Source organism: Magallana gigas, chromosome 2 (assembly GCF_963853765.1).
Source record: "Magallana gigas chromosome 2, xbMagGiga1.1, whole genome shotgun sequence".
Taxonomy (NCBI): domain Eukaryota; kingdom Metazoa; phylum Mollusca; class Bivalvia; order Ostreida; family Ostreidae; genus Magallana; species Magallana gigas.
This window is the reverse complement of record NC_088854.1, coordinates 12,169,106-12,311,995: the sequence shown is the minus strand read 5'-3', so window position 1 is coordinate 12,311,995 and position 142,890 is coordinate 12,169,106. Positions and strand designations below refer to the sequence as shown.

The 142,890-nt window shown below is 33.9% G+C and overlaps 13 protein-coding genes and 1 non-coding gene across 25 annotated transcripts in view; 10 read left to right on the top strand and 4 right to left on the bottom strand.

Annotated features, from left to right (window-relative positions):
• Positions 1 to 33,313: 33,313 nt before the first annotated feature.
• LOC105335571 (uncharacterized) lies at positions 33,314 to 37,613 on the top strand. The gene is made up of 5 exons (XM_011439520.4): positions 33,314 to 33,512; positions 35,806 to 35,998; positions 36,419 to 36,630; positions 36,815 to 37,107; positions 37,481 to 37,613. The coding sequence occupies exons 1-4, from the start codon at positions 33,405 to 33,407 to the stop codon at positions 37,004 to 37,006; spliced, it is 705 nt and encodes a 234-aa protein (XP_011437822.3). The 5' UTR covers positions 33,314 to 33,404; the 3' UTR covers positions 37,007 to 37,107; positions 37,481 to 37,613.
• A 3,398-nt stretch (positions 37,614 to 41,011) lies between these two features.
• LOC105335572 (IgGFc-binding protein) lies at positions 41,012 to 44,023 on the top strand. Its single transcript, XM_011439521.4, has 5 exons — positions 41,012 to 41,136; positions 41,239 to 42,533; positions 42,667 to 42,754; positions 42,920 to 42,970; positions 43,930 to 44,023. Exons 1-5 carry the CDS (start codon positions 41,085 to 41,087, stop codon positions 43,965 to 43,967), a joined length of 1,524 nt encoding a protein of 507 aa, XP_011437823.3. The 5' UTR covers positions 41,012 to 41,084; the 3' UTR covers positions 43,968 to 44,023.
• Positions 44,024 to 44,197: 174 nt separating this feature from the next.
• On the top strand, positions 44,198 to 44,270 carry Trnar-ucg (transfer RNA arginine (anticodon UCG)). The gene has a single exon. It is a non-coding gene; the product is annotated as a tRNA-Arg (tRNA).
• Positions 44,271 to 47,202: 2,932 nt separating this feature from the next.
• LOC105335573 (hypothetical protein) lies at positions 47,203 to 51,409 on the bottom strand. The gene is made up of 9 exons (XM_011439522.4): positions 51,206 to 51,409; positions 50,698 to 50,815; positions 50,133 to 50,233; positions 49,895 to 50,036; positions 49,680 to 49,774; positions 49,339 to 49,444; positions 49,165 to 49,249; positions 48,867 to 49,062; positions 47,203 to 47,444 (listed from the first exon to the last, which is right to left on the bottom strand). Exons 1-9 carry the CDS (start codon positions 51,368 to 51,370, stop codon positions 47,340 to 47,342), a joined length of 1,113 nt encoding a protein of 370 aa, XP_011437824.3. The 5' UTR covers positions 51,371 to 51,409; the 3' UTR covers positions 47,203 to 47,339.
• Positions 51,410 to 52,141: 732 nt separating this feature from the next.
• On the bottom strand, positions 52,142 to 64,486 carry LOC105335574 (protein STPG3). 3 transcript variants are annotated; one of them, XM_011439524.4, is made up of 7 exons: positions 64,060 to 64,486; positions 61,367 to 61,934; positions 57,076 to 57,296; positions 56,460 to 56,548; positions 56,204 to 56,321; positions 55,746 to 55,871; positions 52,142 to 52,485 (listed from the first exon to the last, which is right to left on the bottom strand). In XM_011439524.4, the coding sequence occupies exons 2-7, from the start codon at positions 61,930 to 61,932 to the stop codon at positions 52,358 to 52,360; spliced, it is 1,248 nt and encodes a 415-aa protein (XP_011437826.3). In that variant the 5' UTR covers positions 61,933 to 61,934; positions 64,060 to 64,486; the 3' UTR covers positions 52,142 to 52,357. The 3 variants fall into 3 exon arrangements, with proteins under 3 accessions (XP_011437826.3, XP_065931137.1, XP_065931136.1); XM_066075065.1 differs by lacking the exons at positions 61,367 to 61,934; positions 64,060 to 64,486 and adding an exon at positions 60,223 to 60,402; XM_066075064.1 differs by lacking the exons at positions 61,367 to 61,934; positions 64,060 to 64,486 and adding an exon at positions 57,666 to 57,912.
• Positions 53,091 to 55,659, top strand: LOC117692662 (uncharacterized). Its single transcript, XM_034481271.2, has 3 exons — positions 53,091 to 54,055; positions 54,149 to 54,443; positions 54,693 to 55,659. The coding sequence occupies exons 1-3, from the start codon at positions 53,315 to 53,317 to the stop codon at positions 55,232 to 55,234; spliced, it is 1,578 nt and encodes a 525-aa protein (XP_034337162.2). The 5' UTR covers positions 53,091 to 53,314; the 3' UTR covers positions 55,235 to 55,659.
• A 799-nt stretch (positions 64,487 to 65,285) lies between the features above and the next one.
• On the top strand, positions 65,286 to 71,794 carry LOC105335575 (ubiquitin-associated domain-containing protein 1). 2 transcript variants are annotated; one of them, XM_011439527.4, is made up of 10 exons: positions 65,286 to 65,608; positions 66,006 to 66,073; positions 66,365 to 66,475; positions 66,644 to 66,746; positions 67,023 to 67,137; positions 67,903 to 67,993; positions 68,473 to 68,592; positions 68,810 to 68,896; positions 69,187 to 69,325; positions 71,266 to 71,794. In XM_011439527.4, exons 1-10 carry the CDS (start codon positions 65,353 to 65,355, stop codon positions 71,385 to 71,387), a joined length of 1,212 nt encoding a protein of 403 aa, XP_011437829.3. In that variant the 5' UTR covers positions 65,286 to 65,352; the 3' UTR covers positions 71,388 to 71,794. The 2 variants fall into 2 exon arrangements, with proteins under 2 accessions (XP_011437829.3, XP_011437828.3); XM_011439526.4 differs by having other exon boundaries at positions 65,287 to 65,608; positions 66,362 to 66,475.
• Positions 71,795 to 72,097: 303 nt separating this feature from the next.
• LOC105347542 (uncharacterized) lies at positions 72,098 to 74,641 on the bottom strand. Its single transcript, XM_066075063.1, has 3 exons — positions 73,675 to 74,641; positions 73,287 to 73,581; positions 72,098 to 73,064 (listed from the first exon to the last, which is right to left on the bottom strand). Exons 1-3 carry the CDS (start codon positions 74,413 to 74,415, stop codon positions 72,523 to 72,525), a joined length of 1,578 nt encoding a protein of 525 aa, XP_065931135.1. The 5' UTR covers positions 74,416 to 74,641; the 3' UTR covers positions 72,098 to 72,522.
• A 1,784-nt stretch (positions 74,642 to 76,425) lies between these two features.
• Positions 76,426 to 94,729, top strand: LOC105335576 (chromosome-associated kinesin KIF4). Of its 2 annotated transcripts, none has more exons than XM_011439529.4 (25): positions 76,426 to 76,524; positions 76,705 to 76,982; positions 77,127 to 77,320; positions 77,692 to 77,781; positions 78,015 to 78,181; positions 78,306 to 78,520; positions 78,826 to 79,001; positions 79,189 to 79,238; positions 79,336 to 79,411; positions 79,830 to 79,966; positions 85,613 to 85,721; positions 85,893 to 85,934; positions 86,057 to 86,245; positions 86,437 to 86,540; positions 86,805 to 86,949; positions 87,279 to 87,473; positions 90,278 to 90,394; positions 90,504 to 90,810; positions 90,922 to 91,172; positions 91,356 to 91,439; positions 91,732 to 91,809; positions 91,913 to 92,014; positions 92,289 to 92,519; positions 93,211 to 93,363; positions 93,956 to 94,729. In XM_011439529.4, exons 2-25 carry the CDS (start codon positions 76,751 to 76,753, stop codon positions 94,235 to 94,237), a joined length of 3,726 nt encoding a protein of 1,241 aa, XP_011437831.3. In that variant the 5' UTR covers positions 76,426 to 76,524; positions 76,705 to 76,750; the 3' UTR covers positions 94,238 to 94,729. The 2 variants fall into 2 exon arrangements, with proteins under 2 accessions (XP_011437831.3, XP_011437830.3); XM_011439528.4 differs by having other exon boundaries at positions 93,208 to 93,363.
• Positions 80,251 to 85,296, top strand: LOC105323937 (uncharacterized). Its single transcript, XM_066075062.1, has 5 exons — positions 80,251 to 80,873; positions 81,070 to 81,196; positions 81,325 to 81,335; positions 81,981 to 82,177; positions 82,456 to 85,296. Exon 5 carries the CDS (start codon positions 82,535 to 82,537, stop codon positions 85,148 to 85,150), a length of 2,616 nt encoding a protein of 871 aa, XP_065931134.1. The 5' UTR covers positions 80,251 to 80,873; positions 81,070 to 81,196; positions 81,325 to 81,335; positions 81,981 to 82,177; positions 82,456 to 82,534; the 3' UTR covers positions 85,151 to 85,296.
• LOC105326980 (uncharacterized protein KIAA1958-like) lies at positions 87,866 to 89,706 on the bottom strand. Its single transcript, XM_011427238.4, has 2 exons — positions 88,891 to 89,706; positions 87,866 to 88,507 (listed from the first exon to the last, which is right to left on the bottom strand). Exons 1-2 carry the CDS (start codon positions 89,678 to 89,680, stop codon positions 87,990 to 87,992), a joined length of 1,308 nt encoding a protein of 435 aa, XP_011425540.3. The 5' UTR covers positions 89,681 to 89,706; the 3' UTR covers positions 87,866 to 87,989.
• A 4,947-nt stretch (positions 94,730 to 99,676) lies between the features above and the next one.
• On the top strand, positions 99,677 to 110,336 carry LOC105335577 (glycine receptor subunit alpha-2). Of its 3 annotated transcripts, none has more exons than XM_011439530.4 (9): positions 99,677 to 100,301; positions 105,950 to 106,022; positions 106,112 to 106,182; positions 107,239 to 107,306; positions 107,533 to 107,756; positions 108,330 to 108,412; positions 108,648 to 108,782; positions 109,130 to 109,503; positions 109,844 to 110,336. In XM_011439530.4, exons 2-9 carry the CDS (start codon positions 105,964 to 105,966, stop codon positions 110,006 to 110,008), a joined length of 1,179 nt encoding a protein of 392 aa, XP_011437832.3. In that variant the 5' UTR covers positions 99,677 to 100,301; positions 105,950 to 105,963; the 3' UTR covers positions 110,009 to 110,336. The 3 variants fall into 3 exon arrangements, with proteins under 3 accessions (XP_011437832.3, XP_065931132.1, XP_019925898.3); XM_066075060.1 differs by lacking the exon at positions 99,677 to 100,301 and adding an exon at positions 105,061 to 105,153; XM_020070339.3 differs by lacking the exon at positions 99,677 to 100,301 and having other exon boundaries at positions 105,986 to 106,022; positions 106,112 to 106,187.
• Positions 110,337 to 114,216: 3,880 nt separating this feature from the next.
• On the top strand, positions 114,217 to 121,246 carry LOC105334671 (glycine receptor subunit alpha-2). Of its 2 annotated transcripts, none has more exons than XM_034447238.2 (11): positions 114,217 to 114,813; positions 115,475 to 115,562; positions 117,228 to 117,296; positions 117,787 to 117,868; positions 117,994 to 118,064; positions 118,548 to 118,615; positions 118,694 to 118,917; positions 119,017 to 119,099; positions 119,392 to 119,523; positions 119,757 to 120,130; positions 121,045 to 121,246. In XM_034447238.2, the coding sequence occupies exons 3-11, from the start codon at positions 117,251 to 117,253 to the stop codon at positions 121,201 to 121,203; spliced, it is 1,239 nt and encodes a 412-aa protein (XP_034303129.2). In that variant the 5' UTR covers positions 114,217 to 114,813; positions 115,475 to 115,562; positions 117,228 to 117,250; the 3' UTR covers positions 121,204 to 121,246. The 2 variants fall into 2 exon arrangements, with proteins under 2 accessions (XP_034303129.2, XP_065931131.1); XM_066075059.1 differs by lacking the exon at positions 114,217 to 114,813 and adding an exon at positions 115,178 to 115,367.
• A 12,767-nt stretch (positions 121,247 to 134,013) lies between these two features.
• Positions 134,014 to 142,890, top strand: part of LOC105334669 (glycine receptor subunit alpha-2) — a 10,801-nt gene continuing 1,924 nt past the window's right edge. Inside the window, exons 1-8 of one of the 5 annotated variants that reach the window (XM_011438210.4) lie at positions 134,014 to 134,525; positions 136,507 to 136,592; positions 138,173 to 138,237; positions 139,776 to 139,843; positions 141,130 to 141,356; positions 141,928 to 142,010; positions 142,464 to 142,607; positions 142,728 to 142,890. The exon at positions 142,728 to 142,890 is cut by the window's right edge and continues 205 nt beyond it. In XM_011438210.4, coding sequence (XP_011436512.3) covers positions 134,517 to 134,525; positions 136,507 to 136,592; positions 138,173 to 138,237; positions 139,776 to 139,843; positions 141,130 to 141,356; positions 141,928 to 142,010; positions 142,464 to 142,607; positions 142,728 to 142,890 — 845 coding nt within the window. In that variant the 5' untranslated portion in view covers positions 134,014 to 134,516. Of the gene's footprint in view, positions 134,526 to 136,501; positions 136,593 to 138,172; positions 138,238 to 139,775; positions 139,844 to 141,129; positions 141,357 to 141,927; positions 142,011 to 142,463; positions 142,608 to 142,727 lie in introns of those variants that run through there. The other 4 variants (XM_034447236.2, XM_011438212.4, XM_011438213.4 and 1 more) reach the window with 4 other exon arrangements.

Below are 142,890 nucleotides of genomic sequence, written 5' to 3'. Positions count from 1 at the left end.
GCAAAAGAACAACTTCCTATCTTAAAAACTGTAGGAGAAGTTATTCGTACAATAAGGATACCCTATATGCAATATTTTGCCAAAAATGACTTAGTTCAACAGCTGATATTTTTTTCATGAATAATCAGAAATCAAAAGCCTACCAATATGAACACCTCTGATATATGTACAATTGATCTGCAAACGAACAATTTTCTATCTAGGTTAGGTGATTAGTTATGGTTTAACAATACATATAAGTATTAAAAATGCGACCCAGTGTAAGATTGTATTTGGTGACAAGACCGTTGTATCGACCATAAAACTTACGAAAAGATGACTTCAATCTAGACTGTTGATAATCCTGTTCAATCAACTTGTTTAATCGTCAGTAGCTTGCCTTTACTTAGAAACTGTTTCGTTGAACATGTCCTTGCGTATCGAATTAACTGAGAGACAAAACTTAGTCTTACCATCAATGTTCCTTTCCAGTAAAATATATCGAATATGAAACAGACTCTGTGGCTTTTTTTATTTCAAGTTCACAGGGATATATCGAGTCGACGTGAGTATGGAAGTAATAATTTTTAATTGATAATACATCGTCGATATACCTGAATGTTGAGTTGAAGACCACAGTGAGTGATTTACTTTTTTCATGTACAAGTTTTTAAATAAATTCTGCTTCATGTGAATACAAAATTGATCTGCTATTCTCAGTACATCTTGGTGAAAAATTCCCACTCGCATCGAGTACGAAAGCAAGCCAGACTTATTTTCTCGCATTCATGCATAGTTTACAGTACCGAATAACGATGTTGTCGGAAGTGCAATTTTAGCATTTTTACTCGATCTAGGTCATAGAATCGCAATTTTTTACACGTGACATATTATATTAATTTTGAATAAATACCAAATACAAAAGAAAGTAATAACTTCGCACCCTCGACTGCCTGAAAATGATAATCTGCACAAAATATGCATTCAAATAGTATTTTGCTTCGTTAAATCGGCAGTCTAAGTGGGCAAAAATCGATATATATTTTTCTATTACACTTAAGAGACAAAATGACATTTGGTCTTTAAATATAATTGATTAAACCAAGTGCATTATTTCAAAGAAAACTTACACCGTGACGTTTTTATACATAATAACAATATAAGTTCGCACTTGTAAACAAACAAGTTGGTCTATTCTAGAAGTAAGAGTACTATCTATTTAGATCTTAAGACAAACAGAAGGAGAGGCATTAGCCCACGTTATGGAGATTAAAATTGATGTTGTCGCTTGGCTTTCGGTTGGGCTATTGGACAGACAAGAGGAAATCTGGTATAGTGGATAATACTCCATTAAACATTATTTAGAAAGAATAACAATCTGTGCTAAGAGATAGGTGTTTCACCCGGTAGAGTTGACATTGTTTAACGCGGTTAGGCCAGCATTTTTTTATTTTTAGGTTTACAAACAACAAAATGATAAAGTTCCGTAGGAGGAGGAAATAAAAAAAAAATCTCTTTTGACCTACAATTTTTTTACTTTTAGGTTTACGAACCACAAAATTGTAAAGTTCTGTAGGAGAAAAAAAAACTTTTATGACATCATCTTTATTCTAATATTAATATAATGAATGACAACTTCATGATAGTGGTGTGTAACTGCATCAAGTGTAGCATGTGAAAAGTATGTCATCTGTGTAACATATCTCTGAAATAGTACAATAGAATATTAGACATACAGCTTTGATATTACATGTACATATAGCAATGTCAGGGGTGTGCAATTACAAAATTTGGCCACAAAGTTACTAGCCCAAGATTCAAAGTTATTAGTCAGACTATTGTCGGATATGTCAACATTTCATTAAAAAGAAAACCTAAATTTTATGTACCGGTACATAAAGTATTAATGTTTTCTCCTGTATGATACTAGTATATAATTATTAATATACAAAATATTTATTACTTTCATGTTTTCTGCAGTTAAAAAATATTCAACTTCATTGATCTCTCACATTTTATTTACAAAATTGGTTTGGGTGTTTATATGTGAGAAAACTCAAACATAACATTGTGAATGTGAACAGACTCTATAAAATCACTGCAACTATGTGTGCATGTATTTTATCCTGTTGAATTTCCATGTACAAAGTACAACTATGCAATTAATTATGTAATGGTAAATTTTAACTGAAAATAACAGAAAATGCACAAACAATAATATGATTTTTTTTAAATTCACTAGGCAGGTCACTCTAAAATGTGTTCATGAGAATAGTTACTGCAGAAATTTATAATATCTCTAACACATATCTCTCTCTCTCTCTGTAAAATAAATTTTTTAAAAAGCCAATGAATACATACGCCAATTCAACACAACAAGAAAGGGAATCATTTTACAGTGATGTACTTCAAAACGGCAATCGGTTTTTAGAACGCAGTTCGCAGTTCGCAGTTCGCAATTGAATAGTGAACTGCGTTCTATAGAACGCAGTTCGCAATTCAAAATTTAGTGCGATTGAATAGTGAACTGCGTTCTATAGAACGCAGTTCGCAATTCAAAATTTAGAATTCATATTTGGGGCCCGCTTGCCTTATATGCAATTGAATAGTGAACTGCGTTCTATAGAACGCAGTTCGCAATTCAAAATTTAGAATTCATACTTGGGGCCCGCTTGCCTTATATGCAATTGAATAGTGAACTGCGTTCTATAGAACGCAGTTCGCAATTCAAAATTTAGAATTCATATTTGGGGCCCGCTTGCCTTATATGCAATTGAATAGTGAACTGCGTTCTATAGAACGCAGTTCGCAATTCAAATTTAGAATTCATACTTGGGGCCCGCTTGCCTTATATGCAATTGAATAGTGAACTGCGTTCTATAGAACGCAATTCGCAATTCAAAATTTAGAATTCATACTTGGGGCCCGCTTGCCTTATATGCAATTGAATAGTGAACTGCGTTCTATAGAACGCAGTTCGCAATTCAAAATTTAGAATTCATATTTTGGGCCCGCTTGCCTTATATGCAATTGAATAGTGAACTGCGTTCTATAGAACGCAGTTCGCAATTCAAAATTTAGAATTCATATTTGGGGCCCGCTTGCCTTATATGCAATTGAATAGTGAACTGCGTTCTATAGAACGCAGTTCGCAATTCAAAATTTAGAATTCATATTTGGGGCCCGCTTGCCTTATATGCAATTGAATAGTGAACTGCGTTCTATAGAACGCAGTTCGCAATTCAAAATTTAGAATTCATACTTGGGGCCCGCTTGCCTTATATGCAATTGAATAGTGAACTGCGTTCTATAGAACGCAGTTCGCAATTCAAAATTTAGAATTCATACTTGGGGCCCGCTTGCCTTATATGCAATTGAATAGTGAACTGCGTTCTATAGAACGCAGTTCGCAATTCAAAATTTAGAATTCATATTTGGGGCCCGCTTGCCTTATATGCAATTGAATAGTGAACTGCGTTCTATAGAACGCAGTTCGCAATTCAAAATTTAGAATTCATACTTGGGGCCCGCTTGCCTTATATGCAATTGAATAGTGAACTGCGTTCTATAGAACGCAGTTCGCAATTCAAAATTTAGAATTCATACTTGGGGCCCGCTTGCCTTATATGCAATTGAATAGTGAACTGCGTTCTATAGAACGCAGTTCGCAATTCAAAATTTAGTGCGATTAAATAGTGAACTGCGTTCTATCTAGAACGCAGTTCGCAATTCAAAATTTAGAATTCATATTTGAGGCCCGCTTTCCTTATATGCAATTGAATAGTGAACTGCGTTCTATCTAGAACGCAGTTCGCAATTCAAAAATTAGAATTCATATTTGAGGCCCGCTTGCCTTATATGCAATTGAATAGTGAACTGCGTTCTATCTAGAACGCAGTTTGCAATTCAAATTTAGAATTCATATTTGGGTAGTTTTTAGCTCACCGAAACGAAGTCGGGGGGAGCTTATGCTATACCCTCGGCGTCGGTGTCCGAACCTGGTTAAAGTTTTTGTTGCAGGTCCTGTATCTAAGTTATTACTTGTCCTATCTTCACCAAACTTGCATGGATGATGCATCTTGACCTACTCATGGACTTGAAAGACCTGAATGCTGAATCAGGGCCATGAGTTTCAGATGCTGGAGGAGGTTAAGGTTTTTGGAGCAAGTTAGAGTTTTTGGTGCAGGTGCCCTTTGATAGCAATTTATAGGTTACTACTGGTCCTAACTTTACCAAACTTGCATGGATGGTGCATCTTATGATACTGATGCATCAGACATGCTTTAATGCTGAATCTGAGCCTTAGGTTTCAGATGCTGGATGAGGTTAAGGTTTTTAGAGCTGGTTAACGTTTTTGGAGCAGGTGCCCTTTGATGATTATATCTTAGGTATTACTGGTCCTAACTTCACTAAATTTGCATAGATGGTGCGTCTTATGATACTGATATACCTGGCAGGCTTGAATGCTGAATCTGAGCCATAGGTTTCAGATGATGGATGAGGTTAAGGTTTTAAGAGCTGGTTAAAGTTTTTGGAGCAGGTGCCCTTTGATGATTATATCTTAGTTATTACTGGTCCTAACTTCACCAAACTTGCATAGATGGTGTGTCGTATGATACTGATGCCTCTGACAGGAAGGAATGCCGAATCTGAGCCATAAGTTTCGGATGCTGGATGAGGTTAAGGTTTTTAGAGCTGGTTAAAGTTTTGGAGCAGGTGCCCTTTGATGATTATAACTTAGTTATCACTGGTCTTAACTTCACCAAACTTTTATATGGATGGTGCGTCTTATAATACTGATGCACCTGACAGGCATGAATGCTGAATCTGAGCCATAGGTTTCGGATGCTGAAGGAGGTTAAGGTTTTAAGAGTTTGTTAAAGTTTTTGGAGCAGGTGCCCTCTGATGATTATATCTTAGTTATTACTGGTCCCAACTTCATAAAACTTGCATGGATGTTACGTCTTATGATACTGATGCACCTGGCAGGCTTGAATGCTGAATCTGAGGCGTATGTTTCGGATGCTGGATGAGATTTGTTTTTTTGGAACAGGTCACAAATTTTATAGATAATAGCTTGCATAGTTGATTTAACTATAATATTAATGAACTGCAGAGGTAGCTTCAGATGCAGATCTCCATTATCAAAGTTGCTAAAAAAAATTATCCTATCTAAAACCTGCTTGATAGATGTGTTCGTTGTTAAATGATATAATATGATTCCTATGATATAGTATTGTATGATATGATACACTATTGTTTTATATGATACAATATTATATCATATATTATATTGTAAAAAGTTATATGATACGATATGATATTGTATCAATTTTTTTTGTACATAAGATATGATATTGTATTGTGATATTGTTATGTATAGTATTGTTTATTATGATACAATATTGTATAATATGATATTGTATAATATGACATATATTATATTTTATCACATGCTATTTCATATGATATTGCATCATAATATAGTATCATATGATATGATATTGTATAATATATATCATATCATATGATACGATATTGTATAAAATGAGATTGGTTTATATAATATATAATTATATCAATATATGAAAATGTATTATATGATATTGTATAATGTGATATTGTATCATATCATACAATAAAGTATACTATGATATTGTATGATATAATATAGTACTATATCACATGATATTGTATCAATTGATATGATACAATGTTGTAGCTAATTTTGTTGTATCATATGATACAATATCCTACATTGTATTAAATATGATACAATATCATACAATGCAATATCATGCTATAATATTATACAGTATAATATTGTGATGCATTATGTGATATGATATTGTATCATATATTATTATAATGTATCATATCATATCAATATCATAATATATTATGATATTGTATTATGTGATCAAATACAATAATGTATAACAAGATACAATGTCATATCATATGTTACAATATCATATTTCATCATTATTTATTACAGTATTTTATTGTAATATATGATATATATTGTACTGGTATCATAGGTTGCAATATAGTATTTTATATTATCGTATTGATAAACATTGTATCATATAATACCCTATGAAATGAACATATGATTATTATACAATTTTTATTATATGATATTGTTATACGATATTTTGTCAAAACAGTATCCATGTATATCCAAGATCATTAACTATGATTTTCAAATAATATGATAAAGGTGGTCTCATAAAGGTGATTCCTCAAAAAGGTGATCCCTCGTCTCGGTGAGCTTTGTAATCTGTTATTACCTATGTTTAAGAATCGGACTTATATGCAATTGAATAGTGAACTGCGTTCTATTTAGAAAGCAATTTGCAAATCAAAATTTAGAATTCATATTCGGGACCTGAATTTTTCAGGGGCATCTACTAGTGGTATTTCACTACCACAGTGAAAATATGGTGATGCAGTTATCTATAGTTTCTGAGAATCGAGCTTATATGCAATTGAATACTGTAGTTTCATTGATATTCAAGGGCATCAATTTTCGTGGATAAAGTGAAAATCACAATATCAAGTATACGTAAATTAGTGGCCAATGAACCTATCAATACAAAATGCTAATTAAAATTGCACTTCAATGAATATTTAATTTCGTGGATCAACTAAACAATGATCCACGAAATTCATATCCTTATCTAGTGACACACTAGTAACTATATCTTTATTCATATGCACTGATAATAAATGAAAATGATATATATATTTCAAAGTACATTTTATTTATTTTTTATCCATGCTTGCGTGCATGCATATTTCAGCATGCGCAGTCTAATATTTCCGGACACGACTTCCTACTAGACTGTGAAACTTGCAAAGTTGCGTTAGCGCGACGGCGTGTTAAGCAAAGTTGTGTTAGCGCGACGGCGTGTTGTGCAAAGTTGTGTTAGCGCGACGGCGTGTTGTGCAAAGTTGCGTTAGCGCGACGGTGTGTTGTGTACATGTGTTAGCGCAATGTCTCGTTTATCTGAACGCGATGTCGCGCTAATGCAAATGGCCCTATCCGGACACCATACAGATCTCAAAAACTATAGATTACTGCATCACCAAATTTCACAGTGGTAGTGAAATACCACTAGTAGATGCCCCTGAAAATTTCGGGCCCCAAAAATGAATTGCGAACTGCGTTCTAGAACGCAGTTCACTATTCAATTGCATATAAGGCAAGCGGGCCCCAAATATAAATTCTAAATTTTGAATCGCGAACTGCATTCTAGATAGAACGCAGTTCACTATTCAATTGCATATAAGGCAAGCGGGCCCCAAATATGAATTCTAGATGTTGAATTGCGAACTGCGTTCTAGATAGAACGCAGTTCACTCTTCAATTGCATATAAGGCAAGCGGGCCCCAAGTATGAATTCTAAATTTTGAATTGCGAACTGCGTTCTAGATAGAACGCAGTTCACTATTCAATTGCATATAAGGCAAGCGGGCACCAAATATGAATTCTAAATTTTGAATTGCGAACTGCGTTCTAGATAGAACGCAGTTCACTATTCAACAATTTGAATTGCGAACTGCGTTCTAGATAGAACGCAGTTCACTATTCAATTGCATATAAGGCAAGCGGGCCCCAAATATGAATTCTAAATTTTGAATTGCGAACTGCGTTCTATAGAACGCAGTTCACTATTCAATTGCATATAAGGCAAGCGGGCCCCAAGTATGAATTCTAAATTTTGAATTGCGAACTGCGTTCTATAGAACGCAGTTCACTATTCAATTGCAAATAAGGCAAGCGGGCCCCAAATATGAATTCTAAATTTTGAATTGCGAACTGCGTTCTATAGAACGCAGTTCACTATTCAATTGCAAATAAGGCAAGCGGGCCCCAAGTATGAATTCTAAATTTTGAATTGCGAACTGCGTTCTATAGAACGCAGTTCACTATTCAATTGCATATAAGGCAAGCGGGCCCCAAATATGAATTCTAAATTTTGAATTGCGAACTGCGTTCTATAGAACGCAGTTCACTATTCAATTGCAAATAAGGCAAGCGGGCCCCAAATATGAATTCTAAATTTTGAATTGCGAACTGCGTTCTATAGAACGCAGTTCACTATTCAATTGCATATAAGGCAAGCGGGCCCCAAGTATGAATTCTAAATTTTGAATTGCGAACTGCGTTCTATAGAACGCAGTTCACTATTCAATTGCATATAAGGCAAGCGGGCCCCAAATATGAATTCTAAATTTTGAATTGCGAACTGCGTTCTATAGAACGCAGTTCACTATTCAATTGCATATAAGGCAAGCGGGCCCCAAATATGAATTCTAAATTTTGAATTGCGAACTGCGTTCTATAGAACGCAGTTCACTATTCAATTGCAAATAAGGCAAGCGGGCCCCAAATATGAATTCTAAATTTTGAATTGCGAACTGCGTTCTATAGAACGCAGTTCACTATTCAATTGCATATAAGGCAAGCGGGCCCCAAGTATGAATTCTAAATTTTGAATTGCGAACTGCGTTCTATAGAACGCAGTTCACTATTCAATTGCAAATAAGGCAAGCGGGCCCCAAATATGAATTCTAAATTTTGAATTGCGAACTGCGTTCTATAGAACGCAGTTCACTATTCAATTGCATATAAGGCAAGCGGGCCCCAAGTATGAATTCTAAATTTTGAATTGCGAACTGCGTTCTATAGAACGCAGTTCACTATTCAATTGCAAATAAGGCAAGCGGGCCCCAAGTATGAATTCTAAATTTTGAATTGCGAACTGCGTTCTATAGAACGCAGTTCACTATTCAATTGCATATAAGGCAAGCGGGCCCCAAGTATGAATTCTAAATTTTGAATTGCGAACTGCGTTCTATAGAACGCAGTTCACTATTCAATTGCAAATAAGGCAAGCGGGCCCCAAATATGAATTCTAAATTTTGAATTGCGAACTGCGTTCTATAGAACGCAGTTCACTATTCAATTGCAAATAAGGCAAGCGGGCCCCAAGTATGAATTCTAAATTTTGAATTGCGAACTGCGTTCTATAGAACGCAGTTCACTATTCAATTGCATATAAGGCAAGCGGGCCCCAAGTATGAATTCTAAATTTTGAATTGCGAACTGCGTTCTATAGAACGCAGTTCACTATTCAATTGCAAATAAGGCAAGCGGGCCCCAAATATGAATTCTAAATTTTGAATTGCGAACTGCGTTCTATAGAACGCAGTTCACTATTCAATTGCATATAAGGCAAGCGGGCCCCAAGTATGAATTCTAAATTTTGAATTGCGAACTGCGTTCTATAGAACGCAGTTCACTATTCAATTGCATATAAGGCAAGCGGGCCCCAAATATGAATTCTAAATTTTGAATTGCGAACTGCGTTCTATAGAACGCAGTTCACTATTCAATTGCATATAAGGCAAGCGGGCCCCAAATATGAATTCTAAATTTTGAATTGCGAACTGCGTTCTATAGAACGCAGTTCACTATTCAATTGCAAATAAGGCAAGCGGGCCCCAAATATGAATTCTAAATTTTGAATTGCGAACTGCGTTCTATAGAACGCAGTTCACTATTCAATTGCATATAAGGCAAGCGGGCCCCAAGTATGAATTCTAAATTTTGAATTGCGAACTGCGTTCTATAGAACGCAGTTCACTATTCAATTGCAAATAAGGCAAGCGGGCCCCAAATATGAATTCTAAATTTTGAATTGCGAACTGCGTTCTATAGAACGCAGTTCACTATTCAATTGCATATAAGGCAAGCGGGCCCCAAGTATGAATTCTAAATTTTGAATTGCGAACTGCGTTCTATAGAACGCAGTTCACTATTCAATTGCAAATAAGGCAAGCGGGCCCCAAGTATGAATTCTAAATTTTGAATTGCGAACTGCGTTCTATAGAACGCAGTTCACTATTCAATTGCATATAAGGCAAGCGGGCCCCAAGTATGAATTCTAAATTTTGAATTGCGAACTGCGTTCTAGATAGAACGCAGTTCACTATTCAACAATTTGAATTGCGAACTGCGTTCTAGATAGAACGCAGTTCACTATTCAATTGCATATAAGGCAAGCGGGCCCCAAATATGAATTCTAAATTTTGAATTGCGAACTGCGTTCTATAGAACGCAGTTCACTATTCAATTGCATATAAGGCAAGCGGGCCCCAAGTATGAATTCTAAATTTTGAATTGCGAACTGCGTTCTATAGAACGCAGTTCACTATTCAATTGCATATAAGGAAAGCGGGCCCCAAGTATGAATTCTAAATTTTGAATTGCGAACTGCGTTCTATAGAACGCAGTTCACTATTCAATTGCATATAAGGCAAGCGGGCCCCAAGTATGAATTCTAAATTTTGAATTGCGAACTGCGTTCTAGATAGAACGCAGTTCACTATTCAACAATTTGAATTGCGAACTGCGTTCTAGATAGAACGCAGTTCACTATTCAATTGCATATAAGGCAAGCGGGCCCCAAATATGAATTCTAAATTTTGAATTGCGAACTGCGTTCTATAGAACGCAGTTCACTATTCAATTGCATATAAGGCAAGCGGGCCCCAAGTATGAATTCTAAATTTTGAATTGCGAACTGCGTTCTATAGAACGCAGTTCACTATTCAATTGCATATAAGGAAAGCGGGCCCCAAGTATGAATTCTAAATTTTGAATTGCGAACTGCGTTCTATAGAACGCAGTTCACTATTCAATTGCATATAAGGCAAGCGGGCCCCAAGTATGAATTCTAAATTTTGAATTGCGAACTGCGTTCTATAGAACGCAGTTCACTATTCAATTGCATATAAGGCAAGCGGGCCCCAAGTATGAATTCTAAATTTTGAATTGCGAACTGCGTTCTATAGAACGCAGTTCACTATTCAATTGCATATAAGGCAAGCGGGCCCCAAGTATGAATTCTAAATTTTGAATTGCGAACTGCGTTCTATAGAACGCAGTTCACTATTCAATTGCAAATAAGGCAAGCGGGCCCCAAGTATGAATTCTAAATTTTGAATTGCGAACTGCGTTCTATAGAACGCAGTTCACTATTCAATTGCATATAAGGCAAGCGGGCCCCAAGTATGAATTCTAAATTTTGAATTGCGAACTGCGTTCTATAGAACGCAGTTCACTATTCAATTGCAAATAAGGCAAGCGGGCCCCAAGTATGAATTCTAAATTTTGAATTGTGAACTGCGTTCTATAGAACGCAGTTCACTATTCAATTGCATATAAGGCAAGCGGGCCCCAAGTATGAATTCTAAATTTTGAATTGCGAACTGCGTTCTAGATAGAACGCAGTTCACTATTCAACAATTTGAATTGCGAACTGCGTTCTAGATAGAACGCAGTTCACTATTCAATTGCATATAAGGCAAGCGGGCCCCAAATATGAATTCTAAATTTTGAATTACGAACTGCGTTCTATAGAACGCAGTTCACTATTCAATTGCATATAAGGCAAGCGGGCCCCAAGTATGAATTCTAAATTTTGAATTGCGAACTGCGTTCTATAGAACGCAGTTCACTATTCAATTGCATATAAGGAAAGCGGGCCCCAAGTATGAATTCTAAATTTTGAATTGCGAACTGCGTTCTATAGAACGCAGTTCACTATTCAATTGCATATAAGGCAAGCGGGCCCCAAGTATGAATTCTAAATTTTGAATTGCGAACTGCGTTCTATAGAACGCAGTTCACTATTCAATTGCAAATAAGGCAAGCGGGCCCCAAGTATGAATTCTAAATTTTGATTTGCGAACTGCGTTCTATAGAACGCAGTTCACTATTCAATTGCAAATAAGGCAAGCGGGCCCCAAGTATGAATTCTAAATTTTGAATTGCGAACTGCGTTCTATAGAACGCAGTTCACTATTCAATTGCATATAAGGCAAGCGGGCCCCAAGTATGAATTCTAAATTTTGAATTGCGAACTGCGTTCTATAGAACGCAGTTCACTATTCAATTGCAAATAAGGCAAGCGGGCCCCAAATATGAATTCTAAATTTTGAATTGCGAACTGCGTTCTATAGAACGCAGTTCACTATTCAATTGCATATAAGGCAAGCGGGCCCCAAGTATGAATTCTAAATTTTGAATTGCGAACTGCGTTCTATAGAACGCAGTTCACTATTCAATTGCATATAAGGCAAGCGGGCCCCAAGTATGAATTCTAAATTTTGAATTGCGAACTGCGTTCTATAGAACGCAGTTCACTATTCAATTGCGAACTGCGAACTGCGAACTGCGTTCTAAAAACCGATTGCCCTTCAAAACAGCTGCACAGGTAACTATCGAAGCCATGTTCAGTGAGGTGTGACTATCTCGTCTAGCCACTGGTCAACACTGTCGGTAAAACTTCAAAGTATGAAACTTACAGCAGAGTGTTTGTAGAAGCTTCTCTGAAGAATGTAGCATGAGAAAAAGATGCGCAAGAAATTTTTAGGCTATCATGACACAAAAAGAGCAGATTTTATGCCTCTGTGATAACAATGAAGATACACTTTTCCTACTAGGAAAAAATTGCTGTCGGGGAGAAAAAAAGGTCTTTTTTGTAATTTTATTTTTTTTCTAAAAACTCAGAAAACCGAGCGGCGGGTTTGTAAACCTAAAAATAAAAAAATGCTGGCCTTAAGGTGATGATAAGAAGGCTGTTTACCTATCCTTGGCCCTTTGATCATGCACTATATAATTTATATATGAATTTTATTCCTTTATCATAAGAAGAAATTCTATTGTTTGCTCATATGAAAATCAATTTAAATCAAAACTAGAGGTATTGTGAGCAAGCTCACAATTGATACCCCCCGCTAAAAAAAATCATAATTCATGTATTTTTTCTATTATAGAAAATATTGGATGAATCTATTTCACTGTCCATTGTCTATAAATAACAACTGCTCTATTTTCAAAACTGTTAATGCTAATATGAGTACAATTTCTATTCTTTAAATTCCATTTTATTTCAAGTTAACCATTACTGCATGAGGACATTTTGTTAACAAACTTGACTCGAATCAAAACGAAAATCCACATTTCAAGCAGCCATGTAATATAAACATTTTGAATTACTGGTATACTGAGCCCGATTTTTTTTCGGAATTTTTTCCCACACATTTCTTTCCCAAAAAAAAAAAATCGAGGAAGGCCATTTTCAGAGAGACAGGGATGAGAATCTAAAAAATAATTTTATGTGGCCTGGGACAAGCAAGCTTGGTATCAAACTTTAGCTTCTAATTATTTCCATTAATACAAGACATGACACAGACAGGAATCAAGCATTTTTTAAACAATGACCTTGAACTCTATCAATGGACTTTGGGTCAAGGTCATGACACACCCGCAGGTAATAAGCAATCTTTATATGAATTAAGAACTTCAAATACTTGTCCATAAGAAAGATATGGACCGGACACGAATTTTGCACTTTTTCTGCCAGTGACCTTGACCTTGCCCAAATGACCTTGGGTCAAGTTCACGACACACCTTTAGGTCAGAAGCAATCTTTGTGTAAATTAGAACTTCCACTGTTTCTCCATAAGAAATATATGGACCGGACACGAATTTTGCACTTTTTCTGCCAGTGACCTTGACCTTGACCAAATGACCTTGGGTCAAATTCATGACACACCGTTAGGTCATAAGCAATCTTTGTGTGAAGTAAGAACTTCCAATGTTTTCCATAAGAAAGATATGGACCAGACACGAATTTCGAACTGACAGACGGACGGACGGACAAGGTGATTCCTATGTACCCCCCCCCCCAAACTTCGTTTGCGAGGTGTATAAATACGAAGTTCCGTAATTATATATTTAACGGGGTATTTACCGTGGTGGAATTAGAATCTTATATTGTATATAAATAAGTAGAATGCTTCCCTTTATAAAATATTTCATTTTGAAAATGTATTTAGAAAAAGAAAAGGAAACTTGCTTTTCTTTCCGATTCAGCTTCACGTGAATTGGATATCGTTATTAAATGTGCTTTGTGCATCATTTGGTAAATTCGTCACTGGGAAATTTATATTGGGTATTTCAATTGCAGACTCGCAATATGGTAAACATTCCAAAAACATCGTGATTTCTACTGAATTTCCTTTAAGGTGCCACGACACACCAAAATTTTATTTCATGGATCGATAGAGAATCTTTTTTGAAACATGATTCAACAAAACACAGATCAATATCGGCTTTCAGTTATTTTATACGAATTTTTTTGTATTTTTCAGTGAAATAGGAAAAACTGTTTTGCAGACAAACAGAATATATTAGAGCTTAAAACTTGTTGTCAATTAATGTGTAATATAATTATAAATAAATTCATGCCAAAGATCGTTTGGTCAAGTGTTTAATTTTTTAATTAAAAATATATTTCTGAAAATCAAAATTGTAATTCTTTAATATCTTTTAAATCTATGGATAAAATTTTAAAAATAACATATAGTCACATAAACTATTTACTAAACAATGATATTTTACAAAGAAATTGAAATGAAAATGCGAAATTTTGGAAAAATTGCTATTTATCAAATTTGAACCGATCCCGATTGAAAAAAAAACTGATCCCGATCAGAATTATTTTAAAATTGAAATTTTACAAATAAACTGCAGTTTTTTTCTAAGTAATTGATATAAATTATAAAGTTAGTAAATGACGAAACCATTTGACAGCTAAACAACCTGAAATTTTTGCAAAATTCTGATTCATTCTAACTTTATGTGATTTCGTTCGGGATCAGTTTATTTACAATCGGGATCGGTTCGATTTTAAAATTTTCCATTTATACTTTAATTTCACTATTTGGTTTCAATTTCTTGTTGAAATATGATTGTACAGCAATTGTTAAATGCGAGTAACAGTTTATCTGCAGTTTTTATCCATAGATTTAAAAAATATCTACAATCCTTCTTTTTCATTTTCATAAATATTTTTTTTACAAAAATATTTCAAAGTTTATCTGGCCGTTTTTGATATGCTTTTATAGATAATTGTATTGTGCATTAATTGATAACAAATTTTTAGCTCTAATATATCTTTTTCGCAGCTAAAACGATGTTTCCGGTTTCTATAAAAAAAAATACAAAAAAATTCATATAAAATAATCAGAGGCCGATATAGGTGTCATTTTTGAATAATCATTTCTCAAAGAGAATTCTTCATCGATCCATCAAATAATGCATTGGTGTGTCGAGCCACCTTAAAGCCTGTCTCTGATCTTTTTTTTTATTAAAAAAGAACTAGCCGTATAAAATATAAGAGGCCCGTTGGCCATGTATCGATAGAGTTGGTCACAGAGGTTATGTAAATAAAGCTCGAGTCTTATATTTGTTTACAAATAACCCAAAGTACAGAAATAACCATTTCTTAGAAAAAATGTCGTATGCCAAACAAGATAAACTGATTCAACGTGTTCATAAATAATATTATCAACAAAAAAGCAACATTTCATTGAAACTTATGTTGCGTTTTTAAAACTGTCCTGCTTATAAATTATATTTTAATGAACTTTGGTTTTATATATAACCCGGGATGTTGTGAAACGCAACTTGTGGGTCTCCCAAATCTGTATATTGGTACCAAAGAAAACTCAAAGTCAGGATTCAAATAAAATATAGATATTTCAGTTTATTAAACGAGGATAGTCCCAAGACTCTGGGAGTGTAAATATAACATAAATTAATTCCCAACTTGATGGGATTAAAATACAAATATTACAAATAGTCAAAACCCTTGATAAATATAGCTCTAAATATCCCGCTTAACCGTGCGGGAGTCCCGTTCCTATACAATCTTTCCCCTGTAGCCTATATACTTAAATATAATAAATTGATTAATAAAAGGTTATTGCATCAGCTCCCACTGCTAAATTATTTAGCATTTACCCAACGGGATATTTCCATGGTCATTTCCAATGTGTGGATGTTGTCCAGATGTGGACTCGACCGTCTGATCTGCCGAAAGGGTTTAAATGATGCATGGAAATATAAATAAAACCCAATGAATCGTCGAGGAAACTCGGGATAATTTCTCGCCGATAATTTCGACATTGATTGGTAATTGTAAACAAAGAATACATGAATAATAAAATATCTTAGTACACAGCGAATGATCATCATACGATGTATTAAACGGAAATTCACTTCTTGATATGGTGTATATGGACCTTTTATTGCAACAGGGAATGTGTATTGGGATGTGAGAAATAAATTTCGTAACACTTATACCAATACCACACATGTGTAAACAATAACAAGACTCGTGCTTTGTTTACATAACAAAGAATTTCAAACTCTGATTGAACTTCGAAAAAATTCGTTATTTTCTTTTAATGGAAACTCGTAAATTGGTTCATCATTTCCCAAGGTTCCATCATCTAAGAGATATTCAAAGTGTGGATTATCTAATAAAGTTGATACCGACAATCACTGTAAACCAAAGGATGTTAAAGACTACAATCATGCGTATCTTTGTCATACCACTGCAAGCCAGAAATGTCAAGATAGAATTTCTCTCGCTGTGTCTATGATTACACAGTTGCGAAATTTACACCTACATTATACGAGCAATGGATTAGCTGGTTGGTGATTTTTTTAATTTTTATTTTTCATTTGAGTTATACATAACGATTCCATATCTAAAGAAGAGTGTTTTGTGACGTAACTTTGGCCTCAACGATTTGTCTGATTCATATACAGCTGTCGGTCACTCTCTCCATACTTTGTTGTTTTATTTAAGCCTTTCTTTATCATGGTTAAGGGAATTGAATTGTATATTTATATGCAATACTCTCGAAATGTCTGGGATTTTTTTTTCTAAAAATCGAGGTTCATGGAAAATGTGCCAAAGTCTAGAAATCCCATCGTACCTACCACACCCTGCATCAGTGAAAGAAACAGTACACCTTCTCTATAATTACAGAATGATCAATAGCATCATTTCTATTAACAAAAGAAAAGATCTCCCAATGCGTTCTGCAGTTCTAGTTTTTATACATGTACCTTTTAAACTGCCAGGCTGTTGCTAATAATGCCGACATTCCTTCCAGCGGTTGTTTTATCTTTGATTTTAAGAGAAGTTATGTAACATTTTGCGACAGTGTTTGTCAATTGTTTTCCAAGTTTTGATTACACCACCTTATGGCGAAAAAATCCTTAGGAGTTGATAATGAGTCAAAATCAGAGAAAATAATATAATAACCACGAACATTTTAAAGTAAAATAAATACTTTGATTTTGAAACAAAGCTAAGTCTTACAGAAATGCAAGCTTTTACTACATGTTATTTTCTCCTTGTGGATTGTTTTCTTAGAATTAATTACTCAATCTGTTCACTTCAGATTTATTTTATGAATCCAAAAGGAGACTGATGATTCTGAGTGATTGGCTTGTGTATGGGCTTTGGTGATCGTTTTGTTTGTGTTTGGTTACAATACACAATAAATCAAACATTTTAGTCATCATATTACCTTAGAAGTCTAAATCGTTATTTCTTTATGGCGCATTCAGCGCAGACCTTTCATAAAATTAATATATATGTGTGCTGATCGCCTGTAACATGGTATGTTTAAAAATAAAAAAGCAACGCTTTTGGTCATTAACCTTGAATGCTCGCATAAAATAGTTCAAGTACATTAACAATAGTTAATCTCTCTGATTAGTTTTTTTAATATTTCTATATCAACTATTAATCATAAAAGGGTTTGAGCGGTCAATGCTGTCTAAGTGAAGACTTTCAGAAGGGGCATAGCTGCAATCATTCACATTTTGATCATCATAAATTTTAATTTAATTTTATTAAATTAAGCCAAATTCTTAATTTTTTACGACTTTAAAAGATCATTTTATTTTTGAAAGTGTAATATGGCAAAATATCAACATGGATCAAAAACTTAATTTCTTTACCATTATTAGGTGCATTCCTCTGAGCGTCAGGTGACGCGGAACTACAATATAAAATACTGATATATAAAACAACATTTTGAATTACGTAGACTTCTCTGATTTTCTTTTTTTCTCTCTATTTTACCATATGTAATTTCATTTCATTCCTGTTAGAAAATTTACCATGAAAAGAAAAAAAAACCAAAACACGAATCTTTATTTTCTAGAAATGGCAGATATTTTTATGATTTTTGATGTAGAAGATTTTTGATATGAGTTTAATAAGATGATTCTGGAAGTTTCATTTCACCGCAGTTAACCTTGATACAGTATTGAGTGTTTGGGTTGCTGTGTAATTATTTTCAGCTGTTTTTAGGGGGATGTTTATCAGATCTAGAGGATTTGATGACAACGCCAGAAGCTACAACGGTCTGAGAGCATTTGTCTAGAACCTTTGACCGAGGCTTTAAATGGTAACACCACTTAATTTCAATTTGCCTTCCTCTTCATGATTTAATAAAGTAGGAAGAGATAGTACCATATTGTGAGCAATAAACAAAAGAATCAATCAAAACATTATAATTTCCTACGCGATTACGTCATCAGCGTTAAGTAACCGGTTAAAGCTATAAACCTAGCGGGGGTTAAATCAATTGGTTTACTGCGTTTTATCAATATTGTAAATTTTGTATTTTTAAAACGGTTTTCATATTTTAAATATAATATTCAGTACTTTCATCCACTTTGATCTCTTAAAGTAGGCACGTAGCATGGGGGGGGGGGGGGGGGGGGGCATACACAGTCGGACAATCTACTGAAAAATATAGCATATAGATACATTTAACCCCTAGACTACATGAAAATAAGGTGGAACAAATATATCCGTACATATTTTCATACTATATCTACTTATTGCTTCATCACCAGTTCATACTATTTTATGAATTTTGTGCTTTTAACAACCTGTACATGTATCTTTGAAAATGACATTCCCGGTTTTTTCATAAACAAGGGGTTCATGGGCCATATCGTTAATCTGAGCTACAATAGACATGATAAAATCAACTTAACGATATCCGATCCTCAGCAATGTTCGATAACTCTTAATTATCCGAAAAATTTTTTAATTTGTACCATAAACTTGCCTTTTACAAAGACAAATTTAATTAGTCTTGTAGTGCTAATATTACGTTCAACTATTTAGAACTGCGCACTAGCTTGGCTTAGTGGCTCAACGAAGACCTGCTAGATAGAGGTAAAGGGGTTCGAGCCACCGATGCATCGGAACAACCGTTTTTTTCTTGTTCTCTAGTTTGATATCAGCTTGTATATTTATTCCATTATATCCATCATGCCCAAAATTACAATCAAAAATTTTCTATCAAGTTTATTTTATTTATAAAGTTTGAAGGATTAATAACATTTTAGTGATGAAAAAAATACTTTGAGGCTGAGGATCGGAGAACCTTAATGGAGTCATAATACAAAATGTCTGGACAATGTAGTATCATACATGTAGATCCAGTGTAAATAAAAATCTTTTATCCCCTAGGATATTCTTATGTTTATCATCAAGTCCCTTTTCTAACAAGGTGGTTTTATATCACATATAACATGCTGAGCATTGCAGCTCTCAAAAAGGTCCTAAACAATTGGTTATATATGGGATATAAACCTACATCAAACTCTGAACCCTGTGTGAGGCCCAAGAATCGTCCAGGGACCAAAGTCTACACTATTTTAAAGAATCGGTAATATGTCAAAATAATTGCATACAACTAAAACTATATAACATTTCAGTTTTTGTGAATAATTACAATATTTTCCTTTGTAAAATTGGATTCCCAATGTGGCCCCGTCCTACTTCTTCAGATTTTGACTTTAACAAAATTGACCCTGCATTGCCCCCGAGGATCATGATTTGAATAAACTTGTATCTACGCTACCTCAGGATGCTTCCACAAAAGTTTCAGCTTTTCTGTCTAATTGGTTTCTGAGGAGATTTTTAAAAATTTACTGAATATATTCCTATGTAAATATTCGACACCCCCACCGCCGTTGTGACCCCATCTTACCTCCGGGGATCATGGTTTAAAAAGCCTGAATCTTCCCTACAAGAGGGTGCTCCCACACAAGTGTCAGCTTTCCTGGCTGATTGGTTTCTGAGAAGAAGATATTTAAAGATTTAATAGATATAATCCTATGTAAAAAAAAAATTGACCCCTTATTGAGGCCACAATCCACCTCCAGGGATCATGGTTTAAACAAACTTTAATCTACTCCACATGAAGATGCTTCTACACAACTTTAAGTTTTCCTGGTTGATTATTTTTTATTCTTTTCTTTTTTATTTGATTTATCAAATATTTTATTATTATACAAATAAATACATAATAGAATTGGACATCAGGCTATGCCTATTTTAGTCCTCTCCCCATTCTAATTGCGTAACCACTTGACCAATCTAGACATGACATATACTGGGGAAATTTAATACAGCGTTCTTAGATTTTACAGGTAACAATTTTTTCTAAACGTTAATTTTTTCAAAAATATGCCCTTTTGAAACAAAATTAGGAAATGGCAGTTTTCAAGAAATTGCCAGTCTCTAAATGTTAAGATTAAATTAGTTCTGTTTCAAGAAGGCAATTTTCACAACCCTGAGGATACCCCATTCATTAAGCGTGAAATCTGTGTTTCCATTTTCAAATGAAAGATTTACATCAAAATATGTGACTTTGATTGCAAGTCATAGGAACTGCAACACCTTCTTTACTTTGTTTCAGATTAACAATTTCATGTGGGCTTTACTATCACAAATGAAAAAGTAAATGCCTGTTCCACGCATTTTAAAGTTCCTTTTAATGGCAGCATAAAAGGAAATGGTACTCAAAACTCTTGCACAAGCAACTGTTTTGATGAACGCGGGAAAAGGGGGAGTCATTAATATGTCAAAGAACCCTGTAGCAACAAGAACACTAGGGTAGTATAAAACAATGGATTTTATTCTCATGGTGAGTAGATAAAAGACTAGCAGTCGCAATTAAGATTTTATCAACCTGTTGGTGTAGGAAGACAAAATCAATACAAGCTGTGTCTCAGAATCTGTTGTTTCTTAAGCAAATTCCATACTTTATACCAAGAATTATATTTTCAGATTTTTTCCCTGTTTTCACCCCCCCCCCCTAGGTTTATGGGGGTTAAAATAACTTCATCGTGCTTTGGCGTAATGCTGAGCACCTGCTCTGATTTGATAAGTGATTACTCCGGTCTATGGTAATTTCCGAGCGGTTACATTATTCAAGATGTTGAAATTTTTCCAACAATTCAACGAAATTATATTTGTATGATTTATCAAACTCACATGAAATGTTGCTTTTATTTAAAATGCAAACACAAGTACTTTTAAATTGAAATAAAAACAAACGTGTCAATGAATCTGATGCTGTCTAATTTTGTAGGTTATATTTATAAAGGCTATATAAGGCAGTTTGTCAAAACTGTTCCGGTCTCTACAAGAAAATTGAATGATATATTCATTGCTCAACTTATATTGAATGTATGTTTGAATAAGCAGTTATACATTTTAAAAAAGAATATTAACAGTTCATGATAAGACAGGCTGTTTCCAGACGTTTTGCCGACCCTGATTTCTTGAACAAAACTGTAACATTATTTACACTTCTGAATGAGAGATGGTCGAATTCTTTAATCTTTATGATTACAAATTTAATTGAACAAGCGTATCATATATCTTCTCAAAACGTACGTTACACTCAAAAAAAAAATTGATTATCGTTTTGCCTTTTTTTCAGGAATTTACAATGTAAACGCATTAAAGTCATCGAGAAACGTGCAAACACTTTCAGTGGTATGCATCTTTTAAGTATCATGGAGTCTAATTATTGGAAATGATAAATGTTTGGAAAGCTGTTGTTAGAATTGTCGCCCAGTCATCTACTTTATACTTTTCTTGGGCCGATGACAGTAATCATCTGTCTCGGCCCGATGCCAGTAATCATCTGTCTGAAATATCGACAGAACTTCCTCTTTGGCTTAGGACAAGAACTGTCATTTTTTTTTTATTAAAGATTCATCTTAAGATTCGTTTTGTTGTATAAACCAATGAAGTTTATCAAGATCTGTGGTTTTCCTAGTTTTTTTTTCACGTTTGTTGCCAATTGAAATGTGCAATTTTTGCAAATTTCTGCGTAAGGGTTTTCTAACTTTCGACGATTTCCATTTTCAAATTAGAACAATGTAAGTACACTAGACCATACAAGAATATTTCAAGGTCAACCTGGTATGAATATTTCCTGTCGATGCCAAGCTTGTCTTTGTATGAACTTTTGTCTACTTTTGATCAAACAAACGAACCAAGATTCACGACTGCCCTAAAGTACTGACTTAAATGCCACCTTAATGGGATTTTGTTTCCGATTACTTTAGTGCTGATATAGTAGGCCAAATGAAAGATGCATATGCAGACAATTTCCGGGTTACTTCAGTACAAAAAACTCGGCCCCAACGACGAACAAAGATTGTTCTAAATTAGAAATTACCCTGAAAGCAAACTTCAATAACTTACTGGAAGTCATTGAAAGCCAAATAAGTTAAATATTTCCCTTTCTTTTTTTTCAAAAGCTGATTATATTTACGTTGATAGAGTTCTGACAACTTTCAACACAATGAATTAACCTTTAATGATAAGCAATATATAAGCAAATAAATTCTTCAATATCAATTACGGAAAAATATAACATATATTCCGAAATTCTGAAATATTTGTCATGTACCTTTTACCTCTGCCGAATACTATTCACTGTCCGAAGATATTTGCTTATTTCATCAAATGATGTTTATTCAAAAGTATTAAAAATTTCTAAGATTTATCCTTTGAAACGCCCCTCTAGCTTATCAGGTTTCAATACACGGCTAAAAATGCGATGTCTACGGGTACTTTGTATTGCAACAGACCCGGATGATAACGTTGAAAAATTCTGCATGGTATTCCGAGTGACTTCCGGATTGAAAAAAAATGTCAGCATCCCCCATTATTATCTCCATAAGAAATCATTTTCGTTCCTGTGAGTTTTTCCGAGTGAAAAATGGTCATGTGTGAATGTTTTCCCTTTCATCTACTTCAGCTGCACTTCTATCACATGTATCTGTATTTGTTAAAATAAAAACCGTCTGAATGTGCAGTATAAATATCTTGGGACAGACTATTAATTGTGTCATGTTGTTATCATGTTGTGAATTCTGTATTCACTGCCACCCGGTGAATTCAAAATTCACAACATGACACTAGAATATATTCTTGTGGAACATAAGGAATTTCGTTCGTCTAAATTGCATAATAATAAAGAAAAACTTTGACAGTCACTCAAGTAAATAAATTAGGAGGTTTAATTATACTTTTATAGAACATTCGAACTACAAATTTCTCACAAAGCTTTATTGAAATCAAAGTTGTCTCTCTTCTTGCATTGATATATTTTGTACATATGAATATTGCAGATTAGTTGCTTGTTTGTGTAATAGATTAAATAAAATACGGCATTCATTCAAGAATCCTATTTTGAGCGATTAAACATTCTTTATTATCATTAGAATAAACCCCAATTATACTTCTGCATCAGACAAGACCGTCCTGGATTTAACTGGTAATACATTGCAAGAAAAAGAAGATCTTCAATATGTTGAAACTTTTATCCATAGTTTTCATTTCAGTTTTAGACTGTTGTAAATTTTGTATTAAACGGGTGGTAGTAAATACAAAATTTACATGACACCGTCCCATTTGATGTTATTTACGCATAATGTAATCAAAAAAAAAAAATGAATAATTCGTCCGTCAAATCAGTTTTGAAAATTATTCAATTCTGGTTGTAACACGCTGTTTGATTATAATAATACTTTATAGTGTAAAGAATATTCCGTACGTTAAGACTAGAGTCAAAAACGTATCAATCCGCTTGACATCACTTTTTGATTTTTGTACAATTGTAAAGTATAATTTATAGTGGTCATATGTCATTTTTCTCTAAAATAAATACCAGGAAACTATATTACAAGGAATGAAATCAATAGTTACCGAATTATATTGGAATATTTTCAATTTACCCTTGTAATTTTTTTTAATGAGTACTTAGAATTTTTATTGACATGGTAACCATCTTAAAGGACCCCACTTGATCAGAAAAGAACTTTGCTATAGACTTGATTATAAGACACTACATGAAAAGTCTTGGTGTCGTCTGAGCAAGATAGTGCGAAAAAGACGGCCCAAAAACATGAAGGATTTCAACGAAAACTGCTATACCAGGTATGGGTAACTTCACTGCACATTCTTTACAGATATTCACTATATCCGTGAATTGTGGGCCAACGGGATGAAATACCGATATTTGGTTCAGAAAAGGACATTTCACAGGTCTGAAATGATCTTTAACTTTGACCTTCATGTAGAAACTTTGTTTAAGGCCTTTGCCCACCCTTACTCAAAAGAAGTATTCAGGAACCAAAACTAGCAAGGTCCATCAATGAGACAAGGTCTGCTTCAAATTTAACTATACTTATTCCAATATCATTGCTCTGTGTTAAATTTAAGCCAGATTGGACAAGGAGAGAGAAAGATATCAGACGATAAATTGACACACAGACTGATTCTTATAGGCCTTCGCACAACATCTCAAACATGTAATCATCGATTCCCCATAGAAACAGGTAGATGACATAATATTGAAAAAAAATAAGAAAATGTACATGTACAATGTGTGACTCTAATAGTATTGGGGATGAATTTCATTATATTTTAGAATGTACACATTTTGTAAACGATAGAAAAATGTTTTTGTCCCAGAGATATTATGAAAACCCAAATATTATAAAATTTAACGAGCTCATAAATACTTTTAATGTAGAAAAACTAAAAAACTTGTCAAGATTTATTAAGAAAATTTTCAAATTCTGTTCTTTCAGAAACCAACTTTAACAAGTACTGTAAACTTTACCTTTTTTTTATCATTATTACTCCTACTGTACATGTGATCCTTGACTGTGTTTGCATACATTTGTATATACTGATTTTAAACCTCAAATACCAGTGAACTGGTCTTGAGTGAATAAAGAAATGAATGAATAGATATGACAAGACTACTCGCATGTCTAGCTAGCCTCAGGAGAATGAAAGTATGGAAACATTACAAGGAGCTACAAAACAACAATAATTCCATATTTAAACCTTAGAAGTTCATCTTTTGTCGTAATGGGGTATTGTAACAATATAAGGGCCTTTAATTCAGAAAGAAGATGGGGGATAAGATAGCGCAAATGCCCATTCAGTTTAATAGTAAAGTACAATTTTGAATTTATTTTTTTCCCAATTGAATCTATTCAAATATATTTTAATTCAAGTTTGCAAAAGCACAATTTCTAACTATATTCAGACATTAATATATCTAACATAAGATTAGAAAAAAAATATTGCCTTAAATTTCTGTGGCATTGAAGCCATAACATAAAACCCTAGATATATATGGTTAGCTTATGCCGGGTGCTCTAACCACTGAGCCATATCAGACACAACAACGTAGGCTGTTTCAAAACTCTGTGTCACTTTGGCCTCGAATTTACGACTTTTATTATTTTTTCACAACGTTCAATTGTTGGGATACAAATGATATTTTTAATGTATAGTGGGTCACCTCTCCACGTTTTTGTTGATTGAAATCGGTTTGTTTTCAATTAGATCTTATTTGGGTTATGAGAAAAATATGGAGCACAGACCCACTCTATCTAAGAAAATGCCTTGAAGTTCTAAAAATGACACTATTTGCAGGTTTTGATACGTATACGCCTGTGTGAGTCAACATGTCCCCGGTATTGAACAGATTTAAAGGTTGAAAATCAATGATATGTTAAATATAAATTGTTTTAAATGATATTTTAAGAAATATCAGATTGATTTGATATTTTAATTGTTCAGTATCTTGTCCGACCGTGCATGGGCATTTTACACGCCTTATCCACGCATCTTCTTTGGTTTGCACAACCATAAATACGTTAAGCTAGCCATATTTTTTTTTTTATTGGGTTTTTCATTTCACAACATATGTACATATGTAACATAATAATGATTGTAACATTTTTATAAACATATTACATAGTCTTTATACTATTTCTACTTAATAGTACAGTTTTGTATATTTCATTTGAAGTGAAGCTGATTTTGAGAGAGAGAGAGAGAGAGAGAGAGAGAGAGAGAGAGAGAGATTATGCAGGTGGATTACAATACAAGTATAGCTATACTGAAAACAAATGAAATGATATGAGGGTTCACATCGGTCAAAAAAACAAAAAACAGAAAAATTAAACTTATCTCTATAACTACAATTTTTCACAGATATTCTGCCAGTGGCTTTCGTATTCCTTATAATTACATCTTAAACAGCAAATATTTTTCAGTTAAGATTCTTTCTGTTATGACCTTTTTCAAGGCATGTATATTTGGTGTCGGATTACTTTTATATTTACATGAAAAAATATATTGCTTCACAATAAGAGCTATCAGGTTAAAAAATTTATAACTTTCTTTATATTTGTATTTTCCAAAAAGAACTGATTGAATATCAGATGTAATCGAGATTTCAAACTGTGTAAAAATCCACTCTTCAACATCACACCACAATTCTTTTACTATATTACATTCATAAAATAAATGACCAATACTTTCTTCATCTTTTTTACAAAAGGTGTAAACAGCAGATTCTGCTTTTTTTATATTAAAAAGATATTTATTTGTAGGGACACTCCTATGAAGTATTTGATATTGCAGCCAATGTAGTTTTGATTCCTGTGTACACTTAAAAGGGAGTTCAAAAATTCTACTCCAAGAAGTTTGTGAATAGTTATAACCCTTTTCTCTTCATTTTGATATCGATGTACATATTTCTCTTTTTTTGTCTAATAGTATGTTGTACATGGGTTTACAACCTTTACAAGTATTAATAAACAATAGAATATGATTAGGGACAATTGATCCATATTGTAATGTGTTCTGTAGGTTTGGTAAGTGTATATCTTGTGTATGTAGTCTGGTTGTAACTGCAGTTCTTAAACTTGCATACTCTATGAAATTTGTCTTTGGATTAATGTGTTTCAATTCATCAAAGTTTCTAAATGTTCCATCTATATTAAGCAGATCACTAACAAAAATAAGTCCTTTATTAACATAACTTTTGATAAATATTGATTTATTGTCTATGGTGATTTTGGGATTGTGCCATATATTATCATTTATGATTTGGAGTCTACTAAGTGGCGTTTGTTCAATTATTTTTAACCAGCTGAGGAGCACTTCTTTCCAAAAAGAATTTTCTAATTTTTTACATAGAAGGTACGAATAATCAGGACCATTTCTCTATATTTCAGAGATACAAATGTTCAAAATTGATTCTAAAAGCTTTACCCATTTCGTATCAGTTTTAATTAGTCTTCTCATCCAAGTAGCTTTGAGTGCTGTGATAAAATTTCCATAATCAACCATTTTGAGACCCCCATGATTATAATCTTGTATAATTGTACTTTTCTTTACTTTATGAACTTTACAGCCCCATAGGAAATGAAAAATATCATGTTCAAAAGTTTTTAGGTATTCAGTTTTTGGGTTGTGTAATGCTAGTATCAAATGATTTAGCTTTGGTAATATTAGTGTCTTGATTATCGTAATTCGACCAATTGGTGTTAATTTTCTTAACTTCCACTGATTTATCAATCTTCTAATTTCAGACAATTTTGGTAAATAATTTAATTCTTCTATTTCATCTAATTTAACTGAAAATTTGATACCTAGAAGCTCAAAATTTAAATTGTTCCAACTAAGTTTCCATCGTGAATGATGAAATACATCCTTTGAAAATTTTTTGCTACCAATCCAAACCATTTTTGTTTTTGTAAAATTTATTTTTAAGCCTGATACTTGTGCGAAAAAGTCTAAAACCCTAAGAATGCCATCATATGATTGTGGTGTACCATCCATTATAATTGATGTGTCGTCTGCATATTGAGATATTTTGTATTCTTCCCCATCAATATTTATACCTTTGACGTCTTTTTCATTTCTTATTAATATTCCTAAAATCTCAGCGCAGAGAAGAAAGAGATATGGAGATATTGGGTCACCTTGTCTACAGCCCCTTTCTGGATAAAAGTATTCTGAAATTATACCATTTTGAATCACACATGCCTTAATTCCGTTATAGAATGTTTTTACCCAATTTTTGAAGGAGGGTCCAAAATTAAAAAAGTCTAGTGTTTTTGAGATAAAACTCCATGAGATGGTGTCAAAAGCCTTTTCGAAATCAATTAACATTAAAAGGCCGGGTATGTTGTAATGCTCTGTATAATACATAAGGTCATATATAAGTCTTATATTTTCCCCAATAAATCTTCCCTTCAAAAATCCAGTCTGATCATTATTTATCAATTTATCTAGAATAGTTTTCATGCGTTCAGCTAAGCTTCCTGAAGCTAGCTTGTAAATAACATTTAGTAAAGTAATGGGACGCCAATTTTTCAGAAATTGTTTAGGTTTTCCAGATTTGGGAATGCATGTAATAACACCTAGTTTATTTATTTCTGAAAAGTTTCCTATTTGAAAAGAGTGGTTTATTGCTCTTGTGATAAATATTCCTAAGTCTCTCCAGAAGAATTTAAAGAACTCACTTGTAAAACCATCAGGGCCAGGACTTTTTTCATTTTTCATTTTCTTAAGGAAATTCAGAATTTCTGTATCAGTTAAAGGACCTTCAAGGGTATTTGACTCTTCTCTATTAAGTTTAGGACACTTAATTTTATTTAACTTTTCATGGAAACTTTCTTCATTTATAATTTCTCTTTTCTTATACAAGTGTTCATAAAAAGATTTAGTTTCTTTTAATATTTTCATTTGATCGAAAATAACCGACCCATCATCTTTTTCAATATTTGGTATTTGTTTACTTATGTAGTTCCTAGTCTCTAGGTTAATGAAATATTTGGACGGCTAGCCATATTTTGATATGGTTCATCAAGTATTGACAATCTTTATATGGACAATTTAATTAACATTCGTGGGTATTTCTAAGACGCCGATTTAAAATGAACTCCATCTTGGTCTGTGTAGCAGGCATGTAAAGACAAGGTGATACTTAATAGTTAAGATGGAGTGCATAAATGACTTTAAAGCGCTTCCGGTCAGCAAACTGGAAGATTTCTTAGGTATCGACAATCATTTCATATAACTGTTGATGTGTTATAGGCGACTTCATAATGTCATTAAATTTTACCGCATTGTGACAAAAATAGCATTATATTCAATCACAAGCTGGGAATATTAACATTTGATATTACATATTTGTTTGCTTTAGTCAAGTATAATCAAATTATGCACAATTCAGATACGCTAGATGGCACTTCCATGTTTGTGGTTTCGGCAGAATTACTGGCTCGGGTGGCGTTCAAATGCACGATTTTCTATTTTTAATATCAATGAAAGGGTGAGAATCTTAATATTCAGATTCAGGATTTAAAGAGGCTGGATCGTAAGAAGATTATAGCTCTTTATTAACCTAGATCACTAAAACACATTTGTTACATTAAAAGCTTAAAGTCAAAGATTTCTAAACTTAACGATAACAATTTAGAATTTACATGCTGCTATGACTACTTATGTTTAAGATTTCTCTCAGTTTAATTAATTATGCAGTATAGTTTGTAAACAAAAATATAACCAAACAAACAAACAGATATGCTTTCATATGACAAAAATGTTAATCCTCTTGACACTAGACTTTGATTTTTTCTTTACTTAATCTACGGGAAAATTAAAAAAATTCTGGACAAAGGAAGTGCGAAATTATTTTCTATTTCACTTCTTTCATCCGCAAATAAATATTTCTTTTCTAATCCATAATAAAGCACAAAGGCAATACCTATAACCGATTGTTTATTATTAGATATGAGTTGTGTACTCAGCTTTAATTTACATAATTATTAATTATTCCTATATATGATATGGGCCTAAAATGGCCCCTTAAAATGAACATTGTCATTTTACTGTAATTCTTTGTTTTCTTTATACAGATATATATGTGAGGTTTTTACATAGTGTTCATTTTGATTCAACTGCCCACAATTTAGAAATATGACATAGTAAAGATAACCTTTTCCCGCCATTTTTGCATTTTTAGCATAAAATAGCTTGTTTTCAAGCAGTTTTTCTTTCTGGAAACATAGAGCGCATGCTTAACAAACAAAATATTTTAATCAGAGATGTATCTAGCCAAGGCTAATAAGTGACAATTTTTTTTTCCTTGTTCAAGAATGCGCTCTATATTTCCCATTCATAAAAAGATAAGAAAAATGTCAATTTTTGACTGATTTTGATTGAATTATAGAAATAGCGTCACTTCTGACGTCATATACTGCCAGTGAGTGCAAATAAATCAAATAAATTGGTGAAAAATATATTTTACATCAACTCATCTAAAATATAACATAACATTTTATTGTACTCGAAATACTTAAAATAATTATGAATTATGGGGGCCAAATTTAACTCTTATCATATATAGTTCTTTATAATTTTAAATTAGTTTGATATACAAAGTGTGATACTGTGAAACTACTTATAATAGACAAAATATTTCAATTTTAAATCTACCTTCAAGAACTTTTAACTATACATGTATATGCTGGACATCAATATAAAACTACAAAAGAAAACAAACAAATATAATTATAAAACGTTTTCAAACAAACAACACCCCAATTAATATCCAATCTTGCCTGCTTGTTATTTATAGCTCAGTATTAACTCAAATGACTTTGAAAACCCTGAGATAGAACTTAAATACCCTTGACCGAAGCTCACAGAAATAATTACGCAAAATCTCTACTCCTGATACTAGTACTAGGTATTTCTTATGAAAACAAAAAGAAATTTTATTATCTTGACAGCTATATGAGTATATGGTTTAAGATCTGGAGGAGTATGGTTGGACTTACTATGATGGAACCCCTCACGTTAGCATAGAGTGTGTTATGTTGGGCTAACTGTGCTGGAACCCCTCACTTTAGTAGATTGAGTGTGATATCGGGCTAGCTGTGCTGGATTAACGCAAGTTAGTGTAGATTTTTAATTGTGTACAAAATAATACCGGACTGTCTGTGCTGGAACTTCTCCACATTATTAAGTTGTCATCTCGGAACTCCATACAAGAATCGGTTTCTATTGAAATACCATTTAAAATTATGTGCGTGATGAGGTTTCATACGTACTCGAATAGGTTTCGGGTCACGTGATCAGGTAATATAAATAGTAGGACCATGCGGTGGCGTGGCACTCTTAGCTCGCTCGCCAATTATGATTTAAGGTAAAATGGCAGATGATAATGAAAGTGTTGATTTCTGGCTGACAGATGGTTGTTTAAAATGTGTTTTTGTGTAAATAAAATAAACACTCTTGAGTAGCGTACCTATGTAATATCTGTTATTTTTATTCATTTTGCACTTTATTGTTTTATATTCGGACGAACGTAGTGAATGAGAATATAATTACCATTTTATTGTCCAACTAAAATACAACTTGTTGAACTTTTGTTTCGTTTGGAGTTTTTCTTCAGCGTAAACTTAAGCGAGTGAAACGAACTGAGCTTTCCCCTGAGTAAACCATATGGATTTTAAGAAGTTTTACATTACAATTTACAGATTACAATACAAATCGAATACAAGATAGGTTCGTGAAAGTTGGATTGTATTTTAGAATAAAGTCGAGTTGCATCCTACCGGGCTAACCACAAGTTCACGGAAACTTCGCGAAAAGAACTTTACATGTACACTTAAAATTTCATTGATGAAACATTTAAAACGTTGTGGTGGTTCTCAAAATGTAATTCAGTGTGATTTTATATTTTAAAACCTTTTTATAACATCCAATAATATAATAACAATTTAATATGTTGACTGGCATTCGTTTTATTTATCTTTTTCAAATTGGCCATAAAATACATTTGTATTTGATAACAAAGTCTAATAAAAGGTAATAGGCTGTGGTGTTGAAATTGACACATTAAGATCTAACCATCTTTCTTTCAAAATGAAGGGCCATAGTCGGCTTTTTCCATACAACCATTCAGAAATACATGTATGCATCATATCAAGCTGGCTAGACTCGAATATTAATATTTATGAAACCCAGCATCATATGTTGTTTTGTGGCCCCTTTCAGTCTGACAAACGAGATGATAAAACCTACAGTAAGAACTTAATTGATTCAATTATTTATTGTATTAAGTTCACCATTGCTTTATTTACGTTTATCTGTCATAATTTAGTACTTTAACAAACATAGTGCATGCGCATGTTTGACTCAATATCACCTGTTTCACATAAAAAGGTGTCACTTTCTCCCAATCATCCAACCATCCACGAGTCATGAGTGAATGTACCCTCCTTAAAATGACGCATATTTATGTTTACTTAGATATCAAGAGGTGTGTTTTATTTTTTATTACCTGTAATACATTCTTTATGGAGGAATACATGGGTAGGCCACACCGTGTCGAGAGTACAGAGATACACCACCTTTACATGTAACATGACGAGGGTTTAATGGGTGTGGAGTCGAGGCGAATCCCTCCAAATTACGTGGTTTGTTAAATTTCTTCATGGAAACATTTTATCATATAGAGGTATTTTCGTGTGAAATAGGGATTGGGTAGACTTTCTTTGATGTCCTTTGGGTCGCTGCATATATTTCGTTGATTTAAACAAAGTGTGATGCCGAGGCCTTCGTTGAGACATTAGTTCCTAACTTTTGTACGCAGGGATCAATGATTCTCTCAACCTTTAATTGCTGTATCGGACAGGGCCGAGGTTCACATTTCGGTTATCGACCCGTTTCCCTGCCCCTCGTTAGCCTTTGCGGCTTTGGGTGTTAAGGGAGAAATGAATTGTTAATTTGCATAGAAATTACATCCGGATCTGTTTGAGACCTTTACGCCAACAAATTATCAACAGGAAAATAAACGTTCAAGCCACCCCCCCCCCCCCCACACACACACACACACGCACACACGTGCTAAAATAAAAGTTTAATCGTAATATAAAAACTATAACAGCAGATCTAGATGTATGACCATTTTACAGTTTATCATATTGTGATTAATATACCGTTATGCAAACCTACGCTTTTGGCAATTTAATGGTAATCCATGCTTGTTCATAAATCTTTTAACTGACACCTGTAGGACCTATGTGGTGCAGAGAAGGTAAACAATCATTAAATAGAGTAAGCGCTTATTAACATTTTCATTTAAAACTTATTATTTTCCTAACTACGATCTGGGCTCCCAACGGAAAGTCACGTGACCGTGGAGTGAATAAGGGTCCGTGACGCATCACCGGCCTCCCACTCACTGGATATATATTAGGAGAGCTTCGCTCCGAATTAACGAAAGTTTTTGGCGCCTTTAGGAAGACCGTCGTTTCTACTTATATGTCTAAGAGTTTTAAGATGTCGCTGTCGTGGGCACTTCTCCTCCTCGTCCCCAGTCTTATGGAGTGTGCCCCTAGCTGGTCCTACGGTTGGGGAAACACATGGCAGGTTAGTACAAAGCGGCATTTACAATGCTAAATAAGTTTTATATGATAAAAAGGTATTCTAATGTTTGTTTATAACAATTAATAAAAAAAATATATTATTGAGATTCTAATAAAATATTTCGCCCGTTTATTTGAATGGATGGTTTTATTTCAAAATGTATTCAATTTTTCAATATCAACACTATCTATTCTAATATATATTTCATACTTTATTTACTTCACATTATAGAGTCATTGTATGACTATGAAGTATTCTGGTACATGTATAAACGTGGATTTTTAGTACCGTTTTGTTTTTATTCTGGTGCTAATTATATATATCTATCATCTAGTTTTGTAAGAAAGAATTGTGCGAAAAGCGAAAATACATTTCAGCACACTACATATTTCAATAATAATTATTTCCATAAAAATTATATCCATAAAAAATAATGGGCGAATTGTGTTTTTGACATTTAAGTGAAAACAGCTATATTTGTTTCTAAAGTGTGACCAAAATTGGCCTTCCTTGCTCGTCATCCGATTATGGGTCTGTTAATTCCATACGCATTTGATTGGTATTATCATTCTTGTCGAAGCAGATGCTATCATAGATGAGGAATCAATATGGCTAATGACCAAGTCTAGTTTATTCAAGCCGATCGTGAACCATTGGAAGCCCAAGATGGTCGTTTTGATGCCTCTATGCGCATTTATCCGTATAATATCGAATACCAAAATAAGTGTTTGAGCAAATTATGAAGTTAATCAACTGGTCAAATTGCTAGAGTTTTGTCAAGCCATTATGATAATGATTATAGCAAGAATTTTCCTAACTCCAGCTGGTAGTTTTCCAGTCGAGTAGCTTCGTACAATGCAAGTATTTCCGTTTATGTTACGCTAAACGATGTCATGATAGTAAATCGACTATAGTCGATATAGAATGGACAGAGACTTTTAACTTCCACGGTGTTTAATGATGTGGTCTTTGGAAATTGGGACCGGTACTTACGAACTGCACCCCGCGCTTGGAATCCAAACACCTAGTCGGGCATTTGTTAGGATTAAGCACAAAGCAGACCATTCACTGTTGAAAGTATTTTAACTTCCTAGTGTGGCTTGATATAAGCTTACTAATTCCATGTGGTTATTCATTAACTGGAAAATAAATATATTGCGCATTTTTTTTTTGAAATCAAAATAATCTTTTGTACATGTAAATGTGTTTATATCAGTCAATATATAACAGCTATCAATACTTCTTCGAGTGCATTCCTGTAGTATTATGATGTTCATTGAAATAATTGTTTAAAGGAGATGAGAATGAAAGTGTCGCAGAACCCAAACTACTTGAATGTCAAAAATGCCTTTTGGTTTGAAAATAAAATTTAAAAATTTCAAATTTTGAATATTTTTTAACTCACTTGAATCTATGCAAAAGGAATTTTCAGCTTTAGTTGTTTCAATTATGTTAACAAAAGAAAAAGAAAAACAGACATTGCCGAAAGTTTTGGTCGCATCGAACCCTTGATAGAAAAAAGCAAGGTTCTTAGACATTGAACTCACAACATTTGCATTTAAGGGTATTTAAATCATTTAACTAATTTTTACAAATTAATCTCTATTTGTTAACATGTATTTTTTCTGTAACGTTTTGTTTATTGAATTGGATCTTCAATTTTTATCCGTCCAACATTAGGCAAGTAATCCCCTTAAACGTATTTCTTTATTAGAAAATAACAAAAATTAAAACAGAAATGCAACAAAACAAACTTTACACATAGATTTTGCGCAGATTCATATATCTCCTACCATGAAATTTCCTATTCAAATTCTTAAATGTCGCAAGCGTGGGAGTCGGAAATATCTGAACTTTGAATATAAAATCCTTTGACCTGGTTTTGAGCCACAGTAAAGTGATCATTGAAATTCCAACTTGTACTTTTCCGGAGAATCCGACAAAATTTTTCGGATGTGGTCACTCGAATACCTTGAACCTACTTGCCTAATCAAGGGAGTAGATAAGTGAAAAACTACGTGGTGACAATGGAGCCGTGCCCCGTCAATATTCGGACACTACAAGTGGTATAGAAGTACTAGATAGAATAGATAGAACAGTTGGGTGGTCGGGTGGTCGTTGTATAAACCAACTACCATTGATATTGTCTATCACTTTGACAGAAACAAGTAGAATCGGTGCTACTTTTGCATTATTTATGTGGATTCGTGGACATAAATTTTAAATAAATATATATCTTTATTTAGTTTATTTACAGTTATACATGTATTTACATGTTCAATTTTTCCTTTTATAGGACCTTCCTTTTTGCTCCAGCGATCCAGTACCATGTGACATGGCATTAAAAATGTACGCGGCGACGTCTCCCAATTCTCAGGAAATCTACAACACAGACAGGCAGATCTGTACTTGTCCCGATGGAAACACTTGTCCTAGCGGTTGGATTACTCAAGGCGACAAAACCATCACCAGGGACATCCTCTCAAGAGGTAACATTGTACGACAGGCTGTTAGCGACAACTCGGAAGTTGTCGTCGATCAAGCTAGAACCGTAAAAACAGTACAGCGGAACGCAAAGCACCAACCTCTCCCACCCGTTCCTTTTTCTTTTTCGTTTTCTTTTTCTCTTCTGTATCTATAACATAAAGCTATAACATAAAAAACCCTTTTTAAAAACGTTGCACTATCGACGAATCGCTCATAAGATGCAGTTGACTAAAGTGTCGACAAATATCCATATCTCCAATTCAAAGATTATTGTTATAGACTTTGCAATCAACATTTATCCAATTAAGCCTAATTGGAGTTAAATTATATATGTCTGCGTCGAACGCTAGTTATCTAAATGTTCTTATACAGGTCATGTCAGTTATGGATAAATGTGTTAAAACTGTAGTTTTCTGTTTTAGGAAGGCGGATCGGCATCGCTTTACACTACTGTAACCCGCTAGGGGCAGTCCGATCATGCGAAGACGGAGAGACAGCTATGGTAATGGAGGGTGGAAATATTCCGGAAAGAATTCGTTCCGTGAACTGTAAATGCCAAGGACAAGACCCAATGAAAATCAAAAAGAGCTACATGGTCGGGTGGAAATGGAATCATGATCTTGTTTGCGATATGGTAGGCGGTTCTTCTAATCAACTTTCAGATTGTTTGGATGTTTTTTTATATCATAAAATAGCATATTATTAAAAAGAAACGAATGATAAATAATACTTTAGGCATTTGGTCAAGAATGAAAAGTTACTCATATGTCAAATGTATATGTCATGTGTAAAAATGTATATTGGGTTTATTTCTATAGCCCCGGTGTAACATTAATCGTTCGGATGGAGGTATGTGTGAGAAAATCCGGAAAGTAATAGACCCTCAGACTTGGCTTGAGACCTACGTCAACACAAACCTTTGTGAATGTCCGACCGGCTACGACTGCATTCAGGAGAGTCGTCTGAACAAGGAGGTGTTTTACGGTTATTGCCAACGTATTAATGGTTAAAATAATCTTTTCTTTTATGTTTCTGTTTGTTTTGTTTGTTTTATTTATTTTTTTTTTTTTGTATAACTGCTTGTAATTTTATATATTCTGTCAGTCATAATATATAAATAGTGCCTGTTTGGGAGGGTAACAGTTGAAATTGACACCCCGAGAAAACCATTGTCAACCGACGCGAAGCGGAGGTTGACAATGGTTTTCGAGGGGTGTCAATTTCAACTGTTATCCTCCCAAACAGGCACTATTTATTTTGTTATACTGAATGTCTTTTTTAAAATTTTTAAGAAAATTTTACTGCTTTTATATAGGAATAACGTGAATTCTACAGCGAACCGTACGCGCATAATTTTCGCGCATGTAACATTTTTTAATGTTACCCGTTGCCAAGTGCGTTGCTAACGCTGAGGGTAATAGTAAATATTATTAACTGCGTCTTAACCAATCAGATTTCAGTATTTAACATGAAAGTATAACAATCCAAAATACTAACGGGTATTCATTGTGTCATAATGACAAGGTACATGTATTCATCCTAATGAATTGTGTCTTTGTCGTTACAGATTCATTTTGTGTCTTTTGTATCTTAAATGAATAAATGAAAATAAAATAATTAGTGTTTACATTTGTCAACTAGACATGGTGTTCAAAGGATTTGAATGTATAAGAGAAATGAATCCACATACTAAATACCATTTACACTGACACAGCAGGTAATTGTGTTTCAATCATTGTACAAACAATGTCAAAAAAATAATAAAGGGGCATGGTCAAAAAATGTTTTTTTTCCATTTTAATGTCTCCAATGCTTCAGTAAGGCATTTGTCACTGGCAACAACAATTTTAGAGTCATTAATATTTGTTGAGTTATAGGCGAGTAACACATTTGACCGTTAGGAATGCATTCCTAAAGCATTGTAAATAATAAAAACTGAAAAACTAGAATTCAACCAAAATCGCTACCATGCCCCTTCAAACGTGAGATACGTAAAGAATTTTATCTCGTTAATTCAGTCGATTAATACGCTTTTTTATTTCTAAATTGAAACAAAAGAATGAGGCATATACAAATATAATAACAGTTCTTGCGTATTCTTATCCGATTTAACTTCGTACTGAAATTACTAGTTCTGATTCAGAAAGCTGGTTTCCTTCGTTGCATGGCACAGGTTATCTAAATCCACTTGGATAAGGTCAATGACAGCAACAGGAAGTTTGATATGTGGCGTTGTCATAGTACATGTAATTATCAAATATCCGGTAAGATTAATCTTGAAATTAATATACTAGTAGTATAGTTCAAAATATTCTCCCCATGGTGTAACCTGCATTTAAATGCTAAGATGTCTCGATATGGCCTAGAACAGCCCTGTTTTATAGAAGAAACAGTATTAAGGTATACGTTTACTCAGAATGAAAAAACAATTCACTGATGATAATGAAAAACCATCTATTGTGTGTAAAAGACCTATCATGGTAGTGCTATTTTTCAATTTCAAAAAAGTAGGTCAATGACCTAATTTTTAAGATAATGGTCATTGAATATTTTTTGAAAATTTAAGAAAAGTCCCTAAAAATTTTACACTATGATTGAGATTTTCTTAATTGTGAAAATAATAATAATTGTTAAACTCTTTTAAAAATGAAATACAATTACTGAATTACAGTGACACTAAACAGACACAAAGCATTAAGTTTTCATTCACAATTTTTATAAATATTCCAGTCCGAATTTCCTCTATCAGTTTTTAAATTCCTACCCTTTTTTGATTCAGTTTTACAAAAAACTGAATGATGATATCAGGCACGTAGCATCAGGGGGGGCCAGGGGGGGCCTGGCCCCCCCACTTTTTCTAGCAGCAACAAATTTTTTAAAATCTACATATAAAAAATTGGATTATCATTGAGTTGGCCCCCCCACTTTTTTGGGAGTATGTAAAAAAATGATATGAAAATAAGGAAATGATGAGTGAAATTGAAGTTATATTATATACTACCCCCCCCCCCCCCCCCCCCCCCCCCCCACGGATTAGGATTTGGAAGATTTTGAATTATTTTTTTTGCTTGTCAACATTTTTTGGATGAGTCTGGCCCCCCCACTTTCAAAAACGATGCTACGTGCCTGGATATTACTAAAACATTTATAGCATTAAACTAGGTATATTGACCTCACTCTGCAGGCATAAACGTTATATGAGGTCAATGATTAAAATTTTGAGATATGGTGCCTTTTATCGTTTTTAAGCATTTTTCGATATTTTTGTAGTGTGTGCCATTCGAATATCTTAACGAAAAAGTGAGATAAATCCAACAGAAAATATGCAAAACTTTGTTGACTAACAAATAAAATCTTAATTTTGAATATAACAGTACTACTAAAAATATGTCAGTGAAAAACAAAATCTGAAAAATTTAGTCTGAATTTCGTCTGTTTTGCTAAAAGCCCAACTTTGTTTGAGCCTAATTCCGGATCCATAATATAGTTAAAATATCGAATAGTTTGTCAATGATTATTCATTTCATAAATGTTTTTAGTGTTTAGAACAAATTTTACTCATGGCATTGAACTTTATAACAATTCAAATTTGAGAACTCCAACCCTGAGTAAACAACGTCCTTAAGGTGTATATTGAAAAGTCAAGGTCAGGTGTCATTGATCTGTCAATTACAAATTAAGGTCAAACTCGAAACTTTCATGTTTCTCATTTTTTTCTTTTAATTTTTTAAACAATTTACATTCTCTCCTCATGAACTTCTACTTTTTTCAGAACACAAAAACCAATTGACGAAAATTTCCGAAAAAATATAAATCAGTGACATATTTTCCATTGTGACGTAGATTGGGTTAAACAGCAGTATACATGTTTTAAAAGTTGAAGAGATAAAATAAATAAAATAATAATAAGCATTCTAACCTCTATATTTTTATAATATCTGTAGAAATAATAGGTACCATTAAATTCACCAGATATTTTTCTACTGATGTCGTCACTTTACTTGCATTGGGCTTTATCTTAAGGTATATGTAATCCATTATTTGATGGATCGATGTAGATGTTGAACAGTTTTTCCCGTTTCACTAAAAATAAAAAAAAATTGTATAAAATAACTGAAAGCCGATATTGGTATCTGTTTTGTGGAATCATATTAAAAAAGATTCTCTATCGACCCATCAAATAAATTTTTGATGTGTCGAGGAACCTTAATTAAACAATCTAATCGACTTCAGAAAAATCACGTCGAGATCGAGAATCGCCTTTTTTACATGTAACCAAACTACACCACCTCACTTTACGGGACTGTGACGATGTTAAAAACATATTCAGATTCAAGTAAAGTGAGAATATCTATTAAAATATCCGAAGAATAGTTAGAAATAAAATATTTGTACAGAACTTGTTCTTAAATTTAAAAAAGTTCAAAACTAGCGTAAATTTTAGGGCGCCGTGATTCTAATTAGTACTTTTAACACGTACAGAACTGTAGCTCCAAGGTCGTCCATACGATTTAGTTCAAGACCAGGACTTACAAATCTGCATCTACAACAGGTATAAATCGAAAAGTCAAAAGAAAAAAATAAGCTAGTTAACCATAAAATTATAACAACATTTCAAGATAAGTCAAACTTTGTTGTAATTTTCATTCTAAACTTTGGCAATCTTTTCGTACATCTTTCATATCAGTTGATAATTAAAAACGACAACTGTTATGTGTTTCTCACATAATACTTGATTTGAAAATATATATTTAAAATTAGTTTTGCTTGACTAATGTATTTTGAACTGCTAAAAATTGAATTTGGCTGAAATGGTGTTATAAAAAAGGGGTACAGTATACATATTGTGGCGATTCTGGTCAGAAAAATGACTGGTTAAGACATTACTGAGTGTGGCGTGTGAAGCACACAAGCTATACTAATTATTTCAAGAGAAAAGTTACATTAACAAAACAGTTGTGAATAAGGACCCACCTTAAACATGAAAAGTCACAGATTACATGACCGATATTTACTAATAAATTAGAACGGTCACTCCTGTCACTGATAAGCCTACTGATTGGAGTCCGAATTTTGGCTGCCTTCAAGATGTTTTGGACCATTCTTAACCTAGTGGTATTATGTTTTCACGTTGCATTAGGTAATGTTTTCTTATAATAAAACGCACTTTCAATTTGCAAACAAATATTTAGGTCATTTCAAAATTATCGAACATAAAAAGAAGAGAAGTTCTGTATTTCAGGTGCTCTCGATAACAGAGGAACTGAGTTCATTATTACGTTTATGGACAACAAAATTTTAGAGAATAGGGACATTCAGCCCGAAATTTTTATCACCACGGCCAAATCGCACCTCGTTCACGTAACGGTTACGTCTCCAGGTGTGCAAAACTCCCACCTACACGACAGCTTCTCCATTACAAATGGACACGTCAAACGAGTTGCTGTCGACACAAGCTATCGTTTAAACCAAACTGAATTCAGTAAGAAGGGTATTCTAATTCAAGCAGATGACGAAATTGTTGTCTATGGAGTCAACAGGGAAGTTTATTCCGACGACGGCTATTTGGCGTTGCCAACGGACGTCTTGGGAACAGAGTATTATACCATGTCATACTCGCCCTCCTATTACTATTGTGTTTTTGCCGTTATTGGAGTTCAGGACCAAACTCATGTTGCGATTCAGCTTCCAAATACTCCTCATGTTAATGTTACGTACAAAGGTCATATGTACACTAAAAACCAATGGATTAACGTGACGTTGGATAGATTCAGTACATTTGAGCTCCATGCTGTTCCCGATCTCAGCGGTGCGCACATTGTCTCTGATAAACCCGTCGGGGTCCTCAGTGGAAATAGGAAGGCTGTGGTCGGAAATACAGGCGGGTCACGTGATCATTTGGTCGAGATGTTGCTTCCAGTGTCTTCTTGGGGCAAGAACTATGCCACCGTACCAATACCAGAGAGAGCTGTGGGTGACATATTCCAGTTCCTTGCTAGTGAGGACAACACCCATGTCAATGTTTCAGGTGTAATCAACGGCAAAGCATTTCATGATCACTTCACAATTTCAAAAGCTGGAACGTATGCTAAGAAAGAATATGACTCAGCTTTGTATTCCCATATAACATCCGATAAACCGATCTCAGTCTTTCAATTTTCCAAGACTCAGAAAGGAGGAACGGATTTGGCCGACCCTGCTATGTTGATTGTCCCACCCATTGAACAATATGCTGCAGACTACACATTTACCACACCCGAATACTCTAAAGGAGAGTACACCAACTATTTCATGTTCGTGGTCGACGCTGCCCAGAAGAACGGTCTACGACTGGACAACCATCCTCTGCCCCACAACCAGCATTACGTGACGATTCCTGGAAGTAATCTAGTGGCTGGATTTCTGAAGGTCTCCGTTGGAACCCATTCTGTGACCCACACAAACCCCACCACTGTCATTGGGGGAATTCTCTTTGGAAAAGCAAACCTTGAATCCTACGCTTTTCCTATTGGTCTGCTACTGACTCCAGTTAACACAGTGAGAAACTAAAATCATTGGCCATGCACATGATATTCTAAATTCACGGTAGGAAGAAAAATTATTATAACATTATATCATGATTTTATATGATATCATAATTGTTGTTTTGTTTTATATATTTCTTAACTAGGGATGTAGAGCTAAACCAATGCAGTACGGCGATGAAATAGATAATGACTGTGACGGAGAAATCGACGAAGAGAGGGCCGATGGAAAAGGTATAAAAGATTCTGGTTTTACAATAATTCACCTTTTAATAATTTTCTGCAGAATTTAGACCGTGCTGTGTATTACAATATGAACACATTGAATATTTTCATTTACACGCTTCATTACAAGTGTCTTTTAATAATAAAAACTCCTTTTTTCTATCAATACAAAAGATAATGATGGCGATGGTCGTATAGATGAGGACTGTGACGCCTTCCGTCCTAGTAAGTCTTGTATATCTCAACAAACCACGAGAGAGAGAGAGAAAGAGAGAGAGAGAGAGAGAGAGAGAGAGAGAGAGAGAGAGAGAGAGAGAGAGAGAGAGAGAGTAGTACTACGTAGGTCACAGTTGAGTCATTAAATACAGTGGAGCCATGAAATAATTTACGACTCTGAAGGTCGTTTGTGCAAGCAATAAACAAAATAAGTACTGAGTTAATGGCATTCTGAATGTAATCAGATGTAATATAGATTTAATCTCGCTATATTTAGTTACTGTTCTGGGTGGGTCAAGTAATAGTTAGATCATATTAAGTACAATTTACGATCTACCTTACTTAGAACATAACGCTAAATATTCTACTATGTAATATTTTAAATCTTGAAAAAAAATTCTACATTCACAGCGACATCATATATTCGATTTACAGCATAAAGATCAAAAGAAAGATAATAATTGATTGGCGTTAGATCATTTTTAAAATTAAAATTTGTGCATTAATCTCATTACAGTTATTGAGATATTGAAAGGTATCATTGTGAATGAATAATCATAATTTAAAATTATGCAACAATTGTAATTCGAAAACAAGAGAATTTCAAAGTGATTATTTTAATGTATACATATGTACATAAATTTTTAGACTTTAAATTTGAATCATTTTATTTTAATTTATATATTTCATAGTAAACTTGCTACTTTTATATTTCTGAAGCTCAATAATTATCAAACCAATAGACATTATTAAAATAATTATAACTTTTCTGATTAGAAATACTATAGTAATGAATATTGTGCGCGATTGTCTGGAAAAGGTCGGGAACCTGTGGCTGCTTAGAACATTGCCTGATCATAGACAATTGGATTCAAACGCTGCCAAATTATAAAATACTTCAATTAAAAAGTAGGTAAATGTTTTTATTTTCAAGGTTTCAAAGACTTTATTTGTTGCAATATTTACAGCTTCCATCCCACTAGCAGTTGGAAGACGCGGATTTTGATTAAATATTTCAAATAAAAGAAGAAAAACGATGAGTTGTCTTTCCTTTGGAATCGGTAAATGCCATTTTTTACGGGTTAAATTGCATAGCATATATTGAGCTGTGTATATCATATATCGTGATTATATTTTCATTCACCTTCTAAGATTTACAAACAATAACAAAAATCTCCGCTATTTAGGTCATGTGAAATTATGGATCTATCTCTTATAACACACGAAGACTTGTAAGACCGCGTGGCCTAATGGATAAGGCGTCCGACTTCGAATCGGAAGATTGCGAGTTCGAGTCTCGTCGTGGTCGGAGTAGATTTTTTTTTCATTTAATTTGGGCAAAATTCAAAGTCTAAATACAATTGTTATAATCAAAAATGGAAAATAAACACTCAAATCGTTGCTATGCCTTTAAAATAATGAAACAAACTTAGCTAATAGATTTTGCTTGCTTCTATAGAAATTTCATTCTCATGATTTGTTTTTTAAATGAATATATTTCTACCTTATTTATTTCCATGCTACATATAACCTCTCATCCCGAGCCCCCCCCCCCCCCCCTCCACTGTGCTATTATTTTAAACCATCTTCATTTCTGCTTGCCTTTAGAATTATTTCATAAAGCATATCGTCTTTATATATCCGAGGTATTTTTAATTTAAGATTTTCTCCAAACTTAGAAAGAAGAGATTTTGTCTTGAAAACATTTTCTTTAAGTTAAAAAAACCCACCAAGCTCAATGCATATGACTACTGTATAAATAAAGCATATGTTTTTATTAAGACGATAAGCATATCAAAAACGGGCCTAACCTTAAAGGTAATCAATATATTGTTAAATATGCTTCAAACAACTCTCTTTTTATTTAATGCACTGCTCTTCTCAATTTTGGGGCATACTGTCACCGTGTAAAAAAATAGTTATTTAGAGAAACATATTATTTCTTTAATTCGGTGCTAATTAGACCTTGACCGCCGGACAATACTTAATCCTGAGTAATCCTTTTAATTAATTATCTATTATGTCAAGAGTAACTCTCTTTATTCACTTTTGTATGTCTTGCCTATAAAGTGGTCGTTATTCACATTGATCATCAGTTGGATACTGGACCTTGTATTGTCCGGGCGCCTGTAAAGTGCGAAACGAAATCGAAACGAAACGAAACGAAACGAAATCAAACGAAACGAAACGAAACCAATCGAAACGAAACGAAATCAATCGAAACGAAACAAAACCAAAAATCGAAACGAAACGGAATTTAAACAAAACTAATATCAATTTTGACTACATAAAAGTGAAAATAAATTCATTGAAATAAATTTTTGAACCAAAAAATATAACTACCTCTATGTTTCAGGTTGGCGTTGTAAATTTTTAAGCCGATTATCCGAAATTTGCAAAAATTATATAATTATGTAAATAAGCGATGTACATTCCTATACCTTTTAATGTTTCTAATTTGTTTCATTAAATGATAAAAATGATATTCAGACGTTTAGAGAGAGAGAGAGAGAGAGAGAGAGAGAGAGAGAGAGAGAGAGAGAGAGAGAGAGAGAGAGAGAGAGAGAGAGATGCATTAAAACTTATCAGCGACATCACATAGCAAAGTATATACGCAAATTTGGGAGAGAGAGAAAGAAAGAAAGAGAGAGATAGAGATATGAGGATGATACTATGGGGGACATTCTAACATCAATTTTCTTTCTGTCGATTTGAAATATTGTAAAAACGAAACGATCGAATACAATGTGATTTAGAGCATACTGGTTGGTTACCAGTTTCTAACATATAATAAGAATTGTTGTAATATGTATAGCATGAATTTGAACGTCGTAATTTGACAAAATTAACTTGCAATATAAAGATGATTATACTGTAAACGTATTATAAAACTGTCTTTACCCCTTTGGCTATGTATTCTATTTCGCGTTTTTGGCGGAAAACAGCGTCCGCAAAATCAAGTACATTGCCAAATGTAAAATATATAAGTAGATAAAAAGGTAAATTCAGAAATGCGCTAAATCAAATCCATGCTAACTTGTTGAAAAATTATATTCCGCCAAATATTGTGCACCCTAAATATAGTGTGTTTACAGTATTTACGGAGACATTCCAACTACACGATTTTTTTTAATATCGATATGAAATATTGTAAAAATGATTCAAATACATTGTGCGTGCGTGTGAAAGGGAGAGAAAGAGGAGATCATGTTTGATTTAAAAAACAGGTAAAAAACCTCTTTATATTGCACTTTAATTTGGTCAAATTACGACGTCCAAATTCATGCTATACTTTCTTATTATGTGTTAGAAACTGGTAACCGACCAGTATGCTATAAATCACATTGTATTCGATCGTTTCATTTTTACAATATTTCAAATCAATAGAAAGAAAATTGTTGTTAGAATGTCCCCTTCAGTATCATCATCATATTTCTATCTCTCTCTTCCAAAACTTGCGTATATACTTTGCTATGTGAAGTTGCTGATAAGTTTTAAGGCATCTCTCTCTCTCTCTCTCTCTCTCTCTCTCTCTCTAAACGTCTGAATATCATTAAATGAAACAAATTAGAAACATTAAAAGGTATAGGAATGTACATCACTTATTTACATAATTATATAATTTTTGCAAATTTCGGATAATCGGCTTAAAAATTTACAGCGGTAATCTGAAACATACAGGTAGTTATATTTTATGGTTCAAAAATTTATTTCAATGAATTTATTTTCACTTTTATGTAGTCAAATTTGATATTAGTTTTGTTTAAATTCCGTTTCGTTTCGTTTCGATTTTTGGTTTCGTTTCGATTGATTTCGTTTCGTTTCGATTGGTTTCGTTTCGTTTCAATTGGTTTCGTTTCGTTTCGTTTGATTTCGTTTCGTTTCGTTTCGTTTCGATTTCGTTTCGCACTTTACAGGCGCCCGTATTGTCCATGCCGGCTGCATAGATCGTGAAGAAACGACAAGATTGGATCGTTAATAAATTGTTATTCGATATATCGACTAGTGTATTTCTACTGGTCATAATACATTGAAAGAGTACAATATACAAGAAGTATAATATTTAACTGTCCCGATTACCACTGCGTCATCAGATGTCAGTCAATATTATAGTTACTAAATAAGCCAAAAACATTATATTAATAAAAAAAATTCAGTTCTTCATACATCTTGTTTCCATATCAGTCCACAATTTCTAGCTTTCATTTCATTTATGACCTTGTATAATTGAAGCCTTATAATTTCATCCATGCATAGATTAGATTTATTCTTAATGACATATTTTCACATTACATGCAATATAAAGTACATGGTGTTACACGTAAATTGTCACATAATCTGCGGTGCAGACTGGCGACAGGAAGGCTGTACTTGCCGCCTACCCAGGCTTGAATGCGTCTGTGTGTTTGTTGTGGTTGACGACTTCCCATCGACCAATCCACGGCCCCGTGATTGTAGTGTCAAACGGATCCATCTCGTCCTTCTGTACAATAATTAAAATAGATACTTTTGTAAAAAAACAAAAAAAAAAAAAACAAAAAAAAAAACATTCTTTAATTGTGTACGTTTTAAAGTAAGTTTTTCTAAGGATGAAATGATCACCAGTTCATTTACATATAAATACATTTCCCTACTTTAAAAGTTCCGTGTTTAAGAATATCATAGCCAATATAGAAAAAAATTAAATTGGTACCAAGATATATATCGTTTATAAATCAGAACACTTATACAAGTGTCAAATTTCTACATGTTTGATTACAATTATATTATAGCAAGTTATAGTCAAGGTCGGGAATTCAGTTCAAAATGGTATAGATTTTAAAAAAATTCTGGACAATTTTAAGGTTTGCAGACAGTGTAATTAAGTGTTATATTTATTTTTTTAAATCAGAAAAAAATTTATTTACCGGTATCATGAACAAGTGAAACCAAAGATACAATCAATTTTCATAACATATTTCAAACTGAACATGTAATTGTCGAATGTATAGTTACTCCAATCCCTCATACAGCTGTATACCCTTCCCAAAAATATCAAAAGCATTAACATAACTCGACTGACGTCGATATGCATTCTTTCAATAAAGGTTCATGTAAAAGAGCTGAAAAGGGATAAGCTTTGTTGTAGATATAGCAGAGTATCATAGTCGAGATACAATACCAATGAGCATCTTTGTTTATATCAAATAAGCTAAAAGCATATTTGTATTCATTAATAATGTCATTTTTTGCAAAATGAAAACAAAATACACGGATAAAATCATAACCCCAACCCCTAAACGGGTCCTAGAGATTTTATAGCAGATTTTATAGGTTGAATTAAAATAGCAAATATGTGCTTTTGATGATTTTTAATAAAATTACACATACCTGTGAAAGAAATATAGTTTAAATCGTTAAAAGGGAATATATCCAAGAAATCTTCATTGAACAATTATCCCTTTTCACTCAGAAAAATTCACAGGAAAGAAAACAGATTCCTTACGGAGATTTATAATGGGGAATGCTTACATCTTTTCTTCATTCGGAATACACTCGGAATACATCGCACAATTTTTTAACGTTATCATCCATGCTTATTAATGGCTGTTGAAATGCAAAATCTCCGTAGACTTTCAATTTCGGGATGTGTATTGAAACCTAAGCGGTAGAGGGGGCGTTTCAAAACAGATAATCTGGACATTTTTTATATTAGTGGATGAACATAGTTTGAGCACAAAGGTACTTACTATTATTAAAATATCAAGCAAAAATTGGTGGAAGCAAAAACTCGGGACAGAGTATAATTACAATAGCTTCTCCTTTTTTTTTGTAAACGACGTTGACTTGGAGCAAAAAATGCACGTTGATATTAATTATAACGTACCAAGGACAAACACACATCATGGCCGAACAATTCCATTACCTGTGCAAAATATTTTTTCTGCCATATTTCTTTCCTGTCAACTGAAAAGAACTTCTCCCAGTCGGGTTCCTTAATTTCCTTTTCGGCAGACCGGAAGAGGACTCCTTCTCCGATGTCGTAAAATCCCCAGTGATGCTTGGGAGATTGCCAGCGTAAGTCTACACTCCATCGAATTTCATTGGAGTAATTCATTAAGCTGCAGCAAATATGTTGAAGATTAAATTCCACGGAGTATATTTTTTTTCATGAAAACACACTTTCTCGTAAACATGATTAAAAAACAAACTCAACTGTTTACCTTCTATGAGGTGTAATATTGTTGAAGAGCAGAAACCCGCCATATTTAATGGGCAGTGTCAGGATATCCTTTTCAATGTCAACATCTATAGAAAGTAACCAAAGAAGATGCCTCTTCAGCGTGTCTTATACATTCAATTTACATGTTTTACTATCTTGCTGGTTTTTTTCATACCCAATGTTTTCTTCATTTCCTCTTCCTCCAGCATAACATACCAAGTAGGACCAGCGCAGCATTGGTGGGTAGCAACCTTACCCTTCCGATGTCCATTTCTCGCAACCTACATGCAATTTTGTTATTTCAATTACATGAACTAGATAAAAGGAGAATGAATTTCTGAGTAACAATTTGAAAGATCACCATTGCGTGCCTTGGCTTTTCTCCCCGTTTTCATTCAGCTTATTGTAAATGAATATCTACTCGTGCGTCAATAATGGACAGAAACTTGTTCTTTGTTTTTACAAATTACATTGTTTTGAAACTTCTGAACGCTTGTATAAGTATAGTACATGTACCTGCATACAGCCGTTTTCCTCCGTGGCGTCTAGAAATGGTATCCAAGCTGTCGCTATCATATGGTCGTAAGATTCATTGCTGAAATACGCACTATCTGAAACAAGTTAATGTTTTAAATATATTTGGTTTAAAACATGAAAGATTTACTTTAATTTTCATTTAAGAATGATATTAACGTACCACATGGTTGCTTTGATTCTTATTGATTTTTTACCTTGATGCCAAGGGATGTCCACCGCTCGACTGTTTGGAGTTTTGGTGCGCAAGTTCCACACAGGATGCCCCGCCACTTCCGGTCCAAGAATCTGCTCCATGATGTTGAGCAATCTTTCATTGCACCATAAGTTTTGGAACGACTGAAATGAAGATATATTATATTAATCGTCAAAATTATCACCCTAAATACAATTAAAGTTTTACCTTATCTAAGATGTTGCATGAGAGCTTTATACTTTTGGCATTTTTTGTGATTTAAACAGAAGTATATTTGATCCAGGGTATGCTTCTTCCAGTTTGGTAAGTCTTTGGAACAACCCATATTCTTCAAATTTTTCTGCAATGAAAATTTAAATTGATGATAATACTGAAACAATAAGTAAGATGAAGGACACTGAGAGGATAAAGATTATAGACAGGTTATGTTTTTGCCATCTTTTGTAGCTTTGTTTTCCACTATTAAGGAGGGGAAGGTTAAGTTTAATCAGCTAAAAAAGGGTTGATATAATGCAAACTAGCATATTAAAGAACAGATATACAAGAAAGAAATGATATCAACACTACTTTCATTAATTGCTATATAAATGTGTAGTCCAAAAACATAAACTGCATATTTTGTCGAAAATTACATTTTGTGCATGTCTTGCAATCAATACTTTGAAACAGATAACTAGTACTGCATATGGCGAGCAATATGAAAAATCAACGACTTTTTGGCGGGGTACACTATGTCCCACTTCTGTCCAAGGACGTGGGACAGATTAGAGGGAGTCGAGGTTTTATGGCGGGGGCTGTTGTCACCTGTTATCTTCCCGGCCTGGTGGAGTTTATCTGCCAGATTATCGACCATTTGAGAGATAGAGTCCCGGCAGGGCTGAAGCTCTTCTGGTGTAAAGAAGTCCTCCACTACCGTGTACCCCTACAGAATGCAGGCGATAAAAAGTTAATTCATGTAAACCCACGCACGTTTCGTTGGCCGCCGGTGCCAGTGATAAAAAATATATTGTAAACTTGAAAGTTGAGTAACAATTTGTAATTTGATATCAATTTTCATTGCATTATACCACTTTTGCATTGACCCCTAACTTCTACACTACTTATTAGGTAAAATGATTGATTTTAAATTTTATTTTATTTTCATATATATAAAAAGATTTTGACAAAATGTTAAAAAGGGTATAACATCTTAACAGGTATACAATGTAAAAACTGTTTATGCAATTTAAAGTATCAAAATTAGAAATGAAAAGTACAGATTACTGTACATATACTTGTAGATAAATGTGAAATTGGAACTCGGTGTACTTACTTCGTCGAAATATTGCTTCAGTTGTTTTTCGGAGAGTTGACCAGGCTTTTTCTCCTTGGGTTGCGGGGGCATCGTTATAAATGACAGTGGGTGAACATCGTCGACCTCTCCTGGAAATCGTTGCGGTTTTTCCCCAGAAACCTTCCTCTTCTTGTTTGTCGACATTTTCTAAAGACGCTTCTCAAATTTGCAAAGAACGATAACTCTTATTTATGTCGGTGTTCTTCATTGCGAACAAAATAATTTGTAAATATAAATGATATGTCTCTTCATCTATCTATCTTTGTCTGTCTGTCTGTCTCTCTCCATGCACAGATCCAAATAATTCCACGGGGATGGGGGGTCCGAGGATCGATGATCGTGTTTACTACAGAGTCTGAGGCTTATTTTCGGTAACTTTACGATGTAAATTTAAGATACCATTTTCTCAAATCCTCTCACTATTTAAAGAATGTGTTGCTTGTTGAGTTGTTTTTCCCCAGAGTATTCTTATTATATAAATCGTACATCTTTATATGGGGTCTTTATTTAGAAATACAGTTTTAAAACGGGAGATGTCTGCTCTCCTGCCCGACTCATCTCAAATAAAATTCAATTAAACCAAAGAAATATGATGCAATTTTGTGACATCCAATTCCATGAAAGGCATGTTTTTCTCTTTAAAATTTTTGCGCGGGGGGGGGGGGGGGGGGTTGTAAATTAAACTGTTTTGCTTTTACAAGTTTTGCCCGAACATAATTGAATTTAAATGAATTTCTAATGGTAACAGATATTATGGGACACCCTGTATTAATTATATATAGAAATTTCTAACACTCGCCCCCTCTGGATCCGCGCATGCCTTTTTAAACAAAAATGAGGCAAGAATAGGCAGTGACATGGCTTGGGTACATCAAATAATTTAAAATTTCTATTCATAAACAAGAAAACTGGCTTTCGCTTATTTTATTTTTTTCACAAGAAAAATAAATAAAAATACTGCAATGACTCGTTTGAGCAAAATTCAACATATTACACAAATATATCAACAATACATATAAGAAAATATAACATATATATCACATAAAGATATTATACATACAAAATTATAAAATTAACAGTAGATCCTTAAACGTATCTTTATCACAGACAGGTAGGAAAAGTTCACAACAATCAGAAGGTAGCGAAAGGCCCAAGCACGTGCGACTTTTCCCGCCGTAAACTTCGGATGGTGAAAGCTGGGCTCATCAGTTTGGAATTATCTAGACGAGGACTGTACGCTGCCGGACCGGGGGTCTTTTCTGTAAAAAAAACAACATGGAGAATTTATTTTCATCATTAATTAGCGATATTACCTCGGGTAAAGTAATATCTACAAGACTATCACTTCCTACACAAGATCTATGATTAATAACAAACTTAAAAAAAAACGCACGCAAATTCATTATACATATCACTTTTCGTTCATTTATTTTATTTTTTTTATATTTTGTTTTCCCCTAAAATTATACTTTCTGAATATAATTCGGATGTTTATTATGATTTGCTATAATATTAACCTTCAAAGTTTATTACGAAATATGCGGTGAGTTTTTTAGATTAATATTCCAAAGAAATACAAGTAATGTGATATTATTCAGAGAAATCTTTCTTGCCTTAACAATTAATCATCATCCCGATTGATTATGATTAAATTGGTATCAAATCAAATATTCTTTCAATCGACTTTCATATGTACATGTACATGTAGTAAACTGCTATTTCATATTCATTTGTTCTCAAAATATTATTTGACACCAATCAACCATAGTGAAGTGTTGTGTCGGTTCATTCTGTTAGATTTTGCCTTTATGGGACCAGAGCACTGTCCCCTCTAGTGATGTGATATTTTTTCAGATATGTTACAGTTATTGAACAATTATTTTGGGTATCACGAGATATTCTGATGGGTGGTGACGAGTTCGCGTCAGCGAACGAGTTCACACCCATCAGAATATCACGTGATACCCAAAATATAATTGTTCAATAAGGAACTTGTATCATGTCAATCATTGGTCACTTGACCCATTGTTTTAGCTCCACCCAAATTAGCACGGACTGAATTCGCGCCTCTTTCATAATAGTTGCGCGATGCAGGACGAAATGGACGTTGGCGATTTTTCTGCGTTCGATGTTTTCCAGGCGGACATCGATGACCTTACTCTGTCTCAAGTCTGCGAAGAAATGGAAAAAGAAAACGCCGTTTTTGAAGGATTTGACAAATTGACTATGTCACAGACAATGCAGGCATACGGATTCAGCCATCATGCTGATCCGCTGGACCACATGGATTTTTGTTCCTATGAGCAAACAGATTTCGGTTCAAGTATGGTCAATTTCGACGTGAATTTACCCGAGTTGAGTGATGCCGATGTTTTGGTGGAACCTGATATTAAACCGACTGCCAGCGTATCTGCTACGGAAAATACCCGTTTTGTTGCACCATTATCAGAAACGGACGTTAAAAATTTGATAGATTCTCAGGAAAATGTCAACACTAAGAAAAACACGACCTGGGCGCTCCGTGTGTTTGAGTCTTGGCGTGCACACAGAAACAGTTATGGCGAATCTGTGAAGGAATTGCATGACATGAACACCGAAGAAATGAATTACTATCTTGGGCGTTTCATTGCTGAAGCCAGAAAACAGGATGGACAACCGTACCCTCCACGCTCACTATATCTCATTTCCTGTGGCCTTTTACGACACCTTAGAGACAAGAAAGTTTATGATAAAAACTTTCTCTGCACCAAAACATTGGAGTTTTCCGAATTCCGAAAAATACTCGACGCAAGGATGAAGGAGCTGCTACAAATGGGATTCGGCACAAAGGTAAGATTTTGTTTTTTTGCAAAACTAAGTAAAATATTTGAATTTTTGATAATTTGGCTTCTTATCTAATACTGACAAATATTTCGATTGAAGGTCAAGCAGGCGCAGGCAGTTCTACCTGAAGACGAAAAAGTGCTTTGGGAAAAGGGTGTCTTCGGAAATTCCACTGCTGAGGCATTGCAGAGTACGGTGTTCTTCTATGCGTGCAAGTTATTTGCTTTGAGGGGCCACGACGAGCATCACCAGTTAAAATGTGATCAGTTTGCAATTGGAGAAGATCAAGGAGGGAAGTATGTTGAATTTTTCGGACGCAGCAATAAAACATACAAAGGTGGCCTCAAGGATCTGGAGATTTCCAACAAAAACATCCGTCATTATTGCCAGAATGGTAAGATTCTCTCTCTCTCTCTCTCTCTCTCTCTCTCTCTCTCTCTCTCTCTCTCTCTCTCTCTCTCTCTCTCCTACTCTTTCTCTCATCATTTTAGATGTATGATTTTTAAAGTGTACGTTCATGCGCGGATCTAGGAGGAGGTGTGGGCGGACAACCCCCCCTTTCCCCCTGGTGGGAAAATTTTCTGGATCCACGTATGTGTACCTTTAATCTTATGTAATGGACTTCTGGTTTGTTTCTTTCTAGTGGATCGAAATGTAGCAGATTTCTTTAAACAGTACATTGAAGCACTGGGGGGACGAGGTGCATTTTACAGACGACCTCTCCATGGCTATCCTATTCGTTATGGTGAACAACCAATAGGTATCAACAAGCTGAAAAACTTCATGAAGATCATTTGTGAGCGTGGTGGTCTGAAGGGCAATTATACAAATCACAGCGGAAAACGAAGTTGTGCGACACAACTTTACATGGCTGGTGTCGATGAACAGGAAATCATGGCAAGAACTGGGCACAGGTCTGAAAAAAGCGTGCGCAAATACAAGCAGTCATCGACAGAGATCCAACAGAAAGTAGCATCTGTCCTAGATCCGCCTCCCACAACTTGCTCACTGAAGCGTGATCGAGCCTCTGATGATGGAGAAAACTGCATTGGTACATGCAAGTCCAAGAAAATGAAAGTTGAAGTATCTGATGAATTGCCGAAAACCAGTTATTCGAGTGTATTAAAAGAATTATCCCAAAACCGTCCGATTTTTAGCAATTGCAACATTTCTTTCAACTGCTAAACCTTAGGAGCAGAGGTGCTGTGTGAAATGTTTTTTGTTTGTTTGATATTGTGTAAACCGACCAATTTTCAGCGATCGCAGCCGAATCTTATGAGTTGAGCACTGTGTGAACTTTTTTTGTTGTTTTTTTTTTTGCATTTAATCTATGGCAATGGCCATTTATTTGCCGTTTTGTTTATATAAGCGACCAATAAAAATATTTTGGACACATGCTTGTTGAATGATTTCGTGCAAGTTTAAAAAGTAACTGTCAATTTGGAAATAATTTTAATAGCGTGGCTGTGGATTCATGTATATTTTGGAAGTTATTGTACATGCAATAACTTCCTAAAATTGCACGATAACGCATGCCTTAAGCTCCGCCTCTGTAAGGGTATTAAGAATTAATGAACAGAAGTTTTCAAAGGAAAAACACCGCACCCGTGATACAATAACAATATAAAGAGTCATTTTATTTGATACCAATTAATCATAATCCAATGTGATGCCAGTACATTCCGTTTGACCTTACCATTATGGGACCAGAGCACTGTCCCTTCTCTACGGAACTGGTGTGAGAAGGCAGGACTGGATCTGTACACTACTTTGTCCGCCTGGTTCTTCTCGTACTCCCCGGGTGAGGGCTGTTTAAAAGACCCTGTGAAATACATTAGAAACGGGCAGTGATAGGATATTCGTTTTCAGAAAACTGCATAATATTCAACTAATTATCATTCGTCACATAAAATAGCTTAAGCTATGTTTTTATAGTCAAAATATAACAGGCATTACAATAGATTGTTCATATTTAATTCACAAGCATAAGTATACACATTGAGCACATAGCACGGTGCTATTTCTCTTTATATAGTATAATTTTTACTTCCACCATTCTAATTTTCTGACAAATATTGCTAAATGACATGGCAAAAGAAAAAGGAAAATGATTAGATTAGTTGAAGAAAAACAAAACATGCATGCACGGCGTACCTGGGTTGGACAAGTCGATTTTCCTCCTGACACCGATACTGAAGGAAGGGGCCTCAATCGTGGTCCTCTGTCTGGGCCCCAGAAGGGGGCGCTGTGTGTAGGAGCTGGGCGTAGGCCACTGTTAAGACATAACGTTGTAATAATTAAACTCGGTTTACTAATGGCAAAAATTCAGAACTTGAAGACTTTGTGGTGTATTATGCTTGAGAATGAATTGATGATATGGGTGATGATATTGTTTTATATCAAAACAAACCGCATTATCGGAGAAGAAATCTGTTTTCTGTTGGTATATGTGGGGACTTTGAAACCACGATTTCTCCCACGAGGTTCGGCCTCCACCATCTGGAAATAAATCCAAAATAAATGTATGTGTTATGGTTTGGGTTTTTTTAACGAAAGGTATGGCTACATGTTTGTCATCTCTATTTTTAGTTACATTTTCGGCAATTCTTCAGATTGGCAACGTGTCTTCTAATGTACATATGATATGTAAAATGTAAAACATCCTCTAACAAGGATAAATGTCCTATTCAAAGACTAAAATAATTTGGTTTACAGGTTATAAAGGATTCCAAACTTACGAGTAAACAACCAAATTTCAAGGTGCAAAGAATGACTTCTAATAATACATGTATGTATTTTGATTCTTGACAAGAATTGATAAATAAGAACAGCTATCTTCATAGGATTATAGCGTTAAAAAACAGAAGAACACATTTAAAACTTATAAGCCTTTTCTGTAATGAAGGTGGAGTAAAATCACAAGAAGGCATGTTGTATACTAGCAAAGGAACACTGTAGCACACTTCCGTGGTCTGAAGGCCCTTTTCTCCTCTAGGAGCACTTTTTGAGAACGTAATTACATCTACCTTTATCTGGTTGAGTTTTGCTGCCAAACGACCAGGACGGGGCGTTCGTTTCATACAAGGGTTTATTCTGCGGTGAGTATGTACACGGCCCTGGTCCCTCCATATCGATCCTCAGTGGGGGTCGGGCACTGTTCGCCTCGTCCCATCCAACCACCTTCTTCGGCTTTTTGGGCTCTTCATAATACAGACTGCTCATTGGTGGTCGGGGTGCCGGTTTCGTTCTGTAAATAGATATTACGACATTAAAATAAGTGAGTACATATGTAATATGTCAACAAGTGGTACGCGAAATGGTACAACTTTTACGTAGACTCTCTCTCTCTCTCTCTCTCTCTCTCTCTCTCTCTCTCTCTCTCTCTCTCTTCAAATAAAAATCTGTTTTGCGAAGAACAGCACTAAGTGGTTTCGCAAATTCATCAATTTAGCAGTGTTCAATGTTATCTTGACTACGACGAGGTTCTCAAGAAAACTATTTCTGAAAACAAGAAAATCAATAATAGGCAGATCATATTATTTCTAAACTTCACAAGGGGCAGATAATCGTCATCCAAATTAAAATCTAGAAACGTGGACTCATTGAATTAAAATACCTTGATTTGGGAGTGGATTTGTTTGAACCATTTTTCGATAGAGATGATAGTCCAGTGACTGTAAACGATTTGTTCGCTAGAACCACCTGAAAAGTTCCGTTTGTGTGCATTGTTTGCTTTTTGTTTCAACTCCGTCTGTGTTCAGCCATGTTTTCAAGATTTGTTTTTGGAACGGTTCACAGAGATTTGTTGTTAAAGGGTAGATCTTAACATGTTTTAACTATGTTAAGAGGGAAAAGAGATTAATGCAACCTCAAGCTAATGAAATCGGATTTTAAGTCTCTATAGGGGTTGACCGATTGGCGAATAAACTTTAAAATTCCGGATTCATAAAAAAGCTGCAGGGGATCTATAGGTGTATTGTCCATAGTGTTAATGTGACCCCCTCCCCATCTTTTTGATTCTTTAAACATAAATCAAACATATTTCGTATCAATTTCAACGTCACTTATAAGTACGGATATCTTTACATGGTTAAACTTTTATGTAAATTTTCTTTTGCTTCATTTGAGATAATTAACATTATCTAGAATTTTTTGGTTATATTAATTGAAGTACTCTTGGAAATACTGTTTTGCAACAAGCGGCTATTAGTATATGTTTCATTGTTAATCGAAGCTTAGTATCTTTAAGGGGCATGGTCACGATTTTGGTCAAACTTTATTTTTCTGTTTATATTGTTTACAATGCTTTAGAAATTCATTCTAATGAGCAACCAAAATTGAGTGTTAGCCGTAGAGTTATAAGCAAGATACAGAGCTCACAATTCTTTGTTATGTAAACAAGGCTCGTGTCCTTTTCTTGTTTATATTGGCTCAAGATTTCAATATACCAGTAAAAGGTTTTTTTCAAGTTGAATTTTCTATCTGCTGACTTTTTAAAGCATAAATTAACAGTTCCTAGCGTTTATCGTTATTCATTTTAGGTCTAAAACTTGAATTTATACTTCAACATTCAAAATGTTAACAGAAGCATGGCCTGCACGAGCTTTGTTTACATAACAAATAGTTGTGAGCTCTGTATCCCGCTTATGACACGACGATTTGGTTGACTTTTAGAAATGCCTTACTGGAGCATTGTTAACATTAAAAATGGAAAAATAATTTTTGACCAAAAACGTGACTTTGCCCCTTGAAAATGTGCCTGCAATAAGTTGGTATGATAGCATTAACCATACCAGTGTAACAAGCTTTAACAGGTCTAAAATAATATAAAATATTTAAATTCATAAAATTTAACCAAATATTATATACAAGTGTATTTTCTCTTGTCAAATTTTTTTTTACATGTACTAACCTTCTTGGAATTTCTGTAATAATATTGAGTGATTGTGACGTCACAAAATGAATGCGTAGAGAGTTACATGACGTTAAGTACTATGAAGGACTTACTTCCGATTGAAAAAGTTCATTGGAAGGTTGCAAGGTTTTGTCAAAGTGTGGTTTCTATCATCTGTCGTATACCAATAAAAATGTAAACAATGTCATTGTTTAGTAAATAGTTTAAAAGCATATATAAAGGATTGCGCATGCAAATGCTTGCAGCATGGACGATGTAATGGTGTACAGCTACATGAAAACATGCCCCAAACTGTATATGTACTGAATTTTTATACGGGGTCTATATCTACCCTAGAATTCTTGTCAAATAGCAGTTTCTTTATTAACGATATCAAGAGTTAAAATAGAAAACTTTTAAAATGTTGAGTAAAAATTTGTCCTATGTATGTTTTCCTTACCTTTAAGCGTTTAAAATTCCATTTACCAATTATTTAAAAGCTTCTACCTTATTATAATGGGTATTGATCCGTGCAGGGTTTCATTCAAAGTGTTTATCTAAATTGTTTTAGGAGTTGAGGGTTATTGATAATTGAAAAAAAAACCGGTTAGCTATGCACTTTGACAACAGACACCATAAAAAACTACCCTGAAGTTGGTTTAAATTGTTTTAATCACTACCAGAATGGGTTGTAATATACGTGTGAAAAACCAGAAAATACTTGTTCTAGACAACCGTAACATACATGTACTTGTTAAAATTGCCCCCAAAAATCGGGTCACTTTCGAGTAGTAATGAATTGATTTTCGTTATTCACTACAATACTACAAACACGTAAGTTTTCTTTTGCATCCGATCAGCTTAGTTGGTAACGATATTAAATATCTATACAATAAAATTACAATAAAGTTAAAGAGACCTAACTATACAAGGTGCATATTTTTCATAACAAAGCATTTACGAAGCCACCCTTTGAGCTATTGATGTACAAATATGAAACGACATTGTTGTGATCAAATTGAATTGAAGGAAGGAAACCTTTTCAGTTCCATAATTCCAGTTTAGCAATCTATTATGATAAAAGATTTGACTTTTACATTATACCACATACATTCATTAATGTGAGTCGCACATTAGACTAATAGTAATTAATAATCAAAGTCAAGATGTACATGTAAACTGACCGACTTCAAATCTAAACGCGAACGAATTGTACTTAAAGGATTGGGGGAAAAGCCACATATACTAGTATCTAACAGTTTCACGATTTGGTACTTGCCTGCCGTGGTATTGCCAGCATCTTATCTTGACGGGACCAAGTAGTGGCGGGAACATGGAAGCTTAAAACGCTCAGGAAAACCAAGAGGAAAATCTTAGCATTTCTTTCCTCCCCGGAAACAGTCCACAGGCTGTTGCTAAATGCGTTTGTAACGAAAGCATAGAAGACCAATTTGCTTCTTTTATAATCCAATAATGAAGCTGATATCGGATCAATTTCCTGTTATTTGAAAATTCTCTGAACAGGTAAAAATCTATATTTAGTGAGATTTTTTTATCAATAGAGCTCTTTATTTATTAACAGTATTGTGAAACTTGGTCTTTAGCATTCAATATATAGGTATTGATGCAGACAACGGTAGCATTAAGGGACGGGAAGGCATTTGTTAAGGCATTGAACAACTTGTGCGATATTTGCCACGGAATTCGGTTGATTGATACAGTATGCGAGAACATTTAAGAGAATTAATGTGATGTGTTAAATGCGATGCAAGAACCATGGTTATGTACCAAATAAGCTTTTATAAGCTAACAGTATAAAAACCTCAGTGACAGTATAAAATTTAACGTTGCCAGGAAAAGAGCCTGTTTTATACATGAAGAAATGTTTAAATGGGCATCGTTTTGCAGGCCGATTGCTTTATATATCTTATATAATCCTCTTTTTTTCTTGGTTTAAAAATTCCTTTCAAAGATTTATCGAAGGTAGTCTAATCTTTTATCTCATTTCGTCAGTGTCTCTCCTCATGGGGTTTACGATTTTACTGGTTGTTAGACTACGAATAAAGAGACGGGAAGAATAAGTATTCATAAGTATACATAAACACTACTGTTTTTGGTGATAATGATTATTTACTAAATAGTACTTTGATGTGTTGTTATAGAATCTATGCATGGATCTGGAGAGAGGATTCAAACTTATTAAATTCATAGGTAGTGTTAGCGAAAATACTTTTCAAAAATGCCACGCCCCCCCCCTCCCCAAACAAACGAAAATATCCATCGGTCCCTCCATATCCGGGAAAACTTTCTGGATCCGCCTGGAATCCTAAATGTATACTATGGATGACCCTTAACTCGGGTTTCTTGACAAATTTAACTCTATATGTTTCACCTTTAGTCTCTTTTAACGCTATAATACTCACTTAGCGGATACGGTGACTGTCGTTAGGCGGATAAGTTTGGTCGGTACCCGGATGTGTTTAGGAGTTGGACTCGGCATACCCCGGTAATTGCTACCATTAGGGGGCGGGATGGGGTCAAATCTGCCTTTTCCAGGAGCCAAAACAGATTGTCTGTTCGAGCTCGATCTTCCATATTCCGAATATGAACGTACTCCATTCCTTTTTGAAGGACTATTGGTGTCTCGCGAAGTCTCTGTTTTGTCATCCCCGATGTGCTTTACAGAAACACCCGTAACCGGTCGAGAAGATGTCGTCATTTCCGTTTTGCCATCAATGTCATTTTTGGCTTCATTGGCTTTTGGTCTTTTTGCTATGTCGTGTTTTACAATGTCCTCCGACTTTTTAAGTGATCCAACAAGATGAAGATTTTCCTTATCTAAAACTGTGTCCTTATATTGAAGAACCCCATCCTCGTTAAATTTGGCTTCCTTCAATTGGATAACTTCTCCTGTCTTTATAGAGTCGTCGATAACCGATTTCTGTCCAGACAAATTGTTTTCTAGCGGATTTTCTACTAAAGCCGCCATTTCTGCAGGGAGATAAAAATAAAGTTTATTTTAAAGATCAAGAAGCAAGTCATTTATAGATTAGATTTTTCAAAAATCAATATCATGGGCTAAAAGAAACATGAATTCTAAGTCTAAGTTTGTTATTTTTTAATATCTTGTGTTTTAATATATTTTCTATATTTTGCTATTTAAATCTATATATACTATACCTAATTTCAAATGTTTGGTCGGCATAATTAAAGTATTTTTCCCTTATATATCTATATATATATATTCTCGCTCCTCTAAGGGACAGTATGCATAATAATAACTCTGTAGAAATGACATACACTTTCATTCATAACAGTTTAAATTACTTTTATACCTCCTCGAAGGTATGAATTACGCGGACTGAATTGAACTTGAAAGTTGCGCCCTTAAAATATACCCGGTAAAAGTGAACCTTAATTGAAAATCACTATTCAACCAAACAGATTCACTGCATGGTTAGGTCATTTTCATGTAAGGTGTTATGTTGTGAAATTTAACCATTTCTTTGCTACAAAAGTACATACATGAATACTTCTTGTTTGGAATGCACATTTTGATTTTTCGTAGGAAAAAAAAGGAAATCGTTTTCCTTTCGAGCTCCCAATAGGCACTTCAATTTTTAAATAAATGAAAGAGAATAAATTTTGGGTCCTATATCTTCGTCTTTCATTTACAGGTGATCAATAAAAGGCGGATTTTAACACATTTAATTTACTTACATTTGAATGGCATTTCTATGCAGATTCTTTAGTCTAAATAATCGCTCGCTAAATAATCGCACATGCATTAATCATAAATGCAAAATTTTATAAAATTATGAATTCAAATAAATCCAAAATTCGTAGCAATAACCACCCTTCCCTACGCTGTTTATACAGGATATCTTCTCGTATGAATAGTTCATATGTGTGAAATCCATGTTTCACATTCGTGCACAACTCAAAAGTACCATATTCGAAATCAGGCAACGATATTTAAATCCGAAATAATTAGTTGTAATGTTTAAAGAAAACGACGATTCTGAAGAAAACGTGTGATTGCTTTTCAATCCTCTAGCAAATGAACAAACTGAATTAAGCTTCGTAATACCCCTCAAGAACTTGAAATAAATATGTCATTTACCTGCTGCAACGAAAATAAAAACATTTCAATTCGGTCAGGTTTTATTGTATTGCACAAATTATTTTTTTCTTCGTTGATAAAGAACACACTAGACCTGAGCAATATGGTGACGTAAAGAAAACTCTCTTGACTTATATCTTTTCAATTCGTCATTAATTTTGCGAGGCTTCGAATGTTTGTGTCCCCAAGTAGTTGACGCTAGCAATGAAAGAATTTCATTAAAAGTTGGAAATTGAGAACGCGTTTGTTATTTGCTAAAAGATTGTATTTTATGGCAATTGAGGTCCGGACTTAACTATTTTAGCTGCATTTTATCTATCCGATTGAGTCGACCTTTATGTGGGCTTAAAACATACTATAGAATGGTATACAAAGAATTTTGCTAGTCATTCCTTAATAGACCAAAACGCACTTGTCAAAAGTTTGATGGTGATAGTCTCATGAAAAAAAATCAATACATGTAAAACTTGGTACGTTAAGTCCCATGTCGAATTCAAATTTGATTTTTGTACAAGATAAGATTTTAATTGATATTTGTAATTTATTTCAAGTGTTTTGATTAGTAGAGTTGTACCTTCGCCAACAACAAGATCGATATACATGGTATGCATTCACATATATTTCGCTTCTAATGCGGATTTCTTTTGAAGTGAAAAAGAAAAGGACATAGTACATTCATCATGATCCATTGACTTTGCTAAGATAAATAAAATTTGAAACAAAGTCCATGATTATTTTAATTTTGTAGTAAATTGAAAGCTAAATTGTCACTGTCACTATATTATGGCCTACGTGAAGTTGGGGTGAATTAAATAGGAACATCGATTATCTATCATCGATTTTGACAAATAAATTACACAACATACTTCCAAAGTGATGTCAAACAAAAAGGCACACATTTCTCTGTATTAGCATTTTGACAGGAATTAAATATGTAAACGGTTACTTGGTTTTCACATCATCAAAAGCAAGATTACTAGCTCTGAAACTTACCAGTAGTCTTTTTTTCGTAAAAACTCCTGCTCCTACATTAAAGGTGAATATTTCAAAATGTATGTCAATTTCCTCCACGTATTTACATTTGCATTTAAAACACCTTTTAATCTGATCTTTGTCCGTTCGCCATATTGTATCTAGTCAAGCAGAATATCTCCAAGGTCTAACGCGATCCTTATATATAAATGAAAAGAAAGACTGTATTCTTTATGTATTCTTTAAATAGCCGTTTTAAAGTTTAAAATCTACCGTAAAGAGACAAAACACATTACATGAAATGTACACGGTATATCTCTTAGGAAAACGTCCAGTATTTGCTTATCAATGTACGAAATGATTGGATTGTGAATTGTGTTGATTTTAATGAATATACGCGGGTTCGTGCTGGGGTGGTAGACATTAATATCGAGATTTCGGGGAGACCTCCAGACATTCGTGTAATGGAAACGTTCCTTTATATCGCTGGCCTCCTGTAAATAAATAAATGGTAACTAAATTAGCATTCGACCTATACTAGCAAGTTTCATAGTTACCTATGTGTATAAATTTTAACAACTTATAATATATAAAGAGAGAGAGAGAGAGAGAGAGAGAGAGAGAGAGAGAGAGAGAGAGAGAGAGAGAGAGAGAGGTGTGGTCTGGATGGTGATTTATGCATGTAGGCTCCATCTTTACAGTTTGGGACAAGTATATATTCTTTGGTGAGTAAGAGGTCTGGAGATCCGCTTCTCTTCTCTCGATAACTAAATTTTAAAGCAGATCATCAACCTCAGCATTTATACGGAGATGCGCTATCAATCTTGATGGCCAGAAGAGCGCAAATTGTTGAACCAATGTCGCACTGGTCCTGCATGGTTCAAACCACAGCTCTACCAGTATACAGAGACAATCAAATTCACGAGCCCATGCCATTGCTTTCAGTCTATTCGGCTTCACAGGAGTGGATTCAAACGGGCCGAAAATGCGATAAGGGACAATTGTGGAAATATTAATTATACTGAAATTGCTAATTTGCATTCTGGTTAACATGGTTAAGCAAGCTAGATTAAAAATCGTCAAAGGGAATTGTGTGGAAAAAACAACAATTATTTAAGAAGCAAGTTCCTAGAATGAACGAAATTTCCACCCGATACATACCTTTTAACTTGTTTTCTTTTTTTTATTACAAGCGTAAGCTGTGGCCTATCAAATTAATAATAATGTCGGGCTCGTTCAACACATAATTAAACTACGTTTTAGTTCGAATTATCTCGGAATCATCTTTGTTTGTATTTTGGCTGTCAAATCAAAATGTATGTTTCGGATACAAGCATATTTCCTCATTCAGGACTAAGAGTGCGAATAACAAATATGAACGGACAGGATTTCATTACAGAGCTTAAATCTGATATGAAGATAGATGAGTTAAAGATAATATCATTGAGTCATTTTTCAAGTCCTGCAGAGAGTATGAAAAAATCCCTATATCATCGTATTCTTATGGTGCGTACCGGAAAAGTCTTGTCAGAAGAGAAAACCGTATTTGAAGAAGAAATCCAAAATAATGGTATGTTCAAGCTAAAGCCATCTTTGGGTGTTGGAAACACTTTAGGAAAGTACAATTTTGACAATACAAATGAATTATAGATGAAAATGCAGTAAAGCAATAAATGAAAATCACAATAGCTGTAATAAAGCTTCAAAAATCTTTATTGGTTATATATCCAGACTGTATAGTTTGTCATCTCCTATCTATGTCTGCAATTTTTTAAATATCATGTTTGCTGGTACTAAAAATTATTAATGAAAGATCTTAACTGATAAGATCAACGCATTTATAAATTATGAATAAAATTCATTTTATTGAACAAAATTTGTATTGGAATGTTGCCAAAATATTGAATAATTATGATTTGTTTATCAGTTGCACATGGTTTAATGCAGAAACTTTCTATATATTTCAGATGAACTCCTCCTTTTGAAGAAAAGGATGCCAGCCATGAACTTTGACACCAAAGACCGCACAGCCAGTGTATATAATTTATATATTATTTATCTTTGTTATCATTAATCAGTTTAAACGTAAATTAATTTCAAAATCAGCAATCATGATTTTGAATGAGGAATACGCCCTAATCCTTGGGTAAATGCTCGAGTGACCATTGCCTGTCATTTGATATGTTAATTCTTTTTTACTAGGGTCAAAGTCAGATCAGGGTTGAACATTGTTAGTTAGTTACTGAAGTGAACTCTCTGGCTTATGGTCCTCTTGTTCTGTTTTCAGTTTAGTATTTGACTGATCAGCTCTTTTGTATTTCAGCAGAAAGATGATTCCAAGAAAGTTCCAACTGAAGACATAATAAACAAATTGACATCAACACTGCCAAATCCACAACCAGCCAAAGCATTAGAACAACCAGCCATCACTGTGGATGTAAGTTAACAAGTTACTTCTTTTCGAATTATTTGAACTTCTTGAAGTCCTGATAAAGTTTAATGTTTACTCTGATATATTTTTTTCTAATGTTGTCTCATACCATGACAGTATACTTATATGAATATAAATGTTATTCATAATTATTATTGTGTGTTTTTTATTCAGTTTCAGACAGAGCTACGAAAAATACTGATTTCTTTGATAGAGGCAGCACAGAAAATCTTGGAACTAAATTCAGAGGCTTCCAAGATATTCAAGCAAGCTGAAGGTTTTGGAGACTTTTAAAAAAAAATATTAAAAAAGAGCCATCTTTTTTTATCATTTCAACAACAGTGTTATTTGTATGTAGTAGAGGTGGATTTTTTGGGCACGGGCTCTAAATTTGAGTATGTGGAGATTATCAAAAGGAAATAAATTTTTGAATGAAGCATTAATGATTCACAATAACATGCTCCTATGCAATACTACAGGGCTATAACCATAAGACACTGCAGTTAACTTGTCCTTTCTGTGATGAGGTCTTTGATCTAGTTCTTGTCTTCAGAGATGCTGAATGAACCCACACAAACAGAGCAGGAAATTGATGCTGCAGCATTGAAAAAGCTGTGTGACATGGGATTTCCTCAAAACAGAGCAAAGAAAGCCCTTTTGCTAAATAGGTATGTGTATTTCAGCAAAATGTACATTTCTTTATACATGTATATTGATTTATACCATTTTACCTGTTATTTTAGCATTGATTTAATGTGCTTTATACACAATTGATTTCACATCACTAAAAATACAGTATGCATAAATTATTCTTTGCTATCACATTTACTACCTTTTTAAATTGCAAATACATGCCTGGCATAAAAAGGATATTTATGAACCCCAATATCACAACTTTTGGCACACTTTATATAAAAAAAATAACAATGGATCTACAGGAAGATGCTGTATAAAAATTGAATAGGTGAAGACAACCTTGATCTGTTTAATGAATTAACAGGTAAAAGGTAATTTATCTTATGCATACCTATATTTTAGAGAAAAAAAATTAAAATCATTTGGTTCATGATATAATTTTGGGATTTTCAACAACAATGGTGAACAGAAAGATCAAGAGATTCATGACAGCAAGACACCTTGGAATTTGAACAAAAACATCAGAGAAAATGTAATACAAGCTAGAATTCGATAATGAATAATTTTCTACATTCCGATTGATAGACATGTCTGTCTTTCTCTGCTGGGGTACAAACCGTACATGTATATACCATGATGCTTGTTAGCAAAATTATGGTACATGTATAAGTCAGCAGAAAAACTGCAATTCAAGTTGCTTTGTTCATTGGAAATCATTGTCAATTTTGCTTATCAAGTACATGTATTTTACAGCTACAGTGTAATATAGAAATTTTGATATTGGTCATTGTTTACAGCATGTCAGTAACATCTGCCATGGAGTGGCTGATCCAGCATGAATCTGACCCTGACATTGATGAACCACTGCCAGGAACCTCCACATCTAAGGTACATCATTGATACATCACTCTTACTCAACTATTGAGGGGATGATCATCTACTGTAAATGAAAACCGATCAGTTTACTCTTTATGATTTAGAATTAAAATTAAACTTGTGAAGCACATACAATTTGGGAATGAAATTGAGATCCTTTTTTGTCACAGAGTTTGAAAAGGCTGTAAAATAAACAAAACAGTTATATATGATATGAAATTGATTGAAATTGTCCTCATATCTGGTGATTAATCGATTCTTTTATAGTCATTACATGGGGCATTGTTTAGTATTTGTGATTAATCATCATCTTCTCTGGGACTTTTGAAAATTTTAGAGATATCGGTATTTAACAATGTAAATCCAGTAATGCTCACTAGAGATTGAAATTGCTATTACTGTATCTGTTAGATGCTTATAGTCTATGTACATCCAACTTGGTTATCAACAATGATTCATTCAGTGTACACCATTGGAGTATTGGTTTACAGGAAGAAGGTGCAGTTGGTGGGAGGGAAGAGAACTCTTTTACAACCAATGGTCATCAAACCACCAACATTTTACAGTCCCTGAGAGAGTATCGTAGACGAGAGTTCAAACCTAACCACACAGTGAGTCAATATTGAGTGAAGTGGCAATAAAGAAGTTAGGGTTAAAACAGAAATATTGATACAGAACAAATTGAGATCATTAGAATGAGTTGAATGTGTTACCATTCTCTGTGCATGCTTATATGCATTTATATAGATTTGTATCTAAATCTATGTGCATTTATTAAATTTAGATACTCAGTATATGTTGTACTATCATCTCTTTTTCTATGGACAGGTATTGCAAAACCTGATTGAGATGGGCTTTGATGAAAAAGATGCATTGGAGGCCCTTCGTATCAGCAGAAACAACCAAAATGATGCTGTGAGTGTATTTAATCAATCATGGATGTGATGTTGACCTCAAGCAATATGAGAGTGTTTTTTTTAAATAATGTCACTTAAACAAAGTAAAGGAGAGCTTATTCTAAACCCTTGGCATTGGCACCTCAAGGTTTTGGGCCATATTGACACTCAAATAATAGTTCCTCATCCTTGATAACATTATTAAAACAGTTGCATAGAAAAACTGCATCGAGTTTTGATTCAACTTTTATTTTCAAGATGAATGAATAAATTTGACATTTTGATATGGAAAGTGTGTTTCAATTTCAGTGCGAGTGGTTGCTAGGGGAGAAGAAGACAAGTTCACAAGATTTAGATGAGGGATTGGACACAAATGGTGCCGTCTACAAAGCCATCATGGCTAACCCACAAGTGCAATTAGGACTCAACAATCCGAGATGTCTATTAGGTACAGTATAATAAATCTGTATAATTTATCATATTAGCCTTCCTTAATTAAAGGCAGAGCAGCATATTTGACATTCACTTTGAATATTGTAAATTCCTTCTATTACACGATCCCCCTGCTTTGTACCAAACTACAAGAATATAAAATCTCGAATGCAGAATTTTTCTCCTTATTATGTCTCCCCTTTCAAAGGGGAGACATATTGTTTTTGTCGACTTTCTTATTCTTCTTCTTATTCTTCTTATTCTTCTTATTCTTCTTCATCCAAATTTGTCCAGGCCGTAACTTAAATACCCTTTGACATTAAGACTTCAAACTTGGAACATAGGTAGATGGTATTGAGAAGGAGTGCTCGCCACCAAACGTTTTGACCTTGACCTATTTTGTACTTCAAGGTCAAGCTTTTCATAAAAAATATTGTCTGGACCATAACACAAGACTCCTTTAACAAACAAACTTTTAACTTGTATCATGGATAGATGGTATATAACCTAGTTGAACCTTACCAAAATTTTTGACCTTGACCTAGAATTTTTATTTCAAGGTCATATTAGAAAAAACTTCATTGTTCAACTCCTGAATATACTTTGACAGAAGGACTTCAAACTTTAAACAAAGAACAATAATAATACACTCAGGTGTACTATTGAATAATATTTGACCTTGACCTTGTTTTACTCAAGGTCAAATTAAGAAAAAAAAAAATTTTGTCTGGGTCATAACTTAAATACCCTTTGACATTAAGACTTCAAACTTGGAACATAGGTAGATGGTATTGAGAAGGAGTGCTCGCCACCAAACGTTTTGACCTTGACCTATTTTGTACTTAAAGGTCAAGTTTTCATAAAAAATATTGTCCGGACCATAACACAAGACTCCTTTAACATACAAACTTTTAACATGTATCATGGATAGATGGTATATAACCTAGTTGAACCTTACCAAAATTTTTGACCTTGACCTAGAATTTTTATATCAAGGTCATATTAGAAAAAACTCCATTGTTCAACTCCTGAATATACTTTGACAGAAGGACTTCAAACTTTAAACAAAGAACAAAAATAATACACTTAGGTGTACTATTGAATAATATTTGTCCTTGACCTTGTTTTACTCAAGGTCAAATTAAGAAAAAAAAAATAAATTTTGTCTGGGTCATAACTTAAATACCCTTTGACATTAAGACTTCAAACTTGGAACATAGGTAGATGGTATTGAGAAGGAGTGCTCACCACCAAACGTTTTGACCTTGACCTATTTTGTACTTAAAGGTCAAGTTTTCATAAAAAATATTGTCCGGACCATAACACAAGACTCCTTTAACATACAGACTTTTAACTTGTATCATGGATAGAAGTTATATAACCTAGTTGAACCTTACCAAAAATTTTGACCTTGACCTAGAATTTTTATTTCAAGGTCATATTAGAAAAAACTTCATTGTTCAACTCCTGAATATACTTTGACAGAAGGGCTTCAAACTTTAAACAAAGAGCAATTATAATACACTTAGATGTACTATTGATTTATATATGACCTTGACTATGTTTTACTCAAGGTCAAATTAAGATAAAGATAATAAAATTTTGTCTGGGTCTGGGTAACATATAGCTGACATTCTTTTCAATTGTTAAATTTGCCCCATAATATAATCCTTGGGGAGAAGGGGAGACATGTGTTTTTTTGTAAAAAAAACAATACCCACTAGTTTTTTATAGTTTTCGACTCTCAGAAAAAAATTGTGAGATTTGAGAATCTGCAAAGGGGGCTTCTCGCAATTTTTCACGGATATTAATTCCTCACATTTAATTAGGAATCTTCAGTAGTTACAATTTAAATAAATCATAATGCAACATAAAACATATAATGGTAACTGTTAATTGAAATTTTATATCCAATTTTTAACCTTCTGTTTAATGCAATTTGTTATTTATTTTCAGCTTTCTTACAAATGCTTGACAGTCCTCTGGCAACACAGCAATGGTTATCTGACCCTGATACTGGTCCACTTTTGGTGCAGGTGTCCAGGATTTATCATGCAGAAAAACATGCTGAAATGTGACATTATTGCTCCCTTCAATTTGCTGCTGAACATTGACATTTTTAATTGTCGACATCTTCTGTGATATCATTTTATGTTACTTTGGTCTGTTTTATTCTTCCCTAGTGCCGCTTTTGAATTACCTGTATTTATCTGTGCTATAAATGTTGTAAACAAAATTACATTATATGGATTTAATGTAACATAATATTGCTGCTGAATCATCTCATTGAACAAGAATTAAACATTTTGTTTTTGTTTGTGATATTTTGAATCATCTTAAAGGAAAACATCAACATTGCAAATTTCAACTTCAGTTTGGGATCTGCTTTACATGATATGGACACATATGGCAGCCAAATACTGTAACATATACTCTCAGTGGAAGTACCAGGTAAAAAGACAATAGAAAATAACATCTTAAAAGACTGATGATTTCCTGAAATGAAAATTTAAAGAATGTCCCAGTTAAGGCGTATCTTTTGTACTATTGACAAAAAAGGTTGACCATTTTTCCAAAGAATAAGGAGGTTTTCTGGTAAATTTTATTTCCTGAATCTTCAAAAATATTAAATTCAATATTACATGAAATTATATGGGGAGTGGAAATGAGTACATGTACACAGAAGAGTTGAAATCTTGTAATCTACGGTCCACTTTGATATCAGTAAAAAAAAAAAAAAGGGTGGTACTGATGGTTTTTTTATGTAAGCAACAGTTTTAAATTGTATCACGGGTGCGGTGTTTTTCCTTTGAAAACTTCTGTTCATTAATTCTTAATACCCTTACAGAGGCGGAGCTTAAGGCATGCGTTATCGTGCAATTTTAGGAAGTTATTGCATGTACAATAACTTCCAAAATATACATGAATCCACAGCCACGCTATTAAAATTATTTCCAAATTGACAGTTACTTTTTAAACTTGCACGAAATCATTCAACAAGCATGTGTCCAAAATATTTTTATTGGTCGCTTATATAAACAAAACGGCAAATAAATGGCCATTGCCATAGATTAAATGCAAAAAAAAAAACAACAAAAAAAGTTCACACAGTGCTCAACTCATAAGATTCGGCTGCGATCGCTGAAAATTGGTCGGTTTACACAATATCAAACAAACAAAAAACATTTCACACAGCACCTCTGCTCCTAAGGTTTAGCAGTTGAAAGAAATGTTGCAATTGCTAAAAATCGGACGGTTTTGGGATAATTCTTTTAATACACTCGAATAACTGGTTTTCGGCAATTCATCAGATACTTCAACTTTCATTTTCTTGGACTTGCATGTACCAATGCAGTTTTCTCCATCATCAGAGGCTCGATCACGCTTCAGTGAGCAAGTTGTGGGAGGCGGATCTAGGACAGATGCTACTTTCTGTTGGATCTCTGTCGATGACTGCTTGTATTTGCGCACGCTTTTTTCAGACCTGTGCCCAGTTCTTGCCATGATTTCCTGTTCATCGACACCAGCCATGTAAAGTTGTGTCGCACAACTTCGTTTTCCGCTGTGATTTGTATAATTGCCCTTCAGACCACCACGCTCACAAATGATCTTCATGAAGTTTTTCAGCTTGTTGATACCTATTGGTTGTTCACCATAACGAATAGGATAGCCATGGAGAGGTCGTCTGTAAAATGCACCTCGTCCCCCCAGTGCTTCAATGTACTGTTTAAAGAAATCTGCTACATTTCGATCCACTAGAAAGAAACAAACCAGAAGTCCATTACATAAGATTAAAGGTACACATACGTGGATCCAGAAAATTTTCCCACCAGGGGGAAAGGGGGGGTTGTCCGCCCACACCTCCTCCTAGATCCGCGCATGAACGTACACTTTAAAAATCATACATCTAAAATGATGAGAGAAAGAGTAGGAGAGAGAGAGAGAGAGAGAGAGAGAGAGAGAGAGAGAAATCTTACCATTCTGGCAATAATGACGGATGTTTTTGTTGGAAATCTCCAGATCCTTGAGGCCACCTTTGTATGTTTTATTGCTGCGTCCGAAAAATTCAACATACTTCCCTCCTTGATCTTCTCCAATTGCAAACTGATCACATTTTAACTGGTGATGCTCGTCGTGGCCCCTCAAAGCAAATAACTTGCACGCATAGAAGAACACCGTACTCTGCAATGCCTCAGCAGTGGAATTTCCGAAGACACCCTTTTCCCAAAGCACTTTTTCGTCTTCAGGTAGAACTGCCTGCGCCTGCTTGACCTTCAATCGAAATATTTGTCAGTATTAGATAAGAAGCCAAATTATCAAAAATTCAAATATTTTACTTAGTTTTGCAAAAAAACAAAATCTTACCTTTGTGCCGAATCCCATTTGTAGCAGCTCCTTCATCCTTGCGTCGAGTATTTTTCGGAATTCGGAAAACTCCAATGTTTTGGTGCAGAGAAAGTTTTTATCATAAACTTTCTTGTCTCTAAGGTGTCGTAAAAGGCCACAGGAAATGAGATATAGTGAGCGTGGAGGGTACGGTTGTCCATCCTGTTTTCTGGCTTCAGCAATGAAACGCCCAAGATAGTAATTCATTTCTTCGGTGTTCATGTCATGCAATTCCTTCACAGATTCGCCATAACTGTTTCTGTGTGCACGCCAAGACTCAAACACACGGAGCGCCCAGGTCGTGTTTTTCTTAGTGTTGACATTTTCCTGAGAATCTATCAAATTTTTAACGTCCGTTTCTGATAATGGTGCAACAAAACGGGTATTTTCCGTAGCAGATACGCTGGCAGTCGGTTTAATATCAGGTTCCACCAAAACATCGGCATCACTCAACTCGGGTAAATTCACGTCGAAATTGACCATACTTGAACCGAAATCTGTTTGCTCATAGGAACAAAAATCCATGTGGTCCAGCGGATCAGCATGATGGCTGAATCCGTATGCCTGCATTGTCTGTGACATAGTCAATTTGTCAAATCCTTCAAAAACGGCGTTTTCTTTTTCCATTTCTTCGCAGACTTGAGACAGAGTAAGGTCATCGATGTCCGCCTGGAAAACATCGAACGCAGAAAAATCGCCAACGTCCATTTCGTCCTGCATCGCGCAACTATTATGAAAGAGGCGCGAATTCAGTCCGTGCTAATTTGGGTGGAGCTAAAACAATGGGTCAAGTGACCAATGATTGACATGATACAAGTTCCTTATTGAACAATTATATTTTGGGTATCACGTGATATTCTGATGGGTGTGAACTCGTTCGCTGACGCGAACTCGTCACCACCCATCAGAATATCTCGTGATACCCAAAATAATTGTTCAATAACTGTAACTTTAACGAAATGGTTGGTGATGAATTTGTATATTAAAGTGAAATCAACAGGAAAGAAAAAAATAGCATTAAAAGTATGAAATGTGTACAGTGTTTCAAATTTTACCCCCCTCCCAACACACTTTCACACAAAGTTTTAACCCTCCCTATTCTCGTGAGGACTATATTTTAATAACGATTTCAATCGTACTCTTTCTTTTAAGGCACAACATTTATAATTCACATCATAGCCAATCGATGCATTCAGATTTGACGTCATAATACATTTTCGTTCCATCCGATGGTCATAGCTTTTAGAATTAACAATAATAAAAATTTTCAAAAAGCTTACCCCTGTCATTTTAATTTTTCTTTTTTTTTGCCCAATTTTGTTTCGTTGGAACACAATTTTGTTTCGTCTGATCGAACACCCACAATTTTGTTTCGACGGAACATCCACAATTTTGTTTCGTCGGAACTGTTACCCACTTCCTCTTAGATTGAACTTTTTGGTGTCTTTTTATATAGCAATATATTGCATATGATGTAGCATGCCCTGATCTAAAAGGGAGTCGGGAGTCCAAGCCCCTTGAAAATTCAAATTTCTTAAAATTCCAAAAATATATCTCGAACTCCCCCCGGGAAAAAATTGTCTGGATCCGCGCATGATTCATCAGAAAATACAAACAGTACTTGAATAATACGATATCTATCACAGTCTAGCAGAGCCAGCAGAAGTTTCCTAAAAAGTGGGCAAATCTTTCTTGCATCTTGAAAAAGTCCCCTCCTCCACTTTTTCTCGCATCAAGGAGAATTAAGTCGCCCCTTTGTGAGAGCAAATTTAAAAATGGTAAAATGAACGTAATTAATCAATAGATACTTTGGACTAACTTCTTTTCACTTCTTCACGGATAATAGAGTTTTGAAGATTGACGATATCGTTGGTTTTTTTTTTATAGGTTTTTTGGGGGAATGTCAATCTGTCCCCCCCCCCCCGGCCCGTCCTCGTCCTACTCCAATTTTTCAAAAAGATGCTACTTGCCTGCATGTGTATGTAACATTTTTTTCTATCGGTTTATACCAACTTACCTCTGAACAGTGAAACCTCTCAACTTACTTCTTTAACCGGTCGGATAACTGACCATGCAGTCTATTGAATTTAAAAGAGTGTACACCCACCCATATTTTTTTTAAAGTTGAAAAATGAATAAAATATTCTTAGGAAAAATGTCATTAACAAGATTACTCACAAAGAATTCATTCTAAAGTAAATTGTAGCGATGGAAACTTCTTGAGAAAAATTAATTCGTTATACAGAACTACGTTCAATCGATAAATACTAAATTAAATTGGAAAAAATTAAACTTAACTATAACCAATCTCAATAACTTAAGCCAAGGCACTCATATTATTAAAATATAACGTAAAGATTCAAATCATTTTGATATAATAATAATTATATACTACATGAGTTGACTAACTGAATCAATGCATGGGCCGTCAATTTAAAATTATGGCTTATATATGTTTCATAATGCCTCTCATCATCTATTCAGGGGGAAATCATTTTATTATTTGATGCTTACCGTTTTTAACATTTGTAAAAATATATTAATTAAAAACAAGAAATCATTTTAGAAAATTGCATTAGAAAACTATTGAATTTCAATGTGTTTTACGATATAAAAGATATGAAAATGAATAAATCTGGTGGTCAAAAATTTATGATTGTCTCTAAGAGATCAACCTTTTTTTTCCAAATAACAATTACATGTAACTGAATGCCACCCCTATTTAATTGAGATCGGGATCGGGAATCCAAAACTCCGAACTTCAGCCTCGATATCAATTCGTATTTTCATTGGATAGTTTATATGGAGAGTCGCGGTAACTTCGAAGAGGTAAAACAAAAACGACATCTTATTTTTGTTCGAAATAAATGTTTTATTTTAAATATCCAATTATTTGTATTTAATTTACATAAGAAGAGATCAGTACCTTACTTTGCATTTTGATGGCATCGCACTAACAGTGGCTCATTTACTTATAATGTATGTGCAGTGTCAATGGTTTATCTTTAGGTCCAAGGATAAGTTTACAGAGGTAAGGAGGTAAGGTATATCCAATATGTCAGAGGGGAAAGTTATCCCTGTAAGGGTTGCAGTGCGTGCCAGGCCTCTCATTCAAAAAGAAACGAACGAGGGATGTCAAGTTTGTGTAAGCTTCACGCCTGATGAACCACAGATCATCTTGGGGAAGGACAAAGCTTTTACGTACGACTATGTCTTCAACCCAGCAGAAAGTCAACCTTTTGTGTATCAGGAATCTGTTTTCCCGCTCATCAAACACATTTTTAAAGGTACTCACACATATTTATAATTAAATAACCATGATATTTATTTTCAAAAATGAGAGGATAGATAAGGACCAATTGCATATTGATCACCATTATCATGTATATATTATTCACTTAAATCTATAATTTCAAAATTCTGTGTTGAAGGATACAATGCCACAGTTTTGGCATATGGACAAACAGGAAGTGGTAAGACCTTTACCATGGGAGGATGTTACGAAGCATCACTCAATGAAGACGAAACAGAAATGGGAATTATTCCACGAGTGATTCGAGAGCTCTTTAATGGCATTAATGAAAGGAAAAACTCTGACTTCACTGTTAAAGTTTCTTACTTAGAGGTAAATCTATCACAGTCAAAACCAATACTAAATTTTTTGGATGAATTGTATTTTTAGACTATTAAACTAATTAGTTGACATTTTTTGAAAACAAGTTGCGGTAGTTGCACCTTGTTTAGCTGAATTTTGTGATCCAACATCTTGCATAGAGTGATGTAGCATACTTATACATACAAATAATTAAGGATATTATCAGATAAACTTAAGATATTGGAAAACAGTCTAATTAGATTAAAGATCCTTTGCACTGATGTATTTTGATTTTGTGAGGAAAAAGCAGCATTTTGTGCTGTAAAAATTCTTATTAATTAAAGTGATGTTTGTGCATGTTTTGATTTTGTGATATCCAAGCTAAATGAATATTTTTGTAGATCCATAATGAGGACATCAATGATTTGTTATGTCCAGCTGCAAAGCGCGAGCCATTAGCTATTAGAGAAGATGTTAATGGACAAATTAAGGTACATGTATTTTAAGATCATGAATGAGTGCATGGTAAAAACAATTCTATTGTGTAAATTGGACTTAATCTCTCAGTCATTTTGCAAAGCTGTGAAAGCCCTTATTCTTGCCTTTTTAAACAAACATCTATTTTATAATACACCTGAAATCATGGAAATGGTGACTAAGAATTCAAGTCGTAGAATGCATAAAATTTTGAAATAAAAATTCCTTTAAAATTTTCTCTTGACAGTTACCTGGTCTGTCAGAGGTTGCAGTTCAGAGCTTTGAAGAAACCATGAACTGCCTTCAGAGTGGTTCAAGTGGTCGTACAACAGGTTCAACAGCCATGAACACATATTCAAGCCGATCCCATGCTATCTTCACAATACATATTGAACAAAAAAAGAAACAGGATATGTAAGTTTAAGTGTGGAATAAGAATTATCACTTTTAATTTGATAAAAATTTTAAAACTGGTTATTAAGATGCTTTAAAATCACTCACCGGTGCTATATTTTTATACTTGGTTTAACCCTAACAGGGACGATGTCTGTAAGTGTAAGTTTCACCTGGTTGATCTGGCTGGTTCAGAGAGGGCCAAGAGGACCCAGGCTGTGGGGGACAGGTTTAAGGAGGGTGTCAACATTAACAAAGGCCTGCTGTCTCTAGGGAATGTAATCAGTGCCCTGGGGGAGGAGAGTCAGGCCAGGAATCACATTCCCTACAGGGACAGCAAACTGACCAGGCTACTGCAAGGTTTGTTTATATTGAACAAACAGAGATTACTTTAATTTAGATTCGATGATGGTCAACTTTTTAACGTTTAATAATAATTTGATGGAAATGCTTTTATGAAGGAAGACTGCATGTCATAATTTGTTGGAGATATCATTCCTGGATAAGAGATATCCCATAATTGATAGTGATTCCAAGTATTTATGTGACTTTTTACATATTATATATTTTAAAATTACTAAAGATATTGGGATACTTATGGTTGCAGTTTGCATGATATTTAAGGAATCGAATATAAATAATTTGTATTACGGATATTTTGGTAGATTCTTTGGGTGGGAATAGTTACACTTTGATGATTGCCTGTGTGAGTCCAGCAGATTCTAACATGGAGGAAACACTGAATACTCTGAGGTATGCGGACAGGGCCAGGAAAATTAAGAACAAGCCTGTTATCAACAGAGATCCACAGGCTGCCGAAATCTATCGCCTCAAGCAACTGGTAATTCTGATTTCTATTTATTTCATTCTTCCTTCCAGAAAAAATGAATGTGAAAGAATAGTCTGAATTCTGGTAAAAATGTTATGATTTACTGGAAATATTTGATTGTAGATTAAATGTACCTTAATTCAAAATGTAAGAAATATTTTAAACACTCTTTGGTTTGATGTACTACTCCATATTGTAGGTACAACAACTGCAGGTACAGCTGGTTAATGGCGGAGGAGTGTCCTCAATGTAAGTAATCCTGACATTGGTCATCAAATGAGAAGTCTCGACATAACTGTTCCTAGGAGCTATTTTCAGTTTCTGTATTTTGATGTTTATTTCATAGGAGCATTGACACAACTTCCTCGTCAACATCCTCAGAGGATCTAAAGAATTTGATAGAGAAAAATAAAGTTTTGGAGGTATTTTAAATCATTTCCATATACCTGTTTTGCACATTTCACAAAAAGTAAATATGATAAAATTCTGTGCTGTTTAATTTAGGGCAATTTTAATTTTTTTATCAAAAAAGAATGCATATCAGAAACAGAAATGCATTATATGTTGTACCTATAAGATCCATGACAGTGAAATACAAATTGTATACTGTAAACATATAACATTTGGCTGTGTATTCTTTTTAGCGCTTTTGGCAGAATACGGCCTCCGCTAAATCAAGTGCATTGCTAAATCCATGTATATATGTATAAGAATAATCACATTTAGGAATACGCTAATTCAAATCCATGCCAACTTGTTAAAAAATTAATTTCCGCCAAATATCGTACACGCCAAATATGATACGTTTACAGTATAATGAACATGTATTTACTTTTAAAGGAAGAGAATAACAAACTTTCATGTGAGCTTCAGCGAGCAGTAGATCAGAGCACCAGTATGTGTGAGAAAGCCATCAAACTGGAACTCAAGTGTGAGAAACTTAAGACTCGAATGGACAAGCTCAAGACAGACACCAAGTGAGTCATTCAGCAGTCATTCTTGCTCCCAGTAGTGATACTTAATGTTTCAATGCACTATATATCGATAAAGTTAAGAAAGCATAGGCTTTATCGTAAAATTCATTTATATACTGTTACTGTGGAATCATTAGATTTCGTGGTGGCTCAATTTTCGTGGGATTCATGGGTATCTCTCATCCACGAATTATCATTCCCACGAAGTAATAAATTAGGGTTATAAAGTCATATTTCCTCTCGTAGGAATACGATAATACTCAAAATTACGTCCCCACTAAGGCGTAGATAAATTAATAGTGTGTTTCCGGTTCCCCGACCGACCCTAAAAATATGCCCCGACCCTAAACATTTTACCGTCGATATATTAATCCGGATATCAACGATTCCGGTTTCACTTTTAGAAATTCCAATCTTAGTCACTTCCGTGTTTGAGAAAACAAATACTCTACACCAATTTAAAGATTTATTTTGACAGTGATTTCTTATGGAAAATGGCATCGTGCTTGCCAAGCACATTGTTGGCATTAACAATTCGAAAGTGTCATCACCAGGGGGGTAAAAACTTTATGACAACGGTAAAAAACAATGCATCATTGTTCAGTGTTTTTGAGATGTATCACGAGGGGCCATCTGATTGGCCTAAAGGCAGCAAAACTTCGATTTTGTGCTGGCCAAGTAAGCCACATACAAAAGACACTGATCCATATGAGGTCCAAGGCAGTGTATCGGTGGGAGATTTGGTTGGATTTCAGATGAAATATTTAGAGTTTGTCTGTGAGCCTGAAGATGAACCTGCAATGAACACAGGGGTGTTAATAGCGGCCGAATCTGCAACCAGGAAAGCTATTAATGCATTCCAAGTTTTGATGGCAAAAGGGCGTTCATTTCCAGCGAAAAAAACATCCAGGTATTGAATTTTTGTGTATCTGTTTTGCTTTGGCTTGTTTAAAACATGTTTTTTGTTTTATTTATTTATTCATTATGTATTCATTATTTATCTGACATGTGAATACAGGTATACAAGTTTTAGATTTGTGTTTGACTGACAACTAAGTTTAATAGCATAGGCAAAGTATATATTTCAATATTATCAAACACATCAGCTCTGGAAAGAAGACTGGTTTGACTCGAAAAGATGAGCTTCTAAATGATCTCCTTGATGACTTTAAAGGAAAGCACCTAGACTTCCCTAGATCTACTGCCGAGACAGAGGGGGCTTACTTTTTGCAGGTATTTATTAAATGGCCTCATTGACACCACAAAAACAAAAAAAAAAGAAATTTCCAGTATGGTTTAAAAGAACAGTATTATGTACCTGAAATGCTTTATATAAAGTTGATTTTAATGTTTTTATACAGATTTTCTTAGGGTATGTATTTAATATGTAGTTGGTTTGGGTGTATATATGCATACCTCTTTGTCTTCAATACTGTATACAGGGTTTTTTTCATGCTCACCTGACAACACTTTGAAATTTTAATGCTCAAAGTTTATATATTAAATGGATATAAACTTTTATTTTGTATATTTAATATAAAAATTTGTCCTGTTTAATATTTGACCATTAAGTGTGGGTGGATTAAACACAAATTTAAAGAAGCAAAGATGAAAAGTACTTTGTATACAGTATATACATATATCTCAATCCTTCAGTGTGCACTGCAATATATCTCATATTCTAACTTAACTTTTAGGCCTTAATGCTAAAACTATCTGACAATTTTATAAATCAGATTTGTGCTTGAAGATCTCTATTGTGTTGCGTGAAATTTGTATGGTACAATTTCAAAATCACATGCAAGCCTAATGCTTCAAAGTTTTAATCCACAGTTGCTTGAATTAATACCAAAATGCATGGAAATCACTTAGCATTATCATCTAGACAACATACTTTTTGATTAAAACCAGCCAATTTCAACAAACTGAAGTGAATGGCTTGTTACATGCATTACTTTAAGTATTGATTTATAAATATTTTTTACATTTTGTTTATACTCTTGAAAATATCTCCTAGGTTTTGTGCAATGCATTGTGGTATTTGACCAATCAGCACCAGGTAATAAATGATGCTGCTTTGAGAAAGAAAGAAGTACTGCCAATTCCAAATGCCTTTTTGAAATTCAGTGGATACAATGAAGTGAAGAGAAAGAAGTTGAAGGAGTCTCCCCTTTCAGCAGATCAGTTGAACAGTCATAGCCAAGCCTTATATAGGTTTGAATCATTATTTGTGAATTAAATTTCATATTTTAGCTATCTAAATAATTGCTTTTAAATTATTATTTTTAACAGAAGTTATCACACAGTTTGTTTTAACAATGTTTTTTAAATAATATTTTGATGTTAAATTTGGCCCAATAAATTTTAGATTTTAGTAACACTGTATTATCAAAACGAAACCTAACGTATGTTTTCAGTAGGGTAGTATGATGAACCAAAAATAATGTATTCTAAAACAGGTTAATACTAAGTTTCAATTTTGAAATTTTCAGTATTCTGCTGAAACCAGTGGTTGGAAGTAGCCCAGCATGGAAAAAGGCAGGGGAGGTAATAAGACAATTGGCAGAATGCATGGATGCATACAGAGAATACCTCAGGAAACAGAATGAAACAGTGAGTCATAATCACAGTCTGGACCACCCAGTTCGAACCATAGATGAACATGCAACAGTCGAGCACAGGAGGATGACTCTTTTTAATGTTAAACCACAATATGAACTTCTGGATCAGGAAATGAAGAAACAACCTCTCTTGACTCCAGTTGTTTTCAATGAAGACAAACATTTAAAGAATCTATTTGAGAATTCAAAAGAAAAGTTTCGATATTTTGAACAGTTACAACTTTCTATGCCTATTGATCTTATTCGATTTAGCCCAGGGGGATCTTCAGTTACCATAAACTGTATTGTAAAGGTTTCTTCAGACCGTCCCACACAGCAGATTCTCATTGAAGGAGCACGAATCCTACAGAAAGCACGCCCTTACTTGCAAGAATACCATACAAGATCTCAAAAGGCTTTATTTAGAGAGAGACTACAACACGTTACACATGTATTGCCATCTGTGGCTGATTTCATCTACAAGGAGCTTACTCTAGATGCAAGTACAGCTTGTCACCCCTCCACAATGGAAAGACTTCGTCTTATATTTCTAGGGGAGAAAGGTCTGTTGGCTGATTTGAGACATCTCAACACAGGTAGACCAACTGGACGATATGACATCTTTTTTGAGCATTTGTGTTCTGTTGTGGAAGAAATAACTGCAGCTGATGAGAGAAGGCATAATATTGCACATTTATCTGAATGGTTATCACTTGGAGAACTTGTGGAAAAAACGAAAGAAAAATGTCCAGCTGGTACACCTATCCCTTCCAAGAGCCTTGTAAGATTGCAGTTTGCCCCAAGAAATCCGTACACTCACAAAGCCTTGAACTTTACATCCAAAATTCAAGTGCAGTATAAAATCCAGAGACGGCAACTGAGAGCTACGCACCCAGATGAACATTACTGTTGTACACAGTTCAAATACTTCAAAGAAAGAGCTGTAGAAGAGAGGGAGATTGTAGCAGTATTTTTCTGTGATGATAAAGCAAAAATCCCTGTTGGTGAGCCTGATGCACCAATTTCAACAGGAGTAAGAGGAAAGAAAACACTTGCACCAGTGAGTACAACACTGGCAGCCAAAGACCATGATATGCATAAGTCATCCTTAACACCATCAGTTATTCTGCAGTGTGATGTTCCAAATGCTGTTAATCAGTCATTTGTTCGTGGTACAGTGACCAACATTGTCAATGATTCTGTTTTTGAAATGTCCAGTCCTTTTCGGCATGCAGCTGCACTAATTAAGGTGTTTCTGAATAGTCCACAGAAAGATGCCAAAATTCTGATGAAATTTACGGATGGAGGAACGGACCAAAGGAACACACTTGAGTCGGTAGTGTGTGCATCAATTTGCATCTTTTACGAACTTGATCTAGATATGATGATATTGGCTCGCTGTGCTCCTGGACATAGTTGGATGAACCCAGCAGAGAGAATTATGTCAGTTTTGAACATTGCATTACAAAACTGTGCTTTAGAGCGAGGAAAAGGTGATGAAGAAACAGAGAAAATGCTAAAAAAATGTGGGAGTATGGCAAGTATTCGAGCTCTTGCTGAGAAGAATCCAGAAATCAGAGAGAAGTGGAGAGAAAGTATAGAACCTGTTCAGTCAACAATAAGGAATCGGTTTTTGCGTCTGAAGTTGAAAGATAAAGCAATGCAGGCTATAGATCCCATTTCTGATGATGATATTGATATACTGCAACGACATCTTAGAGAACACTTCCCAGAACTGAATTTGCAAAAATTACAGAAGGTGCATACCAAAAAAGTACAGTCCTACACACAGTGGATAGAGAGACATTGTCGCCAAAGACATTATACCTTTCAGATAAGAAAGTGTGAAGATGCAGGATGCTGTTTACCTGCTACATTGTCACAGGAAGACCTGATATGGCTACCAGACCCAGTGATAAATGAGAATGATAGTGATCATTTTTTGCCATATCAAAGTGTCAAGTTTCAGGATACACAGGAAGGAAGACCTTCATTAAAAGAGGTGAAAGTGAAGAAAGCAAAAAAGATTCATGAGATGGACCAAGAGACCGTCATGGAGGCACCGGAGAGAGATGATGAAACAGAAGAGTCGAATCAGGAGGTATTAGATGTAGATGAATCCAGTAATTTATCCAAACCAGAGCTTCAAGTCATGGAGGAGCCAAAGTTTGCAGACTTCCGCCTTACTACGGCACAGCATGCAAGAGCAACAATTCTTTGTGTAGAGTGCAGAAAACCAAGAGTATTATACTCAAAGCATGTGTTAACCGAAAGACAGAAGGTTTCTCTTGTAATCATACTCAGCGAATTTGATTATACTTGTGGTGCCCCCATCACACCGCCACACCATTTATTGCATGGAGTTGTGATGACGAGATCTCAAATGTCATGTGCATCCACTGTTGAAGTAACATACTACAGTGGAGACATTGGTAGAAAAGACACATGTTGCCATTGTGGAGCAGAGGGAGGCGAAATATCACAAGATTATAAAAAACAATATAAAACTGTTCTTCCTCTGTGCAATGACTGCTATACTCTGGGAAAATTGCCAGTTGTAAGCCGCCCTTTTGGCAGAAAAAAATAAACTCATCTTTTCAACTTGTTCATTGTTGTTAAAGTGAAAAAAAAATAAAATGTTTAAATAAAATAAAATGTTTTCCCTACCTACCTACCCTATTTTTTTTCAAGCTGGAATAGGAAACACACTATTAATTTATTTTGGCCTAACCTGTAAAACTTGAGCAATCATCAAAAATTGGCCCCCTCGAAATATAATGATTCCACAGTTTATAATTGGAAGACTAAAAGAAGTAAGGGAGGTCTGCAATTTATAGACTTAATGTGTAATTGAATACCTTTAACTTGTTCTTGATTATCCCCACACCATGAATAAATGGTAAAATTCTTGTACTTTTACAAAACCCACAAAATGCAAGCCTTAACAAATATTGCAGTAGCTGCTTTTATGGTATGCAAATAAATGCATTGACCAAACTTTTAGAAGTTTGTATGGAAATTTGATTTGGGTGTTTTGGTTACTTTACAGGATAGACTTTGATGTACTTGGCACAAGTATCAATGCAGAACAGAACCCAGAGGCAAAAGAACAGATTGAAAAAATACGAACACTGACAGTCAGCATACATCAAGAGGAGGTAAAAAGTCTGAGAATTCTACAGCATTGAGATGTATTTATAATGTCTAGCAGATTTTCCTGCTTTAAGATACTGAGGTGTACATGTAGATATTGTAAATGTAATACTGGAATCATTTCCTTCATTTTTTTCATTGAAAATTCCTAATAAAAGTCTGATTTATTTTTACAGCAAGATGAGGGACCGCTTTCTGTTGTTGAGGAAGAGGAAGAGGTACAATTTCTCTTTATCTTAAACAAATATGATCATGTTTTATATCAATGTTTAAATGCATGACATCTACATGGCAAAAAGTTCAACATAGTTGTAAGAAAAAGTTTAAAATCATCTTTTAGGAAAATGAGAATGACTTGTCGCCAGAAACCCCAGACAGTCGAGCATTTTCAAAAGAGTTCACGCTCCGCCAGGCCAAGATGAACAGAGAACTGCAGGAGCTGAACAGACTGTTGGAGAAGAAAGAGACACTAGCCACACAGATGACGCTGAATGACGATCAAATGAAGTCCCTTCGGGATCAACATGAGGTTCTTTTCACAATTTTTTTTAGCAATGACATGAAGATTTTATTAATGCAAGCATATTTTTAATGTTAAAAATATAATTTATTTCTCTTTGAAAAAGAAATTCAGCATTCTTAAGTGTTTTAAACATGAAGTTTTATCACCAATAATTTTATTTACAGTAAAATTTTCATTCAGTATGAATTAACTTGTAGGCTCAAATGAAAGAACTGGAAACTCAATTAAGCTTAGCACAAAAACAGAAAGATGAAATGCAACAGGCTCTAGAGGATGCCAAGAGTAATGCAAATGCTAACAGGTATACACTGTTTTTTATATTATTTAATTCTTCAAACAATATTTAAATAATTAAATAGAATGTTTAATCTTCATCACACAAATTGTTCATTTAATATTCATACATGTATAATGTTTAATGGTGTGTCAGTGGCCAACTTGAGGTGGTACAGTACATCTCAATATCTGTTTAAAATTTTCAGTATCAAAATTTCTTTTTGTATAATTGATCAATAACAGCAAAATTAAGCAGATTTGTTATTAGCTGTATATTGTATGTTAAAAGAGTTGCTGAACAGAGAAGAAAGAGACTGAAAGAGCTGGAACAGCAAATTTCTCAGCTACGGAAGAAGATGACAGAGCAGGAGAAAATGCTGAAAATGAAAGATCAGACAGACAAGAGCGTCACTAAGCTTCAGGGCGATATTCAGGTAAGTACTGTGGAATCATTTTTATTCATGGGGGTCAATGTTCGTGGGTAGCCAAAATTTTCCTGGTTTGTGGGGACGTAATTTCGTTGCAAGTGTAATCGGGATGATTTTTATAACTATAAAACAAATGATTGTGCATAGGTTCATGGGGATGTAAATTCGTGGACAGGGGTTACCCACGAAGGGCACTAACATTGGTCCCACACAAACCATGAGGATTCCACAGTAGTGCATTTCCTTCCAATGTTGCTGAACAAAATTTGGTCATTAATTGTGTACTGTATGATTTGTGAATTGACTGGTAATGTTGAGATGATGTTGGAATGCAGGGATTGAAGCAGCAAAGAGTAAAACTGATGAAGCAGATGAAAGAAGATTCAGATGAATTCAGGAAATGGAAGCAGCAGAAGGATAAGGAGGTGGCCCAGCTGATGCAGAAAGATAGGAAGCGACAGTGTGAGATCGCCAAACTTCAGCGGCAGAATGAACGTCAGCAAACAGTGCTGAAAAGGAAAAGTGAAGAGGTACAACTCAATAAACAATTTGTGTCACCAAAAAAAAAGTAGATTTTATATCTTTATGGGGAAAAATATTCATAGAAAAATAATGGAATTTAAATATTTATATTGAATTTTTGAAGAGGATTTAGACTACTTGATTTGTATGTTTGTTGTTGGGGGTTTTTTTTTGTGTCTTGCCTCAACAACTTGTGCTTTGATAAGAACCTTTAAACCATTCATCTCATTAAAAATGCTTGTATCACGGCCCTGTGCATTTTCTCTCGTTTGTGGCTGTTCAATAAATCCTGATACCTTGAGGAGACGGAGCTACCATTTGTACAATAACTTCCAGTGTCGGGAAGTTATTGTACAGGTAGCTGTACAATAACTTCCACCTTTATACATGAAAACAAAATCCAAGAACATCAATTTATTAGCTTGAAAAATTGTCTTACAAGCAACAAGAAAAAAAAAACAAAAACAAAAACAAAAAGAAACGAATTTTTAGAAATTAAGAGAATGTACAATTTCTCAAACTTTTCAAAAATTGAAAGAAATATTACAGTTTTGAAAATACTGTCCATTTTTGGCATTAGTTATGTCAGAACCAAAGGAGCGTAATGTTTTTGTTGGACGACATGGCAGGTCTGTTTCAGTTTCCATGTCGTCCTCGCGCTTTCTTTTCTCCAAGGATTTTGCCACCCCAGGAATAGGTTCCAATACTGCAGACACCTTCTTAAGAATATCGTCGCACGGTTGTTTGTATTTTCTTACTGCCTTTTCTGAGCGATGACCCGTCCTCCTCATTATCTCTTGTTCGTCCACCCCTGCCATGTATAATTGTGTTGCGCAGGTGCGTTTACCTGAGTGGTTACTGTAATTTCCCTCCAATCCAGCTTTTTTGCAGATCACTTTCATCATTGATTTCAGTTTGTTCACACCGACCAGTTGGTTTCCATATTTTGGCGGGCTTCCTTGCAACGGGCGTCGATAGAATGACCCTGCATTATCCAGACCATCCAAATACATTTTATAGTAGTCCGCGATACAACGCTCACCTAAGATGGAAGAAAAAGCAAAATTCTTTGAAACATAATCAAAATAAGTAACATGTAATATCGATAAATGAGTTGATAGTTAATCAGATCATATCGAAACCTCAATTTCTTTACACAATCTTTCAACACGTGCAGATATACAAACTCCCCGGGGTTGGTGTCCCATACTAGATAGTTGTTTTTGTCGGGGAGGGGGGGGGGGGGGGGGGTCGAGGCCTTCTCTTTGCAACTTCTACTGTCAATTTTAAAATTTTCTAGGGGGTAGAGGGTCGGGTCAAAACAAAAGTAGGGCATTTACCACTACATGTATACAACTATTTTACTATTTATAAATGAGTCATTGATTTACTTAGATAAATGGATTATTTTTAATGTTAACTTACCAGCTGAACTGTGATGTCGTATGCGCTTATTTGTTAGCTGCATTTGCGCCAAACCGCCCTTGTACGTCTTGCTGGCACGCCCGATGAATTCTACATATTTTCCGGAGTTTTCAGTCCCAAGAACAAACTGACTACACTCAAGTTCGTGGTGTTCGTCATGTCCACGTAAACCAAAGAGTTTGCAGTTGTAATAGAACATGGTATGCTGAAGAGTTTCCGAATCTTTATCGCCGAATATTCCTTTGTTCCACATGCTTTCTTCATCCTGCGGCATGATGGGCTCCGCTTGTTTTATCGATGTTCCAAAACCGCGCTTCAAGAGGTCTTTCATCTTGCTATCGAGAATTTTCCGGAACTCACTAAATCTACAGTCATTGTTGTCCAAGATGTTTTTGTCAAAGACGTTTTTGTCCTTAAGATGGCGCAATAATCCACAGGTAATAAGGTATAGGGATCGAGGTGGGTATTCGACGCCGTCTTTCCTACGGGTTTCCACGATGAACCGTCCAAGGTAAAAGTTCAGCTGCTCCGCAGTCATCACGTGCAAAAACGGGATTTCAGCATCAGAATTGCGAAGTCGCTGGTTTCGCCATTCTTCAAAGACCCTCAAAGCCCATGCAGTATTTTTTTTGGTGTTTGCATTTTCAGTTGATGCGATTAGCTTGGAAATGTCCTCATCCGTCGCAGGTTCTCCGAAACGGGTATCGTCATTCTCATTGGGTTCCAATTTTGCAGCTGGTAGTTTCGGGGCAGAATCCGTCGTTTCTGGGCAAGCATTATGATAATCCATTTCAAATGAACCGAACTCAGCACCCCCTTTCGAGGCTTAATATTTGGCACAAACCTTCGGAAATATCATGTTCCTGCTCTATTTCTTCACAAACTTGTGATAGTTGAATGTCTTCATCTGTTATAATATCCCCGCATAAAAAGTCGAGATCGCCCAGGTCTATCGTCAACAAGCTCTGTTGATCCTCCATGTCCATCTTCGTCCGGTTTTAGGCTAATAATGACTCAAATTGATCGGGATTTGATGCACGTGATCTGCCGAAAATGATACATTTGGCGGCATTTTAGTCACGGAATATTCCGAAGGTCTTCGGCTACAATGAATTAACTAGATGCTGAAGCGGGAAAATTCACCGGAATTTTACGAATGTTGTCGATCATTTCGCGGGCAATGTTACGGATATTTTTTTTTCGCGGGCATATAATTCGAAAGATTTGATTGGTCCTTGATACAAGCCAGTTAAAGTACATTTTATTGAGTATATCATGGATACCCAAGAGGGCGGAGACTCGTTTGCTGCGCAAACTCGTCACCGCCCTCTTGGGTATCCATGATATACTCAATAAAATGTACTTTAACTATAACTTAAAATCTTAGGCTGCAGCAGCCAACAGAAGATTAAAGGATGCATTAGCAAAACAGAAGCAAATACAGGAGGAGAGAGCTAACAAACTCGAGTCCTACAATTCATCAACCATTGGAAACCGAGTCAGGGTAGGTGTGTCAGATAATGCATATAAATGTATATATTTGATATAGATTGGTAGTCAGTGAGCATCATGTTAGCAAAGCTTTACATGATGTATATTTTGGGGTTTCACAGTCTTGGCTGAGCCATGAATTAGAGGTCAGGATCAGTATTCGAGAGGCAAAATATCACTTGGAGCGACTCCTCAGTGACAGGAAAGACATTGCAAAACAAATCAAAGACCTTAAGGAGAAGATAGAGGACGAAACAGATGGCCCACCAATCAAAAAGCTGGCCTGGCTGGCAGAGAACGGGGACAAGACAGAGGTCAGTTTTGAGGTAGACAAAATGAACAAGGAGATAGCCACCTTGGAAGGAGAGATGGTATTGAGAAATGCCCAAATCTCTGAGCTTCAGCAGAAGATCGTAGACGCTGATCAAGGTAGATATTATTTCATTATTCAAATATTGTAACTGATTTGTATGCAATTTTGCATTATGCAGAGCTATCATTAATTAGAATTTTGTTAATACAAATGAATTAAAATGGCAGATATAAAAGGCAAGATCTCCTGGGACACTCTACATACCATGGTGGAGGCTAAGTGTGCCTTGAAATGGCTGATGGAGCAGGCAGTGTGTGCTAAGACGGATTTGACAAGGACACAGGGCAAGCTGAAGGACACAGAGTATAACGACCATGATTACAAGGAAGAGATTGAGAAGCTAGAGAAAGAATTGTCTGTCCAGTCACGCAAAAATGAGAAAAAGATCACAGCTTTACAGAAACAACATGAGGAAAAGGTACATTGAACTTGGAAACATTCTGTCTCCTATTAAATATGTTCCTTGATATACCTGTACAATGTACATATACTTGCTGTGAAAGCAAAATATTATAGATATTGTGCACTTTTTAAAGTAGACTGTGTTTTGATGGTTATTTAAATGTACTGAATAACATTGACTTCATATACATATTTGTAGGTGCTTTTCTTGTTGTCCAAAATGAAAGGAAGTTCTAATGTTCAATCTGCTGATGAAGATTTGAAAGAACGACTTAAATTCCAGGTACGTGTTTTGAAATGCTAAGAATTTTAAAGAAAAATAATTCCATTCATATCTGAATTCAAATTTAATATCACCAATGTAATAATCCAGTTGTAATGTGATTTACTCCACAGTGATAGTTGGTGTGTGTCTCACCATTTTCTCAGAGTGAATTGAACAGTTTTAATAAAAACATTGAAGACATATCTACACAAATCAAGTTGACTTGTCTGATGACCGAAGAATGATTTTAAAAAAAAAAACCTTCATTGTGTATATTTGCAAATTGATAAATGCCTCCACTTTTTTACAGGAGTCTGAAATTGAAAGGTTGAGTTCCCTAGAGGAAGAATTACAAAAGAAGTCTGAGGAGTGTGAAGAATTGAAAAAGGTTCTAAAGCTTTATCTGTCCATTGTTTTGTTTAAAATTGTACCAGATAATTTCATTTCTTGTAAAAAGGATCAAACTGACGTGAATGCCTTTCTGTTTTCAGCAAATGACACGTGCTATGTACCAGAATAAGAGAATGGCGTTACTGCCAAGTATTGATGATCCTAAAGGTTCTCCATTCTTGTCGCCCACTCCAAAACCTAAGGTAAAGTAACCACTTACTCAGTTTACTCTGATCAAAGATCAATATTCAGCCAAGAAACTTGGAGGGTTTTTATCTTCAATCTACCTGCAAGTCTTGTTTTCCCCTATGTACTTGCGTTTTAGTGGGGTTTTGTTGTGTTTAAGTGAGTATAAACCAAAACTGATCTCTTTCAACTTGTAAAATTGTAGTCTGTAGCATTTAATATATCATCTGATAAATTTTGAAACTTCACAGAACTTTTATAACAATAAATACGCTATATGATTATTGGTAGATGAAGAGGAAGAAGAAGACCAGTGAAGATGATGAGGTAGAAAACTGGGAGGACACTGAAGAAGAGAGCTTCCTCACTGATAATGATGACTCCAGTGATGAGGACTGGAGAGCCACACCCATGTACAAAAGGAGAGCCACCAAACGCAAGACAGGCAGTGTGGACAATGCCTCCATCAACGACAGGTCCACAGTGGACAAGTCTGCAAATGAGACCTCACAACTGACCCGAGTAAGTATCATCATAGTCAAATGTAGCTCATATTGTAGCTATTGTACTTTTCCCCCTAAAAGAACTTCATAGCAAATAATTCTCAGTTGAAAGAGTGCAGAACCATGCACTATTATAGACTTGATAGTCCATGAATTTAATGGGATACCCCTTGTACTTACTGGCTACAAATATTGATATCACTGTGCTGGTTATGCTGTAGAATAATGTATTTTATTATTATGTACTTTCATGTTAAATACTGAAACCTAATTGGTTTAGACACAGTTTATAATCCGTTCTATTACCCTCAGCGTTAGCAACACACTTCGCAACTGGTAACACAATGAATTGTAACATGCTCGTAAATTATGAGCGTACAATGCGACTTAGAATTCATGTCATTCCTTAAGAAGTCTGTTAAGTTTCCTTTAAAATTAAGACATTCAATATTATAAAACAAATTGTTTGGGAGAGCAAAAGTTGAAATTGACATCCCTCGAAAACTATTGTCAACCAACGCTTCACATCGGTTGACAATGATTTTCAAGGGATGTCAATTTCAACGTCGGTTGACAATGGTTTTCGAGGGATGTCAGTTTCAACTGTTACCCTCCCAAACAGGCACTATTTATATAATTTTATAATTTCACTTTACTATTTGATATAAATAAGGGTCTCAAAATAAACAAAGGATCTGTTTTTACAGCAGAAAGTGAGTACATCTGCAATGTTCTGTAAATGTAAGACCAACTGCAGCAGTCGCCTCTGTTCCTGCAAGAAGAAGGACAGCGCTTGTGGCAGCGAGTGTGGATGTGACATCAGCAAGTGTAAAAACAGGGAGACAACTTCTGACCAGGAAAATGTGAGTTGGTTTGAACATAATTTATTGCATAAACATATACAAATGGTTCAAACACAAGTTCTTACAACTTACGAGGTTCTTACCAAGTATAACAATTTACAACTGTACATAGTAGTTTAAAATGGAAAGTACATAGAAATGGATATTACTAATATAGTTAAGCTATTGAACAAACATACATGTATAAACAGTTCTGTTGAATATGGTCTAGGCAGTAAAATTGAAATTACAAGAATCTGCCACAATCTCTTATAAATCTTTGAACAGCTAAAAAAATATGTTGGTTTAAATTGACGCTCAGAGATTCATCTCCCCACAAAAGTAAATGACAATTAATAATGTTAATTTGATTTAAGTTCAAAAGGTTTGAAAACAATTCATTTCGTGCATTGGTAAAAATTTTACAACCAATGTGAGTTTAAATACATGTCATCAGAGAATATTTCTTAAGTGATTGAATGAACGATGATAGAATATCAGCTACATCATATGGTTTCCCAATTTCATTAACATTTACAAAGCTCAACTTTAGAAAAAATATTGTGATTTTTATTAAGTAGTAATATCAATTGGTATTTATGTTTTCGATTAGAATGAAGATGGTGATCCACAAGCCACACTGAACAGCACTTACAACCTGGAGGAGTCCAACCCAAAGGAAACTCTTCCAAAAAATCCCCTCAAGGATTTGTTAAGTTTCAATGAGGGGCATCGCAGCTCAGATGAATTTGTGATTCCATCGGTTACAAAATCCAAACGAACAGAATCTGAGGAAAGTGCACCTCTCTTGGAAGGTGGAGTCAAGAAGAGGAGGAAGCTGTTCAGTACAAGTGCCAGGAACACCAGTACTAGCTTTTTTGGACCTCTAGAGTAAATGTCTAAAGGTAGAATTCATGATCTGTAGATAATTGACATGTATATATTTATTTAGGGGTTGTTTATCATCCAGACATCTCATTTGTACTGCTACAACCCAGTCATAGTCAGAAATAGCATCAACTCCAAATCACATGGTTTTGTTTCATGTACATGTATATTTTTTCCTTCTATCTTCTCCTTTCCTTCTCACTTTCTCTCTGTCATGCTATTTAAAATTTAGCAAGATTTTAAGATATGTCAAAATGTTATATACTTCATAGTAGTTATTTGTTTTTATTTATTTTTTTTATAATTTTTTTTATAATTTTTTTTACTGATATTTCGCAATGCAGATTTTTAAAATTTATATTGTTTTATTGTGTCTGGTTTTTCTGGGCAATTGTAAATACTGTATGTATAGATTAAGTTCTACTTAAAAATCTAATAGGTGATACATGCTTGTGCATTGTATTGTGAAGGAGTAAATAAACCATCAATATTTGACTTACATTTATTGGTGTTGATATTTTATTAATTGTAACTTAGGTACTTTTGTGCTTGATTCATATTAATTAAGTTGTAATTTGCAAGTGGCCTGTCATATTTAGATGAGTGACAAATACTTGTCCCTATACAGAACTATTCTGACCAGTTCACGCAATGTCAGGTTGTGATGTGATATGTCATTTGTGTTCTTCTGGAGTAGGTTTCCAGGTCCATTTATATATTTATATTCACTATGCATTTACCAATTGTGGTTCATATCGAAACAAAACTAAAATCTACAAGATCAGGATCTAATCTGTTAGAAAGCTATCGATCCGCGTATAATTATATACATTATCTTTTAAATTTTGATAACTGTTTTATATACATTGTTTAACAAACAATATATCAACTTAAATTTCAATCACTAATGAATAATATTAACATCGTATTTTCGTTGTCTATGTAAACTTTAAATACATCGAGAGCATGGATTGGACGTTGTGATAGTAACATTTAACTTATATGGAAGAATTGGTCGTTTCTTGTATGCTGATGGAGAATAGTAATTAGGGCCCCGCAAGGATTTGCGGGTGCCCTATAGTAATCACTCTGTCTGTCCATCCTTCTGTCTGTCCGTCTGTCACTCTTCCGTCAACAAATTTTCTCGTTTTTTCTAATAACTTTTTTTACGGTTGCCCAATCAAGTTCAAATTTGGTATGGTAGTTCAGAAGGCAGAAATACATGTTTTGATGCAAAGTTTGGTTCTCTATGTCTTCTGGTTTGGAGCTGGGGTGGTTGGGTAGATTCCTTAACTATGCTCAAGAATGAATGGGCAAAGAGAGACAACTGCTGAGAATGTTACCATATTGTATACTTGGAAGGCTGCCTTTGGGATTAATGAACCTTCCACAGGAAGAAAATCCTAAGCTTTATCTTTATTTGTCACATTGAGATTAATTACTGCACTGCCTGTGTCTGCAAATGAACTTTGTTTTGAAGTTAAGGTCAATTTTGAATGATGTGTATTATTGTGTACATTCTTTGAAATATGGATTTAAGATATAATATTCATACTTTATTTTGGTTAAAATACCTTACACAATGGTTTATGATAATTTTATCGAATTCTAAAATCAAGATATATATTAAGATATCCTTTTTCACTATTTTATTTTTTAATTATTTATTTTATTTTTTTGCCTTAATGCTGTTAATTTTAACAGGTAATCAGATAATAACCCCATTCTGTCATTTCTGAAAAAAAAATCTTATTGTAAATTTAGAAGAAAAGGATGAGAGAGCAGAACAATTAATCCCCTGGGATTAATTATCTTGCCTGCTGCAGAAAATTTAGAGGCTTATCTCTGTCATATGAAGATTAATGAACAACTTTGTCTGCAACTGATGTTTGTTTTGAAGTTGAGGTCAACCCTGGGTGATACAATGTATTTGCATTCACTGAAGGATTGCATTTTATAAAACACCTGTTTAAATCTTTTTTAAATACACATTTAATTTAGTGTCTTTATAAGACATGAGGTTATCCCTGTTTTATGCAGATACAAGGTTACTATTTAGAGTTTTTGGACATTCAGGAATTATCTTGAAATTTTAAAAATACAGTTGTTACTTATAATTTTCATATTTTTTTTACCACCTTATATATATTGCAGTTCTTTACATCTTATGCCGGGCATTTATTTTTCATCATTGTTAATATAAAGAGGATGGAATTCAAAGTTTTTTTCACTTCTCTATATTAATTGTCATAGCGGGGCCCTTCCTGACTGGTCAGTTTTCTAGTAGTATCTGGATGTCAACGCATAATATAAATAAAAAAACCCAAAACAACGTAACGGAGAAATATCTATTTATTATTAACTGTAAAATGCTTTCCTGTGCGTTTCATACGAACCAATACTTTAGGGTACCAACTATAACACACACAAAAATTAAGTAAGTCTAAAAGCTAACTAATTTCATAACCGCATGAAAAATCAAAGTATTTGATGGTCTAAATGAGCTGACAATTTGTTATTCCGGAAAATATATCACTCTAATAAAATCATAGGAATTATTCATGTTGCATTAATTACATTGTCACGGGGGATTTCAGTGAAATTTTCCACTCACCATCGTTTACCTGTGACGTATGTGCTGATGTATAAAATATGGCGAAATTAAAGTACCAAACTTTGTCGATCAAAAGATATGTTGAAGGAAGAGATTAAAACTAATAATTTATATAAAATGCTTTTAGAATCATTTTGAAAATTAATATCGAAAAAATTATATAGAACATTAAACGTATGCTATCGATTATATTACAGAGCAGAATTTATGAAGTAAAGTCATTCCAAATGGAATGATCTTCCATAGACCATAAAGTATAATTCACCCTCAAGGGACACCCTGGTGCATCAACTGACAACGTTTATTGTTGTTTGGCTGGGAAGGCAGTCTCAGGTCGCAACCCAGAAGTGATCACTACAAAGCCTTTAAATTATTAAACATCACTAGAAAGCCATTCATTGATATTGCGAAATGGGAAACAAAGACAAGGCCATGCCGAACAATACACCACCTTGGGGGACCGCAGTCGGGTCAATTGTACAGTAACGAATAAGAAGTGTTAGAGACGAAACAAAATCAAAGTACTGATAGTACTGAAAAGCGCTAACACAGCTTCTGTTTGTATACTAGTATAAAATATATATGTATATAACATTTCAGCTTCTGTATACGCAATATATTTCCTCATCACTGCGTGGTAGTCCCTGCAATGATGTATGTAAGCCCCGTACAATAAATTCACATTAGCCCGTACTAGCCCGTCCAGTTATGTGCACAAGCTCCTGAAACTGGTTCCCTAATCAGTTTAAATGATGTAAACGTCTGCTCATAGGGGGCGGTTATTCGTTGCACCGGAAGTAGAAGTCTAACGACAATAAAGCGCTGAGCTATGCTTAGCGCTTTAAAAATGAAGGTCACAGATCTATATTAAGCGGATACAGATTTTGGTACATAATAATTCACTGTACTACCTTTGGTCATTCATTATTCTACAAACGTTCAGGTTCTTCTAAATTGTGACGTTTCGATGACGTAAAGATTAAAGTTTAGTGGCCTCGAAACTTTAAACTACAAATCTCCCCGCAGTTAATTCACTCAGCATACATGTATGTACCAAATACAGGTGTATAAGAAAACGTTCACTTGCCATTTCCTTACTATCCATTGAAGTGATCAGAACACATTTTCAAAGGACCTAGTTTTCATTTTGAGGAGTTCCGAAAACTTCTAGAAACTGCTGCCTCTTTAGGAATGAAGCCATCCTTTAAGTTCTGTCTTCGAGACTTAGGCCGATAATAATACATTAAGATATTTTGGACAGCAATGGTTAAGTTCAGAAAACTGGCTTTGAAGTTTTGATTTATTTGTTAATTTTTTATTGTAACAAAGCAAAGAGACAAATTTTGATAGAGTAACAATGACATTAAATGAAAAAAAACCCACTTAACGTGATTGAAAGAAATCTAATTCCTTATACAACATTTAGTTTACCCGTCTACTATATTAATTTTTAAGGATAACTATCTCAATATGAAAGATGATTGTGAATTATAATTTTGGTTGCTTAAATCAAAGCCCTAGCAAAGTATTAGCAATAATTATGCCTTCTATAGATTTTCTTCATTTATTATATGTAGTTATATTAAAATTCAGTTAAATGATAATTCTGTGTAACGTATGCTTTACATACATAGTTACGTCCGCGTTGCTTTCCTGTAACAAACAGGATAGTTCCTTGTATACTACTATACTATCCATTCCTTTTTATACCTGACTTTTCTTCAGTATTCCTCACAAGATTTTCAATAGATTTGAATTTCTATTGAAACATCAAGTACCCGTTAACATTACCCAAAATAAAAAGTAAATAAAGTAAAAATGAAAAAAACAACAACTAAATCAAGTTTTTGAAAAAAAAAAGCAATTATTACAATGATTTTTAAAACATTACAGACCTTAGATAAAGGAACGCTACACATTAATTTTTTTTCGGGTGGTCATTCCTAGCTGCAGGTCTGTAGCTCCTTCCTTGAATGTTCTAATTAAACGTGGGTATTAGGTAACTGTTTCTTTGAACTCTTTAAGTGCCATATATCACAGCTATATTGGAATCAATATGTTCCATCCTTAATCATTAATCAAAAGAAGGCTGTAAGAAGTTCAAGATGTGTTTAATTGCGCACATAATGCCTCAGTTATTGATGACATAACTTTGGGATTCACCTTTTGCAATATCTCTCTGTTTTTTAAGACTGGGGGATGTTTGTAAAGACCTGTCTGTCTTTGTATGCAGTAATAATATTTCAAGCTCAAAGTTTTTTACGCGGTTAAACTTGCCATTATTTCAGTTCTTGATTTTTAGGTCATATAAAGAAGCGACTCTAATATATCAGACGGCACGATTAATCCTTGCTTTCTTCCTTTCAGCTTTCAAACAAAAACAATACTTATTTTTGGCTTTCCCTTCCATATAACTCAGTTGGAAGACTGAATCTGACCTGTAAATCTAGAGGTCTTTTAAAAGATATTGTTGTGACTCTTTTCCTCTGTGAAAATATTTGTCCTTCTCTGGCCTAAATGGGCTTAAATGTTTAAATAACTTATTGTTTTGTCAAATTCTACGAACACTTGTTTAAAATAACCCAGATGCTGCAGAGAGAAAAATGTTGCATATCAGTTGCCAACCCCAGATGATTTCAGTATTGATTAACGGTTTATAGAATGAAATTAAGCGAGCAAATGAAAATCCAAACGACGGCAGAATCAAATTAAATTGAATGTATACTTTTCCCCTTCTCACATATTGCAGATACTTTTAAACTATTGACGTAGAGATACAGTTACACATTTAGTATCCGCAGAATGCTGTTTTCAGATTTTGTTGTGGCGCAATCTATAACTTACAGAGAAAACATCTACTACATTACAGTATAGCCGATCAGCAAAATTACAATAAATATATATATAGTGTATGGACTGTTTTCGATAATGTTCTCAAACTGGTCAATGGCAAAGACGACGATTTATCAAACACTACAGACAGAGTGACATTGTATCTGTTGTATAGGACACTGTGATTATATACTTCAGGCGTTAGAGAAATATATAATGATCGCGGGAAATCGCTGATGATGATTTCTGTAGGATAACATCATACTTCTAGGAACAATTCCATCTAATTGCATTCTTCGGCGTATGTATTATTCTGTATCAGAACCTGAACAGCAGACATTTCCCTTAATACTGCATGAGACGAGCAAAAAATGGGAGGGTTGACGGGACTTTTGGGGATTTATACACGACTTAACGATAGCCGTAATCAGGGAAATGTTTCTACCTTTTGACGAGACCTCCGTGTGTCTGGTCCACAGGATGATAACTGCTCAAGTATAACAAGTGCGCGTTAATATCGACAAACTACTGTTATGTTTGTAAAACATATGGTGCCTGTCAACAGAAGGGCAGCAGTATGAGGATTTTGAACAGCTGAGTTTTTATTGGTTCGAAACACTGAAAGGTAAGTTTAACTGAATGTAAATCAAACTTGTTGACAGAATGCATGTGTGTGGGACGAGATAAATTCATTTTAGATATGGGTTTAAAATGATAAACGTAGTTCACTCTTTTGATTTTTAATTTCCGCGCATTTCATTTAACAATAAAAATAAAATATCCGATTGAATAATATTTACATTTGTAATAAAAGACATACTTTAATCATACGTAATTCAATTAAATTTATTTCCTTATGTTATACAACTGAACAGAATACAAAACATTAGATAAATAAGGCATAGTTGGTGCTTGGACAGATATAAAAGATAAATAAAATTGACAATGCGTGTTTTACAAAATATTACAATGGTGATTTTTTTATTTCCACAGCTTGCATTAGAAATGTTATATAAGTTATTGAGTTTTTTGTAACTTAACTAGTCTCATTGTTTGTACACACCGTGTTTGTACACACCACTGTTTAAACACTTAATATATTTCTTTCATAATTCCTCATAAGATGGACATTTTAAAAATAAAATGGAATAAATTCAATGTACAGAGAATTTCAATTGTCTAGAAAAATTGTAACAAGTAATCCCGGCTAAAGTCTGTCCCAAGTTATTGCTTCCATCGCTTTTTGATGATTTTTGATAAAATTACACATACCTGTGAAAGAAATACAGTTGAAATCGTTAAAAGGAAATATATCCAAGATATCTTCATTGAACAATTATCCCTTTCCTCTCAGAAAAATTCACAGGAACGAAAACAGATTCCTTACGGAGATTTATAATGGGGAATGTTTACACCTTTTCTCCATTCGGAATACACTCGGAATACATCGCGCAATTTTTTAACGTTATCATCCGGGCTTATTAATGGCTGTTGCAATGCAAAATCTCCGTAGACTTTCAATTTCGGGATGTGTATTGAAACCTGAAGTAGTAGAGGGGGCGTTTCAAAACAGATAATCTGGACATTTTTTATATTAGTGGATGAACTTAGTTTGAGCACAAAGGTATTTACTATTATTGAAATATCAAGCAAAAAGTGGTGGAAGCAAAAACTTGGGACAGAGTATACAATGTAATAGATTTGGTGGTAGTGAAAGCGGGGGGGGGGGGGGGGGGGTGAGGTTTTGAGCAATTAAAAAGAAAAGTTGTTCTAAGGCTAATAATATGCCATGTATAGCTAGAATAGCTCAAAAAAGTGTTTTAAAAATCCCCAATACAGTACCTGGGAGCTTCCGGGGACTTGGCTCCCTGGGCCCCACTAGGGCCTTTTTCTCGACCAACTGGAAGCGTCAAGGCGGTACACAGACTCCTGGCATATTGCCCCTATCCCCTTTTTAGCAAATCTTGGATCCATCACTGGATTCATTGCCCATTCAAACAGATTTTAAACAACATTATTGCTATCAAACCGTGTGGATTTTCGTGATTTGGAAAACATTTTGTTTCAGCTGTTCTGAAAAGCTGTCCCTCAGATTATTACCTTGGAAATATCTCATTTAGACGGATATCCGCACACAATTTTGATATCAGATTCAATTTTGATTGATTGTTTATTACTAGAACGCTAAATTATTAACTTGAGCTTTCCAAGCGGATAACATTGATTTTTTTTCCGTTTCGTAGTGTCTTATTTATTCCTCTTCACCAAGCTCTAAAAAATTATTACATTTTCTAAAGTGCTTCGCTTTAATAATGAATTTGTTACAGGAGTTAATTTTATTTAAATATCAAACATATTTTGAAGTGTATCATATTGTCATGTTGTAAATTTTGAATTTACCGGGTGGCAGTAAATACAAAATTTACAACATGACAATATTCTCCATATCCTTACAAGGCATCTATGCTTATCCTCTTCCACATATCCAATCCTTCGGGTTTCTCTGTTAAATAAATTTTATACAACTAAGATACATACTATACGTATTTATTTGAAAGGGTCATTTCTTTTAGATGACAGTTTATTGAATATAAAGATATTAACTACACGTACATGTAAATTAATAAAACTTGAAATAATAAAACATATGGAATATAGCCAAAATTACTTAAAAAATGAATTGATTCTCTAAAATTTCGTGAAAAAGTAAATTTTTTCAAGGTCGAACATCCACAACGTAGTCGCATTTAATGTAACCTTATCCCAATTCCTTCAACGCATAGCTTCTTAACTACAACAATTCAGCTCCTCTTCTATAGCTCTCGTTTCTCGTAATCTCTGAGGATATAATATTGCGTAGAATGCAAAAACAACTCATCTCGTAGAACAGAGAAAAATTGAGTGTCGGCTCTTCATCTGGCTTCATCCTCTGATGAATTCCTGTCTGCGCAGTTTTCAAAGTTTAGTAATCCCTGTGCTATGTTGATAGATTTTTTGCAGCTCCGGGTCTTCTTGACCTTTGTTTAGTCAATCAATGTGTATTGTTTCTAGGACGAACTTGAGAGACTTTCAGACTTTTAGAAAGTGGTGCTCGTGGCAGGAGGGTCTGTCCTCAATCCCAAACTTGAAATTGACAGAGTAGAATACGTGTATGTAGAACGTGTTATACAATACAGTAATGGAGAAAAGTGATATAATGTACAATTCAATTACAATGCTTTAATCAAATACAAAGCAAACCATTGCTCTATTTTATCGGTTTTTGTACATCACTCTCCTGTGTCTTTAATGGTCAAGACGTTGTTGACATCAATGGAGTCCACTTTTTTGTCATTAGTTTCATCTCTGGGATTTCTTATTTCTCTTCTGTAAATATTATTCTAATCGGCAAATAAATGAATTCTAGCTACTATAATTGAATAAAGAATGCATTCTGCAATGTAAGTTTTAATAGAGAAATTGATCGCAAGCTAATAAAGTCTTTATACTTCATAATGCCGGATATATGTGAAGCTCAATTATAAAAACATAGGAGAAAGACTTTTAAAAATTATTCATGTTTCAACTTATTTTCTTTGAGAGAAACTTATATGAGTTGAAATATGTGCTTGGAAACTTATGTACGTGTTTTGTATGTTGATGATCGTTTCATAACAGTGATACGGCTAATACTGTGGAATTATTAGAATTCATGGTGGCTCATTTTGATGGTATTCGTAGGTAGCTCTCACCTACGAATATACATTCTCAACGAAAAAAAATAATAAACGATCTGGTTTTCCTTCTGAAACTGAAAAAAACGACGCATCAACGAAATTACATCCCCACGAAAAAGAAAAAGAAACACTCCCACAATCCAAGAAAATTGGCCCCACGAAATTAAATGATTCCAAAGTACATGTATAACCTTTGGTATGAGAGTACAACATAAAATCGAATATTCACAAAAGAACTTTTAAAGAATAAGTCTGCACTGTTACTGACACATGTTAGAAACTTTATGCATGATCTTTCGCTGCAATGGATGTCATTTGCCCAACGTTGATGGCTTTAAAACGGACAGACACCATTGCAAGGATACAGGCTCAGATAGTCCATTATGCATGCCGAGAACACGTGTGCCAGATTTATGCCTCATTTACAAAAGTACGTTTTGTTGAGATCGACCGTAGGATTAGTTGCATGCAACGCTGTTTCATACGTCCCCCTGTGTTTTATCATATCTTTTTCGTAAAATGTACAAAACAACGTATTATCATATGTATTTACTAATGGACAGTCTGATTAAAAGTGATTCATGCTAGGGTCGATGCCTTTTGTGTGGCTTAGAGTTTGTCTCTTCATAGTTTAACAGAGGGAGGTAAATGAGGAACCTACTATGTTGGATTGCTCCCGCGAATGTACTTTTGACGAGAAAATTCCATGTATATTCATGCATACACGTTGCAATCATGTTTCACTGCAGTACGACAACAATTGCCGGCGTACGATCGAACGAAATAATCAATGTGGTGGACAGTTTCATTAACATGTCTAGGTTGTTTTACTAATTCTCTCCATGTACAAATTCTTTATTGCTGCACTAACAATTTTCAATTAAAAAATCATTACTCTAGAATTAGTAACAATAGATTGAGAAATGAAATGTTTTACTTTTGGATTTGATTTGGACTATCAAATTACCCGTACGAGGTAAAATTCATCAACACTTTTATACTTCATGGAAATATCAATTTTATGATATTTATTAACACCCGTGTGTGGTAGATTTGATTATTTGATTGATTGGATAGGTCAGAAAACCGAATTCCGTGTTAAGTATCGTGCGGGTGCTGGTCAACTCTATCATCGAACGAGGTTTAAAATTAAAAAAAGACTTAAATAAATGAGCATTGGTCGATTTTAATAATATGTAGAATACTTATTTTATGTATTTTACGACATCAACTTGCAATAAAATTTCAAACAGCTACATGTTTGCATGAACTTGAAGCAAAGAGGTGAATTTTGTATGAGTAAAAAAAGGCAAACTACTGAGTATGCATGAACACGGAGCAAACAATTGGGTATGTTTGAGCTAGATTCAAATTACGGAGTATGCATAAGCTTGAAGCAAACAACTGTGTGTGTATTATCTAGAACCAAACAACTGACTATGTATTAGCTAGAAGCAAATAATTTAGGAACAAACAACTGAGTATGCATGAGATCGTACTAAACAACTGAGTGTGCATGTATTAGCTTGAATTAAACAACTAATTTTGTTTGAGTTAGAAGCAAACAACTGAGTTTGTGTGAGCCGGATGCAATAAAACTGAATATGCATCAGCTTGGTGCAGACCTTTGAATATGATTGTATGAGCTGGATATAAACAAGTGATTATCTGGATGTATGGGTTAGAAGCAGACGTCAAATAAGTATTTTGAGTCAAATGCAAACATCTGAGTATGTATGAGGTGGATGCATACAACTGAGAGTGAGTATTGAAATCGCTTTGATTTCCTTTAAACCTTGTATATATAAAAAATGAAGCTCAGACTCACTCTATAAAAAGGGCACTGAAGTCCTAACAATGACACTATTTGGAGGTTTGGACACGCATACGCCAGTTTAAATCAACCTTTTATAAGTATTTAACATATTTAAGGGTTATATATCGCTGTTATGGTAGGAAAAAACTATTGGTTTCAATCATTTCGAAAAAAGAATTATGAGGTTTGTTGATATTTTAATTGCATCTTATCTATCCTCATATAGGCAGGTTACATGCCTTATTCACCCACCTTCTTTATTCAGAAGGACGCCATTGATCGATCGAATAATGATATTTTTCTTGAATATCCTCTGCACACAATACATAATTTTTTGAATGGAATGAATTAGATCTACCTTAGTGATTAGAAATTAACACCACGTCCCAAACCACATCAGAAAAGCATCACTTTCTTCATCATCTGTCGATCAGTTTTAACAAACCGTAAACCTGATCAAAAGTTTCTCATCGTAAAAGCTGCATAGCAAGTTTCAAATCAAATCTGTAAAGCAGAGCAAAAAAAAAAAAAAATCTTCGGAAAACCGAGAACTGAATGAGTGAAAAAAAGACAGAAAGACGGAGATAAAGATTTAAGTGTTTCCAGTTTATCACGCAGGAGACTGATACATAGTTCATCATGTGATTCGATTGTTCTATGCATTATGTTAAGTGTCCATAAAGCTGACTAAGGTACTAATGATCTTGCACATGTTTATGGCCTGTTTTTTCATGATTTCAGAGCTGCTTTGGAAAATGATTCTCATGGTGGTTTTATGTTTCCAGTTTTATCACAGCAGCGGCGAATTGTCCAGGTAGATTACTAGTAATTGTTTCCCGATTTCTGTTGAAATTGTTTTGACTATAGATATTTTGAATCATGAGGTTTTTTTTAAAAATTCAGACATGAACTAATCCACCAATTAATTGATGAGTCCCACTACGATCCATTGATTGCCCCGAACTATGAAGATGGTAAGGTACAATACAGCCAACAACAGGAATATCATATATTTGACGTTAAACGAAATCATCACTTTAACGGCATATTCAAAATCAAGATATTGTAAATGAACGGAGCCTTCAAGATTCTGAACTTTGATGTATGAATTCTATAACTAATGGCTTATTACAGTAGTGTCATGATGTAAATTTTGAATTTACCGGATGGCAGTAAACACCCGGTAAATTCAAACTTTACGACATGACAGTAGCTATAGGTGTGATAAGATGAGATATTTAATTGAGCATGATTGTTTGGTGAATACGATAACATGTACATGTTTTAAATTCATTCTTAAATTAAATCAAATGCGAGATTGTCTTTCATCTTCCGTTGACCTTCTCTATAAGATATGTTTAACTTTAATAAGGTTTTGCTTACTGACTATTCCCATCATGTACGTAGATCTTGACCGTAAAACGTTACAACTTTTCAAGGAAAAAATGCATGAGAAATTATTTCACAGATTATATTTTAGATGATGGGAAAATATTATCTGCACAATCTAAAATGAAAAAAAGCCGCAACAGATGGATTCTGCCTAATTGATGTTCGATAGCGTTGATTTTAAACAAACATCTTAATCATACAAATACAACTTGCTCAAACTATCAAGAGATAAAATCATTTGTATGAACCAATTCCCTGTACAATAACTTTAAAAGCCATCATTTTGACTATGAGATTGTCCCGAAGAGATCGGCAAACAATGGCAAAGGAGCTATTTGCATTAATCAGAAGATGACAATTACAGAAAGCGTTGGTTGTCTCTTGACGTAAAACAGAACACTACCTAACCCTCTGTGTTATAAACATTACAAGAACTTTGTCTGTTACTCTTCTTTTACAATAATCCATGTTATTGATTTTTAAAAATGATGCATTCTAGACTTCATTTAAACAAAAAATCACACATACATTATTATCTTAATTGGACATGACATTCTTCCAGATACAGTTGTTTTAACAACTGAGGATTAATATTCATTCATCGTATTCTCAAGGATGTGTTAATCTCACAATTGTAGATTTTCCGACGAACATTTCTGTCCAAATGCTCATAAAGAACATTCACAGTCTTGATGAACTTCATATGGTGAGTAGATTTAATCAAATATACAGCAAAAAAAAAAACCAAAAGAAAAAAAATCAAAACAACGAATGATTGATCATGATATTTAAATTTAGGGAATTAAAATGTATTTACAATAATTCGAAAATAGAATCATACATGTTCACCTACAAAAACAAAACTAAACAAAAACAAAACCATAAACTTCCTGAATACATCATTCCTATAGATGATCTAATCATTATTGCAGGATTTTTCAGTAGATATCATATTCAGACAACGATGGACAGACAAGCGTCTCAAATTCAACCATTCTTCGGTCAGAGTTTTGGAACTCGATCAGAAGATGATAGAGAGAATATGGGTTCCAGATTCTTTCTTTCCACAAGAAAAGCGAGCTGAAATTCATGACGTCACCGTCCCAAATCGCTTACTTCATATTTATAGAAATGGAACGGTATTTTATAGTATGAGGTAGGTGACGTCATCTTATTGGTTAAAAAAAAGGGGGGGGGGGGACTTTGGTTAAAAAAATCAGTCGGGTGACCTGTGGGTGCATGTCACATGTCTGTGAATATTTTCATCCTCTTAGAAAGTTGACTTTATGAAGTATACAGAAACTGTTGGTAGAGTGAGGAAGGATAATAAAATGTGAAAATCATGAACCCAGACCTGAAGGGCAACTGAAGTCTGTCCAAAGTTAATGCGTCTATCTCTTTTTGATGAATGTGTATTTATTATTGATAAATATTGGAATCATAAAAATCATATTGTAAAAATTTCCAAGATATTTTCATTGAGACATTTTCATTTTTCACTTACAAAAGTTCAAAGATAAAAGATATTAAAAGAAAATTTTTAACCTTGTAAAAAACTTTTAAATTAAAAGATAACTTTGAAAGGAGATCGATTATGCCAATAAATAGGCGAAAGTCTACAACTTTCTAAGATAATTGGTTTATATGGAAAATCATTTGATACTGCTGTTGCCAAAATATCGGACCATATATCTTTAAAAATAGATTTCTATTGATTTTTTTTGGATAGAATAGAAATGACACTGTCCTGCGCAATGGCTCTACAAAACTATCCGTTGGATCGTCAAGTATGTCCAGTATCGATTGAAAGTTGTAAGTACATGTAATAAATTGTTTTACCTGTGAGAAAGAACACGAATTTTGTATTCGTAGTTGACATTATGATATTTTGGGGTTTTTTGCCTTTTTAGTATATTTTTTTGTTTCTTAAAATGCGTTTGCTGCATTTCTTCGGCGACAAATTCAAAATTAAGTATTTATTCATTTGATATATAGTCGAAATTTTGTAGACGATGTTTAACCTACAGATTTTGTATTTTTATATTAGACAGTTACACGAGAGAAAACATCGATTTTTACTGGGAACGTCACAACCCTGTCCTTATTCCATCGATATCTCTCCCCCAGTTCACCATGCCAGACACAGTCAAAACGTCAGCATGTTCGACGGAGTACGGGGAAGGTACTGTTATATAAATAGTGCCTGTTTGGGAGGGTAACAGTTAAAATTGACACCCTGAGAAAACCATTGTCCACCAACGCAAAGCGGATGGTTTTCGGGGATGTCAATTTCAACTGTTACCCTCCCAAACATTATTTACGCACATACAACAATTCGTTGTGTTACATGTACAGTACCCGTCGCCAGATGTGCTGCTAACGCTGAGAGCAATAGAACGGATTATCTCTCAAACGTTGTTTAAAAAATCCAAAACACAAAATGAATACAATTCTAAAATAGGGAATGAATGAATTCTACATGTTCTATTTTGCAATTAAACTGTCAATTTATTTATTTTTACATTGCAGTTGGAGACTTCGCTTGTTTACTTCTTGAATTACAGTTTGATAGAAACACTGGATACTACATCGCCCAAATTTTTATTCCAAGCATTCTTATAGTAATTCTATCATGGGTGTCGTTTTGGGTTGATATAGACGCCATTCCTGCGCGTGTCTCGCTAGGTGTCCTCACAGTTCTTACCATGACAACGCAGAGTTCCGGTGCACGAAGCGCTTTACCGAGGGTGTCTTACATCAAAGCCATAGATGTTTGGATGGCAGTTTGTCTCACCTTTGTTTTTATGGCTCTTTTGGAGTTTGCCTACATCAACGTTGTTTCGCGGAGAAATTCCAAACCTATTCGCACTGCGTCACAATGTGATAAAGCATTAAATAAAGGAGTAAGTAAGACTAAAAATTGCAAATGATATTAAAGAAATAGTGAATGATATATTTTCCTTCCATGGGAAGCTGGGGGTAAAGTAATCCAATCATCATTTGATACCTTTCTGACCCGTGAGATACAGCTGGGCAATATTTTACATTCATATGTGTTTATGAATAAACCTTTTGACCTCTGACCTGATAGCCTAAATCCAAAGGTCCACGTTAAATTTTAATCAGTAAATGACATTTGGTCAAGCAAACGGCGCTCATTTTAATATGTATGCTACAAGGACTGACCAAAATACCGAACGCAAAACAATATGTATATTACAAACTGAAACCTACTTTTTTCAGACATCACCATCGCCAATGATGCCCATCCTGAGACACATCGATTTTATAAAGAGGGCTCGACAGGTGGATAAAGTAGCCCGAGTTGTATTTCCTCTTATCTTCTTCCTGTTCAATATTGGGTTTTGGGTGTTCTATCTAAGCATTAACACGGACAACAAATTTTGATAGCAATTGCTTTCTAAACATTTACCAAAGACAACGACATGTGGTATCAACAAGAAAATATTTGACGCCTTGTGTTCAAAACACAATTACTGGGATATAGATTCCGGTCTGGCCACTTTTTATTCAAACGAACATAGAGATACCCCAAAACAAGGTCGGCCACTTGAGGACCTGATGCAAGCAAGACTAAAAATCCCGGTTTTTACACCATTTATACATGTCGAACATTACATTTTGTACTTTTTTCAATTTTTGTCTTTTTGAGAGATTACTCTTTTCTATGTATTGTCTGCTGCTTCGATTTTATTAATATTACCAACCTATTCAGTATGAATGTTGTTTTCGTGAAATGACTGAAAATTAGACAGAAGTTCCGAGAATGCCATTCGATGACATACGGCGCATTTTTAAAATACAAAACATGTAACGAATTTAAGTCAATTTGAGATTTAAGTAATTTAATTCTTGTAATTCTTGTAATATTTCAACTTTCTATTTTGTTGAATTCCATTCTTGGGCAGAATATTTAAAAATCTGCGGGAAAATTGCTATTTAACTTGTTTATTATTTGGAATTATCAGCGCTTTCAAGGTAAAATTCGATATATACACGGTGTTCCATAATATATATATATATATATCATTTTTCTATAAGTAACTTTCGATTAGATTTATTCAACGAAAACATAAATGCATTTTCAAAAAATTAAATAATGTAAAGAAGAAGGGGCAATAAGGGCTTAAAATGGCCTCATCTCAGAAATTGGTAATTTTTTACATAAAGTACTGCTATCATCTCCTCTAAGTAAAATTCGTCAGATTTTTCATTTTTGATGTCTAGTTTTTAAATAATTTGGGTGTAAATATGACATTGTTAAAAGCCATATCACTGTATAATTATGACTAACTGTGTATTTACAAGTATATATCTGTTCTTTGTGTTAGAACTTCAATTTCTTATGTTTTAAAAATCTTTAAAATTTTATCATACTAATTCTGTAATTTAAAATTAACAATCAATTTTCTTGCCATTTTTACTAAACATGACGTTTTCATGACGATAATATGACGTCATAGGACGTGCAGTTTTTACTATTTTTCATATTTTCTTAAAGCACTCATTCAGTTGATTTTTTAATGATATCATGAGTAGTGTAGTGCAGTTGTTTTAAAATCAATAACTGAGGCCATTTTAAGCCCTTATTGCCCTTTCTTCTTTAAACTAGGCAAATTTCACAAACACCCATTGGTAATTGTTAAATTGAACGTTGTTTATAAAAACACAATACATCTAAAGAGAGAAATACCAATAACGACGTCAAGTTGATGAGTAAAATTCCAAACAACAGCCACTGTACGGGTTCTTATTTTTCAGACCTCACTATTCAGAGAATTTGTTGTTTGTTTGGGGTTTCTTCCAAGGAAAGCACAATTTTTATACCATAACCGAAGACTGTTTTTGATAAAACAGTTTTAAAACGGGAAGATGTCTGCTCTCTTGTCAGATTCATTTTAAGAAAATTCAGTTCAACCAAAGAAATATGATGCCTAAGTGGAATCCTAATTAAAAGAAGAGTACTTTTCCCCACAAGCTTTTATGTATAAAATATCTACAGTATATGATATAAAAAATAATTTGTTTACTTTAGTTAAACCAAAATTTACAAATTTTGGCCATATATGGTTTAATTTACATACGAACTTTAAATGGTATTAGATATTCCGGGACACTCTATAATGTAGTAGTTATAGTATGTTGTGCCGTTCGTTCTTTCTAAGAAAACAATTACATATATCACAACATTTTTGCCTCTTTCAAAATCAGTCTAGAATTTGCACAATCGGTAGCTTGAAACAACTCCAAAGTACCTGGAAATCTGTAATATTGTGTTCTCGATATTCGCCTATTCTAAATATACCGGTATTTGTAACATAGCTTGTATAATTTAACTTCGCTTTAGCTTTTTGGTAAATAAAGACCTTTTACATCGTAATTTTCAAATTATATATATAAATATATATATATATGAAGCACAGGAAATTTCACTTTTGTTGGAGCTCCACCTCCTCTGCCCCGACCGAGGCTTGAACTCACGACCTCTGGAACCCATTCTCCTAGCAGTGAGCGGCCACCGCGTTACCCACTCGGTCATCTAGGCAAGACATAAAACTTGCGATGACGAACGAAACCTAGCGCGCTGCTAGGAGAATGGGTTCCAGAGGTGTTGAGTTCAAGCCTCGGTTGGGGCGGAGGTGGAACTCCATTCCCTGTGCTTTATATATATCTATATCATTCACTATGGGCAGGGATATGTCCATTTAAGAGTTATGTTTAGATCTGTATCACACCCCTTGCGGAACTCCTCTGCCTTTTTTCGCTTCGGCACTTTTGCATGTTTACAGACGAAAAGTAATAAATACTAAGTAATAAATACAGGTTTTTTTGCACATGTGATACAGATGACATCACAAAATCCGTATCGGCCTCCGGGGCTGATACAGGTTATCAGCCCTCCAGGGCTGATACAGGTTATCAGCCCTCCAGGGCTGATACGGATATGTATCACACCCCTTGCGGAACTCCTCTGCCTTTTTTCGCTTCGGCACTTTTGCATGTTTACAGACGAAAAATAAAAAAAAAATTCAGTTACAGTCGACATTTTTAAGTGCAGTTGATAACTTCAAATGCTAGCAAATGTTTTAAAGCAGTCAACTTTTAAAACCTGATGAAATTCCGTTCTGTAGCTTCATGTTTGTTAAAACAAGAAGAACTCATATTTTTATCAAATACATGTACATGTCCAGACTTTTTTCAAATAATATGAACAATCAATTTGTTCAAGTTGATTGGTTTTCTTTTTAAATTTATTACTAAGTATGTAATAAATATAATAATAGATACCCTTTTCCATATCACGGCTCGTATCAGCCCTCGACCAATATCAACCCTCGGGCCTTCGGCCCTCGGGCTGATATTGGAGTCTCGGGCTGATACAAGGGTATATTATATATATATATATATATATATATATATATATATATATATATATATATATATATATATATATATATATATATATATATATATATATATATCATAGGCCTTAATCTTTCCATCTCTACATACCCCAATATCCACCAAAATAATCCATTTTATGCTTATGTAGTCGATGATCGTGAAAATAAATAGTGGTATGCCACCATATCCATAAGGATTTCCTGATGGTGGCACGGGACAGTTTTATTTAATACAAGTCACTGTAACCAAGGATTTGTGTCTTCTGAACTCTGTAACTAGAATTTTATCAGCTCCCATTCAGCACCAACACCTTTATTTCACTCCTTACATGGACTAACACGAATCTGAGTTATTACATTTAGGAAACAAAACGTATTAAATTTTCTTCGTTGTTTTTATTTTAGATTTCGACCCTTTCATTTTCGTCCATTTAAAAAAAAAATAATTTTCAGCTTTTTAGACCTCCCCCAGCTAGTTCCCTGCAAAAATTTGACAATATGTACTACATGTATATGCATGTCGAAGCATTACATGTTAGAAACCTATTACGATGTGTATAATTTACTATGTCTTATCCACCTTCTTTTCATGTTGTTTTACCTCCCGTCTGTAACTTGCAATTTCACACTGTAAAGCCAACCCAAAAATAGTAGCCGCAAGTTTTGCATTTTTCTTTTAATTCTCATGTACTTTACATGAAAGACCTATATATTTCATACCGATTGGTACAGAAAAAAATCCATCAAAATAGCTATACTCATTGAAATCATTTCATAAAAGCAACACTTACAAGCCTTCAAATACAGCAATTCTCAGTTTTATAAAAAAGTATTGAGAACTTTATCCGAAACTGTTTGTTGTTACCTTTGAATCGTACAGAACCTCAATCAAATTAAAATGGGTAATACACGCACGCATCATTTTTGTAAATCTTTCCTCATTTAAAGTTATCCAGACGGTTAATCCGGGATACCCAATACTGGCAACTAGGGTGAGAGCTAGGCTCTCACAATCGAACATTGACGAGAAACTAAATTTAGCACAATTTGGGAACATTCCGAGAGGTAAAAGTAGTAAAACTTCTATAAAGAAGAATGGATACACAAATATAAAACATTAATTAGTAAATATGGAACATACATCCTACACCTAAATTTAACTATAAAGCCTAATTTCGGTGAAATTCGAGTACTTGAGTCGTTTTAAAATCATGTATGTCTATTAATTAGACAACCCCTGCGTGATCGGTTTCATGTCTAATACTATCAAAAACAAAATCAAAAACAAAACATCTGACGATTTTGATCCCGATTATGACAGAATGTGTTACCCTTCGCCTGCCGTCGATATTATCACGGATGTTGAAGAAAAAGACGCCAAACTCAATTCCCGTCGGTATTTCTGGTGAAGTGCGAGCAAGCAAGTTAGGCGCGTCAGTGATGGAGCCCAGCAGTGGATGACCACACAAAAGTGTTCTAGTGATCCCCATGTTTCCAGGGATATATGAGTGAACAGCGAGTTCTTAGATTAGCGCGTTTTCCCCAGAAATTTGTTAATTTATTATTTATATCTATTTATGGAATATCAAGTTTCGAGTGAACATCATATAAATAATTCAGATAGTTTACATCGAGGTTCACAAATTGCACTGCACAATATTGATGACCTAGATCGTTATGATTAATAATACAAAAAACGATTCCTCGCCATATGTTCCGCGATGTTTGAAGGAGAGACAATGGAACATGACTGTGAAAATAAAAAAAAGTTTGGACACTACATTAAACGTAAGTAAATCAATATACAGTAATTACTTATACATTCAATCATTTGTTTGCATATGAGCAAGTTCATACGAAGGCAACGTGTCTATCTGCGGTTTATCAGGCTATGATCTGCATAGACCGCAGCACTGTTGTAAGATATATGTAAATAACACACCCCTTATGAACAAGGAGGCAGATTTGTAGAGAAAATGCAGAAACTCATAGAGTTTAATGTTTTAGTTTGCTTTATAATAAATTCAAATACACTTAGAGTATGTGCTGGAATGATTGTTTTCAAAACCATGCATTCAAAAACCCTTTTGAATTGACTTCATTATAATACGATATCATAATAAATAAGCTATTACGGTATTTGAGAACATCCAATCACAATGTAAAGAGACAATGGAAGAGCTAGAAATTTTGAAAGCTAGTGTTTCATGTAATGTTTTGATCGATGTTGGACAATTTGTTCGTTTAGCGCCACATTGATTCTAAACAGTCCTGCCACTGATACAAAACAGATTCGATTAAAGAAGAGTCCATTGATTCCAGTGACAATGGCAGAGAAACGTGTAAAACTAAATAAACAAATTGGACTTTAAATTTGGTGCTCGTCGCGAGACAATTCAATTTTCATTATAAAAATACATTATGAATTTATTCAATATGACAATTGCAGAGTTTGAAAATATGAAAGGAAACTGAAGACTACATCTACACAGAACACGCATCGATAAGGACGACTGAAAACATCCATCAAATTGATAGTAAGTTTACTTGTAGTGTCAAGATACTGAACTTTATCTGTTACGTTAAAAACCAATCTATTGTAGAACAAATTGACAACAGTATTAGGTGCTGATCCAGATCATTATTTCAGATAAAGGTGAGGGGTGTTAATGAACATTTTACCGGAAGCAGAGAGGGTAAACATTTCAAGAGAATGATGGTGCTCTTCTTCAGTCGTCATGATAACTGTTGACTCTTGACGCCGACACCATACCCCAACCATTTGGCTATATCAGTTCATAATATTCATGACCGCGCACGACTCATTTTATTCCAGTGTTATTTACCACAAAGTACCAGTATTCGTATACCGGCAATTCCTTATATGTCAGGAATGTTTAGACCATTAGATGACTTAATTTTCATGAGCTATTGATCGGGACTATTTACAAGTTGTTTGGTTATAGTCGTTATCCTATGTTACACATAGTTCGTGCATAACACGCGCATTTTTAGTTAAGATTGACAGTGAGAAAAATCCAATACAATAATGAATATTCATAATCATTGGTTTCTGAAACATTCTATAGTTTCGTCTTTAAACAATTACAAAAGCAATTGTATGGAGGCCATAGGGTAACCCCCCCCCCCATAATTATTGTTTTTTCCTAAACATTTGACCAAAATAATAATTTCACCCAACTTCACTTAAATTGCACTATTATTATCTTTTAACAATTGATATATACAGGTCACTGAGATAAATTCCTGTGTTATTGGAAGTGTTTAGTTAATGGTTAACATTATGATGTCGCCTACTGACAATTAAAAAAAAATATAAATGTGACAGTGAAAATGATGACAATAACTTGGTACAGTTATGAAGTAATAACTAAATCTCGACGATCGTTTCATTTCCTTTATGGCCTAATGTTTTTTTATAATAAAGAAAAAAGAAATATTTTTTACAAAGTTCAAATTACTCCGACCGATCAAGTAGATGACGTAATCTGATATAGAGAGTAAAGAAGCAGCAATAACTTTGATCGGTTTTAATTTAAAGCGATTATATGTGCACTTTTTTAAAGATTAAAAAGAAATTCTAAAAAGTATTTTCCACTGAGATATAGGGATATGTGTGTTAATAAAACAGTTGTTAAAAATGTAAAAACACAAAATTGAACTTCAACTTTCTGGAGGTACCATTTCTTTACCTCATAAACTCTGTATCAAATCCCCAAACTTAGTCTTGTATTTTCATCCAGTAATATTTTGAGTTATCTCAACTTTTTGATCGAATTGAATTCTGTGATGTCTTTTAGTGCATTTGCCTTGAACTACACAATGTCTAAAGGTAGTGGCTTCTGAATATGATAAATAAGAATTTAGATATGATCTTAACTACAACAAGTGCTCGAATTCAAATGTGACACTTAGACTCAAATTAGAGACAGTACATTCTGGACAAACTAAATGATACAATTTGAACAGCTGTGAGAGGTTAAAAAAAACTATCCAATTTTCGTTCGTTTTGAATGCACTCTGACATTTTACACTTCAAAAGTCCTTTTTTGTTAAGAGTTTCAGTCAGTTATTTTTATAACTGAATTTGCTGCACTATTTCCTTTCGCTGCGTATCTACATGTACAGTAATTTGTAAAAACAAAAATGCAAATTTCTACCAATTTTTTTTTAAAACAAAGCAACTACTGACGAGAGGAACGACATGGAGCTAGGCAATGTTTTTACAGTTCATCCATACAGACTGCAAGGTAACAAAACAATGACTTGATTTACTTAATCTTATGTATGGTTTTTAATGATATAAGACTGAGATCAGTTTCGTGGATACCCATTGGATTGAGAAATAAACATACATATACAGAACGAATTTAGAAGTCATTGCATGAAAATTTATCCCAACGGAAATAAAACTATAATAAAAAATCCACAAAAATTTAAAATGGCTTTTAGTGATCAGTTATCGAAGCTGGTGATATATTGCATGAAAAACTTCATAGGGCCGCGCAATTCCATCAATTGATGAACAATTTATCTCTTGAGAGTTACACGAGAGGATACTAATATGCATTTTATTATTATTATTATTCTGATACCTAGTTCGAATTCTTTTAAAGAAATATGAAAATTTATTATTCATGAATTGACAACATATCTTACTCCCATGGTAGTTTATTGTGTACCATTTATGTCTTTTTCAACGTTGTGACAAATGATATTTATGGTTGTGTTATATTTCAGGGACTGTGTTTAGCACATGCATGTGTCTTCTTTCAATGTTAAACATCCTGCTGAAATCTTGCTTTAGTTTCGAGTTATCAAGGTAATCTAAAACTAATCATATATTTCATACGATATTGAATGCTTTGTTTCATCATTATATTGTGAATATAACATAACTAAGTTAAATAATTAAGTTATAACAAATAATCTGATTAACTTTTGTAGGCATGAGATTTTAAACAGGATACTGAATTCGTCCATCTATGATCCTTTAATCGCCCCAAACTATGAAGACGGTAATAAAAAACTTCTAAAATATAAAACATTAATTATATTATACGAAATTACAACTGATACAAGTACAGTGTATTTATCAATTATTGATAATGAAACAAAAGACACGAACAGAAAACACATAAAATACAACAAAGGTCTTGTAGGACAGAACAAATCAATCATACTCTTACATGTTAATGGTACGTACGTTATACCAAAGAACCAATGCTACACGACAAGATAAGAAGGTACAAATGATACAGAGTACAGTACAGTGCTAGCAGAACAAAAAATGGTATAACATAACTGTGAATAAAAAACGTTTAAATAAAAAATATGTTTTAAAGACAAAAATGTAACGCCACTCAGAAGTAAAGGTAACAAATTATACACGTAAAGTTTACGTTTAAACGTACATAAAGTTCATATTTTACAACCTAATAATGTGATACAGATTCAAAGGGAAAAAAAAGTATTTTTTCACTTTTATTTCTACTTTTCAGATTTTCCTACGAATGTTTCCATTCAAATAGTGATAAAAAACATACACAGTCTTGATGAAATTAACATGGTGAGTTTATTGGTTGAAACTGAATAACAACATATCATCCAAGCACTTCACCTACAAACTTCCATATTTTAAATTTAGGACTATTCAATGGATATCATCTTCAGACAAAAATGGGAGGACAGGCGTTTAAAGTTCGAACATTTTAAAGCCACCTCTTTAGAGCTGGACCACAAGATGATTGAAAAAATCTGGGTCCCGGATTCTTTTTTCCCTCAGGAAAAACGAGCCAAAATTCACGACGTCACTGTTCCAAATCGTTTGCTTCATATTTATAAAAATGGAACCGTCGTGTATAGTATGAGGTAAATGATGATACATATTATAAAATTGCTAAGTTATCATAGACCAAAGAAACTAGAATATTTAATAGATTGGAATAGACTTGACATTTTTATTTATAGGGTGGAGATGACTCTCTCTTGTGAAATGAAATTACAAAATTATCCCTTAGACAGACAGTTGTGTCCTATGAAAATTGAAAGTTGTGAGTAGAGTGTTTTTCATTTTATTTTCTTTTACAATTGAATTGTTTTGAAATAACAAAAAAATAAAAATAAAAAAAGAAATAAAAACAAAACCCAAAACAACCAGCAACTGTTTACAGGTCCTTAAAACAGACTTGTGTTTAAAGGGAAAATGTTTACATAGCAAAATATTTGATGCATTGAATTTCATAAAAAAACCTGCAATTTGCACAAGTTTGCAATAGAAGATGTTGTTTCAATATTTTCAGGAGACCTCTGAGAGATGTGTTAATTTCTTTTGCATTTTTGTAGATAGTTATTCAAAGGAAAACGTAGACTTTCGATGGACAGACAACTCTCCAGTAAAAGTCCCAAAGTTGTCACTCCCCCAATTTAAAATGCCTGAAACCGTAGTGACTACAACCTGCCAAACTCAATATGAAGGTTTAGAGCTTTCTCATACTAAAGTCTTATAATACTATGCTGACCTCTTCCCTAAAACAGAACACAATTTTCTCTATAAGATAAAATATACATTATCAACAATTTACATTTATTTTCATCTGATAGAAACAAGTAAAAGTCAAAAGTTTTAAAACAAATACGATCCTTCATTGACATCAATTATCATGACGAATAGATTGTGAACAATTTCATTTACTATATTTTTCTTGTAGTTGGAGACTTTGCTTGCCTGTTAGTGGAACTTAAATTTGAGCGAAACACCGGATATTACATTTCACAGATTTTCATTCCAAGCATACTAATAGTGATGCTATCGTGGGTTTCGTTTTGGGTTGATATTGACGCCACACCTGCACGTGTCTCGCTAGGTGTCCTCACAGTTCTCACCATGACAACGCAAAGTTCCGGTGCACGAAGCGCTTTACCGAGGGTGTCTTACATTAAAGCCATAGATGTCTGGATGGCAGTTTGTCTCACCTTTGTTTTTATGTCTCTTCTGGAGTTTGCCTACATCAACGTTGTTTCACGGAGAAATTCCAAACCTATTCGCACTGCGTCTCAATGTGATAAAGCATTACGTACAGGAGTAAGTAGGTGGTTTTTTTTAATTTTGTGAAATGGGTCATTTAATTTTCGTCAAATTGTCAGCATCGATCTATTATCAGCTGAAGTTAAATATACATCTTTTTCGATTTTGGACTTTCCGGTTTGGACTTTCCCGCCATTTAGTCAAATTTACTTGACTCCTTGTCCACGCATTTCCTTAGAAACGAGTAAAGGTAGAAAGCCGAAATTTTCAGGAATAATAAAAGACACGCTTGTCTAGCCTCTCATATAACAAATTTTCAAAATCGTTTAAATCGTCTTCAAATGACCTCAGACCAATTTAAAATATAACATCACAATTGCGTTTGCAATTTTGCGTCTACTAACAATTTTCTCGATTTGATTGGATGAAATTTAAAATTAAAATTGTTCAAAATTTAACCTCATATAAATCGAGATAAAAATGACATCAGATAGAGTCAAAATTCAGTCAAAATCTCATCTCATCGCATCTTAGAGAAATCGGATGGAATACCTATTTGTTGCTCGCAACGAGATCGTGTCTAGTTGTGATTCTTGTTTTACGGTTACCGCTTCTCAGGTTTGGTTACTTTTGAAGTCATGGGAAATTATTTCGGTTTTAAATTAGAAAATGCTTTACATTATTAAATTGTTTGTATTAGTCCCTATCATCAATGACTTTAATTAAAAGAAATTCAGATTATCCCGACACTGTTTTTATCTTAAGTTTCACCCTCTTTAGTAAGACATTCGATATAGAATTGTATACCTTCCTTTCAATTTTCAGTAGAGTCTAGCCCGGAAAATGCCTATTTTCTAAATTGTAACAAGTATTGATTTTGACAACCTCAAACCAAAACTAAAAAATAAATGCATGTTATGTTGTTAACTAATTTAATATACATTTCACGGTTCTCTTAATTTATTTTGTAGACAAATCCGACGCTTGCTGCGTCAAACCATATTGACTTCAAGAAACGAGCCCGCCATGTTGACAAACTTGCCAGAGTTATGTTTCCTTTGACATTTTTTCTGTTTAATATGGGTTTTTGGGTGTTCTATCTTGTTATAAACAAGGACAATACCTTTTAACTTTTTAACGTCAGTGCCGACAATCTTTAAGATGTAAAACTGTTGTTACCTGTAAAGGTTATTTATCTTGTATAAATTTCTGTAAATTTGAACAATACTATATTATCTACTAGATATAAAGAACATTAAAATGGTTTTAAAAAATATGTTTAAGCTCTCTCTCTCTCTCTCTCTCTCTCTCTCTCTCGCTGCATTTATTTAAACTGTGACTTTTTAAACTATCCCTAGTGTTATGACAATTATTTTAGTAAATGAGCATAGCTTTTGTAGAAAATAACACCTGTACGATGGAGGTAGCAATTTTGTTTATAATTACACTTTGTGTAAGCATTTTGATCTGTAACATTCAAGGTTTACACATCACTCAACTTTAATAAATATACACTGAATAATAATGATTCTAAACAAATCATTTTGAATAATACACTCCGAGCACATATGATTAAGTTTTTCTTTACAAATCCTATTGCTTCACGTTTCCTCGAAAATTTAAAATAAAAAATTAAAACAGTCTCGACTCTGATGTATACACACAATATTATGATCAGGTTGCAATTTTCATAAATAGTTCTTTTTCATTTTGTATCGTTTCTTGTTCATTTCCCATCCAGCGAACACGTTTAGCGTCCGGGACGGTTGAATATTTAAGGTGGTATGGGGCATTTGTCGAAATTAGTGTGGATACAAATACATTATATAAAATACATGTACTTACACCGGTTTAGAATTTTTAAAACTTTACAATGTTTCACAAAAAATAAAGTTTTTAAAAGTTTTGCATTAAAAGGTAAAAATTTTAAAATCTCCATCATGACTTACGGATTCGTAGTGAACACTCTAACCCAATGCGCTACGCTGTTAGTTGTTAATTATGGAAAAGAAACATTTTTTAAAAATACACTTGATTTTATTATTCATTTCGATAAAAAGTACGTCATAGGTGTGCGATACAACCTTAAAGTATGTTTAAAATGTCAGTGTATGGAATTGTATGGTATCGGGCTAAGGCTTGATAACTTTGTGTCAGCTTATTTTTTATTTAACTCACGAGAAGTAGAGTTATGATTAATGAATGAAGGAAATTAAGACAGATAACACATAACCATACATTTTTTTTCTCACAGGAATGACTACGTTTAAGCTGTGCCTTCAGGGTTTTTTGTGGACCACCTTTATTCGGTTTTAGAGTTCCTGACTTTGTCGGTAACTATTCGATTCTTCTTTGCACTCCATCTCCAAATAATCTATGAATTTGGATTCAAGACCCACCGTTGATTTCTATTTTTGATAAGGTCATCTAAAAGTTTCATTTTTAATTTGTCCTCTTTCTAATTGGCGTAGTTATTCTTTTGGCCATATCTTTGGATTGATTTTTAAAGGGGCATGGTCACGATTTTGATCAGAAATTATTTTTTCGATTTTAATGTTTACAATGCTTCCGTAAGGCATTTTTAATACGCAACCAAAATTTGAGTGTCGTGTGTTGAGTTATAAGCGAGTTACAGAGCTTACAATTCCTCGCTATGTAAAAAAAACCTTTTGTTTACATTTTGAATTTCCAGTTTTAGTCGTCCTAAAATGAATGTGTTAATCGTTGAGGAACTGTTTATTTATATGCTTAAATGAATAATGAATATAGCCGATAGTCTGATGAATGCTTTTCATACAAATATTTCTGAACAATCAAACTGCTTAAAAATCTTTTTCTCAACTTGTAGGTACGATTATTTCAACAATGTCAGACCAGGGTGCATAAAATAGACATTTAGGGGAATTACGGCAAAGTCTTCTTCCTAATGTTCAAAAAATAGAGATGAAATTCCATAAAAGATATGGAGAGGGTGGCATAACATTTTTGCAAAATACGAGTTGACAAGTTTTTAAGTATTTTTGAAAACAATGTTTGTTTAGGGAAGAATCCTTTCAGTTTTGATTGGAAGGAAAGTGGTGCCTCGAGACTGATTATAACAGTTAGAAAGGCATGACTGTTAAGAGTCAGGAGTGGGGTCCCACTTCTCCGGCCACCTCAAGAAAAAGGTGTAAAAATTAAACTTACTATCTTTAGAGGACAAAGTTTTAACTACTTTTTTTATGCAGCCGGGGCTACATATCAACATCTAGCAGATATTAAAACAATTCTTGACAGTTAATCAAAACACTGATTTGGATTTAAAGATGAGGTTTATAATTCTCTTTTTGAGAACACAAATGATGCTATATCTAAAACATACACTCAAATGGCAGCAGAATTGGCTATAGGTGTTATGTTGTTGATACTTGAGAGGCAAGCAAAATATTAATTTCCCGGTGGAATATTTTTTTTTAATTATCAGAATCTCATTAATTGAGAGCATCTGCAGTACAACAACAAACACGTGTTCTGAAAGAGATTTTGTCCAACTAGATGTTTTAATGAGACTTGAACAATCAGCTTCTACAACTGCATATAAGTTTGTTATCATGTGGACTAAAATAAAACATCTACTTGGTTAGATACTCTTTCAAATAGTAAGAAACTTTCCATTATTAATGATGTAAGAAAATCTGCATCTAAAAAATGGAGTTAATAAAAGAAAGACAAAGGTCTTTGATTGAAATTTTAAGAGCTAAACAAGAAATAAGAGTCATGCACTTAAATAAAATGAACAACCAAAGGTAAAGCTAACAAATAAATTGACAGATATGAGTAATTTATAGCAGAAAAAAGATGACATTCAGTCTGTCAAATTAAAGGTGTCTCAAGAATCCAACAAAGACCAGCTGCTAAAAGGTGCGTTAGTTGCATAATTAATGTTAAGAAAAAAAATGTACTATACTTTCTAGCAAAAGTTTTTAAAAAACCAATTCTCCAACAAAGCAGTAAAGGTGTAATGTATTCTATTGACGATCTTGAATATAATCTGGTAGAAGTAATGCAAATAAATGAATATTTGGAAGAAGTGTCTGAAAAATCTAAACTCTCTTACCATCTTTTAAGTCAGATTGAACAAAAATTGAATGAATCGAAAACAAATTAAAGCTACGAAACTAAAAAAAAAGGAGAAAAATAATAATCATTTCTTCTTTCGAGTTTTATTGAGACTCCCAAAAAAATTCGTCAAAAATGAAAGATCAAACTTCAAAAGAAGTTTGTTGGTACAAAAGGGAGGTTTTGTGTGTTAAAAGATTGAATGGATGGATGACAAAGTATGAATGCTTGTATGAAGGTGAAACGGAAATTGCTCTATGAAATCGACAAGATTTGTCTGGTTTTTGAGTTAAGACTACGCAATCGGTGCATATTTCGCTTGAAACCGCGTCATTTTAACTTGTTTTGACGAAATATTAGATAGTTACGCCCTACTGAAAGTCCAAGGTCTTGTTAAATTGGTTCTAACACATATTTTATTGGAAATTTGAACTACTTGAGGAAATTGTATTTAGATGAATTTTAATAATTTGTGTATAACCTACTGGTGACTATATTTTGAAATATGCAAATTTCCGCCATAATGGCGACTATTTTACCGGCCATTTGAAAATATGCAAATTATGACGCAACCAAAGTACAGCTTGAAACATGACAAATTTCAAAATAGGTTGCAAATACTTTAAACAAGTTTTATATTTAATTTTGAATTTTAAATATCAAAAATGCAAAACTTTACAATTCTGGCATCATATTTATCTGTCTATAGTATGATATAAATCATTGTGATGATGTATTCCTTTACTGGTTACAAACTGTAAATAAAATTAGGAAATAAAATATTCTAATATCTTGTAAACAGTTAGAAATAATTAAAATATTCATTATGCATGTAATTCATTTATAATATTCATCAGGAAGAGTTTTAGATAAGAACTAGTTTAGAGGTTAGTGACATTCTATCAGTCATAACAAGAATTCTCGGATAATAAGAGTTACTTCCCTTTGAAGAGTAAATTCTTTGAAATTGACTGCTAGTGTAACATTTTATATTTTATGCATGATGATCAATATTTCCGTATTTATTATTTGCAAATGTGATAAAACGTGTCATATTGTTATTAAATATTGATGTTGTTGTATGTACTTTGTAGGGTGCTTAAATTATAGCATTAGTAACAAATTTAAACCTCAACGGTTGTGTTTTGTTTATTGGATGATAAACCAACGGTTACAACAACTTGAAAATCTTGTATCTTTACTTCTAGTAGGAATATTTCAATGAAATAAAGTTTTTTGGTCTTGTTAAAGATTCTGTTTTCAATATAATAAAATATAAATCGAAAGTAAAGAGCTGGAAATTTCACATGAACCCCCTATAAAGTTTTGTTTTACTGTTAACGCCTCTTCAATTAATTCGACTCTTAATCATTACGATGGCTAGCAGCTGTTATTGTATCGTACACACGACGCAAGGGGAAATTTAAAGGGATTAAATTTTCAATTAATTTATGAGAATTTCATTGTTTTAACATCAAACACATGTGATGCTTTTCAAGAAGGGATGCTTGGCTAAGAGATTGTAAAAACTATTCATGCATTAAAATATTATATTGCACCAAAACAAAGAACATCGCCGATAATGTATCATAACTAAGAAACACCCTACAAGGATTTAAAATAATTCAGCAGAAATGATTTTTAACAATAACATTGACCAAGTTATTGTGCGCATTAGTTCTCTTCCATCGGAAGATTATAAAGTACCGCAAATTGTACAAACCTTACCCGGGTCAACATTTTTTGGGAAAACCCACTTCAACCCAAAATTTCACCTTTTACATTAGTAATGACTCCATTTTATTACAAAAAGTAAAAATTAAGCATTAGATTGGTAGTTTGCATTAAATTAGTTAAGCCGATAAAAAAAAACTAAACATCACTGAAATTGTGACTATCTAAAAGGACCCCGCTGAAATAAGGTTTAGGGAAAAGTTTTAATGCAAAACGTTTTTAAAATAAAATATTTTTTATTCATGGAACGAAACATTGACATTGACCATTAGCACCGCATCGGTATGACCTTGTTCCCAGATCATTCTTGTGTATCTTCAGACCACTTTCTGGTATGCACAATGCTGATCTGGCTGACAAGAATTATGTTCCCATCACATTCTCAAACAAATTAAAACCTGTAAATGCTGAAAGTGTAAACAAAGCAATTAAGATGAACATTCTAAAGGTACCTAAACTAACGAACCCGTGTATATGTGATTAAGATCCCCTCTTACAAGCTTTAGGCTAAAATCTGAACTTAAAAGGATGCATGGTCTCAAGTCGTCTGTTGGCATGTACTAAGACATAGTTTTCAGAGGACTGCCTAGCTTTGAAGTTTTTATGTGGTTATTATTGTAAGCGGTTAATTCAAAATTGAAGAGGAAGCTAGCCGGTTGAATCTGAACAGCTTTTATCTATAATATATAACATCAAATATATAAGGGTTAGCTAAAATTTGGAAGATTTTATACTTTTTCTCTATATGGTCATAAAAGCTACACCATATGGTCAGAACCCTGGCCCAGGGCCCATGAAATTCTCAATTTAGGTAGAGGACTTTATGAACATCTTAATCATATATTTCGTTTTTCTAATAATCGCGATGCAATTTCCCCGCTTTGGCGGATGTCCTCGACCATTAGTAAGTTGACCTGATGCCTTTGGACTACATGTATATGGAATTTTGCATCAAGTCCGCCGCAGAATCTGTTTCTTTCCAATGTCTCTGGCCAATATTATGGGCTTCCGTCACATACTATTGGAAAAGTCGACGTAGACCATTCTGCAAAATTCATTGATTGACATTGAATATCATTTACCCATATGGAACATTTATCAAAATTCATCGATCAACTTCGTTGTGACCGTTGATTAACTATTGATATCTCACTTCACTGTTTTATTGAAGTTTAATTGCATGTATTGTATTCTTTGTCATTTATCATGCTATGAAGGCAATCGCAGCTTCTCGGGCCTTTCCGGCAAGCTCCGAAAAACACCTCGATATGGCACGCCAAATTCACAAAAATGAGCTAAACATAGTTTCACAGTCGATAAACTAGGTTTATCGACTGTTAACTATAGTTTACGGATCGTAAACTATAGTTACCGACGTTAATCTATATTTCACGTCTGTAAACTATAGTTAACACGATAATCTATGTTTCACATCTGTAAACTAAAGTTAACACTGAAAACAATCATTTGCGGTTGTTAAACATAGTTTATCTGATAAATAGGGTTTTATGATCAGTAAACTACGGTAAATCTAAAGCACGCCAAATTCACATAAATTAGCAAAAACACAGTTTCATTGTCGATAAACTAGGTTTATCGGCTGTTAACTATAGTTTACGGATCCTAAACTATAGTTACCGACGTTAATCTATATTTCACATCTGTAAACTATAGTTTACGAATGCAAATCTATGTTTTTCTGTCTGGAAATACACGATAACAATAGATTTTGCTGATAAATATAGATTCACATCTGTAAACTAAAGTTTACATTAGTAAACTATAGTTTAGAGTTGATAAATATAGTTTCACGATTGTGAAACTATATTTATCAGATACAATTCGCATTCGTAATTATCAGATAAACTATGTTTAACAATCGCAAATGATTGTTTTCAGTGTTAACTATAGTTAACAGATGTGAAACATAGATTATCGCGTTAACTATAGTTTACAGACGTGAAATATAGATTAACGTCGTTAACTATAGTTTTCGATCCGTAAATTATAGTTAACAGTCGATAAACCTAGTTTATCGACTGTGAAACTATGTTTAGCTCATTTTTGTGAATTTGTCTGATAAATGTAGTTTCACGATTTGTGAAACTATTATTAACTCATAACTATAGTTTACGATTGTGAATTATAATTAACAAATGTGAATCTATATTTATCAGCAAAATCTTTTGTTAACGTTTTTACAGAGAGATAAACTATGATTATCATTCGTAAACTATAGTTTACATTAGTGAAATATAGTTTCACAGATGAAAACTATAGTAAACGAATCGTTAACTATAGTTTAGGATCCATAAACTATAGTTAACAGCTGATAAACTTAGTTTATCGACTGTGAAACTATGTTTAGCTCATTTTTGTGAATTTGGCGTGCCATACCTCGAGTGTATTACCTAGGCGTCCATGAAAACCCCCTTCTTATAAAACTTGATATAAATACAAAACATTTTTCGATCCGTTGAGATGTGTGCTATACTTCATTAAAGTCAACGATATACCCTAAAATAGAACACAGAAACAACATACAACTGAAGGCGATACTTATGTTAATGGGAAGCGACTCCTTTTTGTATAAAATTCTATCATCCGGTGATGTTAAGACATTTGAGGTGTTTTTCCGAGCTTGCCGGAAAGGCCCCAGAAGTTGCGATTGGCTATGTAAGTAAAGGAAAGCCATATCAAAATATGTCAACACATTTGTTTGATATCTTGAGATAACTCATTTATTGTTTGACAATTATAAAACATACAACGCTTTAAAATCTCAACTAAGAAAAAAATCAACGAAACGTGTTCAAACGCACAATATTTAAGTTAAAAAACAAATCCCTTTTTATTTCAGGGAGATACTTTTTTTTATAAATCTTGCGCACGCTTCCTGTCGTTGATGGCACGATAAAGAACCATCGCAATGAAAACCAAACATCTATTTAGTTTGATTTCTGGAAATAGTTTCGATAGTACAGTCAATCGCTGTTGAACTAGCTAATTAGATTATATATAAATGGTTGTTAATTTTGTATCGACGAAGATGGTAAATAATTGATTAACTTGTAAATTGTATATTCTCATTAAGTCCTAAGGACCTTTTGAAACTTTAAAATGACTGCGAAACAATGGCCTGCAAACTCAATTTCGAGAACCTTCTGGACCCGGTTGCGCAAAAATTAACTTTACTCTTTGGTTAAATCCTTTATACGGTAATTTCATAAGCCTCACCAGTAAATTTTGGTAAGTTATCCATTCTGCAAAAGTGATTTAAGTCTTTTAAAGCTTCTCGCTTCTTTGATGTCGACCTTGCCGGCGACACATGAGGAAGCATCGCAAAGAAGGCGACGCATAGACCAGCATAGACATTTTGGTCATACCTTTGATGATGCAGGATGTGAATATAACATGTTATGTCGTCCCACCATAACTCAGAAGTTATTCTTTTTCCACAATAAGTCAGGTGGAGATACCTCTACAATACGATACCACAGGGAACGCCATTATTACTTATTAGGTTAGTTACTGACTCACTACGGAAATATATTGGGTTGATCAATCTCATAGATGGCCGAGGCGAAGCCGAGCCTTCTATGAGATTGATCAACCCAATATATTTCCGTAGTGAGTCAGTAACTAACCTAATAAGTGTTTTGTTTTCTCGAGGACCTTCAAGCGACATATTAATTCACAAATAGCGATGATCTACGCAAAGCCATGTACAAGATGTCTTACATCTCCTCCAATTTAACTCATTTAAACTGATTAACTCTTCAAAATTTTCAATCTCACCTTACAAATACTCTTTCAAAATCTTTGCTTCACCCATGTTTACTTACAATGTTTTGTTGCTATTCAATTTTAAATGTTTTCTCCCTTTCCTCTGCAGAGATTTGAGCAAATTTCGACGCTGCCATTTTGTTCTGCTCCAGACAAAACAATGTGACGTCAATATTCTAAGGGCAACTACTCTAATTTTAAAGAATTTTAAAGGGCAACTACTCCAAATACTTTAAGAACTTACGGCATGCAGTTTATGTATAAAATACTATGAAATTTCGAAATGAGTAAGCGAAGCGTCGACCAATGACGGCCATATTGCCTAATATTATTTCTCAAAGAACAAATATAGAGATATATGAGGCAATCACGTGCTATGTTTAAACCAATGAAAATGTGACATTTCAGTCCGAGGGAAAACAAAAAACTGTTTAGAGCTTCTAGGAGAGCGTACGCGATGTTCATTAAATATTTTGGCTATTTGATGACCACGCCCACTACACATACATGTATACTATAAAGATAATCTAAATCCGCTCCACTCTTGAACATTGAAAATTAGGGAATTTTTTAAATATATGTTGCTTGCAACATCATGATGTAAATTCCTACTCTAAAGAAATAGACTGGTTTACTTGCACCGATTATCATTGCTTATTGTTTGCATTTGCATTTAAAGATCTTGTTCCCAACTTTGATATTAAGTAAAAAGTAAGACTTGAAGATTTAAAAAATCCTCATTTTCGCTTCAACTTATATTAAGAAGGTCCTGGTTTTTTGAAAAAAAAGTTGTTTAAATCTAATAATTATAATTGTTTGTTATCCGTACCGTATCCGTATTCTAGATTTCGATCAGTCGTTTAACTGGGGGTTTTTGTAAGCGCAGCTCCTCGTTTACCGCAGCACGAAATTTCAACTTTGTAGGCATTTAGAACACTATGTAATAATAACAGTAACAGGATTTTCCAATCATTTTTTTTTAACACTGGTGAATTTTGCCCCCCCCCCCCCCCCAAAGTTTTTCACAAAAAAGGATGAAATATTTTTTGTAATATTTGTTTTATATATCAGATATACTTAAACTGTTACTACTACAAGTATTATAATTATTATTACTCTTATTATATGTAATATTACATATATATTCATATCATTATTGTCCAAACTGTTTTGTATCATAAAGTATTGTAAATTAAAATCTTAATTAACATTACACAAAAATGCTTTGTGTAAATTTAAATTTGTTCAGGAACTAAGGGGTCAGGAACAAGCGTTATACGAGTTTAAAATTCATAATAGATATAAGAGTAAATAATTCTTCTGAAAAACACTATTAAAGATTTGTAAAAAGAGAGGAAGAAAGCTCTAATTCTAAGATATGTATTTTTTTCCCTGAAGGTCATAGTAAAGCTTTTCATCGTATTGTCTACTATTTATGCGGGGCACTTTAAGATGGTCACCTTTTCAATGTTGTCTAGTTTGAACAAGATTAACTAAACATGAAGGATCAACAAATAGTTACCTGTTTAGACTTTCACACGGGTAATTGTGACATCATAATCAGTGCATTTTCCCGTATTTCTTTGATAATTGAAAAGAGGATATAAATCTGTAGAAGAATTTTTATTAGAAAATGAAGCTATTAGAAATGTAACATTAGAAATGGCCAAAGTTGTCCCCCACAACGAAATCCATATAACTTTATCGTTTATTAATATCAATGTGTCTTGTATCAAAACATCAATTTCGCTGTGGGCGACGGCTGCGGACATATTTTCTACTTCACAAAACTCTTAAAAAATGTACCATTTTTCATCTTCTTCTTCTTTTTTTGCTACAGCTTAGAAATATGACAAAATAATGAAATCAATATTATTTAAAAACATGATAAATTTCTCAGAAACTTTATCTGTCTTAAATATGAAAATCAACAAATATTTAAAATCAATTTTTTCTTATAGCGGCTAAGGAACATGCCTTCTAGAACGATAAATGCATACCCCTGACAAGAGAGAGAGAATGCATACCCCTGACAAGAGTCAGAGAGAGAGAGAGAGAGAGAGAGAGAGAGAGAGAGAGAGGCTGCTCTATTAGCTGAGCATTCCGATCATGTAAAACAACACAACGGGACCCATCCTCTCTCTCTTACCATACCTCAACATATGTTCTTAATTAAAGGCTGATCAGCGACCGGGCCACATATTTCACATCTTCATTGTTTTCACGGACAATTAACTATATTGATATCAACTGTCTTTCTGAATGCAAATCTGCATTCCAATAAAATGATTAAAATGTTTATATTTCTCAAACCATATTAATGGTACATGTACATGAGGTACAAAAAAAAAATATTTACAAATGTACAATTGATTTGAAATTCATAATATGAGTAAATAATTCTTCTGAAGAATCAAGTTAAAGATTTTTCTAAGGGCGAGTTACGGGTTGCAATAAACGCAAAGTCGCGAATTCTTTTATCTATAGAAATCAGAGATTTTGCTGTTTAAAATTGTCGCGAATTCCTCTATCTATAAAATTCAAAGAGCACTACATGTAGCTGTTTAAAAAGCAAAAGTTTATTCAAAATACATACTTGATTAAATTGTGTTCCGTTGTGTCGTAAGTAATTTTTCTCTACGTTCAAACAAATGATTTATCAAAGACAATGAAAAAGTTAACATCCATTCTGGTGATATAAATGATTAAAAACTTGGATGTCAAAATCTACCGGGACTTTAAAAAATGATGACCGATATTAATTTTACTTCAAATAAATGCGAAAATGGCATGATATGGAGTGATATTTAAAACTTCAAAGAATTCCTGTAGAATTAACCACTTTAAAAATTACGGTTGCAATAAGAGATTATATAGAAAATCAAACAATAAATGGTGTTTTTGCAACAAAAAGGCATAAATAATTGTAGATCTACCATCTATATGTATACGTAGCTCTACGAGAAAAACTAAGGATGACATGCGGCATATCAACGATTTCTCTTAGAACCATTTTAACAAGAGCTTGGACTTTGGGCGGTGGTGTTAAACAGCAATGTGACGTAGGCCTGTCTATTTCATTGTCAGTCACTCAGCCATGGCTCTATGAAATCGACAAGATTTGTCTGGCTTTTGAGATAAGACTACGCAATCGGTACAAATTTCGCTTGAAACCGCGTCATTTTTAACTTGTTTTGACGCAAGAATTAGATAGCTACGTCCTACTGAGAGTCCAAGGTCTTGTTAAAATGGTTCTAAGAGCTACATATAAGCGGCAACTACATTTCGTGCTTATAAAAATAATTCTGGCTTTCACATGTACTATAAATCTTGCGCCGTCCATTTTTTTCTACAAACGCACTGTTGAATGTTTGCAAATGGCCAGATCTGATCATCGCATAGTAATGAACAGCATTTGTTGTTTTTTATTTTTGTTTTTTGTTTGTTTCAAGAATGTGTAAAAATAATATTTAGAACATATCAATTTTTTATTCAAGCAGCAGTTGCTAAATATTTAAAGTAATGCTCTCAATCGTTCAGAATTTCTCAAGTTTCCAGCGACGTCAAACTTTCAATAGAAAGCTTACATGTCATTCTCTAAGCCATTAACAAAAGAAAAAATATTTGTTTGGCGCAGAACATTGGGTCAGCCGATGTTAATAAAGGTTTTGTTAGATCATATTATTTAAAATTATAACGATTAAGAAGGGGTCTGTCGCTGCGCTCCCAATCATTAAAATGTTACTTACTATGATATAACTATTGCTTTAGTCTGATTGAACTACATAATCGGTCTGCACTTATGTAGATATCTGTATATTAATCGCATTGCTATTACTTAAAATTTCACATTCCTACATTGCATGATTTATATAGCTATATGTATATGGTATATCGCACATCTGACATATTTAAGTTCCAACCATATAAAACAATTGTACAATTGATTGTATTAACACGTCATTGTTGCATGCATTCATTGTGTATTATCGTAGACTTGCACGAATAATGATTCACGAAACTTTGGCGGTTAGTGAAGATACACCACTTAACTGCCTCTCTACCCTCTAGGGATGCGCGGCTTTCCTTGCCTCAGTTTCATCAAGAAAAATGTGTACTTAATCGCCTGTTGCTTTTTACTATACATGTATTAATTTAAAGCCCTCCCCAAGAGAGAATCTGGTGACCATTGATTATCGTCGAAAGAAATGCTGTGCATGTTTCTTTATAAGAACTGTACATACCAAAAACTATACTGTTGTTCAATTGTGTAATATAACGGTACGGTGGATCATAGACAATGTGAGAAATAGGCTCTATAAAAATGGCCGAACAGTTACACTGTCAAGAAAGGTTTATCCGAGGTCAAGCCTCAGTTCAGAAAACATATTGCAGGTTTGCATGGCTGACACCATGGCCGTACGATAATTAATCCCAAATCTGATTATTGCCACATTTTGTTGAGATGCGGAATACGAGCCACGAGAAGGCGTTGAAAGTATTGTATCATTAATGTGCTGAAAAAGCTTTGGAAAGCTAGAGGTGACGATTCTGTCCCTTTCGGAGGGAAAGAAGAGCTATATTCTTGTAAATGAAGTCCGAAGAGATGTTTTTATCGAAGATATTGAGATACTCAACCGCTTCTCAGGTGGCACGCAAGAGGAAATAATTATCCCACCACGGTTCATGAATTTGTGTACTGTTTGTTCAAAGGATCAGCCTCGCACCTTGCACTCGATCAATAACATTGTGGAGAGGTTTTGACGAGGTTAATACAGCTCACGTTTGTACTTTCGATCATCACAGATTACTCTGCAAGGGCTTTATGAAGCAGGTAAGTACTTGTTACCTTTCGATATCCAAAAGAGAAAATTACATTAAGTTAAGGAAAACTGCTGTTGATTTTTGGTTCGAAAATAATCGTTTTATTATTTAATCAAAACATAGCTGTTTGACAGATGGTAAATAGATTACGTAAATTCTTCTTGTAAATTTCAGAGCAGTCGTATCTTTTATCTATAATTCTGTCAGGTGCAAAATAAAAGAATTCATTTGTTGAACAACAAAAAATCATGAATATAGTTACGACATTTCCTCATTTCCGATAAATTGCTGAAACAGCTGTGAGCATTAAAACCTATTTAGAGATATGCAACAGAGCTGAAAATGACTATATTGTTATGTTATTGATATTATCAATCTCATAGGTATATAAAAAATTACACTGTTCAAAGGACTGTGTTGCTTCTAAATATAAGTGATTATTTTCAAAAAGACGTCGACGTGTAACAGTTATCCGACATGCATGTATTAAAGAGTTCGCTCCTTAGGTTTTGGGTAGTCATTTTTGGTCTCTTCTAGTCTGAAAATTCTGCATCACATATTAATTCTAAAAAAGCTTATTTCAGACTATATTTCTTGAGATATGACCCCTACTTGTTTTACTTTTAAATGAGACATTGAATGTATGTCTGTTTGTATGCAAAGTTTTGGAAAGATGACATTACTATAATTTTTTTTAAATTGCGTTATAACTTGATAACTCAAACATGTTGTTACATCTGTTGTGGTGTTCATTATGTACTGGCCTTTAAAGCCACTGGTAAAGCAAGACTTTTTAACATTGACTTAGATTTTACTTTTATAGTCACTATAAGTGTTCAACTTCATACTGCATTAAAATCATAACTAAATAACAGTTCAAACTATAAAAAAATTTTTATTTCTTCAAATAAACAATTTCCATGTCAAATTTTAGCAACCATTTCAGGAAAATTATAATATCTGTTTGGGGCTCTATATTTCCAAAAAGGCATGTGACATGGGTCGCAAATAAAATGAATTAACATTTAAGGTCCCCATTTTTATAACCAAGTGGTTTTGGATGATTGACATTACTATTATTTCAGGCGCCAACCTCCTTATAGTGAGCGTATTAGAAGTACTGACCGTTGTGAGAAATATGTAGCTCTCAATATAGCAGACAGACTGTATACTTTTACTTTACAACCCAATCCATTAATATTCTTTTACAAAGTTGTTATCTGTTTCCCGAAATAATAAACAATGAATATTTTTGAATGCACTACAGTAGTAGGAAAAACAGCCAATGTTTTCTATGCCCTGTAAACATTGGAATGGATTTTCTATCGACTAATACATTTGTTTGAACCTGAACCAGAGAGGAAATTCGAATTCATTACCTAATAGAATTTTTTAATTACTCAAAGCATGAAAAGGGTTAAATTAAAAACTTTGCTGTGTAAAATTAGTTTCTTAGCAAAACAATATACTTATTGTTTTACCTTTGATTCACATAAAGCAGAAGACAGATTGGGTATTCATATTTGTAAATAGATTCATACTTTTGAAATAAATATGAAAAAGGGTCGATTTTCCTGTATCGCAAAACGACCCAATTAGTTGCCGAGAGTGCAGCTAATTTATTCTAAAGCCAAATTTATTCTAAAGCCAAATTCTTGTGACAGCCATTTATTTTTCCAATAACCTTATCAATCATCCCGTGCAAATTCTGCATTATGAGCAGATACCAGAATTCCGAATTGGGGAATATATACCAATATTTATTGGAAGATTTAACAAATTAATCATTTATCGTATTTATTGCTCCCATGTGAAACGATCGATATAGCTTAGAATGGAAGCAATGATGTTTAAAACAAGGTCCCAATAAACAGCAACTACCACAATGCGGTGATCGTGGACTGAACTGATCCATATGTAAAAGAAACATCATCTTTATTCAAGTGCCGATTTACACCGTTTTCTTATCATATCCATTTTTTTTAGTATAGATGGCTGCCATCATGCAAATGACTTGTTTCATTCTGGTGCTCTTTTGTATTCTTCTAGAGTCAAAAGCTTCAAATTTCAGCAAGCGGTGAGTATAAACAGTGCAGAAAATAAACTGCGACTTAAATTGTGTTCTATGTAATCTTAAAATGAATTAAATAAATTAAATTTATTTAAGTTTGAATTTACAAAAGAATCTTACAACGGAAGGAACTTGGATATGATTCAAGGATTCAATGTACTTTTTTCTGTTTGTTTAGCAAACAGAAAAAATGACATTATAAAATATAAAAGTGTTTACTAATATTCTGATCATGTCCTCCAAAAAATAATGTCATTCTACTCAAACGTCGCATGTATAGGTACATAAAATTTAGGAGACTATCGATTTAAACTATCTTTAATCTAACGAGATAATATCCTATTGCACTGCTTAGCTGAAGAATCAAGAAACTTTTCGTACACATTTTTCAATACCCTTTTATTATCACTGATTGAAAAAAATGTTTAACTGGACGGAACCCAGATGGAAGCTATGTACAGTAAAGTATATAGCGATCTGTAATTACCGTTTAAGAATTTTCTTTGTGTTTCATGATACTGAAATGAGCCACCCCAAAGACTACTTGTATATTACTTAAACTCATATCGATCATCAATTTTATATTGGTTTGTAAGATATGAATATGAAACACAAGACACAACACAATGCGTATAATATTTTCATTCAAAGGCTCTCACCATCATTAACTTATTGTTACTCACAATCGTGTAAAACGATTCGTTGATGAACAACAACGTGATGGCAAAATATATCATGTTTTCTTTACCTTGGCTAAGAACTTGCATTGTTATTCTGAAGACGAGACTAATTGTTTTCTTCAAAGCAGTAACCTATTGCAAAACAATTTGGTGTATAAATTAGTACGTCTCTTTCCACGCCAACATTTCCGCACAAAAGGTTTTATAATCCGCTCCAAAGATCTTGGAACTTTTCTTTCTTAGCGAGTGGAAAAAACTAAGACAGCCGTATTTTTCAGACGGTTTTTTAAAAGGTTCTTAGTTTAAGAAGCATTTTATTTAGAAAGATACACAGAAATATGTGAATGAATATGGATCGAACAACAGTCAAAAAAATGTTGTTGATTAAACTATTTCTTTACCATCTTAATGATACCAATAATTCGGACAATATTTACAAAAAATACCAAAGAAATACATGTATCTTTATTGGTCAGATAAGAATACGATAAACCGTGCGTAAAGTAAATAACTGCTTATAAACATTAAATCTATTAAATACGAGACTTCAACTCGCGTATAATTTTTTTAGATGTAAATGTCAAATATCAACATCAAAATTTTTCCTCAGTTTTAATAAAAACAAAGATTTCTCTTTGATCAGAAATTCTAAATAATTTGTTTTGTACCAAATGAATGGGATTCCAAGGTCATGGGAATTATAACCCGAAATTAATTTATATTAAATATAACTTCACTTAATTGATGCTTTAAACATTGTACCTAACATTGGCGGACGGGTATACAATAACTAAGTGCCCCGAAGTACTTGAGTAACGAAAAACGTGTGCACGGAGACGATTAGATATACAATTTTTAAGGAAAAGACACGGTTAAACTGTAATGCATCTAATGCTAATTTTTCAGACACGAGTTTTTTGACGTCATCCTAAATGAAGACTACGATCCTAGAATCCCTCCAATGCACGACGGTAATATAAGTTACTTGAAAAAAAAAAGATACACTGCATGTATACAACAGAGCGTGTACCCGACCCCTTCTTTCCAATATATGAATGGTAATTTTACATGCTTTAGCAAATTGATGTAAAAGATACTGAGAAATTTGATTTGAGTTAATCAAACTAACTCGTAGAGCTAAAAGCATCCGAATTTGTTTTATGTTGTAGTTGGTTTGTGTCCCAAAGGCCTTATGATTACCGATAGCTTTCAATGTCTAAAAGGGAGACAGTTTTAATTCAATAGGTTTCTTTCAGATAAACTGAAACGTTGAACAATTTGTAATGGCACAAATTGCTGTTTGGGTAAAAACATAGTCAATGTGCTTTACTGAAAGCAATTTCCTTATTAATTGCTTATAAATATTTGAAACCTGAGCTTGTAGAAAAAAGGTATTGAATAGACGGAAGGTGACAAACGATGATAACAAATACAGGTAATAAGACCGAACCTGTTTAAGTGTATGGGCGCACAACGCATTACTGCTACTTACAGTAGATTTTGTACAATTAAGTATGGCTATAAGTTTGTTTTATGTATGTACACCACCCCAAATGATAATTATTACAAAAACTATGTTCGTATGCATTTATTTTTCAAGTAAAGTCAGTACTGCAAATCATTATTAAATGTTTTTTTAAAAAGACGGTAACAATTTATGAAATATGAAGATAAACATTGAAAAATATTGTTTCCTACAACTGACTTAAATAAGACTATTCTTAATCCAGTAAACTTATTTCATTACTTTATGATAAACGTGATGACTTTTAATTTTAAGTCAACATTCCTGACTTAAGTAGCAATATTCCTTCCCCACCTGCATATGTAGTTTTTATTTCTCAGTTAATTAGAAACGCAAGGGCATGCTCTACGTATAAACGTTTTCTCAGACAAGGCAAGCTACCAACAAACAAGTTGATAAAGCAGGACTTTCAACAGTCGCGATTGAAGTCATCTTTTCGTTAGTTATATGGTCGATACAACGACCTTGTCAGCAAATACAACCTACAATTGCTGACTGACGTTTTTTATATTTATCATTAGACCGTAATTAATAACCTAATTGTCTACGGATTTTTTCCGTCTCCCCCGATTACTACAAAGAGCACAGGGTGGGTGTGACCGGTCGGCAGAGGATGCTCACTCCTCCAAGGCACCTGATCCTAATTCTATTTTTTATTAAAGAGGTCTGTGGTTGCTCTGCTCCCGTTTTGTATTTTCTTTGGACTTTTGATTTTACAACCTCCCCCTTCCACCCCTTGGGCCTAGTCATAAATAGTGCCGATAGTTGCATTAATTTGAATTTATTAGATTGATGAAATAATATTACAAACGCTTAACATTCATAAAACAAAACACAACCTCTTTTCTAAAATAATTATTCTAATTTTAAATGAAGTTATAAATGCTCAATGCAAAGCAATTTTTAAGAGAATTGATTTGAGTGACGAGAAAAATATTTCTGTTTTTATTTCAGAGAAGTGATTTCTTGTTCTTTTATCTGTAGGAAAACCAGTTTTGAACACCATACAATTGTACATACTTGGAATTGACTCAATCAGCGACAGTACCATGGTAATTCTGAACTATAGAGCGTTTGAAAACACGAAAAACTATTTCATGCTCAATTTGTTCAATAAAATAGATTTTTGAAAAGTTATTTTATGCGGAAAGCTTGAATTGTATCAAGAGTGTGAATGCATATGTACATGTATTTAACATTTTTGATGTTGGTAAGTCAATAATAAAACAAATACATGTAAGTTAAGTGTGATCAAATAATTGAAAAGATCCAACCATTGGCAGACACAAGTCAATACTCTGGTCTGTAACAATGAAAGCATAGCAGTTATATCCCAAAGGTAATAAGAGTTTAATGCCATTTTACGGCACACAAAAACTTGCGCTTTTGTGAGCAGATTTATCTTGCTGTACAAATTCTTTTCGATTCCAAAAATTCATCGGACATTTTACCATTGGTATCGACACTGTTCTTTAAAACGCCATTACCAGCCCACTTAAAGTAAAAGAGTATAGTTTGTTTACATGTACAAATGGCGACTCTCGGTATGCACCAGCTGAAGGTCTGTACCTCCCGGTCTGAAAAATTCAGATGGACGACCTTGGAGCTACAGAGCCAACAATATATTTTTTTAAACTGCAATTTACGCGCGGAGCACAAAACTTGCGCTAGTTTTAGTTTTTTAGCCAAAAAAAAAAATTAATTTGAGAAAGATCTAAATATAAAATGGACTGTTATTCTTACACCTAACGGAAAATGTCATACATGTATATCGGTTAATTTGTCTACATGGTCACGACTTTTTTCTCAAATAAACTTTGTTAATCTATTGATTGGGAATCAGTCAACTATTACTGAAATACCATTCCACAAAGATATTGGATACTAGAAGTCGGGCTCATTTAGTCATACAGAATACTTTCTGGACATGCAATAATAGTGGCCTGAAATAGAACGATAAAATGTGAAAATGAAAAAAAAAACAAGTTTGATATTCAAAACTAGATTAAATGTAGTTGTTGTTTCATTTACAGTTTCCTTAGTCCTTAGTCAATATAATTAGCTTATTAACCAAATTGAGTGTAAAGTTGGCAGCCGATTGATAACTCCAGAGCGATCGGTCACATTGCTATCACTCTCTTTCACACTGTTAATCAAAACTGTTTAAAATGAAGATGTTCATTTTATGGCTTCTTTAGTAGTGTAAGTTTTAGTGCTAGGTTTTGTTTCCTTTGTTTTTATCCCATGTTATTTATTTCTTGTGTTCTGAGGAAGGGACTGGTTGTCCTAAAATTTTGACAATTTCAATTATGACACACAATAATTCATTTCAACACAGGATTTTAAGATGAGTTTCTTCCTCCGACAAAGATGGTATGACGACAGACTGGCATATGCAGAACGGTTTAACTTCTCTAAGGTTGAGTTAGATAACAGAGTAATGTCCAAGGTGTGGATCCCAGACCTGTACATCAAGAACGAGAAAAAGTCCGAGGTTCATGCAGTGACGGTACCCAATAAACTTATGCATCTGTACCCTGATGGTCTGGTCGTATATAGTATGAGGTACTAGTACTTTTTAAATAAATCAGACGAATTTTTTGTCGTACGTTTTCAAGTGGTACCCGTTATTTTCACATAATAGTTTTGCACAAGTTTACGGGAATTTAGCATTGCAAGCGAGATGAAAGATTTTCTTGTCAAATGTCTTGTAAAAAGCACCGGAACGTGCTCTAAGGGGATTGTACATTTACGTGTCTTAGTCATGCCAGTGTTTGAATGGAAATTTAAAATGCTTATGCTTTTATTTACAGAATGATTTGTAGCTAGAGGAGACTACAATGTACTAGTTTGCTTACGGTCATATTCATTAGATCGTTTATATAAAATGAATATATTTGTAAAATACGGCGATACAAATGTTGGCGTCATTTGAATAAATGATTATAATATATAATAAGCAGCGACCAAATTTTATAGTTTCTCTTAAAGTTTAAATTGGTGTAGCTATAGTAAAATGTGATCAATGTTTTGAATGATGAAACATTTCATTTTATAGAGATTGTTACATTTCTCATAAATTTTATTTTTTTCCGTTTTAAAATTTCTAGGTGAGCCTTAATATGCTTTTTTGCAGGGTAACAGGAACTTTTTCTTGTCAAATGTATCTACAAAAGTACCCATTAGATCAACAGACATGTTCTATGCAGATGGAAAGTTGTAAGTAAATGCAATTCATAAATATCTAATATAGATTTCTTTCATATGATAAAATTAGTGTTATTTGAATTTGTGTTATCATTTGCTTATTTTCATTTATTGTCATGTATAACATCTTCCCTAAACTGAAAGGAGTAAACAACGTTTGAATTTACGAGCGTGTAAAGTTCTTTAAGGTATTTTTCTTCAGTAAGTAGACATTGTACAATTTTTTCCTTAAATTGTCTTTATCTTACCTAAACTTGGACTGGTAAATTACATGTATATTTATGTCAGCAAATCAGCAACTAGATGCGAAGAACTAAATTCGTTACGTTGCAAGCAATCAAGACTCCAGTTATCATGAGAAACAAAACGTTTGATCTGATGATCTGCGGCTGGCAGATTACGAAATGTTACCTTTAAGCTCTTTTGACAAGATACTGTATTATAATTTTTAATGTCTCTTTCTAGTTGGTTATAGTACCGACACGCTAACATTTCAATGGAACGATGTTCCGTTGTTAACTAAACCAAACCTTACCTTGCCGCAGTTCAGCATAGGGCACGTTACCAATCACACTTGTGATATCACATACTCAAATGGTAATTCCACTGGTAAATATAACTCACATCTTTCTACTTACTATCAATTCTTTCTTTCATTTACAATATTGGTTTACACAATTTTAAACTTAATAAACAAGGTTCTCCAACATGCGTTTTTTATATTTGCAGTCACATTCACATGTTTGGGTATCGACATTGAAATGAGCCGTAGCTATGGATACTACATAATCCAAGTGTATGTTCCAAGTTTTCTTATTGTCTGCCTGTCTTGGGTTTCATTCTGGTTAAACATAGACGCTGTTCCAGCTCGAATTTCCTTAGGATTGTTGAC

What these genes read in the sequence shown, in the direction of transcription:
- LOC105335571 (XM_011439520.4), top strand. Translation starts at nt 33,405, where the DNA reads ATGTCTAAGAGTTTTAAGATGTCGCTGTCGTGGGCACTTCTCCTCCTC. An exon ending in GTTGGGGAAACACATGGCAG is followed by an intron (nt 33,513 to 35,805) that starts GTTAGTACAAAG and finishes TTCCTTTTATAG; the next exon opens with GACCTTCCTTTTTGCTCCAG. An exon ending in CAGGGACATCCTCTCAAGAG is followed by an intron (nt 35,999 to 36,418) that starts GTAACATTGTAC and finishes TTTCTGTTTTAG; the next exon opens with GAAGGCGGATCGGCATCGCT.
- LOC105335572 (XM_011439521.4), top strand. Translation starts at nt 41,085, where the DNA reads ATGTTTTGGACCATTCTTAACCTAGTGGTATTATGTTTTCACGTTGCA. An exon ending in ATGTTTTCACGTTGCATTAG is followed by an intron (nt 41,137 to 41,238) that starts GTAATGTTTTCT and finishes TCTGTATTTCAG; the next exon opens with GTGCTCTCGATAACAGAGGA. An exon ending in TACTGACTCCAGTTAACACA is followed by an intron (nt 42,534 to 42,666) that starts GTGAGAAACTAA and finishes TTTCTTAACTAG; the next exon opens with GGATGTAGAGCTAAACCAAT.
- LOC105335573 (XM_011439522.4), bottom strand. Translation starts at nt 51,370, where the DNA reads ATGTCGACAAACAAGAAGAGGAAGGTTTCTGGGGAAAAACCGCAACGA. An exon ending in AATATTACACCTCATAGAAG is followed by an intron (nt 49,063 to 49,164) that starts GTAAACAGTTGA and finishes TATTTGCTGCAG; the next exon opens with CTTAATGAATTACTCCAATG. An exon ending in AGAAAAAATATTTTGCACAG is followed by an intron (nt 47,445 to 48,866) that starts GTAATGGAATTG and finishes ATTATTGTACAG; the next exon opens with AAGGACGAGATGGATCCGTT.
- LOC117692662 (XM_034481271.2), top strand. Translation starts at nt 53,315, where the DNA reads ATGCAGGACGAAATGGACGTTGGCGATTTTTCTGCGTTCGATGTTTTC. An exon ending in AAATGGGATTCGGCACAAAG is followed by an intron (nt 54,056 to 54,148) that starts GTAAGATTTTGT and finishes TTTCGATTGAAG; the next exon opens with GTCAAGCAGGCGCAGGCAGT. An exon ending in CCGTCATTATTGCCAGAATG is followed by an intron (nt 54,444 to 54,692) that starts GTAAGATTCTCT and finishes GTTTCTTTCTAG; the next exon opens with TGGATCGAAATGTAGCAGAT.
- LOC105335574 (XM_011439524.4), bottom strand. Translation starts at nt 61,932, where the DNA reads ATGGCGGCTTTAGTAGAAAATCCGCTAGAAAACAATTTGTCTGGACAG. An exon ending in ATTTCTTCTCCGATAATGCG is followed by an intron (nt 56,322 to 56,459) that starts GTTTGTTTTGAT and finishes ATGTCTTAACAG; the next exon opens with TGGCCTACGCCCAGCTCCTA. An exon ending in AGTGCTCTGGTCCCATAATG is followed by an intron (nt 52,486 to 55,745) that starts GTAAGGTCAAAC and finishes TTTTTTTTACAG; the next exon opens with AAAAGACCCCCGGTCCGGCA.
- LOC105335575 (XM_011439526.4), top strand. Translation starts at nt 65,353, where the DNA reads ATGTATGTTTCGGATACAAGCATATTTCCTCATTCAGGACTAAGAGTG. An exon ending in GATATTCAAGCAAGCTGAAG is followed by an intron (nt 66,747 to 67,022) that starts GTTTTGGAGACT and finishes TCTTGTCTTCAG; the next exon opens with AGATGCTGAATGAACCCACA. An exon ending in AGTTCAAACCTAACCACACA is followed by an intron (nt 68,593 to 68,809) that starts GTGAGTCAATAT and finishes TTCTATGGACAG; the next exon opens with GTATTGCAAAACCTGATTGA.
- LOC105347542 (XM_066075063.1), bottom strand. Translation starts at nt 74,415, where the DNA reads ATGCAGGACGAAATGGACGTTGGCGATTTTTCTGCGTTCGATGTTTTC. An exon ending in AAATGGGATTCGGCACAAAG is followed by an intron (nt 73,582 to 73,674) that starts GTAAGATTTTGT and finishes TTTCGATTGAAG; the next exon opens with GTCAAGCAGGCGCAGGCAGT. An exon ending in CCGTCATTATTGCCAGAATG is followed by an intron (nt 73,065 to 73,286) that starts GTAAGATTTCTC and finishes GTTTCTTTCTAG; the next exon opens with TGGATCGAAATGTAGCAGAT.
- LOC105335576 (XM_011439528.4), top strand. Translation starts at nt 76,751, where the DNA reads ATGTCAGAGGGGAAAGTTATCCCTGTAAGGGTTGCAGTGCGTGCCAGG. An exon ending in CAAAAAAAGAAACAGGATAT is followed by an intron (nt 78,182 to 78,305) that starts GTAAGTTTAAGT and finishes TAACCCTAACAG; the next exon opens with GGACGATGTCTGTAAGTGTA. An exon ending in GATCGTAGACGCTGATCAAG is followed by an intron (nt 90,811 to 90,921) that starts GTAGATATTATT and finishes TTAAAATGGCAG; the next exon opens with ATATAAAAGGCAAGATCTCC.
- LOC105323937 (XM_066075062.1), top strand. Translation starts at nt 82,535, where the DNA reads ATGGATGCATACAGAGAATACCTCAGGAAACAGAATGAAACAGTGAGT.
- LOC105326980 (XM_011427238.4), bottom strand. Translation starts at nt 89,680, where the DNA reads ATGGATTATCATAATGCTTGCCCAGAAACGACGGATTCTGCCCCGAAA. An exon ending in ACGACATCACAGTTCAGCTG is followed by an intron (nt 88,508 to 88,890) that starts GTAAGTTAACAT and finishes CTTCCATCTTAG; the next exon opens with GTGAGCGTTGTATCGCGGAC.
- LOC105335577 (XM_066075060.1), top strand. Translation starts at nt 105,129, where the DNA reads ATGAGGTGGATGCATACAACTGAGA. An exon ending in GTCTTGATGAACTTCATATG is followed by an intron (nt 107,307 to 107,532) that starts GTGAGTAGATTT and finishes TCATTATTGCAG; the next exon opens with GATTTTTCAGTAGATATCAT. An exon ending in TCCAGTATCGATTGAAAGTT is followed by an intron (nt 108,413 to 108,647) that starts GTAAGTACATGT and finishes TTTTTATATTAG; the next exon opens with ACAGTTACACGAGAGAAAAC.
- LOC105334671 (XM_034447238.2), top strand. Translation starts at nt 117,251, where the DNA reads ATGGAGCTAGGCAATGTTTTTACAGTTCATCCATACAGACTGCAAG. An exon ending in ACCGTCGTGTATAGTATGAG is followed by an intron (nt 118,918 to 119,016) that starts GTAAATGATGAT and finishes TTTTATTTATAG; the next exon opens with GGTGGAGATGACTCTCTCTT. An exon ending in CTGCCAAACTCAATATGAAG is followed by an intron (nt 119,524 to 119,756) that starts GTTTAGAGCTTT and finishes TTTTTCTTGTAG; the next exon opens with TTGGAGACTTTGCTTGCCTG.